The following is a 140,939-nucleotide window of genomic DNA, read 5'->3' as shown; positions in this document are numbered from 1 at the left end:
GGAATTTTTGGGGTTTTTTCCTGGGTTTTTTTATTTTTTTGTGAATTTTTGGCGATTTTTTTGTGAATTTTTGGCGATTTTTTTGTGATTTTTAATGTGTTTTTAGGGGATTCTTAGGCGGGTTTTGGGTCAGGATGACACTCCCAAACTGGGAAAAATCTTAGGAATTTTTTGCAATTTTTTCTGATTTTTTTGTGATTTTTTGGTGATTTTTTGTGAATTTTTGGCGATTTTTTGTGATTTTTAATGTGTTTTTAGTGGAATCTTCAGCAGGTTTTGGGTCAGGATCACAGTCCTAAATCGGGAAAAATCTTAGGAATTTTTTGTATTTTTTTCTGATTTTTTGTGAGTTTTTGGCGATTTTTTAGCGATTTTTTGTGAATTTTTGGCTATTTTTTTCGGATTTTTAATGTGTTTTCAGTGGATTCTTAGGCGGGTTTTGGGTCAGGATGACCAGTCCCAAATTGGGAAAATTTTAGCAATTTTTGGGATTTTTCCCGACTTTTTGTGAGTTTTTTTCAGATTTTTTGGCGATTTTTTGTGAATATTTCACTATATTTTTTGGATTTTTAATGTGGTTTTTAGGGGATTCTTTGGCGGGTTTTGGGTCAGGATGACAGTCCTAAATTGGGAAAAATTTTGGGAATTTTTTGGAATTATTTCTGATTTTTTAGGGATTTTTTTCAGATTTTTGGGCGGTCTTTGTGAATTTTTGGCTATTTTTTTGTGATTTTTAATGCGTTTTGAGTGGATTCTTAGGCGGGTTTTGGGTCAGGATCACACTCCCAAATTGGGGAAAATTTTAGGAATCTTTTGCGATTTTTTCTGATTTTTTTGTGAATTTTTGGCAATTTTTTGGCGTTTTTTTTGTGAATTTTTCACTATATTTTTCGGATTTTTAATGTGTTTTTAGTGGATTCTTCGGCGTGTTTTGGGTCAGGATCACAGTCCTAAATTGGGAAAATTTTAGGAATTTTTTTCGGGTTTTTTTCTGATTTTTTGGTGATTTTCTGTGAATTTTTGGTGCTTTTTTTGTGAAATTTTCACTGTTTTTCTGATTTTTAATGTGTTTTTACTGGATTCTTAGGCAGGTTTTGGGTCAGGATGACACTCTTAAATTGGGAAAAATTTTAGCAATTTTTTGGGATTTTTCTGATTTTTTGTGAATTTTTTTCAGATTTTTCGGCGATTTTTTGTGAACTTTTTGCTATATTTTCCGGATTTTTAATGTGGTTTTTAGGGGATTCTTAGTTGGGTTTTGGGTCAGGATGACACTCCCAAATCGGGAAAAATTTTAGGAATTTTTGGGGTTTTTTCCTGGGTTTTTTTTATTTTTTGTGAATTTTTGGCGATTTTTTGTGAATTTTTGGCGATTTTTTTGTGATTTTTAATGTGTTTTTAGGGGATTCTTAGGCGGGTTTTGGGTCAGGATGACACTCCCAAACTGGGAAAAATCTGAGGAATTTTTTGCGATTTTTTCTGATTTTTTTGTGATTTTTTGGTGATTTTTTGTGAATTTTGGCGATTTTTTTGTGATTTTTAATGTGTTTTTAGTGGAATCTTCAGCAGGTTTTGGGTCAGGATCACAGTCCTAAATCGGGAAAAATCTTAGGAATTTTTTGTATTTTTTTCTGATTTTTTGTAATTTTTTGGCAATTTTTTGGCGATTTTTAGTGAATTTTTGGCTATTTTTTTCGGATTTTTAATGTGTTTTTCAGTGGATTCTTAGGCGGGTTTTGGGTCAGGATGACAGTCCCCAAATTGGGAAAAATTTTAGGAATTTTTTGGGATTTTTCCCGACTTTTTGTGAGTTTTTTTCAGATTTTTTGGCGATTTTTTGTGAATTTTCGGCGATTTTTGGGTGATTTTTTTGTGAATTTTTCGCTATATTTTTTGGATTTTTAACGTGGTTTTAGGGGATTCTTAGGTGGGTTTTGGGTCAGGATGACACTCCCAAATTGGGCGAGAATTTTGGGAATTTTTTGGGATTTTTTGGGGGTTTTTTTGCAAATTTTTGTGAATTTTTGGCGATTTTTTTGTGATTTTTATTGTGGTTTTAGGGGATTCTTAGGTGGGTTTTGGGTCAGGATCACAGTCCCTAAATTGGGGAAAATTTTAGGAACTTTTGGGGTTTTTTCCAATTTTTTTTATTTTTTGGTGAATTTTTGGCGATTTTTTGTGAATTTTTGGCGATTTTTTTGTGATTTTTAATGTGTTTTTAGGGGATTCTTAGGCGGGTTTTGGGTCAGGATGACACTTCCAAATTGGGAAAAAACTTAGGAATTTTTGGGGTTTTTGCCCAATTTATTTTCTATTTTTTGTGAATTTTTGGTGATTTTTTCTGAATTTTTGGCGTTTTTTTCCTGATTTTTAATGGATTTTTAGTGGATTCTTAGGCGGGTTTTGGGTCAGGATGACACTCCCAAATTGGGAAAAATTTTGGGAATATTTTGCGATTTTTTCTGATTTTTTGTGAATTTTTGGCGATTTTTTGGCGATTTTTTGTGAATTTTTGGCGATTTTTTTCGGATTTTTAGTGTGTTTTTAGGGGATTCTTAGGCGGGTTTTGGGTCAGGTTCACACTCCCAAATCGAAAAAAATTTTAGGAATTTTTGTAGTTTTTTCCAATTCTTTTTTTATTTTTTTGTGAATTTTTGGTGATTTTTTCTGAATTTTTGGCTTTTTTTTTGATTTTTAATGTGTTTTTAGGGGATTCTTAGGCGGGTTTTGGGTCAGGATGACACTCCCAAATCGGGAAAAATCTTAGGAATTTTTTGTAATTTTTTCTGATTTTTTGGTGATTTTTTGTGGTTTTTTGGCGATTTTTTGTGAATTTTTGGCGATTTTTTTCGGATTTTTAATGTGTTTTTTGGGGATTCTTAGGCGGGTTTTGGTCAGGATGACAGTCCTAAATTCAGAAAAATTTTAGGAATTTTTTGGGATTTTTTGGGGTTTTTTTTGCGATTTTTTGTGAATTTTTTGGATATTTTGTGATTTTTAATGTGTTTTTAGTGGATTCTTAGGCGGGTTTTGTGTCAGGATGACAGTCCCAAATTGGGAAAAACTTTAGGAATTTTTTGGGATTTTTTGTAATTTTTTTTGGACTTTTTTGCGATTTTTTATGAATTTTTGGCTATTTTTTTCGGATTTTTAATGTGTTTTTAGGGATTCTTCAGCGGGTTTTGGGTGAGGATGACACTCCCAAATCGGGAAAAATTTTAGGATTTTTTTTGCGATTTTTTCGGATTTTTTCGGGATTTTTCAGAATTTTGGCGATTTTTTGTGGATTTTTGGCTTTTTTTTTCGGATTTTTAATGTGTTTTCAGTGAATTCTTAGGCGGGTTTTGGGTCAGGATGACACTCCCAAATTGGAGAAAATTTTGGGAATTTTTTGGATTTTTTGGGGGTTTTTTTGCGATTTATTGTGAATTTTTGGCTATTTTTTTCTGATTTTTAACATGCTTTTAGTGGATTCTTAGGCAGGTCTTGGGTGAGGATGACAGTCCCAAATTGGGAAAAACTTCAGGAATTTTTTGGGTTTTTTTTCAATTTGTTTTGGATTTTTTTTGCGATTTTTTGTGAATTTTTCGCTATTTGTTTCTGATTTTTAACGTGTTTTTACTGGATTCTTAGGCGGGTTTTGGGTCAGGATCACACTCCTAACTGGGAAAAACGTTAGGAATTTTTTTGGGGTTTTTTTTTGTGATTTTTTGGTGATTTTCTGTGAATTTTTGGCTTTTTTTGTGAATTTTTTTCTGTTTGTTTCTGATTTTTAACCTTTTTTTACTGGATTCTGTGTCACCATGGACTGGTCCAAGTCACTTCAGGGGGGAGCCAGAATATTTAGACCATTCCATTTCCCCATAGGGGTGTCCATATCTCCATATCGATGTCCCCAAGGTGTCCCCAAGGTGCCACCACCCCCTGTTTGTGTCCCCACATCCCCATTTCAGTGTCCCCAATGTCCCCAAGATGTCCCCAGTGTCACCATGGACCGGTCCAAGTCACTTTAGGGGGGAGCCAGAACCTTTGGACCATTCCATTTCTCCATAGGGGGGTGTCCCAATGCTCTCAGTGATGTCCCCAAGGTGCCACCACCCCACTCCAGCGTCCCCACATCCCCATTTCAGTGTCCCCAATGTCCCCAATATGTCCCCAATGTCACCATGGACGGTCCAAGTCACTTTAGGGGGGGATCCAGAATATTTAGACCATTCCATTTCCCCATAGGGGTGTCTATATCTCCATATCAATGTCCCCAAGGTGCCACCACCCCACTCCAGCGTCCCCACATCCCCATTTCAGTGTCCCCAATGTCCCCAATATGTCCCCAATGTCACCATGGACCGTTCCAACTCACTTTAGGGGGGGGATTTCGGTGACTCCAATGCACAAACCCCCCCAGTATCGATGTCCCCAAGGTGCCACCGCCCCGTTTGTGTCCCCACATCCCCATTTCAGTGTCCCCAATGTCCCCCAAGATGTCCCCAATGTCACCATGGAGCGGTCCAAGTCACTTTAGGGGGGGAGCCAGAATATTTAGACCATTCCATTTCTCCATAGGGGTGTCCATATCTCCATATCGATGTCCCCAAGGTGTCCCCAAGGTGCCACCACCCCCTGTTTGTGTCCCCACATCCCCATTTCAGTGTCCCCAGTGTCCCCAAGATGTCCCCAATGTCACCATGGACCGGTCCAAGTCACTTTAGGGGGGGAGCCAGAATATTTAGACCATTCCATTTCCCCATAGGGGTGTCCATATCTCCATATCAATGTCCCCAAGGTGTCCCCAAGGTGCCACCACCCCATTGCAGTGTCCCCACATCCCCATTTCAGTGTCCCCAATGTCCCCAATGTCACCATGGACTGTTCCAACTCACTTTAGGGGGGGATTTCGGTGACTCCAATGCCACAAACCCCCCGAGTATCGATGTCCCCAAGGTGCCACCGCCCCGTTTGTGTCCCCGCAGGTTCCTGGTGGCCGTGCCGGCGGTGGCCTCTCGGGGCGTGTCCCTGCACAGCGCCCGGCCCCCGCCCTGGGCGCAGCGGCAGCGGCAGCGCCTGGAGCAGCAGCTGCGGGAGGAGCTGCGGGCGCGGGGGGCGCTGCCGGCGCAGGGGCTGCACACGCAGTTCCCCGACCCGCGGCTGGTGCAGTACGACTGCGGTGAGGGGACGCCGGGGACACTGGGGACACTGGGGACGTTGGGGATGTTGGGGACGTTGAGAAAGAATGGTGAAAATTGGGTGAAAAACGGTGAAAAAATGGCGAAAATTGGGCGAAAAATGGTGAAAAAATGGCAAAAATTGGGGGAAAAATGGTGAAAAAATGGCAAAAATTGGGGGGGAAATGGGATTGGGGACATTGGGGACATGGGGGACATTGGGGACATTGGGGACGTTGGGGATGTTGGGAAAAAATGGTGAAAAAATGGCGAAAATCGGGCAAAAAATGACAAAAAAATGGTGAAAATTGGGCGAAAAATGGTGAAAAAATGGCAAAAATTGGGCGAAAAATGGTGAAAAAATGGCAAAAATTGGGGGAAAAATGGGACTGGGGACATTGGGGACGTCGGGGACACTGGGGACATTGGGGACGTTGGGGATGTTGGGAAAAAATGGTGAAAAAATGGCGAAAATCGGGCAAAAAATGACAAAAAAATGGTGAAAATTGGGCGAAAAATGGTGAAAAAATGGCAAAAATTGGGCGAAAAATGGTGAAAAAATGGCAAAAATTGGGGGAAAAATGGGACTGGGGACATTGGGGACGTCGGGGACACTGGGGACATTGGGGACATTGGGGACTTTGGGGATGTTGGGAAAAAACGGTGAAAAAATGGCGAAAATCGGGCAAAAAATGACGAAAAAATGGTGAAAAAATGGCGAGAAATGGTGAAAAAATGGCAAAAATTGGGGGGGAAATGGGACTGAGGACGTTGGGGACGTTGAGAAAAAATGGCGAAAATTGGGTGAAAAACGGTGAAAGAATGGCGAAAATCGAGAAAAAAATGACGAAAAAATGGTGAAAATGGGGTGAAAAACGGTGAAAAAATGGCAAAAATTGGGGGAAAATGGGACTGGGGACATTGGGGACATTGGGGACATGGGGGACATTGGGGACGTTGGGGACGTTGGGGACGTTGGGAAAAAATGGCGAAAATTGGGTGAAAAACAGTGAAAAAATGGCGAAAATCGGGTGAAAAATGACGAAAAAATGGCAAAAATTGGGCGAAAAATGGTGAAAAAATGGCAAAAATTGGGGGTAAAATGGGACTGGGGACATTGGGGACATTGAGAAAAAATGGTGAAAAAATGGCGAAAATTGGGTGAAAAACGGTGAAAAAATGGCGAAAATCGGGCAAAAAATGACGAAAAAATGGTGAAAATTGGGTGAAAAACAGTGAAAAAATGGCGAAAATCGGACAAAAAATGACAAAAAAATGGTGAAAATTGGGCGAAAAATGGTGAAAAAATGGCAAAAATTGGGGGAAAAATGGGACTGGGGACATTGGGGACATGGGGGATGTTGGGGAAGTTGGGGACGTTGAGAAAAAATGGTGAAAAAATGGCAAAAATTGGGGGTAAAATGGGACTGGGGACATTGGGGACATTGAGAAAAAATGGTGAAAAAATGGCGAAAATTGGGTGAAAAACAGTGAAAAAATGGCGAAAATCGGGCAAAAAATGATGAAAATATGGTGAAAAAATGGCGAAAATTGGGCGAAAAATGGTGGAAAATGGAGCAAAAATGACGTTGGGGATGTTGGGAGAAAATGGTGGAAAATTGGGAAAAAACGGGATTGGAGATGTTGGGGACATTGAGGAAAAAAATGGGAAAAAAATGGCAAAAATTGGGGGGAAAATGGTCAAAAATTGGGAAAAAATGGGATTGGGGATGTTGGGGACATTGAGGAAAAAATTTGGGAAAAATGGTGAAAAAATTGGGAAAAAAATGGGAAAGAAATGGCAAAAATTGGGGGGGAAATGGTGAAAATTGGGAAAAAATGGGATTGGGGATGTTGGGGACATTGAGAAAAAAATTTGGGAAAAATGGTGAAAAAATTGGGAAAAAAATGGGAAAGAAATGGCAAAAATTGGGGGGAAATGGTCAAAAATTGGGAAAAAATGGGATTGGGGATGTTGGGGACATTGAGGAAAAAATTTGGGAAAAATGGTGAAAAAATTGGGAAAAAAATGGGAAAGAAATGGCAAAAATTGGGGGGAAATGGTGAAAATTGGGAAAAAATGGGATTTGGGGACATTGAGGAAAAAATTTGGGAAAAATGGTGAAAAAATTGGGAAAAAAATGGTGGGAAAATGGCGAAAATTGGGGGAAAATGGTCAAAAATTGGGAAAAAATGGGATTGGGGATGTTGGGGACATTGAGGAAAAAATTTGGGAAAAATGGTGAAAAAATTGGGAAAAAATGGGAAAGAAATGGCAAAAATTGGGGGGGAAATGGTCAAAAATTGGGAAAAAATGGGATTGGGGATGTTGGGGACATTTTTGGGGTCGATTTAAGGAATTTTGGGGGAAAATCTTTGGGATTTTGGGGATTTTTTGGTGTTTTTGGTGTCCCTCACTGTGACCAATTCAGTGAATTTTTAAGTGAATTTTTGGGGTCAATTTAGTGAATTTTGGGGGAAAATCTTTGGGATTTTGGGTATTTTTTAGGATTTTTTTGGGGATTTTTGGTGTTTTTGGTATCCCTCACTGTGCCCAATTCGGTGAATTTTTAAGTGAATTTTTGGGGCCATTTTAGTGAATTTTGGGGTAAAACATTTGAGATTTTGGAGATTTTTTGGGGAATTTTTTTAAGGATATTTTGGTGGTTTTGGTATGCCTCGCTGTGGCAAATTCGGTGAATTTTTAAGTGAATTTTTGGGGTCAATTTAGTGAATTTTTAGGGTAAAATCTTGGGGATTTTGGGCATTTTTTTAGGATTTTTTGGTGATTTTTATAGGATTTTTGGAGGGATTTTTGGGGGCATTTTTGGTGTTTTTGGCGCCCCTCACTGTGCCCAATCCAGTGAATTTTAAAGTGAATTTTTGGGGTCAATTTAGTGAATTTTGGGGTAAAACCTTTGAGATTTTGGGGATTTTTGGAGTTTTTTTGGGGAATTTTTTTGAGGATATTTTGGTGTTTTTGGTTTCTCTCACTGTGCCCAATTCAGTGAATTTTTAAGTGAATTTTTGGGGTCATTTTAGTGAATTTTTGGGGTAAAATCTTTGGGACTTTGGGCATTTTTTTAGGATATTTTCGTGATTTTTATTGGATTTTTGGAGGATTTTTTGTATCCCTCACTGTGCCCAATTCAGTGAAATTTTAAGTGAATTTTTGGGGTCAATTTAGTGAATTTTGGGGTAAAATCTTTGGGATTTTGGGGATTTTTTTAGGATATTTTGGTGATTTTATAGGATTTTTTGGGGGATTTTTGGGGGGATTTTTGGAGTGTTTTTGGTTTCTCTCACTGTGCCCAATTCAGTCAATTTTTAAGTGAATTTTTGGGGCCAATTTAGTGAATTTTGGGGTAAAATCTTTGGGATTTTGGGGATTTTTTTAGGATATTTTGGTGATTTTATAGGATTTTTGGAGGTATTTTTGGGGGGATTTTTGGTGTTTTTGGCGTCCCTCACTGTCCCCAATCCAGTGAAATTTCAAGTGAATTTTTGGAGCCATTTTAGCGAATTTTGACGTAAAACCTTCGCGGTTTTCTTGATTTTCTCCGGATTTTTTTTTTTTTTTTTTTTTTTTTTTAATTATTTTTGTGTGATTTCTGTCCCTCACCTGTCCCGTGTCACCTGTGCCCAGGTAAGCTGCAGGCCCTGGACGTGCTCCTGCGCCGGCTGCGCGCCGGCGGGCACCGCGTGCTGATCTTCACGCAGATGACGCGGATGCTGGACGTGCTGGAGCGCTTCCTCACCTTCCACGGGCACATCTACCTGCGCCTCGACGGCTCCACCCGCGTGGAACAGAGACAGGTGAGCCCCGGCACACCTGGGACACACCTGGGGCACACCTGGGCACACCTGGGCAGGGTTACACACACCTGGGATACACCTGGGCACACCTGGGGCACATCTACCTGCGCCTCGACGGCTCCACCCGCGTGGAACAGAGACAGGTGAGCCCCGGCACACCTGGGTGGGGTTACACACACCTGGGATACACCTGGGCACACCTGGGACACACCTGGGCACACCTGGGATACACCTGGGGCACACCTGGGACACACCTGGGGCACATCTACCTGCGCCTCGACGGCTCCACCCGCGTGGAACAGAGACAGGTGAGCCCCGGCACACCTGGGACACACCTGGGCACACCTGTGACACACCTGGGTGGGGTTACACACACCTGGGGCACACCTGGACACACCTGGGCACACCTGTGACACACCTGGGTGGGGTTACACACACTTGAGATACACCTGAGATACACCTGGGACACACCTGGGCACACCTGGGATACACCTGGGGCACATCTACCTGCGCCTCGACGGCTCCACCCGCGTGGAACAGAGACAGGTGAGCGCTGGCACACCTGTGACACACCTGGGACACACCTGGGCAGGGTTACACACACCTGGGATACACCTGGGCACACCTGGGGCACACCTGGGTGGGGTTACACCCACCTGAGATACACCTGGGCACACCTTGGACACACCTGGGCACACCTGGGCACACCTGGGATACACCTGGGGCACATCTACCTGTGCCTCGACGGCTCCACCGGCGTGGAACAGAGACAGGTGAGCCCCGGCACACCTGGGTGGGGTTACACACACCTGGGATACACCTGGGCACACCTGGGACACACCTGGGCACACCTGGGATACACCTGGGGCACATCTACCTGCGCCTCAACGGCTCCACCCGCGTGGAACAGAGACAGGTGAGCCCCGGCACACCTGGGCATACATGGGCACACCTGGGATACACCTGGGCGGGGTCAGACACACCTGGGACACACCTGGGACACACCTGGGATACATCTGGGCACACCTGGGGCACATCTACCTGCGCCAGGATGGCTCCACCCGCGTGGAACAGAGACAGGTGAGCGCTGGCACACCTGTGACACACCTGGGACACACCTGGGCAGGGTTACACACACCTGGGATACACCTGGGCACACCCGGGGCACACCTGGGCACACCTGGGCAGGGTTACACACACCTGGGATACACCTGGGCACACCTGGGGCACACCTGGGTGGGGTTACACACACCTGAGATACACCTGGGACACACCTGGGGCACACCTGGACACACCTGGACACACCTGGGACACACCTGGGGCACATCTACCTGCGCCTCGACGGCTCCACCCGCGTGGAACAGAGACAGGTGAGCCCCGGCACACCTGGGACACACCTGGGCACACCTGTGACACACCTGGGTGGGGTTACACACACCTGAGATACACCTGGGCACACCTGGGGCACACCTGGGCACACCTGGGCAGGGTTACACACACCTGGGATACACCTGGGACACACCTGGGGCACATCTACCTGCGCCTCGACGGCTCCACCCGCGTGGAACAGAGACAGGTGAGCCCCGGCACACCTGGGTGGGGTTACACACACCTGTGACACACCTGGGCACACCTGGGGCACACCTGGGTGGGGTCAGACACACCTGGGACACACCTGGGTGTGACTGGGATACACCTGAGCACACTTGGACACACCTGGGTGTAGGTGGAGACACCGGGACACACCTGGGTGGGGTTAGACACACCTGGGACACACCTGGGACACACCTGGGACACACCTGGGACACACCTGGGACACACCTGGCTGCAGTGAGGTGTGGCTGAGACTCACCTGGAGGCAGTAGCCCCTCCAGGTGTGCCCCAGGTGTGCCCCGGGTGTCTCAGGTGTGCCCCAGGTATCCCAGGTGTGCCCAGGTGTGCCCCAGGTATCCCAGGTGTGCCCCAAACTCACTCCCAGGTGTGCCCAGGTGTCTCACCTGTCCCCTCACCTGTCACAAGCTCTTGTGGAGCGCTTCAACGCCAAGCGCATCTTCTGCATCATCCTGTCCTTCACCTGTCCCCCAGGTGTCTCACCTGTCCCTCACCTGTCCCTCACCTGTCCCTCACCTGTCCCTCACCTGTCCCTCACCTGTCGCTCAGGTGTCTCCCCTGTGCCCCAGGTGTCTCACCTGTCCCTCACCTGTCCCTCACCTGTCCCTTACCTGTCCCTTACCTGTCCCAGGCCCCGATGGGGCGCTTCAACGCCGACAAGCGCATCTTGTGCTCCGTCCTGTCCCTCACCTGTCCCCTGGGTGTCTCACCTGTGCCCCAGGTGTCTCACCTGTCCCTCACCTGTCCCCCAGGTGTCTCCCGGGTGTCTCACCTGTCCCTTACCTGTCCCAGGCCCTCATGGAGCGCTTCAACGCCGACAAGCGCATCTTCTGATCCATCCTGTCCCCCAGGTGTCTCACCTGTCCCTCACCTGTCCCTCACCTGTCCCCTCACCTGTCCCAGGCGCTGATGGAGCGTTTCAACGCCAACAAGCGCATCTTCTGCTTCATCCTGTCCCTCACTTGTCCCCCAGGTGTCTCTCACCTGTCCCTCACTTGTCCCTCACCTGTACCCCAGGTGTCTCACCTGTCCCTCACCTGTCCCCTCACCTGTCCCTCACCTGTACCCCAGGTGTCTCACCTGTCCCTCACCTGTTCCCTCACCTGTCCCTCACCTGTACCCCAGGTGTCTCACCTGTGCCCCAGGTGTCTCACCTGTGCCCCAGGTGTCTCACCTGTCCCTCACCTGTCCCCTCACCTGTCCCAGGCCCTCATGGAGCGTTTCAACGCCGACAAGCGCATCTTCTGCTTCATTCTGTCCCTCACCTGTCCCCCGGGTGTCTCACCTGTCCCTCACCTGTCCCCTCACCTGTCCCAGGCCCTCATGGAGCGTTTCAACGCCGACAAGCGCATCTTCTGCTTCATCCTGTCCCTCACCTGTCCCCCAGGTGTCTCATCTGTCCCCCAGGTGTCTCACCTGTCCCTCACCTGTCCCCTCACCTGTCCAGGCCCTCATGGAGCGCTTCAACGCCGACAAGCGCATCTTCTGCTTCATCCTGTCCCTCACCTGTCCCTCACCTGTCCCCCAGGTGTCTCACCTGTCCCCTCACCTGTCCCCTCACCTGTCCAGGCCCTCATGGAGCGCTTCAACGCCGACAAGCGCATCTTCTGCTTCATCCTGTCCACGCGCTCGGGCGGTGTCGGCGTCAACCTGGCCGGGGCCGACACGGTCGTGTTCTACGACTCGGACTGGAACCCGACCATGGACGCGCAGGCGCAGGACAGGTGCCACCGCATCGGCCAGACCCGCGACGTGCACATCTACAGGTGAGGGACACACCTGGGCAGGTGGGAGAAGGTTTGGGGTTGGTATCTGCAAATATGGGGGAGTTCTGGACTCACCTGCGGCACCTGGAGCTCACCTGGGCAGGTGTGTGGGTACCCGGGCAGGTGCCACCGCATCGGCCAGACCCGCGACGTGCACACCTACAGGTGAGGGACACCTGGGGACACACCTGGGGACGCACCTGGGGGGTTTGGTGAAGGTTTGGGGTTGGTATCTGCAAATATGGGGGAGTTCTGGACTCACCTGTGGCACCTGGAGCTCACCTGGGCAGGTGTGTGGGTACCCGGGCAGGTGCCACCGCATCGGCCAGACCCGCGACGTGCACACCTACAGGTGAGGGGCGCACCTGGGGACGCACCTGGGCAGGTGGGAGGTGGTTTGGGGTTCCTATGTCAGTTTATTGGGGAGTTCTGGACTCACCTGCGGCACCTGGAGCTCACCTGGGCAGGTGGGAGAAGGTTTGGGGTTGGTATCTGCAAATAGGGAGGAGTTACAGACTCACCTGTGGCACCTGGAGCTCACCTGGGCAGGGATTGGGGATTTAGGAGCTCACCTGGGCAGGTGTGTGGGTACCCGGGCAGGTGCCACCGCATCGGCCAGACCCGCGACGCGCACGTCTACAGGTGAGGAGCACCTGGGGACGCACCTGGGCAGGTGGGAGAAGGTTTGGGGTTGGTATCTGCAAATATGGAGGAGTTACAGACTCACCTGCGGCACCTGGAGCTCACCTGTGTAGGTATTTGGGATTCAGGAGCTCACCTGTGCAGGTGTGTGGGGTTCAGGAGCTCACCTGGGCAGGTGTGTGGAGTTTAGGAGCTCACCTGTGCAGGTATTTGGGATTTAGGAGCTCACCTGTGCAGGTGTGTGGAGTTTAGGAGCTCACCTGGGCAGGTGTGTGGGGTTCAGGAGCTCACCTGTGCAGGGATTGGGGATTTAGGAGCTCACCTGTGCAGGTGTGTGTGGGGTTCAGGAGCTCACCTGTGCAAGTGTGTGGGGATTTAGGAGCTCACCTGTGCAGGTGTGTGGGGTTCAGGAGCTCACCTGTGTCTCACCTGTGTCTCACCTGTGTCTCACCTGTGTCTCACCTGTCCAGGATCTTCTCCACGTCTGGAGCTGCCGCCATTTTGTGACCTCCAAAATTCCCATTTCCAACCCCAAAACCTCCAAGTTTTTTGCCCAAAATTGGCGTTTTTTGCCCCAAAATTTTGTCGCTTGTTCCCAGAGGTGCCTCACCTGTGTCTCACCTGTGTCTCACCTGTGCCTCACCTGCTCCAGGTGTCTCACCTGTGCCTCACCTGTCGGGTTGATCACGGTGCAGGAGAACACCTGGAGCTCACCTGGGGCTGTTCCCTTGTCCATACCTGTCCTTACCTGCCCATACCTGTCCGTACCTGTCCTTACCTGCCCATACCTGCCCATACCTGTCCTTACCTGCCCACACCTGTCCACACCTGTCCATACCTGTCCATACCTGTCCATACCTGTCCATACCTGCCCATACCTGTCCATACCTGTCCATACCTGTGCACACCTGTCCTTACCTGTCCATACCTGTCTGTACCTGTCCATACGTGTCCATACCTGTCTCAGGTGTCTCACCTGTGTCTCACCTGTGCAGGTTGATCTCGGAGCGCACGGTGGAGGAGAACATCCTCCAGAAGGCCAACCAGAAGCCGTTCCCTTATCTCACCTGTGTCTCACCTGTCCATACCTGTCCCAGGTGTCTCACCTGTCCTTACCTGTCCGTACCTGTCTCACTTGTCCTTACCTGTCCGTACCTGTCTCACCTGTCCTTACCTGTCCTCACCTGTGCAGGTTGATCTCGGAGCGCACGGTGGAGGAGAACATCCTCCAGAAGGCCAATCAGAAGCTGTTCCCTTATCTCACCTGTGTCTCACCTGTCCATACCTGTCCCAGGTGTCTCACCTGTGTCTCACCTGCGCAGGTTGATCTCGGAGCGCACGGTGGAGGAGAACATCCTCAAGAAGGCCAACCAGAAGCGGCTCCTGGGCGACATGGCCATCGAGGGCGGCAACTTCACCACGGCCTACTTCAAACAGGTGAGGCCACGCCCACCCCCGGCAGGTGAGGCCACGCCCGTCCCCCGACAGGTGAGGCCACGCCCACCCCCGGGTGAGGGTGGGGAGGGGGTCCCGGGTGGGGTTTGGGGGGATCTCGGGTGGCTCCAGGTGTGTCCAGGTGAGGCTCAGGTGTGTCCAGGTGAGGTCTGGCTCAGTTCTGATGTGCCCAGGTGAGGCTCAGGTGTGTCCAGGTGAGGTTTGGGTGGCTCCAGGTGTGTCCAGGTGAGGTTCAGGTGTGCCCAGGTGTGCCCAGGTGGGGTTTGGGGGCTCTCAGGTGGGTCTGGGTGTGTCCAGGTGAGGTTTGGGTGGCTCCAGGTGTGTCCAGGTGAGATTCGGGTGTGTCCAGGTGAGGTTTGGGTGGCTGCAGGTGTGTCCAGGTCAGGTTCAGGTGTGTCCAGGTGTGCCCAGGTGAGGTTTGGGTGTGTCTAGGTGAGGTCCAGGTGTGTCCAGGTGAGGTTTGGGTGGTTCCAGGTGTGTCCAGGTCAGGTTCAGGTGTCTCCAGGTGTGCCCAGGTGGGGTTTGGGGGCTCTCAGGTGGGCCTGGGTGTGTCCAGGTGAGCTTGGGGTGTGTCCAGGTGAGGTTCGGGTGTGTCCAGGTGAGGTTTGGCTCCGTTCTGGTGTGTCCAGGTGAGGTTCAGGTGTGTCCAGGTGAGGTTTGGGTGGTTTCAGGTGTGTCCAGGTGGGTCCAGGTGTGTCCAGGTGAGGTTTGGGTGGTTTCAGGTGGGTCCAGGTGTGTCCAGGTGGGGTTTGGGTGGTTCCAGGTGTGTCCAGGTCAGGTTCAGGTGTCTCCAGGTGTGCCCAGGTGGGGTTTGGGGGCTCTCAGGTGGGCCTGGGTGTGTCCAGGTGAGCTTGGGGTGTGTCCAGGTGAGGTTTGGGTGGCTCCAGGTGTGTCCAGGTGAGGTTTGGCTTAGTTCCGGTGTGTCCAGGTCAGGTTCAGGTGTGTCCAGGTGAGGTTTGGGTGGCTCCAGGTGTGTCCAGGTCAGGTTCAGGTGTGCCCAGGTGTGCCCAGGTGGGGTTTGGGGTTATCTCAGGTGGGTCCGGGTGTGCCCAGGTGAGCTTGGGGTGTGTCCAGGTGAGGTTTGGGTGGCTCCAGGTGTGTCCAGGTGAGGTTCAGGTGTGCCCAGGTGTGCCCAGGTGGGGTTTGGGGGGATTTCAGGTGGGTCCGGGTGTGTCCAGGTGAGGTTTGGGTGGCTCCAGGTGTGTCCAGGTCAGGTTCAGGTGTGTCCAGGTGGGGTTTGGGGGCTCTCAGGTGGGTTCCAGGTGCAGAGGAACCTTCTGAGGACACCGTTGAGGTGTGCAGGTGAGGCTCAGGTGTGTCCAGGTGGGTCCAGGTGTAAATGACTTTTCTGGGGGCTGTTTGAGAGTGTCCAGGTGTGCTCAGGTGTGTCCAGGTGTGTCCAGGTGTAAATGACTTTTCTGGGGGCTGTTTGAGGGTGTGCAGGTGAGACTTAGGTGGCTCTCAACAGGTTCAGGTGTGTTCAGGTGGGATCCACACGTGCTCAGGTGCGTCTAGGTGGGGCCTGGGTGTGTCCAGGTGAGGTTCAGGTGTGCCCAGATGTGCCCAGGTGTTTTCTGGATGTGTCCAGGTGTGTCCAGGTGTGCTCAGGTGTTTTCTGGGTGTGCCCAGGTGTGTCTAGGTGTGTTCAGGTGTGCCCAGGTGTGCTCAGGTGTGTCCAGGTGCGGTTCAGGTGTGTTCAGGTGTGTCCAGGTGTGCTCAGGTGTTTTCTGGGTGTCCCCAGGTGTCCCCAGGTGTGTCCCCAGGTGTGCCCATGTGAGGGCACAGGTGTCCCCAGGTGAGATTTGGGTGGGTTCAGGTGTATCCCCAGGTGTGTCCCCAGCTGTCCCCCCAGCTGTCCCCAGGTGTGTCCCCAGGTGTGTCCCCAGGTGTGTCCCCAGTTGTCCCCAGCTGTCCCCAGGTGTGTCCCCAGCTGTCCCCACAGATGTCCCCAGGTGTGTCCCCAGCTGTGTCCCCAGGTGTGTCCCCAGGTGTGTCCCCAGCTGTCCCCCCAGCTGTCCCCAGCTGTGTCCCCAGGTGTGTCCCCAGCTGTCCCCAGGTGTCCCCCCAGCTGTGTCCCCAGGTGTCCCCAGGTGTCCCCAGGTGTGTCCCCAGGTGTGTCCCCAGCTGTCCCCCCAGCTGTCCCCAGGTGTGTCCCCAGCTGTGTCCCCAGGTGTGTCCCCAGCTGTCCCCAGGTGTGTCCCCAGCTGTCCCCAGCTGCCCCCAGGTATCCCCAGCTGTCCCCAGGTGTCCCCAGCTGTCCCCAGGTGTATCCCCAGGTGTGTCCCCAGCTGTGTCCCCAGGTGTCCCCAGGTGTCCCCAGGTGTATCCCCAGGTGTGTCCCCAGGTGTGCTCAGGTGCGTCCCTGTCCCCTCCCCTCCCCCTCCCCCCCCCCCCCCCGCAGCAAACCATCCGCGAGCTGTTCGACATGGCGCCCGACGACGCCGCCCGCGACCGCGGCACCGACGGCGACGGCGACCGCGGCACCGACGCCCACCGGGGCACCGACGCCCACCGGGGCACCGACGCCCACCGCGGCACCGACGGGCACCGCGGCACCGACGGGCACCGAGGGACGGACGAGGACGACGAGGACCCCGCGGCCACCAGGAGGACGCACATCCTGGAGCAGGTGAGGGGACACAAACGGCACAAAAACGGCACCAAAATGGCACCAAAACGGCACCAAAACGGCACCAAAATGTCACCAAAATGGCACCAGAATGTCACTAAAACGTCACTAAAATGTCACCAAAATGTCACCAAAATGTCACTAAAATGTCACCAAAATGTCACCAGAATGTCACTAAAACGTCACTAAAATGTCACCAAAATGTCACCAAAACGGCACCAAAACGTCACTAAAATGTCACCAAAACGGCACCAAAATGTCACCAAAATGTCACCAAAATGTCACCAGAATGTCGCTAAAACGTCACCAAAATGTCACTAAAATGTCACCAAAATGTCACCAGAATGTCACTAAAACGTCACTAAAATGTCACCAAAATGTCACCAAAACGGCACCAAAACGTCACTAAAATGTCACCAAAACGGCACCAAAATGTCACCAAAATGTCACCAAAATGGCACCAGAATGTCACTAAAACGTCACTAAAATGTCACCAAAATGTCACCAAAATGTCACCAAAATGGCACCAAAACGTCACTAAAATGTCACTAAAACGTCACCAAAACGTCACTAAAATGCCACCAAAATGTCACCAAAATGTCACTAAAATGTCACCAAAATGTCACCAGAATGTCACTAAAACGTCACTAAAATGTCACCAAAATGTCACCAAAACGGCACCAAAATGTCACCAAAATGTCACCAAAATGGCACCAGAATGTCGCTAAAACGTCACTAAAATGTCACCAAAATGTCACCAAAATGTCACCAAAATGGCACCAAAACGTCACTAAAATGTCACCAAAATGTCACCAAAACGTCACCAAAATGTCACCAAAATCTCACCAGAATGTCACTAAAACGTCACTAAAATGTCACCAAAATGTCACCAAAATGTCACTAAAATGTCACCAAAATGTCACCAGAATGTCACTAAAATGTCACCAAAACGTCACCAAAATGTCACCAAAATGTCACTAAAATGTCACCAAAATGTCACCAAAACGTCACTAAAATGTCACCAAAATGTCACCAGAATGTCACTAAAACGTCACTAAAATGTCACCAAAACGTCACCAAAACGTCACTAAAATGTCACTAAAACGTCACCAAAATGTCACCAAAATGGCACCAAAACGGCACCAAAATGTCACTAAAATGTCACCAAAATGTCACCAAAACGGCACCAAAACGGCACCAAAATGTCACTAAAATGGCACCAAAATGTCACCAAAATGTCACTAAAACGTCACCAAAATGTCACCAAAACGGCACCAAAACGTCACCGGAACGGCCCCGGGGTCGTTTGTTCCCAGTTACCCACGGCTTCCCCCGATTTTCGTTCAGTTCTTCCCAATTTTTTCACTGTTTTTTATCATATTTTCCACCATTTTTTCCTATTTTTGAGCCAATTTTTGAGCCTATTTTTCCACCATTTCTTCCTGGTTTTTTCCTATTTTTTCTCAATGTCCCCAATGTCTCCAATCCCATTTTTCCCAATTTTTCACCACTTTTTTTTCTCTTTTTTTTTCCCATTTTTTGTCCAATTTTCTGCCAATTTTTTTCTTTTTTCTGCCATTTTTTGTCCAATTTTTTCCCAATTTTCCACCATTTTTTCTTCATTTTTCTGCCGTTTTTTGTCCAATTTTTTGTCCATTTTTTTAACCATTTTTTGTCCATTTTCGTCCCATTTTTTCCGCGTTTTTTCCCAGATTTTCCCCCATTTTTTCCCAATGTCCCAAATCCATTTTTCCCTATTTTCTGCCATATTTTCCCCATTTTTTGGCCAATTTTTTTCTCCGTTTTTTCTCTATTTTTTTTCCCCAAATTTTGCCAAGTTTTTTTCTGATTGTCCCCAATGCCCCAATCTCATTTTCCACCATATTTTTGTTCATTTTCCCCCATTTTTCACCATTTTTTCACTTTTCTTTCTCATTTTTAACCATTTTTTCCCAAATTTTCTCCGTTTTCCCTCTAATTATTTTTTCCCTTTTTTTTCCCCAAATTTTGCCAAGTTTTGTTCTGATTGTCCCCAATGCCCCAATCTCATTTTCCACCATATTTTTGTCATTTTTCCTCCGTTTTTCGCCGTTTTTCCACCATTTTTCACCATTATTTCACCGTTCTTTCTCATTTTTAACCATTTTTCCCAAATTTTCTCCATTTTTCCCCAATTTTTTCCCATTTTTTCCCCAAATTTTGCCAAGTTTTTTTGTGATTGTCCCCAATGCCCCAGTCTTGTTTACCACCACATTTTCGCCGTTTTTCCCCGTTTTTTCCCCGTTTTTTCACCGTTTTTTCCCAAATTTTCTCCATTTTTCCCCAATTTTTTCCCATTTTTTTCCCCAAATTTTGCCAAGTTTTTCTGATTGTCCCCAGTGCTTCAATCTCATTTTCCACCATATTTTCGCCATTTTTCTGCCGTTTTTTCGCCGTTTTTTTTGCCGTTCTTTTTTGTTTTTTCACTGTTTTTTTCCCAAATTTTCTGCATTTTTCCCCAATTTTTTCCCAATTTTTCCCCAAATTTTGCCAAGTTTTTTTCTGATTGTCCCCAGTGCTTCAATCTCATTTTCCACCACATTTTCGCCATTTTTCCACCGTTTTTCGCCGTTTTTTCGCCGTTCTTTCTCGTTTTTTCACCGGTTTTTCCCAAATTTTCTCCATTTTTCCCCAATTTTTTCCATTTTTTCCCCAAATTTTGCCAAGTTTTTCTGATTGTCCCCAGTGCTTCAATCTCATTTTCCACCATATTTTCGCCATTTTTCCACCGTTTTTCGCCGTTTTTTCACTGTTCTTTTTCGTTTTTTCACCCTTTTTTCCCAAATTTTCTCCATTTTTCCCCAATTTTTTCCCATTTTTTTCCCCAAATTTTGCCAAGTTTTGTTCTGATTGTCCCCAATGCCCCAATCTCATTTTCCACCGTATTTTTTGTCGTTTTCCACCCTTTTTCACCGTTTTTTCACCGTTCTTTCTCGTTTTTTCACCGTTTTTTCCCAAATTTTCTCAGTTTTCCCTCTAATTATTTTTCCCCTAATTTTTCCCATTTTTTCCCCCAAATTTTGCCAAGTTTTGCTCTGATTGTCCCCAGTGGCCCCAATGCCCCAATCTCGTTTCCCACCATATTTTCACCATTTTTCTGCCGTTTTTTCACCGTTTTTTCGCCGTTCTTTCTCGTTTTTTCACCGTTTTTTCCCAAATTTTCTCCATTTTTCCCCAATTTTTTCCCTTTTTTTTCCCCAAATTTTACCAAGTTTTGTTGGGATTGTCCCCAGTGCCCCAATCTCGTTTACCACCGTATTTTCGCCATTTTCCCACCGTTTTTCGCCGTTTTTCCACCGTTTTTCGCCGTTTTTTTTGCCGTTCTTTCGTGTTTTTTCACTGTTTTTTCCCAAATTTTCTGCATTTTTCCCCATTTTTTTCCCTTTTTTTCCCCCAAATTTTGCCAAGTTTTGCTCTGATTGTCCCCAGTGCCCCAATCTCATTTCCCACCACATTTTCGCCATTTTCCCACCGTTTTTCGCCGGTTTTTCCACCGTTTTTCAACATTTTTTCACTGTTCTTTCTCGTTTTTTCATCGTTTTTTCCCCAATTTTTTCCATTTTTCCCCCAAATTTTGCCAAGTTTCTTTGTGATTGTCCCCAATGCCCCAGTCTCGTTTCCCACCACATTTTCGCCATTTTCCCACCGTTTCTCGCCGTTTTCCCACCGTTTTCCCACCGTTTTTCGCCGTTTTTCCGCCGTTCTTTCTCGTTTTTTCACCGTTTTTTTCCCAAATTTTCTCCATTTTTCCCCAATTTTTTCCCATTTTTTTCCCCCAAATTTTGCCAAGTTTTGCTCTGATTGTCCCCAGTGTCCCCAGTGCCCCAGTCCCATTTTCCACCATATTTTCGCCATTTTCCCGTCGTTTTTTGCCGTTTCCCCACCGTTTTCCGCCGTTTCTTCGCCATTTTTCGCCGTTTTTTCGCCGTTTTTTCGCGTTCTTTCACTGTTTTTTTCCCAAATTTTCACCGTTTCTCCCCCGACTTTCGCCGCAGGCGCTGTGCGGGGCGGAGGACCCCGAGGACATCCGGGCGGCGTCGCAGGCGCGGGCCGAGCACGTGGCCGCCATGGCCGAGTTCAGCGAGAGCCCCAGCCCCGAGGGCGCCCCCGAGGAGGAGCTGAGCAAGGCCGAGCAGGAGATCGCCGCGCTGGTGGAGCAGGTGAGGGCACCTGGGCACACCTGGGCACACCTGGGCACACCTGGGCACGGATGGGAGGGGATAAAGGAAAAAAACCCCGTGAAATTTGGGGGAAAATTGGGGATTTTGGGGTGAAAAATGGGGATTTTGGGGTTAAAATTGGGGATTTTGGGGGTTACCTGGGCACACCTGGGCACGGCTGGGCACACCTGGGCACACCTGGGCACGGCTGGGAGGAGATAAAGGAAAAAAAACCCGGGAAACTGGGGTGAGAAATGGGGATTTGGGGTTACCTGGGCACAGCTGGCACGGCCGGGCACACCCGGGCACACCTGGGCACAGCTGGGCACGGCTGGGAGGGGATGGGCGCAAAAAACCCCGGGAAATTTGGGGTGAGAAATGGGGATTTTGGGGTGAACAATGGGGATTTGGGGTTACCTGGGCACACCTGGGCACACCTGGGCACACTTGGGCACGGCTGGGAGGGGATAAAGGAAAAAAACCCTGGGAAATTTGGGGGAAAAATGGGGATTTGGGGGTGAGAAATGGGGATTTTGGGGTTACCTGGGCACAGCTGGGCACACCTGGGCACACGCGGGCACGGCTGGGACGGGATAAAGGAAAAAAACCCTGGGAAATTTGGGGGAAAAATGGGGATTTTGGGGTGAAAAATGGGAAATCGGGGTTAAAATTGGCGATTTGGGGGTGAAAATGGGGATTTGGGGTTACCTGGGCACAGCCGGGCACACCTGGGCACACCTGGGCACGGCTGGGAGGGGATAAAGGAAAAAAACCCTGGCAAATTTGGGCGAGAAATGGAGGTTTTGGGGTGAAAATGGGGATTTTGGGGTTACCTGGGCACACCCGGGCACATCTGGGCACACCTGGGCACACCTGGGCACGGCTGGGGGGGGATAAAGGAAAAAAAACCCCGGGAAATTGGGGTGAAAAATGGGGATTTGGGGTGAGAAATGGGGATTTTGGGGTGAAAAATGGGGATTTGGGGTTATCTGGGCACACCTGGGCACACCCGGGCACAGCTGGCACACCTGGGCACGGCTGGGAGGGGATGGGCTCTTTGCGACCCCAAATTTTTTTGGGGTGTCCAGGGGGGTCCCCAGGTCCCTTCTGACCCCTCCCCAAATTTGGGGCTCCCATTTCCCCCCATTAATTTGGGGCAAATTTTTAATGATTTTTTGGGTGAATTTTGGTGTTTTCCAACCGGGTTTTTTTTGGGGGGGCTCTTTGCGACCCCAAATTTTTTTGGGGGTGTCCGGGGGGGTCCCCAGGTCCTTCCTGACCCCTCCCCAAATTTGGGGCTCCCATTGTCCCCCATTATTTTTTATTCATTTTTAATGATTTTTTGGGTGAATTTTGGGATTTTCCAACCGGGTTTTTTTTTGGGGGGGCTCTTTGCGACCCCAAATTTTTTTTGGGGTTTCCGGGGGGGTCCCCAGGGCCTTTCTGACCCCTCCCCAAATTTGGGGCTCCCATTTTCCACCATTAATTTTGGATGAATTTTTTATTATTTTTTATTATTTTTTGGGTAAATTTTGGTGTTTTCCGACCGGGTTTTTTTTGGGGGGGCTCTTTGCGACCCCAAATTTTTTTGGGGTGTCCGGGGGGGTCCCCAGGTCCTTTCTGACCCCTCCCCAAATTTGGGGGTCCCATTTCCCCCCATTAATTTTGGGGTGAATTTTTAATTATTTTTTATTATATTTTATTATTTTTTGGGATTTTCAAGCTGGGATTTTTTTGGGGGGGCTCTTTGCGACCCCAAATTTTTTTGGGGGTTTCCGGGGGGGTCCCCAGGTCCTTTCTGACCCCTCCCCAAATTTGGGGCTCCCATTGTCCCCCATTATTTTTTATTCATTTTTAATGATTTTTTGGGTGAATTTTGGGATTTTCCGACCGGGTTTTTTTTGGGGGGGCTCTTTGCGACCCCAAATTTTTTTGGGGTGTCCGGGGGGGTCCCCAGGTCCTTCCTGACCCCTCCCCAAATTCCCTTTCCCAGCTGACCCCCATCGAGCGCTACGCCATGAACTTCCTGGAGGCCTCGCTCGAGGACGTCAGCCGCGAGGAGCTGAAGGCGGCCGAGGTTTGGGGGGTCCCCAATCAATTTTGGGGGGTCCTGAGGGGTTTTGGGGGGTCCTGAGGGGTTTCGAGGGATTTTTTGGGGGGTTATTTGGGCTTTTTTTGGGTTTTTTTGGGGTTTTTTTGGGGGTTTTTGGGGGGTTTTTTTGGGGGTTTTTGGGGGGTTTTTTTGTTTTTTTTTGGGGGGATTTGCGGGGTCCTGAAGGATTTTGGGGGCTCCCCAAAGGATTTTGGGGGGTCCTGAGGGGTTTTGAGGGGTTTTTTGGGGTTTTTTTGGGGGTTTTTTGGGAGTTTTTTGGGGCTATTTTGGGGTTTTTGGGGAGTTTTGGGGGGGGTCCTGAAGGATTTTGGGGGGTCCCAAATCAATTCGGGGGTTCCTGAGGGGTTTTGGGGGGTCCCAAAGGGGTTTTGGGGGGTCCCCAATCAATTTTGGGGGGTCCTGAGGGGTTTTGGGGGATTTTTTGGGGTTTTTTTGGGGGGTTATTTGGGGTTTTTTTGGGGTTTTTTGGGGGTCATTTCGGCTTTATTTGGGTTTTTTTGGGGGGGTTTTGGGGGCTCCTGAAGGATTTTGGGGGGTCCCAAATCAATTTTAGGGGGTCCTGAGGGGTTTTGGGGGGTCCTCAGGGGTTTTGAGGGGTTTTTTGGGGGGATTTTGGGGTTTTTGGGGGGTTCTTTGGGGCTATTTTGGGGTTTTTTAAGGCTATTTTGGGGTTTTTGGGGTTTTTTGGGGGGGTCCCAAAGGGATTTTGGGGGTTCTCAAATCAATTTTAGGGGGTCCTGGGGGGTTTTGAGGGATTTTTTGGTGTTTTTTTGGGGGGCTATTTAGGCTTTTTGGGGGGTTTTGGGGGGTCCCAAAGGGATTTTGGGGGGTCCTGAGGGGTTTTGGGGGGTCCCAAATGGATTTTAGGGGTCCTGAGGGGGTCGCAGAGGGGTTTTGAGGGGATTTTGGGGTTTTTTGGGGGCGTTTTGGGGGGGTCCCAAAGGGATTTTGGGGGTTCCCAAATTGGGTCTGGGGGTGGAAGAATCCATTTGAATACTTGGGGGGGGGGGGGGTTTAAAAAAGGTCCTGACGCGTTTGGAGCGACCCAAAAATCTCGGGGGGGTTCCCAAGTTGGGTCTGGGGTCTCAGTGAATTTTGGGGGTCCCAATGGACTTTTGGGTGTTCCTAAATTGGGTCTGGGGGTTTCAATTGAGTCTGGGGGGTCCCCGATTGCGTCTAAGGGTGGAAGAATCCATCTGAAGTTAATGGCGGGGGGCGGGGGGGGGGTTAAAAAATCTTCTAGAAATAATTCGGATCGTCCCAAAAATTTGGGGCAAAAAATTTAAATATTGGGTCTGGGGGTTCCCGATGGACTTTTGGGTGTTCCCGAATTTGGTCTGGGGCTTCCCAATTTGGGTCTGGGGGGGTCCCCGATTGCGGCTAAGGGTGGAAGAATCCATCTGAAGTTAATGGCAGGGGGGGGTTAAAAAAACTTCCAGAAATATTTCCGATCGTCCCAAAAATTTGGGGCAAAAAATTTAAATATTGGGTCTGGGGGTTCCCGATGGACTTTTGGGTGTTCCCGAATTGGGTCTGGGGGTTTCAATTGAGTCTGGGGGGTCCCCGATTGTGGCTAAGGGTGGAAGAATCCATCTGAAGTTAATGGCAGGGGGGGGTTAAAAAAACTTCCAGAAATATTTCCGATCGTCCCAAAAATTTGGGGCAAAAAATTTAAATATTGGGTCTGGGGGTTCCCGATGGACTTTTGGGTGTTCCCGAATTGGGTCTGGGGGTTTCAATTGAGTCTGGGGGGTCCCCGATTGCGGCTAAGGGTGGAAGAATCCATCTGAAGTTAATGGCGGGGGGGGGTGGGGGAAAGGTTAAAAAAACTTCTAGAAACATTTCGGATCGTCCCAAAAATTTGGGGCAAAAAATTTAAATATCGGGCCTGGGGAATTTTGGGGTTTCCCCAAATTGGGTCTGGGGTCTCACCTGTCCTTTCCCCCCCGTTTTCAGGAGCAGGTGGAGGCGGCCCGCAAGGACATCGACCAGGCCAAGGGGGGCGGGGGGCGCTTCCGGCTGCCCCCCGAGGAGGAGGAGGAGGACGACGAAGAGGAGGAGGAGCCTGGAGGGGGCGTGGCCAGCGCCGGGGGCGGGGCTTTGGCGCTGGAGGAGGCGGAGCTCGGCGCCGAGAAGGGAGGGGGCGGGGCCAGGCGGTTGAGGCGCGCCCGGGCGTTGCCCCGCCCGCCCCACCCCACGCGGGCCAGTCAGCGCCTGAGGGCGGTGACGTCGTCGGTGACGTCACAGAGCGCAGACGCGCCCCCCGTGACGTCACAGCCCGGCGTCGCGACGTCGTCGTCGCCGCCGGTTGCGGCCGACGCGGCGGTGACGTCGTCGCCGCCCGCCGCGACGTCGTCGGCGCCGCCCCCTCCTCAAGCCACGCCCCCTCCCTCCCCGCCGCCGCCCCCTCCCCCGGTGACGTCATCGCCGTCTCCTCCTCAAGCCACGGCCCCGCCCTCTCCTCCCCCTCCTCCTCTTCCGCCTCCTGTGACGTCATCCCCACCTCCAGTGACGTCATCACCACCTCCCGTGACGACACAGCCACCAACCCCGCCCCTTCCCGTGACGTCATCGCCCCCTCCTCCTCCCAAATCCCCGCCCCCGCCGACATCGCCAAAGGGGGCGGGGCCAGAGGAGCTCGGGCGCTCGGCCACGCCCCCCCCGGTGGCTCCGCCCCCTCGGCGCCGCCGCAGCGCCGACGTCGAGATCCGGCTGGGCGGGAAATCCGGCCCGGCCGCCAAAGTGCTGCGCACCCTCCCCGGCCGATTGGTCACCGTCCTCGAGGCCCCGCCCCCCGGCTCAGAAAGGGGCGGGGCCTCCCGCGGCGCCCGCCGACGCCCCCGCGGCGCTGCTGCTGCTACACCCCCCCAGGCGGCCACGCCCCCTTCCTCATCAGCGTTGGCCCCGCCCACCAAGCGCCGCCGGGGCCGCCCGCCCAAGAGGAGGCTGCTGGGAGGGGGCGGGGCCAGGGCCAGGCGGCGCCGCCCACCCGGGGCGGTCCAGCAGCGCTCCGGCCAATCGCAGGAGAGGGGGCGTGGCCGGCGGCACGGGCGGGCAGTAAGACGAGAAGGGGGCGGGGCCGGCGAGGAGTCCCCGCCCCGGAAGAAGCGCCGCGGGCGGCCCGCCCAAGATGGCGTCGCCTGAGAGGGGCGGGGCTGAGGAAGGGGAGGAGTCAACGAGTCCTCGCCCACCGTTGGCCCCGCCCAGATCCACCAGGGCACGCCCCGGAGCGCCTTTGGCTCCGCCCCTTCAGAGGGAGCCGCGGAGGAGGCCACGCCCCCCCGATGACAGCAGCGAGGAGGGCGTGGCCGCATCGGGAGGGGGCGTGGCCCGGCGTAGGGAGCCCCTCCCACAACCCCCGGCGAAGAGGAGGAGAAGGGGTGGGGCTAATGAAAACCCCGCCCCCGCCAAAAGGAGGCGACGTGGGCGGGGCTCCCCATCGGCCCCGCCCCGCCGGATGCAGCCCCCCCGGCGCTGCGCTGGCCCCGCCCAGCCCGGGGGAGGGGCAACACCACAGGACCCCCCTGGCGGGGTGGGGGCGGGGCTGAGGGGGAGGAGGGGCAAGACGTGATGGGCGGGGCAAGATGGTGGCGGCGGGGAATGGAGAAGATGGCCAACGGCAGGGGTCGGGAACAAAATGGCCGACGGTTTTGGAAAACAAAATGGCCGATGTTTGTAAAATACAGAATGGCTGACGGTTTTTGGAGAGGGACAATATGGCTGATGATTGTTGGATTGGGGGAAAATGGCTGACAATTGTGGGACACAAAATGGCCGACAGTTGTGGGATACAAACAAAATGGCCGACAGTTGTTGAAAAGGCACAAAATGGCTGCCGATTGCTGAGAGACACAAAATGGCTGATACTTGTAAAACACAAAATGGCCGACAATTGTAGGACGGTAACAAACAGACCGACAATTGTGGGACATAAAATGGCCGACAGTTTTGGGGGACGGAGAAAATGGCCGACCATATCGGGGGAGGGACAAAGTGGCCGATGATTGTGGGATACAAAATGGCCGATTCGGGCGGGACACAATATGGCTGATACTTGTAAAACACAAAATGGCCGACAATTTTATGAGGGTAACAAAATGGCCGATAATTGTGGGACACAAAATGGCCAAGAGTTGTGGGGAAGGGACAAAATGGCTGACGTTTGTGGGAGGGAAACAAAATGGCCAACAGTCGTTGGAGAGGCACAAAATGGCCGACCGTGGCGGGGGAAAGACAAAATGGCCAAGGATTGTGGGATACAAAATGGCCGACATTCGTAAAACACAAAATAGCCAGCAATTGCGGGACAGGCACAAAATGGCCGACATTTGTGGGACACAAAATGGCCGATGATGATGGGGAAGGGACAAAATGGCTGATCTGTGGGAAATTCCAATATGGCCGACAGGGTGGCCTTTGCTTGACCCCAATATGGCTGCCGTGGTGACCTTTAAATGAGCCCCGTGTGACCTTTGACCCCAATGTGGCCACAATGGTGGCCTTTCAATGACCCCAATATGGCCGCCATGGTGACCTTTGACTGACCCCAATATGGCCGCCATGGAAAGGGGCGGGGTCACAAAATGGCCACCAGAGCAATTTCAAGATGGCCGCCGGGGCTGACCTTTCAATGACCCCAACATGGCCGCCATGGTGACTTTTGACTGACCCCAATATGGCCGCCATGAAAATGGGCGGGGTCACAAAATGGCCACCAGAGCAGTTCCAAGATGGCCGCCGGGGCTGACCTTTCAATGACCCCAAGATGGCCGCCACAGTGAATCCAAGATGGTGGTCTCGGCATATCAATGACGTCACATCCGGCCGCCATTTTGTGCCTCTGGGGTGGCCATCTTGAACCCGGGGGCCATCTTGTTTCTTGGCAGCCATCTTGATTTAAATCGTCACGTGACCTGGCAGCCATCTTGGCTTCAAACACTGGAACCCGGCGGCCATTTTGGTTCTCGGCAGCCTCTGGGACTCCCGGCGGCCATTTTGTTTCCTGGCGGCCATCTTGAATCTAACACGCCACCTGGCGGCCATGTTGGACACAAGAAGATGCAAAAACTTGGTGGCCATCTTGATTCTTGGTGGCCATCTTGATTGCCGGTGGCCATTTTGTTATGAGCAGACCAAAAACACCCTGCAGCCATCTTGGATCCTGGCGGCCATCTTGACTACAAGCAGACCATAAAACCCGGCAGCCATCTTGGTTCCTGGCGGCCATCTCGAATACAAGCAGACCATAAAACCCGGCAGCCATCTTAGTTCTTGGACGCCATCTTGACTACGAGCAGACCACAACACTTGGCTGCCATCTTGATTCCCAGCAGCCATCTTTTTTATGAGCAGACCTTAAAACTTGGTGGCCATCTTGGTTCTTGGCGGCCATCTTGACTACAAACAGACCACAACACCTGGCGGCCATCTCGATTTCTCGCAGCCATCTTGACTATGAGCAGACCAGAAATCCTGGCGGCCATCTTGGTTTACAGTGGCCATCTTGACTCTCACCAACTCCTGTCACTCTCGGCAACCATCTTGATTCCCAGCAGCCATCTTGACTACGATCAGACCGCAACACCTGGCGGCCATCTTGGTTTACAGTGGCCATCTTGACTTTCACTAACTCCTGTTACTCTCGGCAGCCATGTTGATTCCCAGCGGCCATCTTGACTATAAACAGACTACAACACCTGGTCGCCATCTTGATTTCTGGCAGCCATCTTGATTTCCACCAACTCCTATCACTCCCGGCAGCCATCTTGATTACTGGCGGCCATCTTGACTGCGAACAGACCACAACACCTGGCGGCCATCTTGATTCCCCGTGGCCATCTTGACTATGAGCAGACCAGAAATCCTAGCAGCCATCTTGATTTCCGGCAGCCATCTTGACTCCCACCAATTCCTGTCACTCCCGGCAGCCATCTTGATTCCCGGTGGCCATCTCGACTACAAGGTGACCACAAAACCCAGCGGCCATCATGGTTTCTTCCAACTCCCGTGACTTCCAGCAGCCATCTTGATTCCCAGCGGCCATCTTGGCTACAAGCAGACCTCAACACCTGGCGGCCATCTTGCCCCTCGGCGGCCATCTTGTTTCAGGACCGTGCCCAGCATAGTCGGGAGGGTTGGGTGGGCGGGGTCCTTGGGGGGTGGGGGAGGGGCGTTTTCCCCTCCCCCCTCTTGTTGTAAAATTGGTTCCTTTTGAACCCGATCTATGCAAATGTGCTTTGTGCTGGGCCGGGGGGGCGGGACCAAGGTTTTGGGGGTGGGGGAGGAGTCACGGAGGGGTCGTTCCTGCCCCTCCCCCACCCACCTGTTGAAGGTTTTTCTGCCATGAATAAAAAAATGGGTTAAAAAATCCCGGTTTTGGGGAACCCCCGTGGGAAAAAGACTTTGGAGCGGGAGAACGGATTTGCGGTTTCTTTTTTGGTTTTTTTGTTTACTTCTGGGTTTTGGGGGGGGGAATTTGGGGGGTTTTGGGGCATTTTGGGGGTGTCCAGGTGCTCCAGAGACGTTCTGGGGTTCTTTTAGGGGTTTGGGTGAAATTGGGATTTTTGGGCAATTTTTTGGAATTTTTGGGGGTCCCTAAGAGTTGGCAAAAAGATTTTGGGGTTTTTTTAAGGGTTGGGGGAATTTTTGGGGGCTTTGAGGGTTTTATGGGGTCTTTCAATAAATTTTGGGGTTCCCAGAGAGATTTTGGTAGAGTCCCCATGGATCACAGAGAGACTTTGGGGTTCTTTTTAGGGATTGGGGTAATTTGTGGTTTTGGGATTTTTTTGGGGGTTTTTTTTTGGAATTTTTGGGAGTACCTAAGAGTTGGCAAAGAGATTTTGGATGTTTTTTAAGGGTTGGGGGAATTCTGGGGACTTTTGGGAGTTTTTTAGGGTTTTTTTTTTTTTACATTTTGGGGTTCCCAGAGAGATTTTGGGAGGGTCCCCAATGGATTCCAGGAAAGTTTTGAGGTTCTTTTAAATGTGGAGGAATTATGGGGTTCCTGATTGGGGATCCCTGGTTTGGGGTTTGGGGTTCCGGATTTGGGATTTGAGGTCTCTGGTTTGGGGTTTGGGGTCCCAGTTTGGGGTTTGGGGTCCCTGGTTTGGGGTCCCTGATTTTGGGTTTGGGGTCCCTGGTTTGGGGTCCCAGTTTGGGGTCTCTGCTTTGGGATTTGTGATCCCCGATTTAGAGTTTGGGGTCTCTGGTTTGCATCCCTGATCTGGGGTTCCAGGTTTGGGGTTTGGGGTCCCTGATTTGGGGTCAGGGCTGTGATGGGTTTGGGGTCTGATTTGGGGTTTGGGGGTCCCTGGTTTGGAATTTGGGGTCCCTGATTTGGGGTCAGGGGTCTCTGGTTTGGGTTCAGGGCCTGTGAGGAGTTTGGGGTCCCTGGTTTGGGATTTGGGGTCCCAGTTTGGGGTTTGGGGTCCCTGATTTGGGGTCAGGGGTCTCTGGTTTGGGGTCAGGGGTCTCTGGTTTGGAGTCAGGGACTGTAACGGGTTTGGGGTCTTATTTGGGGTCTCTGGTTTGGAATTTGGGGCCAGTTTGGGGTTCCAGGTTTGGGACGTGGGGTCCCTGATTTGGGGTTTGGTCCCGCGAGGAGTTTGGGGTCCCGGTTTGGGGGTTTGGTGCCCCCGGTTGGGAATTTGGGGTCGCTGGTTTGGGGGTTTGTGCCCCATATTTGCGGTTTGGGCCTGTGAGGGGTTTGGGGTCTCTGGTTTGGGATTTGGGGTCCCAGTTTGGGGTTTGGGGTCTCTGGTTTGGGGTCGAGGCTCCGCCCCTTCCCTTTCCCGCCCTCTCCTCGCTCCCGCCCTTCCCCGTGGCCGCCATGCCGGTGCTCCAGGCCCCGCCTCCTCCAGGCCTTCCTCCTCCTCCTCCTCCCCACACGCGAAATCTCGCGAGATCACGCCCCTTCTGTGCGAGATTTCAACGCCCTCACGACCTGAAGCTTTTCCCTCGATCCCGCCCTTCATGCAAATCTCGCGAGATTTCCGTCAGTATCGATGCGCGTTCTCGCGAGATTTCCCCCCCCCCACGGCGTTTCCCCTCCTCCCCGCTCCAAATCTCGCGAGACCTCAGGGCGTCTCCGCAGGAGATCTCGCGAGATTTTAAACCCCCCCTCCCCTCCTTCCCTGCCCTCCCAAGTCTCGCGAGATTCTCAAACTCCCGCGAGATTTCGCCGCTCTCCCGCCGCCCCTTTCCCAGATCTCGCGAGATTTAGAGTGAGGGGGGGCAGCCAGGCCTAGGCCGCTGCTGACCACGCCCATTTGTGGGCGTGGCTTCGGCAGAGGAGGCGTGGCCCGATCCGTGACGTCATCCACTTGTTCCCATTTCTGCCCTGCACCAACGCTTCCGGTGCCGAGACCGCCATCTTGGACTTATGGTCACGTGGGGACTCGCGCACGCCGCCATCTTGGTTCGTGGGCGCCGCCATCTTGGTTGTGCCGCAGAGGATGATGGGATTGGCCCCCCGCCCATCCCCCGCTTCCCCAAAATCACCGGGAAACTTTTTTTGGGATTTTTCAAACTTTTTTTTATCCAAACGGAGCCAAAACGAGGCAGGAACACAAAAATTTCCCCTTTTGGCCCCAAAACGCGCGCGGGGGAGGGGGAAGGGAGGGGGAGGGGCCCTAAAGGTCACCTGGGCACACCTGGGGTCGCCCCGAAGGTCACGGGGGGGGTCTCTAGGCCTGCCCCATATCCCGGGTGGCCCCAGCTGAGCTCAGGTGTGATGCCAGGTGTGCCCGGGTGACCCCTGGAGCCCTCAGGTGCGCCCAGGTGGCACCAGGAGCCCTCGGGCGTGCCCAGGTGTACCTCAGGTAACCCCCAGATGGCCCCAGGTGTGTCCCAGGTACCCCCATGGTGACCTCAGGAGGTCACAGATGTTCCCCGGGTACCTTCAGGTGCCTCCAGGTGTGCCCAGGTGTGCCCAGGTACCCCCCCAGGTGTTTCCCAGGTGTGCCCAGGTGCTGCCAGGTCTATTCAAGGCACCCCCAGGTGTATCCAGATCTATCCCAGGTGTGCCCAGGTGTATCCCAGGTGTGCCCGGGTGTGCCCTGGCAATACCCAGGTACCCCCAGGTGTATCCCAGGTGTATCCCAGGTACCCCCAGGTGTATCCCAGGTGCCCCCAGGTGTATCCCAGGTGTATCCCAGGTACCCCCAGGTGTATCCCAGGTACTCCCAGGTGTGTCTCAGGTACCCCCAGATGCACCCAGATCTATCAGAGACACCCCCAGGTGTGCCCAGGTGTGTCTCAGGTATACCCCGGGTACCCCCAGGTGTGCCCAGACACCCGCAGGTGTGCCCAGGTCTACCCACGGTACCCCCAGGTGTGCCCAGGTGTGTCTCAGGAATATCCCGGGTACCCCCAGGTGTATCCCAGATACTCCCAGGTGTGCCCAGGTGCCCCCAGGTGTACCCCAGGTGTACCCCAGCCATACCCAGGTGTGCCCAGGTCTACCCAATGTACACCCAGGTGTGCCCCAGGTGCGCCCAAGTGTTCCCAGGTGCATCTTGGGTACCCCCAGGTGTGCCCAGATACCCCCAGATACGCCCAGGTCTGTCCAAGGTACCCCCAGGTGTGCCCAGGTGTGGCCCAGGAAAACCCCAGGTACCCCCAGGTGTATCTCAGGTACCCCCAGGTGTGCCCAGGTGTACCCCAGCCATGCCCAGCTACCCCCAGGTACCCCCAGGTGTGCTCAGGTGCCCCCAGGTGTACCCCAGCCATGCCCAGGTGTGCCCAGGTGTGCCCAGGTACCCCCAGGTGTACCCCAGCCGTACCCAGGTGTGCCCAGGTGTGCCCAGGTACCCCCAGGTGTACCCCAGCCGTACCCAGGTGTGCCCAGGGCGTGCCCAGGTGTGTCTCAGGTACCCTCCGGGTCTATCCCAGGTGCCCCCAGATATGCCCAGGTCTATCTGAGGCACACCCTGGTATATCCCAGGTGTGCCCAGGTGCCCCCCCAGGTGTGCCCAGGTGTATCTTAGGTACCCCCAGGTGTTCCCAGGTGTACCCTGGCCATACCCAAGTGTGCCCAGGTTCCCCCAGGTGTCTCTGAGATGCCCCCAGGTGTGCCCAGGTACCCCCAGGTGTACCCTAGCCATACCCAGGTACCCCCGGGTGCCCCCAGGTGTATCCCAGGTGTATCTGAGATGCCCCCAGGTGCGCCCTGGCCATACCCAGGTCTATCTGAGATGCCCCCAGGTGCCCCCAGGTGTGCCCAGGTACCCCCAGGTGTATCTGAGATGCCCCCAGGTGCGCCCAGGTGCCCCCAGGTGTATCCCAGGTGTATCTGAGATGCCCCCAGGTGCGCCCTGGCCATACCCAGGTCTATCTGAGATGCCCCCAGGTGCCCCCAGGTGTGCCCAGGTACCCCCAGGTGTATCGGAGATGCCCCCAGGTGCCCCCAGGTGTGCCCAGGTACCCCCAGGTGTATCGGAGATGCCCCCAGGTGCCCCCAGGTGTGCCCAGGTTCCCCCAGGTGTATCTGAGATGCCCCCAGGTGCCCCCAGGTGTATCCCAGGTGTATCTGAGATGCCCCCAGGTGCGCCCAGGTGTACCCTGGCCATACCCAGGTGTATCTGAGATGCCCCCAGGTGCATCGGAGATGCCCCCAGGTGCCCCCAGGTGTGCCCAGGTACCCCCAGGTGTATCTGAGATGCCCCCAGGTGCGCCCAGGTGCCCCCAGGTGTATCCCAGGTGTATCTGAGATGCCCCCAGGTGCCCCCAGGTGTGCCCAGGTTCCCCCAGGTGTTTCCCAGGTGTGCCCAGGTCTATCCCAGGTGTATCTCAGATGCCCCCAGGTGTGCCCAGATGTTTCCAGGAATATCCCAGGTGCCCCCAGGCGTATCCTAGGTGTATCTGAGATGCCCCCAGGTGTGTCCTAGCCACACCCAGGTGTGCCCTAGCCATACCCAGGTATGCCCAGGTACCCCCAGGTGTGCCCAGGTGTAACCCAGCCATAACCAGGTACACCCAGGTACCCCCAGGTGTGTCACAGGACATACCCAGGTACCCCCAGGTGTGCCCAGGTGTGTCCCAGCCATACCCAGGTGTGCCCAGGTGCGTCACAGGAAGTACCCAGGTGTGCCCAGGTGTGCCCAGGTGTACCCCAGCCATACCCAGGTGTGCCCAGGTGTACCCTAGCCATGCCCAGGTGTGCCCAGGTGTGCCCAGGTGTGCCCAGGTGTACCCCAGCCATACCCAGGCGTGCCCAGGTGTACCCTAGCCATACCCAGGTGTGCCCAGGTGCACCCTAGCCATACCCAGGTGTGCCCAGGTGTACCCAGGTGTGCCCAGGTGTGCCCCAGCCATACCCAGGTGTGCCCAGGTGTACCCCAGCCATACCCAGGTGTGCCCAGGTGTATCCTAGCCATACCCAGGTGTGCCCAGGTGCACCCTAGCCATACCCAGGTGTGCCCAGGTGTACCCAGGTGTGCCCAGGTGTACCCCAGCCATACCCAGGTGTGCCCAGGTGTACCCTAGCCATACCCAGGTGTGCCCAGGTGTGCCCCAGCCATACCCAGGTGTGCCCAGGTGTGCCCCAGCCATACCCAGGTGTGCCCAGGTGTACCCCAGCCATACCCAGGTGTGCCCAGGTGTATCCTAGCCATACCCAGGTGTACCCCAGCCATACCCAGGTGTGCCCAGGTGTACCCCAGCCATACCCAGGTGTGCCCAGGTGTATCCTAGCCATACCCAGGTGTACCCTAGCCATACCCAGGTGTGCCCAGGTGTGCCCAGGTGTGCCCAGGTGCGTCACAGGAAGTAATCGGCCACGGGTTTCTTGGCGGGGATGCCGCGCGTCTCCTGCGGCGCCGCCTCGAAGATGATGAACTCCTTCTGCAGGTGCTCGTCCAGCTCCAAGATGGCCGCCACGTTACCGCACCTGCCGGGGGCGTCGGCACCTCGTTAGCATCTCATTTGCATGGCGTTTATGCTTAATTGGCAACTCACTACTCAGCTCTAGTGGAATTCTTAAGGGTTCTCACCTGGAGAACCCCAACACACCTGAGTGCCCCAAGCCCCGCCCCCATCCTCATTTGCATCTCATATGCATTGTATGCGTCACTTACATCTCATTTGCACCTAATTTGCATGTCATTATTCCGTTTTAGTAGAATTCTTAACGGAGTTGTCACCTGCCCAGCTCACCTGGACAGCCCGGCCCCACCTGACTGCGCCAAGCTCCGCCCCCTTGGTGTCCCATCCGTAATTAGCGCAACCCCCAGTAAATAAACGCATAATTAAGACTTAATTAGCATCTGATTAGCATACCAATAGCAGTAATTAGGCACCATTCCCGCCTTCCCACCCGTGTCTGGAGCTGCTCACCTGGAGCCCATCACTGCCTGCACAGGTGTGACCAAACCACACCTGTCCTTAGCACAACCCCCAATTATTTACGACATAATTAAGACTTAATTAGCATCTGATTAGCATACCAATAGCAGTAATTAGGCACCATTCCCACCTTCCCACCCGTGTCTGGAGCTGCTCACCTGGAGCCCATCACTGCCTGCACAGGTGTGACCAAACCACACCTGTCCCAAACTTAACTCCGAATTAAACAACACTTCATTAGCATGTCATTTGCATCTCATTAGCATACCAGTAGCAGTAAAAGGGCCCGATTTTCATCATCCAATCCCTCTCCAGACCCTCTCACCTGGAGCCCATCACTGCCTGCACAGGTGCGACCAAACCACACCTGCACCTCATAGAACCTCCGTATAATTACCATCTAATTCGCACCTAATTAGCATATCATTACCATATTATGAACAGTATTTGGGCCACATTTTCACCTTCCTATCCCTGCCCAGAGCCGCTCACCTGGAGCCCATCACTGCCTGCACAGGTGTGACCAAACCACACCTGTCCTTAGCACAACCCCCAATTATTTACGACATAATTAAGACTTAATTAGCATCTGATTAGCATACCAATAGCAGTAATTAGGCACCATTCCTGCCTTCCCACCCGTGTCTGGAGCTGCTCACCTGGAGCCCATCACTGCCTGCACAGGTGTGACCAAACCACACCTGTCCTTAGCACAACCCCCAATTATTTACGACATAATTAAGACTTAATTAGCATCTGATTAGCATACCAATAGCAGTAATTAGGCACCATTCCCACCTTCCCACCCGTGTCTGGAGCTGCTCACCTGGAGCCCATCACTGCCTGCACAGGTGTGACCAAACCACACCTGTCGCGAACTTAACTCCGAATTAAACAACACTTCATTAGCATGCCATTTGCATCTCATTAGCATACCAGTAGCAGTAAAAGGGCCCGATTTTCATCATCCAATCCCTCTCCAGACCCTCTCACCTGGAGCCCATCACTGCCTGCACAGGTGCGACCAAACCACACCTGCACCTCATAGAACCTCCATATAATTACCATCTAATTCGCACCTAATTAGCATATCATTACCATATTATGAACAGTAATTGGGCCACATTTTTACCTTCCTATCCCTGCCCAGAGCTGCTCACCTGGAGCCCATCACTGCCTGCACAGGTGTGACCAAACCACACCTGTCCTTAGCGCAACCCCCAGTAAATAAACGCATAATTAGGACCTGATTAGCATATAATTAGCATAAAATAAACAGCAATCAGGCACCATTTCCACCTTTCCACCTCTGACAAGACCTGCACACCTGGACCCCGTTAGCTCCCGTACAGGTGTGACCAACCCTATTAACCACTGCATAAAACCCACATAATTAGGACCTCATTAGCATGTAATTTGCATACCGGTAGCAGTAATTGGGCGCGGACCAGACGGCGAGCACGGTCTCCCCAAAGTGCCACTTGTAGCCCTCCATGACGAGCTGGTGTCCCCCCGCCCCACCTGTCCCCCAGGTAACTCCCAATAATTCACTGCACAATTACCACCTAATTAGCATATAATTAGCATAAAATAAACAGCAATCAGGCACCATTTCCACCCCTCTACCTGTGTCAAGACCTGCACACCTGGACCCCGTTAGCTCCCGTACAGGTGTGACCAACCCTATTAACCACTGCATAAAACCCACATAATTAGGACCTCATTAGCATATAATTTGCATACCGGTAGCAGTAATTGGGCGCGGACCAGACGGTGAGCACGGTCTCCCCAAAGTGCCACTTGTAGCCCTCCATGACGAGCCCCCCGCCCCACCTGTCCCCCAGGTAACTCCCAATAATTCACTGCACAATTACCACCTAATTAGCATATAATTAGCATAAAATAAACAGCAATCAGGCACCATTTCCACTCCTCTACCTCTGTCAAGACCTGCACACCTGGACCCCGTTAGCTCCCGTACAGGTGTGACTCCAACCCCATTACACCCAACACATAGCACTGCATAAAACCCACATAATTAAGACCTCATTAGCATATAATTTGCATACCGGTAGCAGTAATTGGGCGCGGACCAGACGGCGAGCACGGTCTCGCCAAAGTGCCACTTGTAGCCCTCCATGACGAGCCCCCCGCCCCACCTGTCCCCCAGGTAACTCCCAACCCAAACCCACATAATTAAGACCTCATTAGCATATAATTTGCATACCGGTAGCAGTAATTGGGCGCGGACCAGACGGTGAGCACGGTCTCCCCAAAGTGCCACTTGTAGCCCTCCATGACGAGCTGGTGGGCGCGGCAGATCATGGAGACCTCGTTGGCCGCGTTGAACTGCGCCACCACGTCGGAGCCGAACAGGTAACCCGCGCCGCGCGGGGACACGCCCCAGCCCGTGGTGTCTGACACGCCAAGGACACGCCACACACGTCAGCGACACGCCAAGGACACGCCAAGGGGGAAAATAACGAAAAAAAACCCCGTGAGAATCGCAAAAAATTTGGGTAAATTACGATAAAATTTGGGTGAATTGGTACCAAAAAATTCGATTAAAAATTCATAGAATTGGGGACGGGTGAGGGAAAGGTGAGATAAAAAATACCCAAAAAAAGGAAAAAACACCCTGAAAAAATCGCAAAATATTTGGGGATTTTATGATAAAATTTGGATTAATTAGCAACAAAAAATTCGATTAAAAATTCATAGAATTCGGGACAGGTGAGGGACAGGTGAGATAAAAAATACCCAAAAAAAAGAGAAAAAAAACCCCGAAAAAATCGCAAAATATTTGGGTTTTTTTTTTCCAAAAAAAGGAAAAAACCCCGAAAAAATCGCAAAAAATTTGGGGTTTTTAGGGTAAAATTAGGATGAATTGGACCCAAAAAATTTCACTTAAAAATTCACAGAATTGGTCACAATTGAGGGACAGGTGAGATAAAAAATACCCAAAAAAAAGGGAGAAAAACCCCAAAAAAATCACAAAATATTTGGGGTTTTTTTTTCCAAAAAAAAGGAAAAAACCCCAAAAAAAATCGCAAAAAATTTGGGGGCTTTATGATAAAATTTGGATTAATTAGCAACAAAAAATTCGATTAAAAATTCATAGAATTCGGGACAGGTGAGGGACAGGTGAGATAAAAAATACCCAAAAAAAGGGAAAAAAACCCCCAAAAATCTTTGGGATTTTTTAAATTTTTCCCGGATTTTCTCGGGGTTTTTTGTGCCCAGGTGTGCCCAGGTGTGCCAGCTGTGCCAGCTGTGCCAGCTGTGCCAGGTGTCCCTCACTGGCGCCAACTCGGGGAATTTTTCAGTGAATTTTTGGGGTCAATTTACTGAATTTTGGGCTAAAATATTTGGGATTTTTTTAGGATTTTTGGGTTTTTTTGGTGACATTTTTCAGCGAATTTCGCTGATTTTTGGGGTCAGTTTCGTGAATTTTGGGCTGAAACCTTCGGGATTTTTTTGATTTTTTTAGGATTTTTGGTGTCCCTCACTGTGCCCAATAAATTGAATTTTTCAGTGAATTTCGCTGATTTTTGGGGCCAATTTTGTGAATTTCGGGGTCAAATTTTTGGGATTTTTTTGGATTTTTTGGGGTTTTTTTGGTGTCCCTCACTGTGCCCAATACATTGAATTTTTCAGTGAATTTCGCTGATTTTTGGGGCCAATTTTGTGAATTTTGGGCTAAAATCTTCGGGATTTTTTAAATTTTTCCCGGATTTTCTCGGGGTTTTTTGTGCCCAGGTGTGCCCAGGTGTGCCCAGGTGTGCCCAGGTGTGCCAGCTGTCCCTCACTGACACCAACTCAGTGAATTTCGCTGATTTTTGGGGCCAATTTTGTGAATTTTGGGGTCAAATTTTTGGGATTTTTTTGGATTTTTTGGGGTTTTTTTGGTGTCCCTCACTGTGCCCAATACATTGAATTTTTCAGTGAATTTCGCTGATTTTTGGGGCCAATTTTGTGAATTTCGGGGTCAAATTTTTGGGATTTTTTTAGGATTTTTTGGGGTTTTTTTGGTGTCCCTCACTGTGCCCAATACATTGAATTTTTCAGTGAATTTCGCTGATTTTTGGGGCCAATTTTGTGAATTTTGGGGTCAAATTTTTGGGATTTTTTTAGGATTTTTTGGGGGTTTTTTTGGTGTCCCTCACTGTGCCCAATAAATTGAATTTTTCAGTGAATTTCACTGATTTTTGGGGCCAATTTCCTGAATTTTGGGCTAAAACCTTCGGGATTTTTTTAATTTTTGCCGGATTTTCTCGGGGTTTTTTGTGCCCAGGTGTGCCCAGGTGTGCCCAGGTGTGCCCAGGTGTGCCCGGGTACCTTCGGGGTCGGACCAGAGCAGGTCGCACATGGGGCCGTCGTGCGGCACCTCCTGCTTGCGGTCGATGGTGCGGATCTGGTCCAGGGTCTGGATGGACGGCGAGAGGCCCCCGTGGACGCAGAAAATCTGAAAATTTTGGGACATTTTGGGTTAAAATCAGAAATTTTGGACATTTTGGATTTTGGGGGGTTTTGGGGTTTTTGGGGTTTTTTGGGGTTTTTCGGGATTTTGGGGTTTTTCAAGAATTTGGGGTATCGTGGACAGGAAAAGGGACAGGGAGAGGCCCCCGTGGACACAGAAAATCTGAAAATTTTGGGACATTTTGGGTTAAAATCAGCAATTTTGGACATTTTTGATCTTTGGGAATTTTTTGGTGTTTTGGGTATTTTGGGGTTTTTGGGGTTTTTGGGGTCATCGTGGACAGGAACAGGGACAGGGAGAGGTCCCCGTGGACGCTGAAAATCTGAAAATTTTGGGACATTTTGGGTTAAAATCGGCAATTTTGGACATTTTGGGTTTTCGGGGATTTTGGGGTTTTTGGGGTTTTGGGTATTTTGGGGTTTTGGGGGTTTTTGGGTTTTTTGGGTTTTTTGGGGTTTTTGTGGACAGGAAAAGGGACAGGGAGAGGCCCCTGAGGACGCAGAAAATCTGAAAATTTTGGGACATTTTGGGTCATTTTGGGACACTGGGGACGTTTTCCATTCCCAGCTGCGCCCAAGTGCCCCCAAACCCCCAAATTTCCCCAATTTTCCCCCAATTTTTGTCAGTTTTCCCCCCCAGGTGTGCCCAAATCCCCCAATTTTCACCCATTTTCCCCCAAATTTCCCCAATTTTCCCGCCCTGCCGTGCCCAGGTGCCCCCAAACCCCCAATTTTCCCCCAATTTTCACCCATTTTTGCCCAAATTTTGCCGTTTCCCCCCCCAGGTGTATCCCAGGTGTGCCCAGATGTGCCCAGGTGTGTTCCTACCCCTCCCAGGTGTGCCCAGGTGTGTTCCTATCCCTGCCAGGTGTGCCCAGGTGTGCCCAGGTGTGCCCAGGTGTGTTCCTACCCCTCCCAGGTGTGCCCAGGTGTATCACGGGCGTGCCCAGCTACATCCCACATATGCCCAGGTGTGTCCAGGTGTGCCCAGGTGTGTTCCTACCCCTGCCAGGTGTGCCCAGGTGTGCTCAGGTGCGTTCCTACCCCTCCCAGGTGTGCCCCAGGTGTGCCCAGGTGTCCCCAAACCCCTCCCAGGTGTGCCCAGGTGTGTCACGGGCACGCCCAGCTACATCCCACATGTGCCCAGGTGTGTCCCAAGTGTGCTCCTACCCCTCCCTGGTGTGCCCAGGTGTGTTCCTACCCCTCCCTGGTGTGCCCAGGTGTGTTCCTATCCCTCCCAGGCGTGCCCAGGTGTGCCCAGGTGTGTTCCTACCCCTGCCAGGTGTGCCCAGGTGTGCCCAGGTGTGCCCAGGTGTCCCCAAACCCTTCCCAGGTGTGCTCAGGTGTGTTCCTATCCCTCCCAGGTGTGTTCCTATCCCTCCCAGGTGTGCCCAGGTGTGTTCCTACCCCTGCCAGGTGTGCCCAGATGTGTTCCTACCCGTCCTAGGTGTGCCCAGGTGTGTTCCTACCCCTGCCAGGTGTGCCCAGGTGTATCACGGGTGCGCCTAGCTACATCCCACATGTGCCCAGGTGTGCCCAGGTGTGCCCAGGTGTGTTCCTATCCCTCCCAGGTGTGCCCAGGTGTCCCCAAACCCTTCCCAGTTTTGCCCAGGTGTGTTCCTACCCCTCCCAGGCGTGCCCAGGTGCGTTCTTATCCCTCCCAGGCGTGCCCAGGTGTGCCCAGGTGTGTTCCTACCCCTGTCAGGTGTGCCCAGGTGTGTTCCTACCCCTCCCAGGTGTGCCCAGGTGTGTTCCTATCCCTCCCAGGCGTGCCCAGGTGTGCCCAGGTGCGTTCTTATCCCTCCCAGGTGTGCCCAGGTGTGTTCCTATCCCTCCCAGGCGTGCCCAGGCGTGCCCAGGTGTGTTCCTATCACTCCCAGGTGTCCCCAAACCTGTTCCAGGTGTGCCCAGGTGTATCACAGGTGCGCACGGCTACATCCCGCATGTGCCCAGGTGTGCTCAGGTGCATTCCTATCTCTCCCAGGTGTGCCCAGGCGTGCCCACACCCCTCATTCTCCCCAGTTTTCCCCGTTCCCTCCCCCAGGTGGGTGCCCCAGGTGCCCCAGGTGCCCCAGGTGCCCCGCCGTGCCGTGCCCAGGTGCGCTGACCTTGCCGTCGATGATGGCCGACAGGCTCGGGCAGTGCCACATCTCAGCGTTGCACCAGGTGTGCCCAGGTGTGTTCTAGGTGTGTTCCTACCCCTGCCAGGTGTGCCCAGGTGTGTTCCTATCCCTGCCAAGTGTGCCCAGGTGCGTTCCTACCCCCGCCAGGTGTGCCCAGGTGTGCCCAGGTGTGTTCCTGTCCCTCCCAAGTGTGCTCAGGTGTCCCCAAACCCTTCCCAGGTGTGCCCAGGTGTGTTCCTACCCCTGCCAGCTGTGCCCAGGTGTCCCCAAACCCTTCCCAGATGTGCCCAAGTGTGTTCCTACCCCTGCCAGGTGTGCCCAGGTGTGTTCCTATCCCTCCCAGGTGTGCCCAGGTGTGTTCCTATCCCTCCCAGGTGTGCCCAGGTGTCCCCAAACCCTTCCCAGGTGTGCCCAGGTGTGCTCAAACCCTTCCCAGGTGTGCCCAGGTGTGTTCCTATCCCTCCCAGGTGTGCCCAGGTGTGCCCAGGTGTGTTCCTACCCCTGCCAGGTGTGCCCAGGTGTGTTCCTATCCCTCCCAGGCGTGTCCAGGTGTGCCCAGGTGTGTTCCTACCCCTGCCAGGTGTGCCCAGGTGTGCCCACACCCCTCATTTCCCCCAGCTTTCCCCGTTTCCCCCCCAGGTAGGTGCCCCAGGTGCGCTGACCTTGCCGTCGATGATGGCCGACAGGCTCGGGCAGTGCCACATCTCAGCGTCCCGCCTGCCCCAGGTGTGCCCAGGTGTGCCCCGGTGTGTTCCTACCCCTCCCAGGTGCGCCCAGGCGTGCCCAGGCGTGTTCCTATCCCTCCCAGGCGTGCCCAGGTGTGCCCAGGTGTGTTCCTACCCCTGCCAGGTGTGCTCAGGTGTCCCCAAACCCTTCCCAGCTGTGCCCAGGCGTGTTCCTACCCCTCCCAAGCGTGCCCAGGTGTGCCCAGGCGTGTTCCTATCCCTCCCAGGCGTGTCCAGGTGTGCCCAGGTGTGTTCCTATCCCTCCCAGGCGTGCCCAGGTGTGCCCAGGTGTGTTCCTACCCCTGCCAGGTGGTCCCAAACCCCTCCCAGGTGTGCCCAGGTGTGCCCACGCCCCTCATTCTCCCCAGCTTTGCCCATTTCCGCCCCCAGGCAGGTGCCCCAGGTGCCCCAGGTGCCCCAGGTGCGCTCACCTTGCCGTCGATGATGGCCGACAGGCTCAGGTAGTCGAAGATCTCGGTGTCCCACCTGCCCCAGGTGTGCCCAGGTGTGCCCACAGCCCTCATTCTCCCCACTTTTCCCCATTCCCCGCCCCAGGTAGGTGCCCCAGGTGGGTGCCCCAGGTGCCCAAGGTGGTGCCCCAGGTGATGCCCAGGTGCGCTCACCTTGCCGTCGATGATGGCCGACAGGCTCAGGTAGTCGAAGATCTCGGTGCAGTAGCGCCACACGGTCACCGAGCCGTACTTGCGCAGGCACTCGTCGTAGAAGCCGTACACCTGCGTGATCTGCCGCGACTCGTGGTTGCCGCGGATCAGCGTGATGCGGTCCGGGTACCTCACCTGGGCACAGGTAACACACCTGGGTCAGGTATGACACACGTATGGTGTCACCTGCGCCGTGTGTGACACACCTGTGCCACACCTGCGTGATCTGCCGCGACTCGTGGTTCCCCCGGATCAGCGTGATGCGGTCCGGGTACCTCACCTGGGCACAGGTGACACACCTGGGTCAGGTATGACACACCTGTGCCGTGTGTGACACACCTGTGCCACACCTGCGTGATCTGCCGCGACTCGTGGTTGCCGCGGATCAGCGTGATGCGGTCCGGGTACCTCACCTGGACACAGGTAACACACCTGGGTCAGGTATGACACACCTGTGTAATTTATAACACACCTGTGCCGTGTGTGACACACCTGTGACACACCTGTGCCACACCTGCGTGATCTGACGCAACTCGTGGTTCCCGCGGATCAGCGTGATGCGGTCCGGGTACCTCACCTGGACACAGGTGACACACCTGGGTCAGGTACAGCACTCCTGGGTCAGGTATGACACACGTATGGCGTCACCTGTGCCGTGTGTGACACACCTGTGCCACACCTGCGTGATCTGCCGCGACTCGTGGTTGCCCCGGATCAGCGTGATGCGGTCCGGGTACCTCACCTGGGCACAGGTGACACACCTGGGTCAGGTACAGCACACCTGTGCCGTGTGTGACACACCTGTGACACACCTGTGCCACACCTGCGTGATCTGCCGCAACTCGTGGTTCCCCCGGATCAGCGTGATGCGGTCCGGGTACCTCACCTGGACACAGGTAACACACCTGGGTCAGGTATGACACACGTATGGTGTCACCTGCGCCGTGTGTGACACACCTGTGCCACACCTGCGTGATCTGCCGCGACTCGTGGTTCCCGCGGATCAGCGTGATGCGATCCGGGTACCTCACCTGGACACAGGTAACACACCTGCGTTACACCTGTGTCATTTATAACACGCCTGTGCCGTGTGTGACACACCTGTGCCACACCTGTGCCACACCTGCGTGATCTGACGCAACTCATGGTTCCCCCAGATCAGCGTGACGCGGTCCGGGTACCTCACCTGGGCACAGGTGACACACCTGGGTTACACCTGTGTAATTTATAACACGCCTGTGCCGTGTGTGACACACCTGTGCCACACCTGCGTGATCTGCCGCGACTCGTGGTTGCCGCAGATCAGCGTGATGCGGTCTGGGTACCTCACCTGGGCACAGGTGACACACACCTGGGTCAGGTATGACACACCTGTGTAATTTATAACACACCTGTGCCGTGTGTGACACACCTGTGCCACACCTGTGCCACACCTGCATGATCTGCCGCGACTCGTGGTTCCCGCGGATCAGCGTGATGCGGTCCGGGTACCTCACCTGGACACAGGTAACACACCTGGGTCAGGTATGACACACCTGGGTCACACCTGGCCATATTGAACACACCTGGGTCACACCTGGGCACAGATGACACACCTGTGCAGGTGTGTGACACCTGTCCTACACCCCTGTCACACCTGTCCAGGTGAGCTCACCTGTGCTGCACACCTGTCACACCTGTCCAGGTGTGTCACACCTGTCTCACCCATCACACCTGTCCAGGTGTGTCACACCTGAGCTACACCCCTGTCACACCTGTCCAGGTGAGCTCACCTGTGCTACACCCCTATCACACCTGTCCAGGTGTGTCACACCTGTCCTATACACCTGTCACACCTGTCCAGGTGTGTCACACCTGTCCTATACACCTGTCACACCTGCCCAGGTGTGTCACACCTGTCACACCTGTCTGTACCTGCACACACCTGTCTGTACCTGTCACACCCCTCACACCCATCACACCGGTCTGTACCTGTCCCAAGTGTGTCACACCCGCCTCACCTTGAGCGCCAGCAGCAGCAGGAACGTCTGCACACTGTCTGTGCCTGTCACACCTGTGTGTGCCTGTCCAGGTGTGTCACACCTGTCTCACCCATGACACCTGCCCAGGTGTGTCACACCTGTCCTACACCCCTGTCACACCTGCCCAGGTGTGTCACACCTGTCCTACACACCTGTCACACCTGGCCAGGTGAGCTCACTTGTCCCACACCCATCGCACCTGCCCAGGTGTGTCACACCTGTCCCACACCCCTGTCACACCTGTCCAGGTGTGTCACACCTGCCTCACCCATCACACCTGCCTGTACCTGTCACACCTGTCACACCCATCACACCTGTCCAGGTGTGTCACACCTGCCCTACACCCCTGTCACACCTGTCCAAGCGTGTCACACCTGTCCTACACATCTGTCACACCTGCCCAGGTGTGTCACACCTGTCTCACACCCATTGCACCTGCCCAGGTGTGTCACACCTGTCACACCCATCACACCTGTCCAGGTGTGTCACACCTGTCTGTCCCTGTCACACCTGGCCAGGTGTGTCACACCTGTCCCGCACCCATCACACCTGCCCAGGTGTGTCACACCTGTCTGTACCTGTCACACCTGTGCAAGTGTGTCACACCTGTCACACCCATCACACTTGCCCAGGTGTGTCACACCTGTCACACCCATCGCACCTGCCCAGGTGTGTCACACCTGTCCTACACCCCTGTCACACCCGCCCAGGTGTGTCACACCTGTCCTAGACACCTGTCACACCTGCCCAGGTGTGTCACACCTGTCTCACCTTTAGTGCCAGCAGCAGCAGCACGGTGTCACGCCCATCCCAGGTGTCCGTACCTATCTCAGGTGTGTCACACCTGTCTGTACCTGTCTCACCTATCTCACCTGTGCAGGTGTGTCACACCTGTGTCACCTTTAGGGCCGGCGAAGGTCTCACAGCCATCACACCTGTCTGTACCTGTGCACACCTGCCCAGGTGTGTCACACCTGTCTGTACCTGTCCAGGTGTGTCACACCTGTCTGTACCTGCCCAGGTGAGCTCACCCTCAGTGCCAGCAGCAGCAGCAAGGTCTCACAGCCATGCCAGGTGTGTCACACCCATCACACCTGTGCGCACCTGTCTGTACCTGTGCACACCTGCCCAGGTGTGCCACACTTGTCTGTACCTGCCCAGGTGTGTCACACCTGTCTGTACCTGCCCAGGTGAGCTCACCCTCAGTGCCAACAGCAGCAGGAAGGTCTCACACCCATCACACCTGTCTGTACCTGTGCACACCTGCCCAGGTGTGTCACACCTGTCTGTACCTGCCCAGGTGTGCCCCACCTATCTCTACCTGTCCAGGTGTGTCACACCTGTTTGTACCTGCCCAGGTGTGCCCCACCTATCTCTACCGGTCCAGGTGTGTCACACCTGTCTGTACCTGCCCATGTATGTTGCACCTATCTGTACCTGCCCAGGTGTGTCACCCCTGTCCCACCTTCAATGGCAGCAGCAGGAACACCTCACACTGGTCACACCCGTCACACCTGTCCAGGTGCATCACACCTGTCTGTACCCGTCCGTGCCTGCCTCACGTGTGTCACACCTGTGCAGGTGCGCTCACCTTCAGCGCCAGCAGCAGCCGGAAGGTCTCACACCTGTCTCAGGTGTGTCACACCTCTCACACCTGGCAGCACCCGTGCACACCTGTGCAGGTGAGCTCACCTGAGCACACCCGAGCTCACCCGAGCACACCCGAGCTCACCCGAGCTCACCTGAGCACACCTGAGCACACCTGAGCACACCTGAGCACACCCAAGCTCACCTGAGCACACCTGAGCACACCTGTGCAGGTGAGCACACCTGAGCACACCTGAGCTCACCTGTGCAGGTGAGCACACCTGAGCACACCTGAGCACACCTGTGCAGGTGAGCACACCTGAGCACACCTGAGCTCACCTGTCTCACCTTCAATGCCAGCAGCAGCACAAAGGTCTCACGCGTATCTCAGGTGCGTCACACCTGTCTGTACCTGTCACACCTGTCTGTACCTGAGCACGCCTGTCAGTACCTGTCACACCTGTCCAGGTGAGCTCACCTGAGCACACCTGTCTCACCTTTAGTGCCAGCAGCAGCAGGAACGTCTCACACCCATCACACCTGAGCACACCTGTCTGTACCTGTCCAGGTGTGTCACACCTGTCTGTACCTGTGCACACCTGTCTGTACCTGTCCAGGTGTGTCACACCCATCACACCTGAGCACACCTGTCTGTACCTGTCCAGGTGTGTCACACCCATCACACCTGTGCACACCTGTCTGTACCTGTCCAGGTGTGTCACACCCATCACACCTGTGCACACCTGTCTGTACCTGTCCAGGTGTGTCACACCTGTCTGTACCTGTGCACACCTGTCTGTACCTGTCCAGGTGTGTCACACCGATCACACCTGAGCACACCTGTCTGTACCTGAGAATACCTGTCTGTACCTGTCACACCCCTCACACCGGTGTGTACCTGTGCACACCTGTGCACACCTGACTGTAGCTGTCCCAGGTGTGTCACACCCCTCACACCTGTCCCAAGTGTGCCACACCTGTGTGTACCTGTCACACCTGTCTGTACCTGTCACACCTGCGCACACCTGTGCGTACCTGTCACACCTGTGTGTACCTGTCCCAGGTGTGCCACACCTGTGCATACCTGTCACACCTGTCTGTACCTGTCACACCTGCGCACACATGTGCGTACCTGTCACACCTGTGTGTACCTGTCCCAGGTGTGCCACACCTGTGCGTACCTGTCACACCTGTCTGTACCTGTCACACCTGTGTGTACCTGTCACACCAGCGCACACCTGTGTGCACCTGTCCCAGGTGTGTCACACCTGTCTGTACCTGTCACACCTGTGTGTACCTGTCACACCTGTCTGTACCTGTCATACCTGTACCTGTCACACCTGTACCTGTCACACCTGTGTGTACCTGTCACACCTGTGCACACCTGTCCCAGGTGTGTCACACCTGCCTCACCTTGAGCGCCAGCAGCAGCAGGAACGTCTGCACGCTGTCTGTACCTGTCCCAGGTGTGTCACACCTGTCTGGACCTGTCACACCTGTACCTGTCACACCCGTACCTGTCACACCTGTACCTGTCACACCTGTGCACACCTGTCTCACCTTGAGCGCCAGCAGCAGCAGGAACGTCTCCACGCTGTCTACACCTGTCACACCTGTGTGTACCTGTCACACCTGTTCACACCCGCCTCACCTTGAGCGCCAGCAGCAGCAGGAACGTCTGCACACTGTCTGTACCTGTCACACCTGTGTGTGCCTGTCCAGGTGTGTCACACCTGTACCTGTCACACCTGTGTGTACCTGTCACACCTGTGTGTGCCTGTCCAGGTGTGTCACACCTGTGTGTATCTGTGCACACCTGTGTGTACCTGTCACACCCGTACCTGTCACACCTGTGCACACCTGTTCACACCCGCCTCACCTTGAGCGCCAGCAGCAGCAGGAACGTCTCCACGCTGTCTGCACCTCTCACACCTGTGTGTACCTGTCCAGGTGTGTCACACCTGTACCTGTCACACCTGCGTGTACCTGTCACACCTGTACCTGCCACACCTGTGTGTACCTGTCGCACCTGTGCACACCTGTCCCAGGTGTGTCACACCCGCCTCACCTTGAGCGCCAGCAGCAGCAGGAACGTCTGCACGCTGTCTGTACCTGTCCAGGTGTGTCACACCTGTCTGTACCTGTCACACCTGTCTGTACCTGTCCCAGGTGTGTCACACCTGTCTGTACCTGTCACACCTGTGTGTACCTGTCCCAGGTGTGTCACACCTGTCTGTACCTGTCACACCCGCCTCACCTTGAGCGCCAGCAGCAGCAGGAACGTCTGCACGCTGTCTGCACCTCTCACACCTGTGTGCACCTGTCCAGGTGTGTCACACCTGTACCTGTCACACCTGTCACACCTGTTCACACCCATCTCACCTTGAGTGCCAGCAGCAGCAGGAACGTCTGCACGCTGTCTGTACCTGTCACACCTGTGTGTGCCTGTCCCAGGTGTGTCACACCTGTGCACACCTGTCTGCACCTGTCACACCTGCGCACACCTGTACCTGTCACACCTGTCTCACCTTCAGCACCAGCAGCAGCAGGAACGTCTCCACGCTGTCTGTACCTGTCCCAGGTATGTCACACCCCTCACACCTGTCCCAGGTGTGTCACACCTGTGTGTACCTGTCACACCTGTGTGTACCTGTCCCAGGTGTGTCACACCTGTACCTGTCACACCTGTCTGTACCTGTCACACCTGTACCCGTCACACCCGCCTCACCTTGAGCGCCAGCAGCAGCAGGAACGTCTGCACGCTGTCTGTACCTGTCACACCTGTGTGCACCTGTCCAGGTGTGTCACACCTGTACCTGTCACACCTGTGTGTACCTGTCACACCTGTCTGTACCTATCACACCTGTGTGTGCCTGTCCAGGTGTGTCACACCTGTGTGTATCTGTGCACACCTGTGTGTACCTGTCACACCCGTACCTGTCACACCTGTGCACACCTGTTCACACCCGCCTCACCTTGAGCGCCAGCAGCAGCAGGAACGTCTGCACGCTGTCTGTACCTGTCACACCTGTGTGCGCCTGTCCAGGTGTGTCACACCTGTGCCTGTCACACCTGTACCTGTCACGCCTGTCGCAGGTGTGTCACACCTGTCTCACCTTGAGCGCCAGCAGCAGCAGGAACGTCTGCACACTGTCTGTACCTGTCACACCTGTGTGTACCTGTCACACCTGTGTGTACCTGTCACACCTGTACCTGTCACACCTGTACCTGTCACACCTGTGCACACCTGTCTCACCTTGAGCGCCAGCAGCAGCAGGAAGGTCTCCACGCTGTAGAAGCCGCGGTCGACGAAGTCGCCCATGAACAGGTAATTGGTCTCTGGGACGTCCCCGCCCACCTGCGCAGGTGAGACGGGACAGGTGAGCCACGGGGAAACCCCAAAAAAATCACGGAAAACCATCAAGATTTCACCCCAAAATCTTTTCTTGGCGTTTTTTGGCCATTTTTTGGGTCATTTTTTGGGACCATTTTTGGGTCATTTTTGGCCATCTATGGGTCTTTTTGAGCCTTTTTTGGCCATTTTTGGGTCATTTTTTGGCCATTTTTGGGTCATTTTGGGGCCTTTTTTGGCCATTTTTGGGTCATTTTTGAGCCATTTTGGACCATTTCTTGGCATTTTTTGGCCATTTTTGGGTCCTTTTATGGCATTTTTTGGCCATTTTTGGGTCATTTTTTGGCCATTTTTGGGTCATTTTTTGGCATTTTTTGGGCCGTTTTTGAGCCTTTTTGGGGCCATGTTTTGGCATTTTTTAGCCTTTTTTGGGTCATTTTTGCGCCTTTTGGGACCATTTTTAGGGCATTTTTTGGCCATTTTTGGGTCATTTTTTGGCCATTTCTGGGTCATTTTTTGCCATTTTTTCTCCATTTTTGGGTCATTTTTTGGCCATTTTTGGGTCATTTTGAGCCTTTTTGGACCATTTTTGTGTTATGTTTTGGCCATTTTTGGGTCTTTTTGGGGCATTTTTTGTCCATTTCTGGGTCATTTTTGGGATATTTTTTGGCCATTTTTGGGTCATTTTTTTGGGTCATTTTTTGGCATTTTTTGGTCATTTTTGGGTTATTTTTTGGCCATTTTTGGGTCATTTTGGAGTCATTTTTTGGCCATCTTTGGGTCATTTTTTGGCCATTTTTAGGTCATTTTGGAGCCTTTTTTGTCCATTTTTTGGCTTTTTTGGCCATTTTTGGGTCATTTTTGAGCCTTTTGGGGCCATTTTTGGGCCATTTTTGGGCCATTTTTTGGCCTTTTCTTGGTCATTTTTGAGCCTTTTTGGACCATTTCTTGGCATTTTTGGGCCATTTTTGGGTTGCTTTATGGCATTTTTTGGCCATTTTTGGGTCATTTTTGAGCCTTTTGGGACCATTTTTGGGTCATTTTTGGCCATTTTTGGATCATTTTTGAGCCTTTTTTGTCCATTTTTGGGTCATTTTTTGGCCATTTTAGGGCCATTTTTTGGCCATTTTTGGGTCATTTTTGAGCCTTTTGGGACCATTTTTAGGCCATTTTTGAGTCATTTTTTGGCCATTTTTGAGCCTTTTGGGTCATTTTTTGGCCATTTTTGGGCCATGTTTTGGCCTTTTGGGACCATATTTGGGTCATTTTTTGGCCATTTTTGGTTCATTTTTTGGCCATTTTTGGCCATTTTTGGGTCATTTTTGAGCTGTTTGGGACCATTTTTTGGCATTTTTTGGCCATTTTTGGGTCTTTTTTGAGCCTTTTTTGTCCATTTTTGGGTCATTTTTTGGCCATTTTTGGGTCATTTTTTGGCACTTTTTGGCATTTTGGGGCCTTTTTTGGCCATTTTTGGGCCATTTTTCGGTCATTTTTTGGCCATTTTTGGGACATTTTTTCACCATTTTGGGCCATTTCTGGGTCACTTTTTGGCCATTTTGGGTCAGCGCTCACTCGGCGCTCAGCGCTCACTCAGGGGTCACTCAGGGGTCACTCAGTGGTCACTCGGGGTCACTCAGGGGTCACTCGGGGTCACTCAGGGTCACTCAGTGGTCACTCATTGGTCACTCAGTGGTCACTCATTGGTCACTCAGTGGTCACTCATTGGTCACTCTGTGGTCACTCAGGGTCACTCAGGGGTCACTCAGGGGTCACTCAGGGGTCACTCGGGGTCACTCATTGGTCACTCAGGGTCACTCAGGGGTCACTCAGTGGTCACTCATTGGTCACTCATTGGTCACTCAGTGGTCACTCATTGGTCACTCTGTGGTCACTCAGTGGTCACTCATTGGTCACTCATTGGTCACTCATTGGTCACTCAGTGGTCACTCATTGGTCACTCAGTGGTCACTCAGTGGTCACTCAGTGGTCACTCATTGGTCACTCAGGGTCACTCATTGGTCACTCAGGGTCACTCATTGGTCACTCAGGGTCACTCAGGGTCACTCAGGGGTCACTCAGTGGTCACTCATTGGTCACTCATTGGTCATTTTTGGACCATTCTGGGGCATTTTTCGGCCATTTTGGGCCATTTTTGGGTCACTTTTTCACCGTTTTGGGTCAATGGTCACTCTGGGGTCACTCAGGGGTCACTCAGGGCTCGTTTGGGGCCATATTGGGGCATTTTTGCGCCTTTTTTGGGTCATTTGGGGCCATTTTGTGTCGGGGGTCACTCATTGGTCACTCCAGGGTCATTTGGGGCCTTTTTGGGGCAGTTTGGGGCCATTTTGGAGCAATTTCTGGGCATCTTTTGCCATTTTGTGTCAGGGGTCACTCGGGGTCACTCAGGGGTCAATCACTGGTCACTCAGGGGTCACTCAGGGGTCACTCGGGGTCACTCAGGGGTCAATCATTGGTCACTTGGGGTCACTCAGGGGTCACTCAGGGGTCACTCGGGGTCACTCAGTGGTCACTCAGGGGTCACTTGGGGTCACTCAGAGGTCACTCAGGGGTCACTCGAGATCATTCATTGGTCGCTCGGGGTCGCTCGGGGTCACTCAGGGTCACTCAGAGGTCACTCAGGGGTCACTCAGGGGTCACTCAGGGGTCACTCGGGGTCACTCAGGGGTCACTCAGGGTCACTCAGGGTCATTCACTGGTCACTCGGGGTCAGTCGGGGTCACTCAGAGGTCACTCAGAGGTCACTCAGGGGTCACTCAGGGTCATTCACTGGTCACTCGGGGTCACTTCGAGGTCACTCAGGGTCACTCAGGGTCACTCAGGGGTCAATCAGGGTCATTCACTGGTCACTCGGGGTCAGTCGGGGTCACTCAGGGGTCACTCGGGGTCACTCGGGGTCACTCGGGGTCACTCAGGGGTCACTCGGGGTCACTGACCCGGAAGAGCTCCTTGAGGTCGTAGAACTGCCCATGGATGTCCCCGCACACCTGGGGGGGAAACCACCCAAAATCACCAAAAACACCCAAAATCACCCAAAAATCACCCAAAATCACCCAAAATCACCAAAATCCACCCAAAATCACCCAAAACCCACCCAAAATCCACTCAAAACCCACCCAAAACCACCCAAAATCACCCAAAATAGCACAAAACCCAAACAAAATCAACCAAAATCACCCAAAATAGCACAAAGCACCCAAATGACCCCAAAATCACCCAAAATCACCCAAAATCCACCCAAAATTACCCAAGATCACCCAAAATCACCCAAAATTCACCCAAATTTTCCCAAGTTTTCCACAAATTATCCCCAAAAATCTCCTCCAAATTCCCTTCAAATTTCCCAAAATTCTCAGAAATTCTCCTCCAAAATTTCCCAAATCCACCATTAAAATCTCCCAAATTTTCCAGAATTTTCCCAAAATTTCTCCCCAAGATTTCCAGAAAATTTCCAATGTTTTTTACAAAATTCCTCCAAATTTCTCAAATTTTTCTCAAAATTCCCCTCAAAAATTCCTGAATTTTCCTAAAATTTCAGAAATTTCCCTCAAAATTTCCTCAAATTCCTCCCCCAAAAATTCCCAAATTTTCCCCAAAAAGTCTCCCCAAAAAAATTCAGAAAATTCCCCAAAATTTGTCCCAAAATTGCCCCAAAATTCCCGGAATTTTCCGTCATTTCCCCCCAAAATCCCCAAATTTTTTGGAATTTCCTGGAATTTTCCCCAAAATTTTCAAATTTTGCACAAAATCCCCAGAAAATTCGGATTTTTTTCAGCAAAACTTCCCCAAATTTGTTCCAAAATTTCCCCAAAACTGCCCCAAAAATTCCTGAATTCTCCCAAATTCTTTCCAAAATTTCTTCAAATTTCCCCCAAAATTTCCCAAAAAATCCCGGAATTTTTCCTGTAAAATTTCCCAAACTCTCCCCTCAAATTTTCCAGAATTTTCCCAACGTTTCTCCCCAAAATCTCCCAGAAAATTCTGAGGTTTTTTTCAGGAAAAATTCCCCAAATTTGCCCAAAAATTCCCCAAAATTTCAGCCAAAACTCCCCAAAATTCCCGGAAAATCTCCAAAATTTCCACATTTTCCGCAATTTTGAGGAATTTTGTGGAACTTTGGGAAATTTTTGTGGAATTTTGGGGATTTTTCCAGAATTTTGGGGAATTTTGTGGAATTTTCCAGAATTTTGGAGAATTGTGTGGAATTTTGGGAAATTTTGTGGAATTTTGGGGAATTTTCTGAAATTTTAGGGAATTTTGAGAAATTTTGTGGAATTTGGGGGAATTTTGGGGAATTTTCCAGGATTTTGTAGAATTTTGGGGAGTTTTGAGAAATTTTGTGGAATTCGGGGGAATTTTGTGGAGTTTTGGGGAATTTTGGGGTATTTTGGTGAATTTGGAGGAATTTTGAGGAATTTTGTGGAATTTTAAGGAATTTTGTAGAATTTCCTGGAATTTTGTGGAATTTTCAGGAATTTTCCAGAATTTTGGTGAATTTTGTGGAATTTTCTGGATTTTTCCAGAATTTGGGGGAATTTTCCATGATTTTGTGGATTTTTCTGGAATTATCTGGAATTTTCGGAAATTTTGTGGAATTTTCCAGAATTTTCAGGAATTTTGGGGAATTTTCCAGAATTTTGGTGAATTTGGGGGAGTTTTGTGGAATTTTCTGGAATCTTGTGGAATTTTCCGGAATTTGGGGGAATTTTGAGGAACTTTGGGGAATTTTCAGGAATTTTCCAGATTCCAGAATTTGGGGGAATTTTCCGGAACTTTGGGGGAATTTTGGTGAATTTTGAGGAACTTTGGGGAATTTTTGGGAATTTTCCGGAATTTTGTGGAATTTTCCTGAATTTTGTGGCATTTTCCAGAATTTAGGGGAATTTTCGGGAATTTTGGGAAATTTGGGGGAATTTTCCGGAATTTTGGGGGGATTTTGGGGAATTTCCTGTAATTTTGTGGAATTTTGTGGAATTTTTCATGATTTCCTGGAATTTTGTGGAATTTTGTGGAATTTGGGGGAATTTTGTGGAATTTTGTGGAATTATCCATGATTTCGTGGAATTTTGTGCAATTTCCTGGAATTTTGTGGAATTTTGTGGAATTTTCCATTATTTCCTGGAATTTTGTGGAATTTTGTGAAATTTTCCATTATTTCATGGAATTTTGTGGAATTTTGTGGAAGTTTGCAGAATTTTGTGGAATTTTGTGGAATTTTCCATTATTTCCTGGAATTTTGTGGAATTTTGTGGAATTTTGTGAAATTTTCCATTATTTCATGGAATTTTGTGGAATTTTGTGGAATTTTGCAGAATTTTGTGGAATTTTGTGGAATTTTCCATTATTTCCTGGAATTTTGTGGAATTTTCCATGATTTCCTGGAATTTTGTGGAACTTTTGTGGAATTTTGTGGAATTTTGTGGAATTTTCCATGATTTCATGGAATTTTGGGGAATTTTGTGGAATTTCCTGGAATTTTGTGAAATTTTGTGGAACTTCCTAGAATTTTGTGGAATTTTCCATGATCTCACGGAATTTTGTGGAATTTCGTGGAATTTTGTGGAATTTGTGGAATTTCCCATTATTTCCTGGAATTTTTTGGAATTTTGCGGAATTTTGCGGAATTTTGGGAATGTTGAGGCTCACGGTGACCGGGGAGTCGACGCGCTGCACATTGCTCTCCTCCACCAGGATCTCCCTGCCAACACAAATTAATTATTAATTATTAATTATTAATTATTAATTATTAATTATTAATAATTATTAATTATTAATTATTAATTATTATTAATTATTAATCACTCATCAACAGCAATCAACGCCCAGCCATTGCCTGAAATGAACCCCGACTAACAGCAATTAAGCGGCCACGGTTAATTAATCACAATTACCGGCAACCAGCAAAAATTAAAAACTATTAACAGTAATTAATGGTAATTAAAAGCAAATAGTAACCATCCTGTGAGTATTAAGTAGCCTTAATGACCATTAATGACCTCTAATTACCACTAATAACGAAAAACAAATATTTAAACACACGAATAAGCAGTTAATGAATATTAATTAGCGTTAATTAGCGCCGATTACCGGGCCTTGGCGCACAGGGCCTTGGCACTCCTGACCACCCAATGAGTGTAAATGAACACTAATTAGCGTTAATTAGCGCTGCTCACCGAGCCTTGGCGCACAGGGCCTGGGCACTGCTGACCACCCAAAGACCGTAAATGAGCATTAATTAGTAATTAATTAGCGCTGCTCACCGGGCCTTGGCGCACAGGGCCTTGACACTGCTGACCACCCAATGAGCGTAAATGAACGTTAATTAGTTATTAATTAGCACTGATTACTGGGCCTTGGCGCACAGGGCCTGGGCATTCCTAAGCACCCAATGAGCATAAATGAACATTAATTAGCGTTAATTAGCGCTGCTCACCGTGCCTTGGCGCACAGGGCCTTGACACTGCTGACCACCCAATGAGCGTAAATGAAGGTTAATTAGTAATTAATTAGCGCCGATTACCGAGCCTTGGCGCACAGGGCCTTGACCTGTCCCTCGCTGATGAGCGTAAATGCAGGTTAATTAGTAATTAATTAGCGCTGATTACCGAGCCTTGGCGCACGGGGCCTTGACCTGTCCCTCGCTGATGAGCGTAAATGCAGGTTAATTAGTAATTAATTAGCGCTGATTACCGAGCCTTGGCGCACGGGGCCTTGACCTGTCCCTCGCTGATGAGCGTAAATGCAGGTTAATTAGTAATTAATTAGCGCCGATTACCGAGCCTTGGCGCACAGGGCCTTGACCTGTCCCTCGCTGATGAGCGTAAATGCAGGTTAATTAGTAATTAATTAGCGCCGATTACCGAGCCTTGGCGCACAGGGCCTTGACCTGTCCCTCGCTGATGAGCGTAAATGCAGGTTAATTAGTAATTAATTAGCGCTGATTACCGAGCCTTGGCGCACAGGGCCTTGACCTGTCCCTCGCTGATGAGCGTAAATGCAGGTTAATTAGTAATTAATTAGCGCTGATTACCGAGCCTTGGCGCACAGGGCCTTGACCTGTCCCTCGCTGATGAGCGTAAATGCAGGTTAATTAGTAATTAATTAGCGCCGATTACCGAGCCTTGGCGCACAGGGCCTTGACCTGTCCCTCGCTGATGAGCGTAAATGCAGGTTAATTAGTAATTAATTAGCGCTGATTACCGAGCCTTGGCGCACAGGGCCTTGACCTGTCCCTCGCTGATGAGCGTAAATGCAGGTTAATTAGTAATTAATTAGCGCTGATTACCGAGCCTTGGCGCACAGGGCCTTGACCTGTCCCTCGCTGATGAGCGTAAATGCAGGTTAATTAGTAATTAATTAGCGCTGATTACCGAGCCTTGGCGCACAGGGCCTTGACCTGTCCCTCGCTGATGAGCGTAAATGCAGGTTAATTAGTAATTAATTAGCGCTGATTACCGAGCCTTGGCGCACAGGGCCTTGACCTGTCCCTCGCTGATGAGCGTAAATGCAGGTTAATTAGTAATTAATTAGCGCTGATTACCGAGCCTTGGCGCACAGGGCCTTGACCTGTCCCTCGCTGATGAGCGTAAATGCAGGTTAATTAGTAATTAATTAGCGCCGATTACCGAGCCTTGGCGCACAGGGCCTTGACCTGTCCCTCGCTGATGAGCGTAAATGCAGGTTAATTAGTAATTAATTAGCGCCGATTACCGAGCCTTGGCGCACAGGGCCTTGACCTGTCCCTCGCTGATGAGCGTAAATGCAGGTTAATTAGTAATTAATTAGCGCTGATTACCGAGCCTTGGCGCACAGGGCCTTGACCTGTCCCTCGCTGATGAGCGTAAATGCAGGTTAATTAGTAATTAATTAGCGCTGATTACCGAGCCTTGGCGCACAGGGCCTTGACCTGTCCCTCGCTGATGAGCTGGCAGCGCCGCAGCTGCTCGATCTGCGCGTCCAACTCGCTCTGCTCGCACATGGCCCCGCCTGCACGGGGACGGCAATTAGCGCTGCGTAACGACACCTTCGCTAACGACCCCGGTCCTTAACGACACCCTCGTTAATGACACCGTTCGTTAACGATCCCGTTCCTTAATGATCCCGTTTGTTAACGATCCCGTTTGTTAACGATCCCGTTTGTTAACGATCCCGTTCCTTAATGATCCCGTTTGTTAACGATCCCGTCTGTTAACGATCCCGTTTGTTAACGATCCCGTTTGTTAACGATCCCGTTCGTTAACGATCCCGTTTGTTAACGATCCCGTTTGTTAACGATCCCGTTCGTTAACAATCCTGTTCGTTAACGATCCCGTTTGTTAACAATCCCTTTTGTTAACGATCCCGTCTGTTAACGATCCCGTTTGTTAACGATCCTGTTCATTAAAGATCCCGTTTGTTAACGATCCCGTTTGTTAACGATCCCGTCTGTTAACGATCCCGTTCCTTAACAATCCCGTTCGTTAATGATCCCTTTTGTTAACGACATCGTTTGTTAACAATCCCGTTCGTTAACGATCCCGTTTGTTAACGATCCCAGTCCTTAATGATCCCATTCCTTAACAACCCCATTTGTTAACGAACCCAGTCGTTAACGATCCCGTTTGTTAACGATCCCGTTCATTAACAACACCGTTTGTTAACGACAGCGTTCCTTAACAACACCGTTCATTAACAACACCGTTTGTTAACGATCCCCTTCCTTAACGATCCCGTTCATTAACGATCCCGTTTGTTAACGATCCCGTTCATTAACGATCCCGTTTGTTAACGATCCCGTTTGTTAACGATCCCAGTCATTAACGATCCCATTCATTAACGATCCCATTTGTTAACAATCCCGTCCGTTAACAATCCCGTTCCTTAATGATCCCATTCCTTAACGATCCTGTTTGTTAACGACACCATTCATTAACGACACTAGTCGTTAACGACACCGTTCATTAACGACACCGTTCCTTAACGACACCGTTCATTAACGACACCGTTCGTTAACGACACCGTTTGTGAACAACCCCATGCCCCCGTCAGCCTCCACCTGTGGCACTCACGGGGCGGCTAATTAACTCCTCAGGTAATTAATTAGGAGGATAATTCATTAATGAGGAGGCTCGTTAATTAATTAGTTTCCTAATGGCAATTCTGGGGTTAATGAGCCCCTTCATTAATTCATTAACAGCCTCATTAATTAAAGCAGCCTCGTTAATTAAAGCAGCCTCGCCGGGCCCCAAAACGGCCAAAAATGGCCCCAAAATTCCCCCAAATTCCCCCAAAATCCCCCCAAAAATTCACCAAAATTCCCCCAAAATCCCCCCAAAAATTCACCAAAATTCCCCCAAAATCCCCCCAAAAATTCACCAAAATTCCCCCAAAATCCCCCCAAAAATTCACCAAAAATCCCCCCAAAATTCCCCCAAATTGGCCCCAAATCCCCCCAAAAATGGTCCCAAAATGCCCCAAAATTCCCCTCAAATGGCCCCAAAATTACCCAAAATTCCCCCTAAAATGGGCCCAAAAATGCCCCAAAATTCCCCTCAAACGGCCCCAAAATTATCCAAAATTCCCCTTGAAAATGGCCCAAAATTCCCCCAAAAATGCCCCAAAATTCCCCTCAAACGGCCCCAAAATGCCCCAAAATTCCCCCAAAAATGGCCCCAAAAATGGCCCCAAAAATGGCCCCAAATTCCCCTCAAATTGCCCAAAAATGGCCCAAAATTCCCCCAAAAATGGCCCCAAATTCCCCCCAAATGGCCCCAAAATGGCCCAAAATTCCCCTCGAAAATGGCCCCAAAAATGGCCCCAAATTCCCCTCAAATGGGCCCAAAAAAGGCCCAAAATTCCCCTCAAATGGTCCAAAAATGCCCCAAAATTTCCCCCAAAAATGGCCCCAAAAATGGCCCAAAATTTCCCCCAAAAATGCCCCAAAAACGGCCCAAAATTCCCCTCAAATGTGCCCAAAATGACCCAAAATTGCCGCAAAAATGGGCCCAAAAATGGCCCCAAATTCCCCCAAAAATGCCCCAAATCCTCCCAAAAGTCACCCCAAAAATTCCCCAAAAATGCCCCAAAATTTCCCCAAAATTTCCCCAAATTCACCAAAAAATGGCCCTAAAATTTCCCCAGAAATGGCTCCAAAAATTCTCCCAAATTCCCCCAAAATTCCTCAGAAACAGCTCCAAAATGGCCCCAAAGGTGGCCCCAAAATGACACCAAAAATTCCCCAAAATGGCCCCAAAATTCCCTCCAAATTCCTCAAAAAATGGCTCCAAAATGGTCCCAAAAATGACACCAAAAATTCCCCATAATGGCCCCAAAATTCCCTCAAAATTCCTCTTAAAATGGCCCCGAAATGGCCCAAAAATGACACCAAAAATTCCCCAAAATGGCCCCAAAATTCCCTAAAAATGGCCCCAAAATGGTCCCAAAATTCCCTCAAAATTCCTCTAAAAATGGTCCCAAAATGGCCTCAAATCAAACAAAAATTCCCCAAAATGGCCGCAAAATTCCTTCAAAATGGCCCCAAAATGGTCCCAAAAATTCCCCAAAATGGTCCCAAAATGGTCCCAAAAATGACACCAAAAATTCCCTCAAAATTCCTCTAAAAATGGCCCCAAAATGCCCCAAAATGGCCCCAAAAATGACACCAAAAATTCCCCAAAATGGCCCCAAAATTCCCTCAAAATTCCTCTAAAAATGGCCCCAAATTCTCCAAAAATTCCCCAAAATAGCCCCAAAATTCCCACAAAATGGCCCCAAATCCTCCAAAAATGGCCCCAAAATTTGCCCCAAATTGCCCCAAAATCTCCCCAAAATTCCTCCAAAAACGGCCCCCAAAATTCCCCTAAAATGCCCCAAAAATTCCCTCCAAATTCCTCCAAAAATGCCCCAAGAAATCGTCAACACGGCCCCAAAATAGCCCAAAATTCCCCCAAAAATGGGCCCAAAATTCCCCCAAAATTTCTAAAAAAATGGCCCCAAATCCACCCCAAAATGGCCCCAAAATTTGCCCCAAAAATTCCCCAAAACCCTCCCAAAAAATCTCCCAAAATGCACCAAATTCCCGCCAAATTCGCCCCAAAATGCCTCAAAAATGGCCCCAAAAATGCAAAAAAATGGCCCCAAAAATCCCGCAAAATTCCTCTAAAAAAAGCCCCAAATTTGACCCAAATCCACCCAAAAATGGCCCCAAAATGGCCCCAAAATGGCCCCAAAATTCCCCCAAATCTCCCCAAAAATCCCCCCTAAAATGACGCAAAATTTGCCCCAAATTCCACCAAAAATGGCCCCGAATTTGCCTCAAATCCACCCGAAATTGGCCCCAAAAATTCCCTCCAAACGGCCCCAAAATTCCCCGAAAATGGCCCCAAATTCCCACAAAAATGCTCCAAAACTCTCCCCAAATTCCGCCCAAAATGGCCCCAAAAATGCCCCAAAATTCCCCTCAAACGGCCCAAAAATGCCCCAAAATTCCCCCAAAAGTGGCCCCAAAATTTTCTCCGAATTCTTCTCAAAGCGGCCCCAAAATGCCCCAAAAATGCCCCAAAATCCCAAAAAATCCCCAAAATTCCCCCCAAATTCCCCAAAATTCCCCCCAATTGGCCCCAAATCCCCCCAAAAATGGCCCCAAAACGCCCCAAAATTCCCCTCAAAGTGCCCAAAATGACCCAAAATTCCCCCAAAAATGGGCCCGAAAAGGCCCAAAATTCCCAAAAATTCCCCCCAAAAATGGCCCCAAAAATGCCCCAAAATTCCCCTCAAACGGCCCAAAAATGCCCCAAAATTCCCCTCGAAAATGCCCCAAAAATGGCCTGAAAGGGCCCAAAATTCCCCCCAGAAATGGCCCCAAAATGCCCCAAAATTCCCCCAAAAGTGGCCCCAAAATTTTCTCCGAATTCTTCTCAAAGTGGCCCCAAAATGCCCCAAAAATGCCCCAAAATTCCCCTCAAATGGCCCAAAAATGGCCCAAAATGCCCCCAAAAATGGTCCCAAAATGGCCCAAAATTCCCTGCGAAAATGGGCCCAAAAATGACCCAAAATTCCCCCAAAATTGGGCCCAAAATTCCCCCAAAAATGCCCCAAAATTCCCCTCAAACGGCCCAAAAATGGCCCAAAATTCCCCCAGAGATGGGCCCAAAAATGCCCCAAAATCGCCCCAAAAATGCCCCAAAATTCCCAGCGAAAATGGGCCCAAAAATGCCCCAAAAATCCCCCTAAAATGGCCCAAAAATGCCCCAAAATTCCCCCAAAAGTGGCCCCAAAAGTGCCCAAAAATGCCCCAAAATTCCCCCAAAAATGGCCCCAAAATGCCCCAAAATTCCCCCAAAAGTGGCCCCAAAATTTTCTCCGAATTCTTCTCAAAGTGGCCCCAAAATGCCCCAAAAATGCCCCAAAAGTTGCCCCAAAATCCCAAAAATTACCCCCAAAATTCCCCAAAATGCCCCAAATGTGGCCCCACTATCAGCCCCAAAAATGGCCCCAAAATGCCCCAAAATTCCCCTCAAACGGCCCAAAAATACCCAAAAATTGCCCCAAAAATGGGCCTGAAAATTGCCCAAAATTCCCCCCCAAAATAGCCCAAAAATGGCCCAAAATTCCCCTCAAATGTGCCCAAAATTCCCCCAAAAATGCCCCAAAATTCCCCTCGAAAATGCCCCAAAAAAGGCCCCAAAAATGCCCCAAAATTCCCCCAAAAGTGGCCCCAAAATTTTCTCCGAATTCTTCTCAAAGTGGCCCCAAAAATGGCTCCAAATTCCCCTCAAAAATGGGCCCAAAAATGGCCCAAAAAGGCCAAAAATTCCCCGTGAGAATGGGCCCAAAAATGGCCCCAAATTCCCCCAAAAATGCCCCAAAATTCCCCCAAAAATGGCCCAAAAATGCCCCAAAATTCCCCCCAAAAATGCCCCAAAATTCCCCCCAGAAATGGCCCCAAAATGGCCCAAAATTCCCACAAAATTCCCCCAAAAATGCCCCCAAATTCCCCTCAAACGGCCCAAAAATGCCCCAAAATTCCCCTCGAAAATGCCCCAAAAATGGCCCGAAAAGGCCCAAAATTCCCCCCAAAAATGGCCCCAAAATGCCCCAAAATTCCCCCAAAAGTGACCCCAAAATTTTCTCTGAATTTTTCTCAAAGTGGCCCCAAAGTGCCCCAAAATTCCCCCCAAAAATGGTCCCAAAAACGGCCCAAAATTCCCCTCAAATGTGCCCAAAATGACCCAAAATTCCCTGCGAAAATGGGCCCAAAAATGGCCCCAAATTCCCCCAAAAATGGCCCAAAATTCCCCTCAAACGGCCCAAAAATGCCCCAAAATTCCCTGCGAAAATGGGCCCAAAAATGCCCCAAAAAATCCCCTCAAATGGCCCAAAAATGCCCCAAATTTCCCCCTAAAATGGCCCCAAAATGGCCCAAAATTCCCCTTGAAAATTGCCCAAAATTCCCCCAAAAATGGCCCAAAAATGCCCCAAAATTCCCCCCAAAAATGCCCCAAAATTCCCCCCAGAAAAGGCCCCAAAATGGCCCAAAATTCCCACAAAATTCCCCCAAAAATGCCCCCAAATTCCCCTCAAACGGCCCAAAAATGCCCCAAAATTCCCCTCGAAAATGCCCCAAAAATGGCCCGAAAAGGCCCAAAATTCCCCCCAAAAATGACCCCAAAATTCCCCTCAAATGGCCCAAAAATGCCTCAAATTTCCCCCTAAAATGGCCCCAAAATGGCCCAAAATTCCCCTTGAAAATTGCCCAAAATTCACCCAAAAATGCCCCAAAATTCCCCTCGAAAATGCCCCAAAAATGGCCCGAAAAGGCCCAAAATTCCCCCCAAAAACGGCCCCAAAAACCCCAAAATTGCCCCAAAAATGGCCCGAAAAGGCCCAAAATTCCCCCCAAAAATGGCCCCAAAATGCCCCAAAATTCCCCCAAAAGTGACCCCAAAATTTTCTCCGAATTTTTCTCAAAGTGGCCCCAAAATGCCCCAAAAATGCCCCAAAATCCCAAAAATTTCCCCCAAAATTCCACCAAAAATGGCCCAAAATGCCCCAAATGTGCCCCCACAATCAGCCCCAAAAAATTCCCCCCAAAATCCCCTAAAATGCCCCCAAATCCCCCCAAAATTCCCCCAAACCCCAAAATTTTCCCTCAAATCCCCCAAAAATCCCAAAAAAATAAAAAAAAAATCCCCAAAATTCCCCCAGTGGCCCCAAAAGGCCTCAAAATCCCACCCGGGACCCCCCAAACCCCCTCGGGACCCCCCAAACCCCCTCAGAGCTCTCCCGGAACCTTCGAGAAACCAAAAAAAAAACCAAAAAAATGAAAAAGAAACAAAAAAAATCCCAAAATTGGCGAAATTGGCCCCAAAAATCCCGGCCCGAACCCACCGCTGCCGCCGCTTGCGTCACTTCCGGCCACGCCCAGCCCGGAAGTGCCGGACAGGAAGTGAAGGGGAAGGAGGAGCTAAAATGGCGGCGGGGAAGCGGCAAAAAAGTCGCGAAAATGGCGGGGGCGGAAACGGCGTGAAAAAAGTCTCGGGATTTAAAGGGAAAGGCGGAAAATGAACGGAAATTGGTGAAATTTGGGGGGAAAGGAGCAAAAATCCCGAAATTTGGGGGGGAAAGGGACAACAAATCCCGTCCCAGTTCATCCCAGTCCGTCCCAGTTCATCCCAGTTTGTCCCAGTCGGTCCCAGTTCATCCCAGTCCGTCCCAGTTCATCCCAGTTTGTCCCAGTCGGTCCCAGTTCATCCCAGTCCCTCCCAGTTCGTCCCAGTCCCTCCCAGTTTGTCCCGGTCTGTCCCAGTTTGTCCCAGTCCCATCCCAGTCCCTCCCAGTCCCTCCCAGTCCATCCCAGTTCATCCCAGTTTATCCCAGTTTGTCCCAGTCTGTCCCAGTTCATCCCAGTCTCTCCCAGTTCATCCCAGTTTGTCCCAGTCCCTCCCAGTTCATCCCAGTCCCTCCCAGTTTGTCCCAGTCCATCCCAGTTTGTCCCAGTTTGTCCCAGTCCCATCCCAGTCCCTCCCAGTCCATCCCAGTCCATCCCAGTCCATCCCAGTTCATCCCAGTTCATCCCAGTTTGTCCCAGTTCATCCCAGTTCATCCCAGTTTCTCCCAGTTTGTCCCAGTTTGTCCCAGTCTGTCCCAGTCCCATCCCAGTCCATCCCAGTTCATCCCAGTTCATCCCAGTCCCTCCCAGTTTGTCCCAGTCTGTCCCAGTCCCTCCCAGTCCATCCCAGTTCATCCCAGTTTGTCCCAATCCACTCCCAGTTCATCCCAGTCTTTCCCAGTTTGTCCCAGTTTGTCCCAGTTTGTCCCAATCCCCTCCCAGTATAAACCAGTCCCCATTAACCCCTCCCAGTCCCTCCCAGTTTGTCCCAGTCCATCCCAGTGCCCCATTAACCCCTCCCAGTCCCTCCCAGTATAAACCAGTCCCATCCCAGTTTGTTCCAACCCATCCCACTCCCAGTCCATCCCAGTCCCTCCCAGTCAGTCCCAGTATAACCCAGTCCGTCCCAGTCCCTCCCAGTTTGTCCCAGTCCCCTCCCAGTTTGTCCCAGTCCCCTCCCAGTTTGTCCCAGTCCCCTCCCAGTCCATCCCAGTTTGTTCCAATCCCCTCCCAGTCCCTCCCAGTTCCCCATTGACCCCTCCCAGTCCATCCCAGTTAATCCCAGTTTGTCCCAATGCCCTCCCAGTTTGTCCCAGTCCCGTCCCAGTCCATCCCAGTTTGCTCCAATCGCCTCCCAGTCCCTCCCAGTCTGTCCCAGTTTGTCCCAGTTCATCCCAATCCCCTCCCAGTCCCTCCCAGTATAAACCAGTCCCCATTAACCCCTCCCAGTTTGTCCCAATCTGCTCCCAGTCCCTCCCAGTCCCCTTTTAACCCCTCCCAGTCCATCCCAGTACAAACCAGTCTGTTCCAGTTTGTCCCAGTTCATCCCAACCCCCTCCCAGTCTGTCCCAGTACAAACCAGTCCCATCTCAGTTTGCCCCAATCCCCTCCCAGTCCCTCCCAGTCCCTCCCAGTCTGTCCCAGTCCCTCCCAGTCCATCCCAGTTTGTCCCAGTTTGTTCCAATCCCCTCCCAGTATAAACCAGTCCCCATTAACCCCTCCCAGTTTGCCCCAATCCCCTCCCAGTCCGTCCCAGTACAAACCAGTCCCATCCCAGTTTGTCCCAGTTCGTTCCAATCCCCGTCCCAGTATAAACCAGTCCCCAATAACCCCTCCCAGTCCATCCCAGTCCATCCCAGTTTGTCCCAATGCCCTCCCAGTTTGTCCCAGTCCCCTCCCAGTCCATCCCAGTCCCTCCCAGTCTGTCCCAGTTTGTCCCACTTCATCCCAATCCCCTCCCAGTCCCTCCCAGTACAAACCAGTCCCATCCCAGTTTGCCCCAGTCCCCTCCCAGTCCCTCCCAGTCCATCCCAGTTTGTCCCAGTTTGCCCCAATCCCCTCCCAGTCCATCCCAGTACAAACCAGTCCCATCCCAGTTTGTCCCAATGCCCTCCCAGTATAAACCAGTCCCCATTAACCCCTCCCAGTTTGTCCCAGTCCACCCCGGTCCCTCCCAGTATAAACCAGTCCCATCCCAGTTTGCCCCAATCCCCTCCCAGTCTGTCCCAGTACAAACCAGTCCATCCCAGTCCCCTTTTAACCCCTCCCAGTCCGTCCCAGTACAAACCAGTCCATCCCAGTCTGCCCCAATCCCCTCCCAGTCCATCCCAGTCCCCTTCTAACCCCTCCCAGTCCATCCCAGTACAAACCAGTCCCATCCCAGTTTGCCCCAGTCCCCTCCCAGTATAAACCAGTCCCCATTAACCCCTCCCAGTTTGTCCCAGTCCACCCCAGTCCCTCCCAGTACAAACCAGTCCCATCTCAGTTTGCCCCAGTCCCCTCCCAGTCCCTCCCAGTCCATCCCAGTTTGTCCCAGTTTGTCCCAATGCCCTCCCAGTATAAACCAGTCCCCAATAACCTCTCCCAGTTTGTCCCAATCTGCTCCCAGTCCCCTTTTAACCCCTCCCAGTCCATCCCAGTCCAAACCAGTCCATCCCAGTTTGCCCCAATCCCCTCCCAGTCTGTCCCAGTCCAAACCAGTCCCATCCCAGTCTGTCCCAGTACAAACCAGTCCCATCCCAGTTTGCCCCAATCCCCTCCCAGTCCGTCCCAGTTTGTCACAGTTTGTCCCAATGCCCTCCCAGTATAAACCAGTCCCCAATAACCCCTCCCAGTTTGCCCCAATCCCCTCCCAGTCCATCCCAGTCCCCTTCTAACCCCTCCCAGTCCATCCCAGTCCAAACCAGTCCCATCCCAGTCCCTCCCACTACAAACCAGTCCCATCCCAGTCCCCTTTTAACCCCTCCCAGTCTGTCCCAGTCCATCCCAGTTTGCCCCAATCCCCTCCCGGTCCCTCCCAGTACAAACCAGTCCCCTCCCAGTCCGTCCCAGTACAAACCAGTCCCATCCCAGTTTGCCCCATTCCCCTCCCAGTCCGTCCCAGTACAAACCAGTCCCATCCCAGTTTGTCCCAGTTCGTTCCAATCCCCGTCCCAGTATAAACCAGTCCCCAATAACCCCTCCCAGTCCATCCCAGTTAATCCCAATGCCCTCCCAGTTTGTCCCAGTCCCCTCCCAGTCCATCCCAGTCCCTCCCAGTCTGTCCCAGTTTGTCCCACTTCATCCCAATCCCCTCCCAGTCCCTCCCAGTACAAACCAGTCCCATCCCAGTTTGCCCCAGTCCCCTCCCAGTCCCTCCCAGTCCATCCCAGTTTGTCCCAGTTTGTCCCAATGCCCTCCCAGTATAAACCAGTCTCCCAATAACCTCTCCCAGTTTGTCCCAATCTGCTCCCAGTCCATCCCAGTCCCCTTTTAACCCCTCCCAGTCCATCCCAGTACAAACCAGTCCCATCCCAGTTTGTCCCAGTACAAACCAGTCCCATCCCAGTCTGCCCCAATCCCCTCCCAGTCTGTCCCAGTTTGCCCCAATCCCCTCCCAGTCCGTCCCAGTACAAACCAGTCCCATCCCAGTCTGCCCCAATCCCCTCCCAGTCCCTCCCAGTATAAACCAGTCCATCCCAGTTTGTTCCAATCCCCTCCCAGTCCCTCCCAGTTTGTCCCAGTTTGTCCCAATGCCCTCCCAGTCCATCCCAGTCCCTCCCAGTCCATCCCAGTTTGTCCCAGTTTGTTCCAATCCCCTCCCAGTATAAACCGGTCCCCCATTAACCCCTCCCAGTTTGTCCCAGTCCACCCCAGTCCCTCCCAGTACAAACCAGTCCCATCCCAGTTTGCCCCAGTCCCCTCCCAGTCCATCCCAGTTTGCCCCAATCCCCTCCCAGTCTGTCCCAGTACAAACCAGTCCCATCCCAGTCCCCTTTTAACCCCTCCCAGTCCCTCCCAGTACAAACCAGTCCCATCCCAGTTTGCCCCAGTCCCTCCCAGTCTGTCCCAGTTTGTCCCAGTTTGTCCCAATGCCCTCCCAGTATAAACCAGTCCCCCATTAACCCCTCCCAGTTTGCCCCAATCTGCTCCCAGTCCCTCCCAGTCCCCTTTTAACCCCTCCCAGTCTGTCCCAGTACAAACCAGTCCCATCCCAGTCCCCTTTTAACCCCTCCCAGTCCATCCCAGTACAAACCAGTTTGTCCCAATCCCCTCCCAGTCTGTCCCAGTTGCTCCCGGTTTGTTCCATTCCCCTCCCCGCCCCCTGGGGGCGTGTCCTGTGGGTTGTCAATCATCTTGGGGGGGCGTGGTCTCTGCACGAATTTGGTGGCGTGGCTTGAGAGCTGTCGGCCATTTTGTGGGCGTGGCCACTGCAGCTTTGTGGGCGTGACCTGCATATTGTCGGCCATCTTGGGGGCCGGCCCGGACGCCATTTGGGGGCGTGGCCTGTGGGTTGTCAATCATCTTGTAGGCGCGGTCTTTGTAGAAACTTGTGGGCGTGGCTGTTAATGTCAGCCATCTTGGGGGCGTGGCCTGGACGCCATTTTGAGAGCGTGGTCTTCACATTGTCAGACATTTGGGGGCGTGGCCTCAACTTGTTTTGTGGGCGTGGCCTGTCGGATTTGCGCCACCTTGGGGGCGGGGCCTGGCTGACATTTTGGGGGCGTGGCCTGTGATTTGTCGGCCATTTTGTAGGTGTGGACTCTGCACAAATTTGGGGGCGTGGCCTGTGGGTTGTCAATCATCTTTGGGGCACGGTCTCAGCTTTATTTGTGGGCGTGGTCTGTTAATTGTTGGCCTTCTTGGGGGCGTGGCCTCAGAATCTCTTGGGGGCGTGGCCTGTGACATGTCGGCCGCCTTGGGGGCGTGGCCTGGATGCCATTTTAGGGATGCGCTCACAGAACTTGCCGCCACCTTGGGGGCGTGGTCTCTGCAGAAATTTAGGGGCGTGGCCTGCGTGTTGTCAGCCATCTTGGGGCGTGGCCTGGGAGCCATTTTAGGGGCGTGATCTTTGAAATTTCAGCCATCTTGGGGGCGTGGTCTCAGCATCATTTGGGGGCGTGGCCTGTGGGTTGTCAATCATCTTGTAGGCGCGGTCTTTGTAGAAACTTGTGGGCGTGGCTGTTAATGTCAGCCATCTTGGGGGCGTGGCCTGGACGCCATTTTGAGAGCGTGGTCTTCACATTGTCAGACATTTGGGGGCGTGGCCTCAACTTGTTTTGTGGGCGTGGCCTGTCGGATTTGCGCCATCTTGGGAGCGGGGCCTGGCTGACATTTTGGGGGCGTGGCCTGTGATTTGTCGGCCATTTTGTAGGTGTGGACTCTGCACAAATTTGGGGGCGTGGCCTGTGGGTTGTCAATCATCTTTGGGGCACGGTCTCAGCTTTATTTGTGGGCGTGGTCTGTTAATTGTTGGCCTTCTTGGGGGCGTGGCCTGTGACATGTCGGCCGCCTTGGGGGCGTGGCCTGGATGCCATTTTAGGGATGCGCTCACAGAACTTGCCGCCACCTTGGGGGCGTGGTCTCTGCAGAAATTTAGGGGCGTGGCCTGCGTGTTGTCAGCCATCTTGGGGCGTGGCCTGGGAGCCATTTTAGGGGCGTGATCTTTGAAATTTCAGCCATCTTGGGGGCGTGGTCTCAGCATCATTTGGGGGCGTGGCCTGTGGGTTGTCAATCATCTTTGGGGCACGGTCTCAGCTTTATTTGTGGGCGTGGTCTGTTAATTGTTGGCCTTCTTGGGGGCGTGGCCTCAGAATCTCTTGGGGGCGTGGCCTGTGACATGTCGGCCATCTTGGGGGCGTGGCCTAGATGCCATTTTAGGGATGAGATCACAGAATTTGCCGCCACCTTGGGGGCGTGGTCTCTGCAGAAATTTAGGGGCGTGGCCTGCGTGTTGTCAGCCATCTTGGGGGCGTGGCCGAGATGCCACTTTGGGGCGTGGTCTTTAATTTTTCAGCCATCTCGGGGGCGTGGTCTCAGCTTTATTTGGGGGCGTGGCCCGTGAGTTGTAACCACCTCGGGGGTGTGGCCAGGAAGCCATTTTGGGGGGCGTGGTCTTCAAATCGTCAGCCACATTTGGGGCGTGGCTTCAGCACGAATTGAGGGCGCGGCCCGCGTGTTGTCGGCCATCTTGGGGGCGTGGCCTCAGCATCCTTATGGGGTATTCAGCACATTGGCGGCCATTTTGGGGGCGTGGTCCGGGCAGCATTTGGGGGCGTGGTCCGGGCGCGCCGGCGGCCATCTTGGTGGGCGTGTCCGGGCTCAGGCCGCCGCCTCGAGGTCCCCCATGCGCAGGGTCCCGGTGTCGTCACCGGGGCGGAGCCCCCGCCAGCGGGAACCGCCTGCGTTGGGGCGAAAACCCGACATTTTGGGCAAACGCCGCCATTTTGGGGTCAAAAACCAACATTCGGGGGAAAAAGGAGCCATTTGGGGCGCGAAAATCCAACATTTTGGGCAAAAAAATGCCGTTTTTTAAAAAAAAAGAATATTTTGGCGACAACTATCATTTTTGGGGTGAAAAAATTGATTCGGAGGGAATCGAGGATTTTTCGGGGTGAAAAAAGGAGATTTTGGAACTGAATTGGGGATTTTTTTAGGCGGTTTGGAGGAAAAAATGAGGAAGTTTATGGGAAAATGAGGAATTCGGAGTGAAATTGGTGATTCTGGGGGAAAATCTGAGGTTTTGGAGGTGAAACGAGGATTTTTTTTTGTGGCGGGAATCAAAGTTTTGGGCTCAAAATGGAGAATTCGGGGTAAAATTGGGAAAATTTGGGGATTTTGCGGGGGAAAATTGGAATTTTAGCGGGTTATGGGAAAATTTGGGGCGAAATGTGGAAAATTTGGGGTTAGAATGGGAATTTTTGGGGTGAAATGGGAATTTTGGGGGGAAATGTGGGGCTTCGGGGAGAAAAACGGGAATTTGGGAGAGAATGGGGAAATTGTGGGGGAAAATGTGGGAGCTTTGGGGTGAAAATGGGAAATTTGGGGTGAAATTTGGGAATTTTGGGTGAAAAATGGGAATTTTAGGGGAATATGGGTAAATTTGGGGGAAAATGGGGATTTTGGGGCTGCAAATGGGAGATTTGTGGGAAAATGTGGAGTTTTAGGGTGGAAATTGGAATTTTAGGCGAATACGGGCAAAATTTGGGTGAAATGTGGAGTTTTAGGGTGGAAATGGGAATTTTAGGGGAATATGGGGAAATTTGGGGGAAAATGGCGAAATTTAGCTTGAAACGTGGTGATTTTCGGGGTGGAAATGTGGGAATTTTGGGAGAAAAAAAAAAGAAATTTTAGGATCAAAATGGGTAATTTGAGGGCAGAAGGGCAAATTTTGGGGGAAAACCTGGAAATTTTGGTTAAAAATGAGAAATTTGGGGTGCGGAGAGCCTGATTGTAGGGTTCAAAGTGGTTTTAGGGCGAAGTGGAGATTTTTTTGTGAGAAATTTGGTGGGTTTTGGGAATTTGGGAGGAAAATTAAAAGTTTTGGGAGAGAAGGGGCAGATCTGGGGGCGAATTCGGAAATTTGGGGCAAAACGGGCAAATTTTGGAGCAAAGAGGGAAATTCAAGGGGGAGAATGGGAAATTTTGGGGAGTAAGAGGTTAAATGTTGAACTGAAATAGGAAATTTGGGGTCAAACCAGGAAAATTTGGATCTAAATGGGAAATTGGGGGAGGAAAATGTCAACTTTTGGACTAAAGTGGGAAAATTGGGGTCAAAATGGGGAATTTGGTGTCTAATGGGGAATTTTGAGGGGAAATTACGAAATTTTGGGTGCAAATTGGGAGATTTAGTCCAAATGGGGCCGGTTTGGGCTGAAAATGGCAGATTTTGGGGTGAAATTGAAATATTCCGGTAAAAATCGAGATTTCGGGAAAATTTTGGTGTCAAAATGGGCAATTTTGAGGGAAGATGTTAATTATTCGATAAAAATGGGAAAATTTGGGGTGGAATGGGGCCAAGTGGCCAATTTGGGCTCAAAATGGCTGATTTGGGGTAAAATGGTCAATTTTTGGTTTAAAGGGAAAAATTTTGGGGGTCGAAAGGAAGAATTTGACTGTCAAAATGGGCAATTCTGGGGGAAAATGGAGGAATTTGGGTTAAAATGGGAAGTTTGGAGGAAATTTTGGGGGTCCAAAGTGAGAAATTTGTGGTCAAAATTGCCAAATTTGGGACTAAAATCGAGAAGTTTGGGGTAAAATCGGTGATTTGAGGGTTAAATGTTCCATTTTTGGCCGGAGCAGGGAAATTTTGGGGTTAAAATGGGAAATTTGGGGGCAATTTGGGGTCCAACCCCTCCCCTCCCCCCCTCACTGACCCCTCCTCCTGCGGCACAGCCAAGCAGCCAATAGGATCGCCAGGAGCAGCGAGGCCACGCCCACCACGCCGCCGATGACCAATGGGAGGAAGTCGGAGTCGGCTGGGGGGGAGAAATCCCCTCATAAAAATGCGGGGTCAGCAAATGCCCCAAAAACACCAAAATTCACCCCAAAAACCCCAAAACTGCCCCAAAAACAACCCCAGGGTCAGGAAATACCCCAAAAACACCAAAATTCGCCCCAAAAACAACCCCAGGGTCAGGAAATGCCCCAAAAACACCAAAATTCACCCCAAAAACAACCCCAGGGCCAGGAAATGCCCCAAAAACCCCAAAACTGCCCCGAAAACAACCCCAGGGTCAGGAAATGCCCCAAAAACACCAAAATCACCCCAAAAACCCCAAAACTGCCCCGAAAACAACCCCAGGGTCAGGAAATGCCCCCAAACCCCAAAATCACCCCAAAAACCCCAAAATTGCCCCAAAAACAACCCCAGGGTCAGGAAATGCCCCAAAACCCCAAAATCACCCCAAAAACCCCAAAACTGCCCCAAAAACCCCAAAATTCACCCCAAAAACAACCCCAGGGTCAGGAAATGCCCCAAAAACCCCAAAACTGCCCCAAAAACCCCAAAATCAACCCAAAACCCCAAAACTGCCCCCAAAACAACCCCAGGGCCAGGAAATGCCCCAAAAACCCCAAAATCACCCCAAAAATCCCAAAACTGCCCCAAAAGCAACCCCAGGGTCGGGAAATGCCCCCAAAAACCCAAAACTGCCCCCAAAACAACCCCAGGGGAAGTGGGTGTGGTCAATCGGTGGGCGTGGCCAATGTGGGTGTGGTCAATCGGTGGGCGTGGCCAATGTGGGTGTGGTCAATCGGGGGGCGTGGCCAATGTGGGTGTGGTCAGTGGGTGGGTGTGGTCACTCAGGTGGGCGTGGCGATTTCGATGGGTGTGGCCAGTTGGGTGTGGTCAATAAGTGGGCGTGGCCAACGGGCTGGGTGTGGCCGTTTGGGGGTGTGGTCATAAAAGTGGGTGGGGCCATTCTTGAGGTGTGGCAGTTTGGGGTGGGTGTGGTCAGTGGGTGGGTGTGGTCAATGGGTGGGTGTGGTCTGTGAGTGGGCGTGGTCTGCGGCTGGGTGTGGTCAATAGAGTGGCTGGGTGTGGTCAGTGAGCGGGTGTGGTCAATGGGTGGGTGTGGTCAATGGAGTGGGTGTGGTCAGTGAGCGGGTGTGGTCAATGGAGTGGGTGTGGTCAATGGGTGGGTGTGGTCAGTGGGTGGGTGTGGTCAATAGAGTGGGTGTGGTCAATAGAGTGGGTGTGGTCAATAGAGTGGGTGTGGTCAGTGGGTGGGTGTGGTCAGTGGGTGGGTGTGGTCAGTGGGTGGGTGTGGCTACTTTGGGATGACGTCATCAGAGTGGGTGTGCCCATTTGTGCGTGTGGCCATTTGTGGGTGTGGTCATTTTGAAGGGTGTGGCCATTTGTGGGTGTGGCCATTTGTGGGTGTGGCCATTTGTGGGTGTGGTCCACGGGGGTGCCATCAATAGGTGGGTGTGGCCATTGGAGTGGGTGTGGCCATTTTGGGGTGTGATCATTGAGGTGGGTGTGGCCATTTAAAAGGGCGTGGTCAATTTCAGTGAAGCCAATAAGTGGGTGTGGCCATTTTGGGGTGTGGTCATTGAGGGTGTGGTCAGTGGGTGGGTGTGGTCAGTATGTTGCCACGGTCATTTGGGGGCGTGGTCATTAGAGTGGGTGTGGCCATTTGGGGTTGTGGTCAATCGAGTGGGTGTGGCCATTTGAGGGTGTGGTCATTGGGGTGGGTGTGGCCTTTGGGGGTGTGGTCATTGGGGTGGGTGTGGCCTTTGGGGGTGTGGCCTTTGCGTGTGGTCATTGGGGTGGGTGTGGCCTTTGGGGTGTGGTCATTGGGGTGGGTGTGGCCCTTGGGGGTGTGGTCATTGGGGTGGGCGTGGCCTATTAGGGGATGTCATTATTAGGGTGGGTGTGGCCATCTTGATGGGCGTGGTCGATGTTGCTGTGCCCAACTGGTGGGTGTGGCCATTTTGGGGTGTGGCCACTGATGTGGGTGTGGCCATAAAAAGGGCGTGGTCAATTTCAGTGAGGCCAATGAGTGGGCCTGGCCATTTTGGGGGGTGCGGCCATTTTGATGGGCGTGGCAATTGGGGTGTGGTCACGTAGGTGGGCGTGGCCAATTGTTTGCGGTCATTTGCGTGGGCGTGGCCATTTTTGGTGTGTGGCCAATGGTATGGGCGTGGCCAATTGGGGTGTGGTCCTTTTGAAGGGCGTGGCCATTTTGATGGGCGTGGCCAATTGGGGTGCGATCACTTCGGTGGGCGTGGCCAATGGTCCGGGTGTGGCCATTAGTGGGTGTGGCCATTGAGGTGGGTGTGGCCATTCGAAGGGGCGTGGTCAATTTCAGTGCGGCCAATGAGTGGGTGTGGCCATTTTGGGCTGCGGCCATTTTGATGGGCGTGGCCAGTTGGGGGCGTGGCCATTGCGATGGGCGTGGTCCATTGTGTTCCGGTCAACAGGTGGGCGTGGCCAATTGTTTGTGGTCATTTGGGTGGCTGTGGCCATTTTTGGGGTGTGGCCAATGGTATGGGCGTGGCCAATTGGGGTGTGGTCCTTTTGAAGGGTGTGGCCATTTTGATGGGCGTGGCCAATTGGGTGCGATCACTTGGGTGGGCGTGGCCAATGGTCCGGGTGTGGCCATTAGTGGGTGTGGCCATTGAGGTGGGTGTGGCCATTCGAAGGGGCGTGGTCAATTTCAGTGCGGCCAATGAGTGGGTGTGGCCATTTTGGGCTGCGGCCATTTTGATGGGCGTGGCCGGTTGGGGGCGTAGCCATTCCGATGGGCGTGGTCCATTGTGTTCCGGTCAACAGGTGGGCGTGGCCAATTGTTTGTGGTCATTTGGGTGGCTGTGGCCATTTTGGGGTGTGGCCAATTTTATGGGCGTGGCCAATTGGTTGTGGTCCTTTTGAAGGGTGTGGCCATTCTGATGGGCGTGGTCCATTGTGTTGCGGTCAATAGGTGGGCGTGGCCATTTTGATGGGCATGGCCGGTTTGGGGTGCGGCCATTCCGATGGGCGTGGCCAATTGCGTTGAGGTCAATAGGTGGGCGTGGCCAATTGTTTCCGGGCATTTGCGTGGGTGTGGCCAATTTTATGGGCGTGGCCAATTGGGGTGTGATCACTCAGGTGGGCGTGGCCAACGGGATGGGCGTGGCCATTTCAGTGGGCGTGGCCAACCCCAATTTGTCACCTCCCCCCCCAAAATTCCCGCACCTACCCACGACCACCACGGCCACGCCTTCGCTGGGCGGAGCCTCCACCCAGGCCCCGCCCACCTCCTCCTCCAGCCGGCAGCTGAAATTCCCGGAAAATTCCGGCAAAATCCGCTCGAGCACCACCTGCGACCCCTCCCCGATGACGTCATCGCCGACGTCACCGATGAGGTCATCGCTCAGCTCGTCGCCGTCGCGGAAGAAGCGGAAGCGGCGCCGGAACTGACGTCGGTGGGCGGAGCAAATCAGGCGCAGCCGCTGCCCCGCCCCGACCACGCCCGAGCGAGGCTCCACCCACAGCACGGGGGGCGGCGACGGCTCTGGGGGGAGAAAAATCGGGGGGAAATCGGTGAAATCGGGGATTTTAAAATTTTGGGGGCGGAAAAGGGTTAAAATGGCAAAAAAAAATTTAATTTTTTTGGAGAAAATACGGCCAAAAATGGCGCAAAAATTCAAATTTTTTTGAAGGAAAAAAATGACAAAAACGGGCGCAAAAAGTTCAATTTTTTGAAGGAAAAAATGGCCAAAAATGGTGCAAAATTGAAAATTTTTTTTAGGAAGAAAAAGGCTAAAAGTGATGCAAAAATTCTTTTTTTTTTTTGAGATGAAAGAGGCGAAAAATGGAGAAAAACATTCAATTTTATTTGAGATAAAAAATCCTAAAAATGAAACCAAAATTCAATTTTTTTGAGAAAATGGCCAAAAATGGAGGAAAAATTCAATTTTTTGGAGGAAAAAAAGGCCGGAAATGTTGCAAAAATTTGAATTTTATGGAGAAAAAAAGGCTAAAAATGGCAAAAAAAATCAAATTTTTGGAGGGAAAAAAAAGGCTAAAAATTGCGCCAAAATTTAATTTTTGCAGAAAAAAAAATGGCCAAAAATGGAGAAAACATGCAATTTTTTAGAGGTCGGATTGGAGAAGATGGAGAAAATTTTTGATTTTTACCAAATTCCTGATTTTTGTTGGTCTTGGGCGGTGCCACCAGGAACCTGGTTGGGTTTGGGTCAAAAAAGCCCAAAAATGGCCCAAAAATTCAAATTTTTGGAGGTGAAAATGAAGAAAATGGAGAAGATGGAGAAGAACCTCCAAAATTTTCCCAAATTTTCGATTGTTTCCCAAAAATTCTGATTTTTTTTGGATGGAGGAGGTCCCACCATGACCATGCTTGGGTTGGGCTCAGATTGGGTCGAAAAAGGCCAAAAATGACCCCAAAATTGAATTTTTTTTGGTGGTGGGAATGGAGGAGATGGAGAAGAACCCAACTAAACCCAACCAAACCCAACCAAACCCAACCGAACTCAATCTTGACCCATCCAAACCCAACCAAACTCAACGAAACTCAACAAAACTCAACGAAACTCAACCAAACCCAATCTTGACCCATCCAAACCCAACCAAACTCAACGAAACTCAACAAAACTCCACCAAACCCAATCTTGACCCATCCAAACCCAACAAAACCCAACGAAACTCAACAAAACTCAACCAAACCCAATCTTGACCCATCCAAACCCAACCAAACCCAACGAAACTCAATCTTGAGCCAGGCAAACCCAACCAAACTCAACCAAACTCAACGAAACTCAATGAAACTCCACCAAACCCAATCTTGACCCATCCAAACTCAACCGAACCCAACCAAACTCAATCTTGACCCAAGCAAACTCAACGAAACTCAACGAAACTCAACGAAACTCCACCATACCCAATCTTGACCCATCCAAACCCAACGAAACTCAATCTTGACCGGAGCAAACTCAACGAAACCCAACGAAACTCAACAAAACTCAACAAAACTCCACCAAACCCAATCTTGACCCATCCAAACCCAACCAAACCCAACGAAACTCAACAAAACTCAATGAATCTCCACCAAACCCAATCTTGACCCAACCAAACTCAACGAAACTCAATCTTGACCCATCCAAACCCAACCAAATCCAACGAAACTCAACAAAACTCAATGAAACTCCACCAAACCCAATCTTGACCCATCCAAACCCAACGAAACTCAATCTTGACCGGAGCAAACTCAACGAAACCCAACGAAACTCAACAAAACTCAATGAAACTCCACCAAACCCAATCTTGACCCATCCAAACCCAACCAAACCCAACGAAACTCAACGAAACTCAATGAATCTCCACCAAACCCAATCTTGACCCAACGAAACCCAACGAAACTCAATCTTGAGCCGAGCAAACCCAACCAAACTCAACCAAACCCAACTAAACTTAACCGTGACCCAACCAAACTCAATCTTGACCCGAGGAAACCCAACGAAACCAAAGCAAACCCAACCAAACTTCATCTTGACGCAACCAAACCCAACGAAACTCAAAAAACTCAACATAACTCAACCAAACCCAACCAAACCCAACCCAACCATGACCCAACGAAACCAAATCCAACCGTGACTCAACCAAACTCAACCAAAGTCAATCTTGACCCATCCAAAACCAACCAAACCCAACCCACCCCTATCGTGACTCAAGGAAATGCAAAAAACCAACAGCGACCCAACCAAACTCAACCATGACTCAACTAAACCCAACCAAACTCAACCAAACTCATCGAAACTCAACAAATCTCATCGAAACCCAACCACACTCAAGCAAACTCAACCAAACCCAACCAAACTCAATCTTGACCCATCCAAACCCAACCAAAGCCAAGGAAACTCAATGAAACTCAACGAAACTCAACGAAACTCCACCAAACTCAACGAAACTCCATCTTGACTCAAGCAAACCCAACCATGGCTCAATCGAACTCAACGAAACTCAACCAAACTCCATCTTGACCCATCCAAACCCAACCAAACTCAACAAATCTCATTGAAACCCAACAAAACTCAACCAAACCCAACCAAACTCAATCTTGACCCATCCAAACATAACCAAACCCAACCAAACCCAACAAATCTCATTGAAACCCAACCACACTCAACCAAACTCAACCAAACTCCATCTTGACCCATCCAAACCCAACCAAAGCCAAGGAAACTCAATGAAACTCAACAAAACTCAACGAAACTCAACGAAACTCCACCAAACTCCATCTTGACTCAAGCAAACCCAACCATGGCTCAATCGAACTCAACGAAACTCAACCAAACTCCATCTTGACCCATCCAAACCCAACCAAACTCAACAAATCTCATTGAAACCCAACAAAACTCAACCAAACCCAACCAAACTCAATCTTGACCCATCCAAACATAACCAAACCCAACCAAACCCAACAAATCTCATTGAAACCCAACCACACTCAACCAAACTCAACCAAACTCCATCTTGACCCATCCAAACCCAACCAAACTCAACGACCCTCATCGAAACCCAACCACACTCAAGCAAACTCAACCAAACCCAACCAAACTCAATCTTGACTCATCCAAACCCAACCAAACGCAAGGAAACTCAATGAAACTTAACAAAACTCAACCAAACTCCACCAAACTCAACGAAACTCCACCAAACTCAATCTTGACTCAAGCAAACCCAACCATGGCTCAATCGAACCCAACGAATCTCAACCAAACTCCATCTTGACCCATCCAAGCCCAACCAAAATCAACAAATCTCATCGAAACCCAACCACACTCAAGGAAACTCAACCAAACTCAATCTTGACCCATCCAAACCCAACCAAACTCAACGACTCTCATCGAAACCCAACCACACTCAAGCAAACTCAACCAAACCCAACCAAACTCAATCTTGACCCATCCAAACCCAACCAAACGCAAGGAAACTCAATGAAACTCAACAAAACTCAACGAAACTCAACGAAACTCCACCAAACTCAATCTTGACTCAAGCAAACCCAACCATGGCTCAATCGAACTCAACGAAACTCAACCAAACTCCATCTTGACCCATCCAAGCCCAACCAAACTCAACCAAAACTCAACCAAACTCAATCTTGACCCTTCGAAACCCAGCCCAACCTGACCGAACTCAGTCTTGAGCCAAGGAAACCCAACCAAACCCAACGAAACTCAATGAAACTCAACGGAACTCAACGGAACTCAACCATGACTCAACCGAACTCAAAAAAACTCAACCAAACTCCATCTTGACCCATCCAAGCCCAACCAAACTCAACAAATCTCATCGAAACCCAACCACACTCAAGCAAACTCAACCAAACCCAACCAAACTCAATCTTGACCCATCCAAACCCAACCAAACGCAAGGAAACTCAATGAAACTCAACAAAACTCAACCAAACTCCACCAAACTCAACGAAACTCCACCAAACTCAACGAAACTCCACCAAACTCAATCTTGACTCAAGCAAACCCAACCATGGCTCAATCGAACCCAACGAATCTCAACCAAACTCCATCTTGACCCATCCAAGCCCAACCAAAATCAACAAATCTCATTGAAACCCAACCACACTCAAGGAAACTCAACCAAACTCAATCTTGACCCATCCAAACCCAACCAAACTCAACGACTCTCATCGAAACCCAACCACACTCAAGCAAACTCAACCAAACCCAACCAAACTCAATCTTGACCCATCCAAACCCAACTATGACTCAATGAAACTCAACGAAACTCAACGAAACTCAACAAAACTCAATCTTGACTCAAGCAAACCCAACCATGGCTCAATCGAACCCAACCAAACTCCACCAAACTCCATCTTGACCCATCCAAACCCAACCAAACTCAACGAAACTCATTGAAACCCAACCACACTCAACCAAACTCAACCAAACTCAATCTTGACCCATCCAAACCCAACCCAACCCAAGCCAACCCAAGCCAACCCAACCCACCTTCCACCACCACGGCCACGGCCTGGCTGGGGTCGGACCCGATCCAGCGCCCCTCGTCCATCTCCTCGTAGCGGCAGCTGAAGTTCCCGGTGTCGTTCCGGCCGCTCCTCTCCACCCTCATCCGGGCGCTTCCGGAACCTTCCGGCCCCGCCTCGCCCGACACCTCGCGGCCGTCGCGCAGGAAGCGGAAATGGCGCCGCGCGGGGGCGGGGCCGGGCGGGGCCGCGCACAGGAAGAGGAGGGGCTGGCCAATCACGGTGCGGCGCGACGGCGACACCGTCAGGTTGGGCTGGGCGGGGCGGTCTGGGCGCGGGCGGGGCCGGAGGTCAGAGGTGAAAGGTCAAGGTTGGGGGAGGGGGGCAGGGAGGGGTTCCAGGGTTAAAATGGGAGTTTGGAGTGAAAAACGGAAGTTTTTGGCGAATGGGGATGAATTTGGGGTGAAAACGGCCAAATTTGGGTAAAAAAGTCGAGGTTGGGTGGAAAAGTCAAGGTTGGACCTCATCGGGGATGAATTTTGGGATGAAAATGTCACTTTTGAGTCAAAAGTCCGTGTTTCGGTCAGTGGGGATGGGTTTTGGGGTGAAAATGGCCAAATTTGGGTAAAAAAGTCGAGGTCGGGTGGAAAAGTCAAGGTTGGACCTCAATGGGACAAAATTTTGGGGGTAAAATCGCCCCAACTGGACCAAAACCCAACATTTTTGTCAACGGGGATGAATTTTGGGGTAAAAATGTCACTTTTGAGTCAAAAGTCCGTGTTTTGGTCAGTGGGGATGGATTTTGGGGTGAAAACGGCCAAATTTGGGTAAAAAAGTCGAGGTCGGGTGGAAAAGTCAAGGTTGGACCTCAACGGGGACGAATTTTGGGGTAAAAATGTCAAATTGGGTGGGAAAGTCAAGGTTGGGCGGGAAACTCAACATTTTGGTCAATGGGGATGGATTTGGGGTGAAAACGGCCAAATTTGGGTAAAAAAAAGTCAAGGTTGGGTGGAAAAGTCAAGGTTGGACCTCAATGGGGACGAATTTTGGGGTGAAAATGTCAAATTGGGTGGGAAAGTCAAGGTTGGGCGGAAAACTCAACATTTTGGTCAATGGGGATGGATTTGGGGTAAAAACGTCCAAATTCAGAACTTTCCACCCCAAATCCAGAACTTTCCACCCCTAAACTGCCCAACTTTGGGACTTTCCACCCCAAAGCCCCCAAATCCACAAATCTCCACCCCAAAATCCCCCCAAAAAACCCCAAATCCACGAATCCCACCCCAAACACCCCCCAAAAACCCCAAAATCCACAAATTCCACACCAAAACCCCCAAATCCACAAATTCCACCCCAAATCCCACACCAAAAAAACCCAAAATCCACAAATCCCACGCCAAAAAACCCCAAATCCACACATTCCACCCCAACCCCCAAATTTCACAGATTCCACCCCAAACTGCCCCAAACCCTGAACTTCCCACCCAAACGCCAAATTTCACGCATTCCGCCCCAAACCCAGAACTTCCCACCCCAAACCCCAAATTTCACAAATTCACAAATTCACATTCTGCCCCAAATCCACACATCCCACCCCAAAAACCCCAAATTTCCCGCGTTCCGCCCCAAATCCTCTCATTCCACTCCAAACCCCAAATTTCACACATTCCACCCCAAACCCCAAATTTCCCTCGTTCCACCCAAAACCCAGGACTTCCCACCCACCCCAAAAACCCCAAATTGCACAAATTCCACCCCGAACCCCCAAACCCAGAACTTCCACCCAAACCCCAAATTTCACACGTTCCGCCCCAAACCCAGAACTTCCCACCCCAAACCCAAATCCACACATTCCACCCCAAAAACCCCAAATTTCACCCGTTCCGCCCCAAACCGCCCCAAACCCAGAACTTCCCACCCACGCCAAAAACCCCAAATTTCACACATTCCGCCCCAAACCCAGAACTTCCCACCCCAAAAACCCCAAACCCCAAATTTCACACATTCCGCCCCGAACCCAGACCTTCCCACCCACCCCAACCCCAAATCCACACATTCCGCCCCAAACCCCAAATTTCACGCATTCCTCCCCAAATCCAGAACTTCCCACCCCAACCCCAAATTTCACACATTCCCACCCCAAAAATCCCAAATTTCACACGTTCCACCCCAAACCCAGAACTTCCCACCCCAAAACCCCCAAATTTCACAAATTCCACCCCGAACCCCCCAAACCCAGAACTTCCCACCCCAAAACCCCCAAATTTCACAAATTCCGCCCCAAACCCAGAACTTCCCACCCCAAACCCCAAATTTCCCGCGTTCCGCCCCAAACCCCGAACCCAGAACTTCCCACCCCAAACCCCAAATTTCACAAATTCCACCCCAAACCCCGAACCCAGAACTTCCACCCCAAACCCCAAATTTCACGCGTTCTGCCCCAAATCCAGACCTTCCACCCCAAACCCCCCAAATTTCACGCGTTCCACCCAAACCACCCCAAACCCAGAACTTCCCACCCCAAACCCCAAACCCAGAACTTCCCACCCCAAAATCCCCAAATTTCACAAATTCCACCCCAAACCCAGAACTTCCCACCCCAAAAACCCCAAATTTCACAAATTCCGCCCCAAACCCAGAACTTCCCACCCCAAAAACCCCAAATTTCACAAATTCCGCCCCAAACCCAGACCTTCCCACCCCAAAAACCCCAAATTTCACAAATTCCGCCCTGAACCCAGAACTTCCCACCCCAAAAACCCCAAATTTCACAAATTCAACCCCAAACCGCCCCAAACCCAGACCTTCCCACCCCAAACACCCCAAATTTCCCTCGTTCCACCCCAAACCCAGAACTTCCCACCCACCCCAAACCCCAAATTTCCCACATTCCGCCCCAAACCCCCAAACCCAGACCTTCCCACCCAAACCCCAAACCCCAAATGTCACACATTCCGCCCCAAATCCACACATTCCACCCCAAACCCCAAATTTCCCGCGTTCTGCCCCAAAAACCCCGAACCCAGAACTTCCCACCCCAAAAACCCCAAATTTCACAAATTCAACCCCAAACTGCCCCAAACCCAGACCTTCCCACCCCAAACACCCCAAATTTCACAAATTCCGCCCCAAACCCCAAACCCAGACCTTCCCACCCCAAAACCCCAAACCCAGAACTTCCCACCCCAAAAACCCCAAATTTCACAAATTCCGCCCCAAACCCCAAATTTCCTGCGTTCCGCCCCAACCCCAGACCTTCCCACCCCAAAAACCCCAAACCCACACATCCCACCCCAAAAACCCCAAATTTCCCGTGTTCCGTCCCAAACCCACACATCCCACCCCAAAAACCCCAAATTTCACGTGTTCCACCCAAACCGCCCCAAACCCAAAACTTCCCACCCCAAACCCCAAACCCAGAACTTCCCACCCCAAACACCCCAAATTTCACAAATTCCGCCCCAAACCCCAAATTTCCTGCGTTCCGCCCCAACCCCAGACCTTCCCATCCCAAAAACCCCAAACCCACACATCCCACCCCAAAAACCCCAAATTTCACAAATTCCACCCCAAACCCACACATCCCACCCCAAAAACCCCAAATTTCCCGTGTTCCGTCCCAAACCCAAAACTCCCCACCCACCCCAAAAACCCCAAATCCACACATTCCACCCCAAACACCCCAAATTTCACGCATTCCACCCCAAACCCCAAACCCGGAACTTCCCACCCCAAACCCCAAATTTCACGCGTTCCGCCCCAAATCCAGACCTTCCACCCCAAAAACCCCAAATTTCACGCGTTCCACCCAAACCGCCCCAAACCCAGAACTTCCCACCCCAAACCCCAAACCCAGAACTTCCCACCCCAAAATCCCCAAATTTCACAAATTCCGCCCCAAACCCAGAACTTCCCACCCCAAAAACCCCAAATTTCACAAATTCCGCCCTGAACCCAGAACTTCCCACCCCAAAAACCCCAAATTTCACAAATTCCGCCCCAAACCCAGAACTTCCCACCCCAAAAACCCCAAATTTCACAAATTCCACCCCAAACCCAGAACTTCCCACCCCAAAAACCCCAAATTTCACAAATTCCACCCCAAACCCAGAACTTCCCACCCCAAAAACCCCAAATTTCACAAATTCCACCCCAAACCCAGAACTTCCCACCCCAAAAACCCCAAATTTCACAAATTCCACCCCAAACCCAGAACTTCCCACCCCAAAAACCCCAAATTTCACAAATTCCGCCCTGAACCCAGAACTTCCCACCCCAAAAACCCCAAATCCACACATTCCACCCCAAACACCCCAAATTTCACGCATTCCGCCCCAAACCCCAAACCCGGAACTTCCCACCCCAAACCCCAAATTTCCCGCGTTCCGTCCCCAAACCCCCACATCCCACCCCAAAAAAACCCAAATTTCACTCGTTCCGCCCCAAACCCAGAAGTTCCCACCCAAACCCCAAACCCCGCAAATTTCACAAATTCCACCCCAAAAACCCCAAATTTCACAAATTCCGCCCCAAAAACCCCAAATTTCCCTCGTTCCGCCCCGAACCCGCACATCCCACCCCAAACTCCCGCCAAATTTCCCGCGTTCCGCACCTCGCACGTCGATGGCCACGCCGGGGCTGGGCTCCGACAGCGCCTCGGAGCCGTCGCGCCGCCGGGCGCGGTAGGCGCAGGCCAGCGCGCCGCGGTCGCCGGCGCCCACGGTGACGTTGAGCGCGAACGCCCGGCGCCCCGAGCGCGCCTCGCCCGCCCAGCCCGGCGCGCCCCAGAAGCGGAAGGACAGCACGCGGCCCGCGCCCGGCGGCGCCGAGCACACCACGGACACGGCGTCGCCCGGCAGGAAGCGCGGCCCCGGCGGCCGCAGAGAGATGGACGGCGCCGGCAGCGGCGGCGGCTCCTCTGCGCGGAAAACGCGGGTCGGAGCGGGGAACGAGCGAAAAAGCGGCGCGAAAAAGCGCGGAAACGACGCGGAAATGGGGGGAAAAACTCAAATTTTGGAGGTGGGGATGGAGGAGGTGGAGGAGATGGAGGGGATGGAGGAGATGGTCCAATAATGGCCCAAAAATGGCCCAAAAATGGCCCAAAAATGGCCCAAAAATGACCCAAAAATTCAAATTTTGGAGGTGGGGATGGAGGAGATGGAGGAGATGGAGGAGGTGGAGGAGATGGAGGAGATGGAGGAGATGGAGAAGATGGAGATGGAGGAGATGGAGGAGATGGAGGAGATGGAGGAGATGGAGGAGATGGAGGAGAAGGAGGAGATGTAGGAGATGGAGGGGATGGAGGAGATGGTCCAAAAATGGCCCAAAAATGGCCCAAAAATTCAAATTTTGGAGGTGGGGATGGAGGAGATGGAGGAGATGGAGGAGATGGAGGAGATGGAAGGGATGGAGAAGATGGAGATGGAGGAGATGGAGAAGATGGAGGAGATGGAGGAGATGGAGGAGATGGAGGAGATGGAGGAGATGGAGGAGATGGAGGGGATGGAGGAGATGGAGGAGATGGAGGAGATGGAGGAGATGGAGGAGATGGAGGAGATGGAGGAGATGGAGGAGATGGAGGAGATGGAGGAGATGGAGGGGATGGAGGAGATGGAGGAGATGGAGGAGATGGAGGAGATGGAGATGGAGGAGATGGAGGAGATGGAGGGGATGGAGGAGATGGAGGAGATGGAGGGGATGGAGGAGATGGAGGAGATGGAGGAGATGGAGGGGATGGAGGAGGTGGAGGAGATGGAGGAGATGGAGAAGATGGAGGAGATGGAGGAGATGGAGGGGATGGAGGAGATGGTCCAAAAATGGCCCAAAAATGGCCCAAAAATGACCCAAAAATTCAAATTTTGGAGGTGGGGATGGAGGAGGTGGAGGAGATGGAGGAGATGGAGGAGATGGAGGGGATGGAGGAGATGGAGGAGATGGAGGAGATGGAGGAGATGGAGGGGATGGAGATGGAGAAGATGGAGGAGATGGAGGAGATGGAGGAGATGGAGGAGATGGAGGAGAAGGAGGAGATGGAGGAGATGGAGGGGATGGAGGAGATGGTCCAAAAATGGCCCAAAAATGACCCAAAAATTCAAATTTTGGAGGTGGGGATGGAGGAGATGGAGGAGATGGAGGAGATGGAGGAGGTGGAGGAGATGGAGGAGATGGAGGAGAAGGAGAAGATGGAGGAGATGGAGGAGATGGAGGAGATGGAGGAGATGGAGGAGAAGGAGAAGATGGAGGAGATGGAGGAGATGGAGGAGATGGAGAAAAACTGCAAAATTTTAACCCAAAATTTCAATTTTTTCCCCAAAATTCTGAGTTTTTCTCCCAAAATTCTGGAATTGTTTTGGGTGGAAGAGGTCTCACCATGATCTGGTTGGGTTGGGCTCAGATTGGGTCCAAAAACCCAAAAAATGACCCAAAAATTCAAATTATGGAGGTGGGGATGGAGAAGATGGAGGAGATGGAGGAGATGGAGGAGATGAAGGAAAACCGCAAAATTTTTTCCCAAAATTTCAATTTTTTCCCCAAAATTCCGATTTTTTTTCCCAAAACTCTGGAATTGTTTTGGGTGGAGGAGGTGCCACCATGATCTGGTTGGGTTGGGCTCAGATTGGGTCAAAAAAGGCCCAAAAATGACCCAAAAATGACCCAAAAATTCAAATTATGGAGGTGGGGATGGAGAAGATGGAGGAGATGGAGGAGATGGAGGAGATGGAGGAGATGGAAAAAACCGAAAAAATTTTAACCCAAAATTTCAATTTTTTCCCCTAAATTCTCATTTTTTTCCCAAAATTCCGATTTTTTTCCCCAAATTCTGGAATTGTTTTGGGTGGAGGAGGTGCCACCATGATCTGGTTGGGTTGGGTTTGGCTTGGGTCAAAAAAGGCCCAAAAATGGCCCAAAAATGGGCAAAAATTCAAATTATGGAGGTGGGAATGGAGAAGATGGAGGAGATGGAGGAGATGGAGAAAAACCGTGAAATTTTCCCCAAAATTTGGATTTTTTTCCCCTAAATTCTGATTTTTTTCCCCAAAATTCTGATTTTTTTCCCCCAAAATTCTGATTTTTTTTCCCCTAAATTCTGATTTTTTTTCCCCTAAATTCCGGGTTTTTTTCCCCAAAATTCTGAATTTTTTCCCCTAAATTCTGATTTTTTCCCAAAAATTCTGATTTTTTTCCCCAAAATTCTGAATTTTTTTCCTAAAATTCTGATTTTTCCCTAAAATTCAGAAATTTTTTCCCCAAAATTCTGAATTTTTTTCCTAAAAGTCTGATTTTTTTCCCAAAATTCAGATTTTTTTCCTAAAATTCTGATTTTTTCCCCAAATTCTGATTTTTTTTTTAAATTCTGATTTTTCCCCAAAATTCTGATTTTTCCCCCAAAATTCTGAATTTTTTCCCTAAAATCTTAATTTTTCTCCTAAAATTCTGAAATTTTTCCCTAAAATTCTGATTTTTTTCCCAAAATTTTGAATTTTTTCCCCAAAATTCTGATTTTTTTTTCCTAAAATTCTGGAATTTGCCCCAAAATTTGGAATTTTTGGGGAATTCTCGGGAATTTTTCGTTACCTGAGGGCGTCGCCGGCAGGAAAAGGAGCAGGAGAGAGGCTGGAAAAGGAAAAATGGGAAAATGAAACAAAAAAATTGAAAAAATTTGGGAAAAATGGGACAAAATTGGGTGAAAAAAATTTGGAAAAAAGGAAATAAAAAATTCTTTATTAATTATTACACGGGGGGAATGAAAGGAAATAAACAATAAAATAATTTAAAATAAAAAACGGGATTAAAATGATATTAAAACAGGAAAAATGGGGAATATTAAAATATTAGAATTCATTTTAATTATTAATTTACGGGGAATTAATTGAAAGGAAAATTGAGAGGAAATTAAAAATATTTTGAAATAAAAAGGAAAATAAAAAGGAAAAACATTAAAAAATTTGAAATAATTTGAATAAAAATGAAATAAAAACTTATTTCTTAATTTTTAATTAGGGAAAATGAAAAAAAGAAAAAGGAAAAACATTAAAAAATTTGAAATAATTTGAATAAAAATGAAATAAAAACTTATTTCTTAATTTTTAATTAGGGAAAATGAAAAAAGAAAAAGGGAAAACATTAAAAAATTTGAAATAATTTGAATAAAAATGAAATAAAAACTTAATTTTTAATTAGGGAAAATGAAAAAAAAAGAAAAATTGAAAAGAAACTAAAAATAAAAATAATTTTTAAATACAAGGAAATAATAAAGAATTTCTGAAAGGAAATTCTAAAACATAAAAGGAAATTTAAAAATAAAAACTAAATTTTAAAAAATTGAAAATGAATCTCAAATTACATCGAAAATTTGAAACTGAATAAAGGAAACTAAAAATTTCAATTATTTTAAGAAGGAAATTAAAATAAATTTCACCAAAAAGTTATGAAATTTAAAATTATTTTAAAGATCAACCAGAATTTTAAAAAATTAGAATTAAAATCAAAACTAAAATCAAATAGAAAAAATAAATATTAAAAATAAAAATGATAGCTACAATTAAAACTAAAATTAAAATTAAAATTAAAATTAAAATCAAATAGAAAAAATAAATATTAAAAATTAAATTATATCTGAAATTAAAATTAAAATTAAAATTAAAATTAAAATCAAATAGAAAAAATAAATATTAAAAATAAAAATTATACCTACAATTAAAATTAAAATTAAAATTAAAATTAAAATTAAAATTAAAATTAAATAGAAAAAATATTAAAAATAAAAATTATATTTAAAATTAAAATTAAAATTAAAATTAAAATTAAAATTAAAATCAAATAAAAAAAATAAATATTAAAAGTAAAAATTATATCTACAATTAAAATGAAAATTAAAATTAAAATTAAAATTAAAATTAAAATTAAAATTAAAATTAAAATCAAATAGAAAAAAATAAATATTAAAAAATTATATTTAAAATTAAAATTAAAATTAAAATTAAAATTAAAATTAAAATCAAATAGAAAAAATAAATATTAAAAATAAAAATTATATCTAAAATTAAAATTAAATTAAAATTAAATTAAAATTAAAATTAAAATTAAAATTAAAATTAAAATTAAAATTAAAATTAAAATTGAATAGAAAATGAAAAGAAATTTTAAATTAAAAGAAATTTAACTAAAAATTCAAGGGAAAAAGGGATTTTTAAAATAAATTTAAGAGTGAAAGGAAATCGAAATTGAATCAAATCTGAGAATTAAAAAAATTCAAAAGGGAAAAATTGGGGAAAGGAGGAAGAGGAGGAAGAGGAGGAAGAGGAGGCAGAAATGGGGGGAAAAGGGAAAAATTGGGAAAATTGAGGGGGGAGGAAGAGGAGGAGGAAGAGGAGGAGTTGGGATGAAGGGCAGGAAATGGGAAAAAGGGAAAATTGGGAAAATTGGGAGGAAGAGGAGGAGGAGGAAGGGGAGGAAGAGCAGGTGGGAAAATGGGAGAAAAAATGGGGGAAAATGGAAAAATTGGGAAAATTGAGGGGGAGGAAGGGGAGGAGGAAGAGGAGGAGGAAGAGGAGGAGGGAAAATGGGAGAAAAAATGGGGGAAAATGGGGAAAATTGGGGAAATTGGGAAAATTGGGAGGAAGAGGAGGAAGAGGAGGAAGAGCAGGTGGGAAATGGGCACAAAATGGGGGAAAAATGGAAAAATTGGGAAAATTGAGAGGGAGGAAGAGCAGGAGGGAAAATGGGAGAAAAAATGGGGGAAAATGGGGAAAATTGGGAAAATTGGGAGGAAGAGGAGGAAGAGGAAGAGGAGGAAGAGCAGGTGGGAAATGGGCACAAAATGGGGGAAAAAGGGAAAAATTGGGGAAAGGAGGAAGAGGAGGAAGAGGAGGAAGAGGAGGCAGAAATGGGGGGAAAAGGGAAAAATTGGGAAAATTGAGAGGGGAGGAAGAGGAGGAGGAAGAGGAGGAGTTGGGGATGAAGGGCAGGAAATGGGAAAAAGGGAAAAATTGGGAAAATTGGGAGGAAGAGGAGGAGGAGGAAGGGGAGGAAGAGCAGGTGGGAAAATGGGAGAAAAAATGGGGGAAAATGGAAAAATTGGGAAAATTGAGGGGGAGGAAGGGGAGGAGGAAGAGGAGGAGGGAAAATGGGAGAAAAAATGGGGGAAAATTGGGAAAATTGGGAAAATTGGGAGGAAGAGGAGGAAGAGGAAGGGGAGGAAGAGCAGGTGGGAAATGGGCACAAAATGGGGGAAAAATGGAAAAATTGGGGAAAAGAGGAAGAGGAGGAAGAGGAGGAAGAGGAGGAAGAGGAGGCAGAAATGGGGGGAAAAGGGAAAAATTGGGAAAATTGAGGGGGGAGGAAGAGGAGGAGGAAGAGGAGGAGTTGGGATGAAGGGCAGGAAATGGGAAAAAGGGAAAAATTGGGAAAATTGGGAGGAAGAGGAGGAGGAGGAAGGGGAGGAAGAGCAGGTGGGAAAATGGGAGAAAAAATGGGGGAAAATGGAAAAATTGGGAAAATTGAGGGGGAGGAAGAGGAGGAGGAAGAGGAGGAGGGAAAATGGGAGAAAAAATGGGGGGAAAATTGGGAAAAAATGGGAAAATTGGGAGGAAGAGGAGGAGGAAGAGCAGGTGGGAAATGGGCACAAAAATGGGGGAAAATTGGGAAAATGGGGAAAATTGGGAGGAAGAGGAGGAAGAGGAGGAGGAGGAAGATGAGGATGAGGATGAGGAGCAGGCTCACCCAGCAGCGGGATGAAGCTCGGCCGCGCCATGGCCCTGGCCCTGTCCCTGTCCCTGTCACTGTCACTGTCCCCACCCTGTTCCCCCTTTCTGTCCCCAAAGTGGCGCCGTCCCCTTCCTGTCCCTGTCCCCTCCCTGTCCCCTCCCTGTCCCTGTCATTGTCACTGTCCCTGTCACTGTCACTGTCCCTGTCCCCTCCCTGTCCCCTCCCTGTCCCTGTCATTGTCACTGTCACTGTCACTGTCACTGTCCCCTCCCTGTCCCTGTCATTGTCACTGTCCCTGTCACTGTCACTGTCCCCTCCCTGTCACTGTCCCTGTCCCCTCCCTGTCCCCTCCCTGTCCCTGTCATTGTCACTGTCACTGTCACTGTCACTGTCCCCTCCCTGTCCCTGTCATTGTCACTGTCCCTGTCACTGTCACTGTCCCCTCCCTGTCACTGTCCCTGTCCCCTCCCTGTCCCCGTCCCTGTCCCTGTCCCTGTCCCTGTCATTGTCCCCCATCCCTGTCCCTCCCTGTCCCCCCCAACCCGGTCACTGTCCCCTCCTGTCCCTGTCCCGGTCATTGTCCCCTCCCTGTCCCCTCGTGTCCTCATCCCTGTCACCTCCCTGTCCCTGTCATTGTCACCTCCGTGTCCCTGTCCCTGTCCCCAAAGTGGCGCCGTCCCCTCCCTGTCCCTGTCCCTGTCCCCATCCCTGTCCCCTCCCTGTCACCTCCCTGTCCCTGTCGCGGTCATTGTCCCCTCCTGTCCCCTCGTGTCCTCATCCCTGTCCCTCCCTGTCCCCATCCCTGTCACCTCCCTGTCCCTCCATGTCCCTGTCCCTGTCCCCACCCTGTCACTGTCCCCTCCCCATCCCTGTCACCTCCCTGTCCCTCCATCCCCACCCTGTCCCCTCCCTGTCCCCTCCCTGTCATTGTCCTGTCCCTGTCCCCTCCGTGTCCCTGTCCAACCTCTGTGTCCCCTCCCTGTCCCCTTGCTGTCCCTGTCCCTGTCCCTCCGTCCCCTCTCTGTCCCTGTCATTGTCACCTCCGTGTCCCTGTCCCTGTCCCCAAAGTGGCGCCGTCCCCTCCCTGTCCCTGTCCCCATCCCCGTCCCCTCCCTGTCCCCTCCTGTCCCTGTCGCGGTCATTGTCCCCTCCTGTCCCCTCGTGCCCTCATCCCTGTCACCTCCCTGTCCCTGTCCCTGTCCCTGTCCCTGTCCCTGTCGCGGTCATTGTCCCCTCCTGTCCCCTCGTGCCCTCATCCCTGTCACCTCCCTGTCCCTGTCCCTGTCCCTGTCACTGTCCCTGTCCCCACCCTGTCACTGTCCCCTCTCCATCCCTGTCCCTGTCCCCCATCCCTGTCCCTGTCCCCCATCCCTGTCACCTCCATGTCCCCCCCATCCCCACCCTGTCCCTGTCCCTGTCCCCTCTCCATCCCTGTCCCCATCCCTGTCCCCATCCCTGTCCCTGTCCCTGTCCCTGTCCCTGTCCCCTCTCCATCCCTGTCCCCTCCCTGTCCCCATCACTGTCCCTGTCACTGTCCCTGTCCCTGTCCCTGTCCCTGTCCCTGTCCCTGTCCCCTCTCCATCCCTGTCCCCTCCCTGTCTCCATCAGTGTCCCCATCACTGTCCCTGTCCCTGTCCCCTCCTGTCCCCAAAGTGGCGCCATCCCCTTCCTGTCCCTGTCACCCCCGTCTGTGTCCCCTCCCTGTCACTGTCCCCAAAGTGGCGCCCTCCCCCCCCGTCCTGTCCCTGTCCCTGTCACTGTCCCTGTCCCTGTCACTGTCCCTGTCACTGTCACTGTCCCTGTCACTGTCACTGTCACTGTCACTGTCACTGTCCCTGTCACTGTCACTGTCCCTGTCACTGTCCCTGTCACTGTCCCTGTCCCCGTCCCTGTCACTGTCACTGCCACTGTCACTGTCACTGTCCCCCATCCCTGTCATTGTCCCCTCCCCATCCCTGTCACCTCCATGTCCCCCCATCCCTGTCCCTGTCCCTGTCTCTGTCACTGTCACTGTCCCCTCCTCCCCCGTCCTGTCCCCGTCCCTGTCACTGTCCCTTCCCTGTCCCCATCCCCATCCCTGTCCCCTCCCTGTCCCTGTCCCTCTCACTGTCCCCTCCTCCCCCTCCCTGTCCCTGTCCCTGTCACTGTCCCATCCCCCCCATCCTGTCCCTGTCCCTGTCATTGTCCCTTCCTTGTCCCCATCCCCATCCTGTCACTGTCCTTGTCACTGTCACTGTCACTGTCACTGTCACTGTCCCCTCTCCATCCCTGTCACCTCCCTGTCCCTCCCTGTCCCTGTCATTGTCCCTGTCCCTGTCCCCCATCCCTGTCATTGTCCCCTCCCCATCCCTGTCACCTCCATGTCCCCCCCATCCCTGTCCCTGTCCCTGTCACTGTCCCCTCTCCATCCCTGTCCCCTCCCTGTCACTGTCCCTGTCCCTGTCCCTGTCCCCCATCCCTGTCACCTCCATGTCCCCCCCTTCCCCACCCTGTCCCTGTCCCATCCCTGTCCCCGTCCCCGTCCCCTCCCCCCCGTCCCCTCCCCCCCCCAGCCCCGCTTTTGGCGGGAAAAGCGGAACCGGAAGCTGTTGCGACACCGCGGTGACGTCACGGCCGCGCGGGCGGGGGCGGCTCTTGCGACACTTGGGGACAATTCCGGCATGGGGGGAGGGGCGGGACACGGGGACACCGGGGGGGGGTTGGGGACACCGAGGGAGGGTGACACCCATGAAGGTGACACCCATGAAGGTGGCACCGGGGTTGGGGACACCGAGGGGAGGGTGACAGCAATGACGGTGGCACCAAGGTTGGTGGCACCGGGCTTGGGGACACCGGGGGGACACCGAGGGGACGGTGACACCCATGACGGTGGCACCAAGGTTGGGGACACCGAGGGGACATCAAAGTCAGGGTGACAGCAGTGACGGTGGCACCAAGGTTGGGGACAACGAGGGGACACCGAGGGAGGGTGACACCCATGACGGTGGCACCAAGGTTGGTGACACCGAGGGGACATCAAAGTCAGGGTGACAGCAATGACGGTGGCACCAGGGTTGGGGACAACGAGGGGACACCGAGGGGACGGTGACACCAATGAAGGTGGCACCAAGGGGAAGGTGGCACTGAGGGGACACCAAGGTCAGGGTGACAGCAGTGATGGTGGCATTGAGAAGGTGACACCGAGGGGAGGGTGACACCCATGAAGGTGACACCCATGACGGTGGCACCGGGGTTGGGGACAACGAGGGGACACCGAGGGAGGGTGACACCCATGACGGTGGCACCAAGGTTGGGGACAACGAGGGGACATCAAGGGGAGGGTGACACCCGTGACGGTGGCACCAGGGTTGGTGGCACCGGGGTGACATCAAGGTCAGGGTGACAGCAGTGACGGTGGCATTGAGAAGGTGACACCGAGGGGAGGGTGACACCCATGACGGTGACACCAATGAAGGTGGCACCAAGGGGAAGGTGGCACTGAGGTGACACCAAGGTCAGGGTGACAGCAGTGACGGTGGCATTGAGAAGGTGACACCAAGGGAGGGTGACACCCGTGACGGTGGCACCAGGGTTGGTGACACCGGGGTGGGGACAACGAGGGGACACCGAGGGAGGGTGGCAGCAATGAGCAGGTGGCACCGGGGTTGGTGACACCGAGGTGACACCAGTGATGGTGGCAGCAAGGCCAAGGTGACACCGAGGTGGGGGTGGCACCGGGGGTGGTGGCACTGAGGGGGTGACACCGAGGCGAGGGTGGCACCGGGGGTGGTGGCACTGAGGTGACACCAGTGATGGTGGCAGCAAGGCCAGGGTGACACCGAGGCGAGGGTGGCACCGGGGGTGGTGGCACTGAGGTGACACCAGTGATGGTGGCAGCAAGGCCAGGGTGACACTGAGGTGAGGGTGGCACCGGGGGTGGTGGCACTGAGGTGACACCGAGGCGAGGGTGGCACTGGGGGTGGTGGCACTGAGGGGGTGACACCGAGGTGGGGGTGGCACCGGGGGTGGTGGCACTGAGGTGACACCGAGGCGAGGGTGGCACCGGGGGTGGTGGCACTGAGGTGACACCAGTGATGGTGGCAGCAAGGCCAGGGTGACACTGAGGTGAGGGTGGCACCGGGGGTGGTGGCACTGAGGAGGTGACACCGGGGGTGGTGGCACCGGGGTTGGTGGCACTGAGGTGACACCAGTGATGGTGGCAGCAAGGCCAGGGTGACACCGAGGTGGGGGTGGCACCGGGGGTGGTGGCACTGAGGTGACACCGAGGTGAGGGTGGCACCGGGGGTGGTGGCACTGAGGAGGTGGCACCAGGGTTGGTGGCACTACCGAGGGTGACACCGAGGTGGGAGTGACACCAAGGTCAGGGTGGCATCAAGCTTGGGGACACCGAGGTGACATCGAGGCGAGGGTGGCACCAAGGTCAAGGTGGCACCGAGGAGAAGGTGACATCGAGGCTGGTGACACCAATGAAGGTGGCACCGAGGAGAAGGTGACATCGAGGTGAGGGTGGCACCAGTGAAGGTGGCACCGAGGAGAAGGTGACATCGAGGTTGGTGACACCGAGGTCAAGGTGACACCGAGGTGAAGGTGCCACCACAGCGACCGTGACACCAGGGCTGGTGACACCGAGGAGGTGACACCGAGGTGAAGGTGACACCGGCGATGGTGGCACCGGGGTTGGGGACACCGAGGTCAGGGTGACACCAAGGAGAAGGTGACACCGAGGTCAAGGTGGCACCAAGGTGAGGGCGGCACCGGGGTTGGGGACACCGAGGTGACGTCAAGGTGAGGGTGACACCGAGAAGGTGGCACCGAGGTGACACTGAGGAGAAGGTGACACCGAGAAGGTGACACTGAGGCAGGGGTGGCACCAGGGTTGGGGACACCGAGAAGGTGACACCAAGGTGAGGGTGACACCAATGAAGGTGGCACCGAGGTGAGGGTGGCACCAGGGTTGGGGACACCGAGGTGACACTGAGGTGAGGGTGACACCGAGGTCAAGGTGGCACTGAGGCAGGGGTGGCACCAGGGCTGGGGACACCGAGGTGACACCGAGGTGAGGGTGACACCAATGAAGGTGACACCGAGGTGAGGGTGGCACCAGGGCTGGGGACACCGAGGTGACACCGAGGTGAGGGTGACACCAATGAAGGTGGCACCAAGGTGAGGGTGACACCGAGAAGGTGGCACCGAGGCAGGGGTGGCACCAGGGTTGGGGACACCGAGGTGACACCGAGGCGAGGGCGGCACGGAGGAGGAGGTGGCACCGAGGTCGGGGTGACATCATGGAGGTGGCACCAGGGGTGGTGACGAGAAGGTGGCACCGAGATGGGGGCACCGAGATCGAGGTGACGCCGACGTCAGGGGGACACCGACGATGGTGGCACCGGGGTTGGTGGCACTGACGATGGTGGCACTGACGATGGTGGCACTGATGATGGTGACACCAGGGTTGGTGGCCCCAGGTTGGTGGCACTGACGATGGTGGCCCCAGGGTTGGTGGCACTGACAATGGTGGCCCCAGGGTTGGTGACCCCGGGGTTGGTGACCCCAGGGTTGGTGGCACTGACGATGGTGGCACTGACGATGGTGGCCCCAGGGTTGGTGGCACCAGGGTTGGTGGCACCAGGGTTGGTGGCCCCAGGGTTGGTGGCACTGACGATGGTGACACTGATGATGGTGACCCTGGGGTTGGTGGCCCCAGGGTGGTGGCACCAGGGTTGGTGGCCCCGGGGTTGGTGACCCCAGGTTGGTGACACCAGGGTTGGTGGCCCCAGGGTTGGTGGCCCCAGGGTTGGTGGCCCCAGGGTTGGTGGCACTGACGATGGTGACACTGATGATGGTGACCCTGGGGTTGGTGGCCCCAGGTTGGTGACACTGACAATGGTGACACTGATGATGGTGACCCCAGGTTGGTGGCCCCAGGGTTGGTGGCACTGATGATGGTGGCACTGACGATGGTGGCCCCAGGTTGGTGGCCCCAGGGTTGGTGGCACTGACGATGGTGGCCCCAGGGTTGGTGACCCCAGGTTGGTGGCCCCAGGTTGGTGGCCCCGGGGTTGGTGGCACTGACGATGGTGACACCAGGGTTGGTGACCCCAGGGTTGGTGGCACCAGGGTTGGTGGCACTGACGATGGTGACACTGACGATGGTGACACTGACGATGGTGGCCCCAGGGTTGGTGGCCCCAGGGTTGGTGGCACTGACAATGGTGGCCCCAGGGTTGGTGGCCCCAGGGTTTGTGACCCCAGGTTGGTGGCCCTGGGGTTGGTGGCACTGACAATGGTGGCCCCAGGTTGGTGACCCCAGGTTGGTGGCCCCAGGGTTGGTGGCCCCAGGTTGGTGGCACTGACAATGGTGACACCAGGGTTGGTGGCCCCAGGGTTGGTGACCCCAGGGTTGGTGGCACTGACGATGGTGACCCCAGGGTTGGTGGCCCCAGGGTTGGTGGCACTGATGATGGTGGCACTGACAATGGTGGCCCCAGGTTGGTGGCCCCAGGGTTGGTGGCCCCAGGGTTGGTGGCACTGATGATGGTGGCACTGACAATGGTGGCCCCAGGTTGGTGGCCCCAGGGTTGGTGGCAGTGACAATGGTGACACCAGGGTTGGTGGCCCCAGGTTGGTGGCACCAGGGTTGGTGGCACTGATGATGGTGGCACTGACAATGGTGGCCCCGGGGTTGGTGACCCCAGGGTTGGTGGCACTGATGATGGTGGCACTGACAATGGTGGCCCCAGGTTGGTGACCCCAGGTTGGTGGCAGTGACAATGGTGACCCCAGGTTGGTGGCCCCAGGTTGGTGGCCCCAGGGTTGGTGGCACTGACGATGGTGGCACTGATGATGGTGACACCAGGGTTGGTGGCCCCAGGTTGGTGGCCCCAGGGTTGGTGACCCCAGGTTGGTGACCCCAGGGTTGGTGGCCCCGGGGTGGTTTTGGCATCTCCTGGGGGTCCCCGGCGCCTTTTGGGACCTTCTGGGACCTTTGGGGTCTCTCCAAGGACCTTTGGGACCTTCTCAAGGACCTTTGGGGTCTCTCCAGGCTTTGGGACCTTCTGGGACCTTTGGGGTCTTCTCCAGGCTTTGGGATCTTCTCGTGACGGCTTTGGGGTCTGCTGGTGGCCTTTGGGACCTTCTCGGGGACTTTTGGGGTCTTCTCCAGTGTTTGGGATCTTCTCCTGGGCTTTGTGACCTTCTCCTGGGCTTTGGGGTGTTCTCCTGCTGACTTTGGGGTCTTCTCCAGGCTTTGGGACCTTCTCCAAGGACCTTTGGGGTCTTCTCCGGGGTTTGGGACCTTCTCGTGGAGTTTTGGGACCTTCTCATGATGGCTTTGGGACCTTCTCCAGGCTTTGGGGTCTTCTCCAGTGTTTGGGACCTCCTGGGCTCTGGGACCTTCTCGTGGGCTTTGGGGTCTGCTGGTGCCCTTTGGGACCTTCTCGTGGAGTTTTGGGGTCTTCTCCAGCCTTTGGGACCTTCTCCAGGCTCTGGGACCTTCTCGTGGTGTTTGGTGTCTTCTCCTGGGCTTTGGGACCTTCTCCAGGCTTTGGGACCTTCTCGTGGTGTTCGGTGTCTTCTCCTGGGCTCTGGGACCTTCTCCTGGGTTTGGGACCTTCTCCTTGGCTCTGCTGGTGGCTTTGGGGTCTTCTCCTCAAGTTCGGGACCTTCTCGTGGAGTTTTGGGACCTTCTCATGGTGGCTTTGGGGTCTTCTCCTGGGCTTTGGGGTCTTCTCCAAGGTTTGGGGTCTTCTCCTGGGCTTTGGGGTCTTCTCCAAGGTTTGGGTTCTTCTCCTGGGCTTTGGGACCTTCTCGTGGAGTTTTGGGACCTTCTCCAAGGTTTGGGACCTCCTGGGCTTTGGGGTCTTCTCCTGGGCTTTGGGACCTCCTGGGCTTTGGGGTCTTCTCCTGGGTTTGGTTCCTTCTCGTGGCCTTTGGGGTCTCCTCAGGAGTTTTGGCCTCTCCTGGCACCTCCTCGGGGTCTTCTCCATGGCTTGGGACCTTCTCGTGAGCTTTGGGACCTTCTCGTGGTGCCTTTGGGACCTTCTCGTGAGCTTTGGGGCTCTCCTGGTGCTTTGTGGGGTCTTCTCCTGGCTCTGGGCTCCTCTCCTGGGTTTGGGGTCTTCTCCAGGCTTTGGGGTCTGCTGGTGGCCTTTGGGACCTTCTCGTGGAGTTTTGGGGTCTTCTCCAGCCTTTGGGACCTTCTCCTGGTGACTTTGGGACCTTCTCCTGGGTTTGGGACCTTCTCCAGGCTTTGGGACCTTCTCCTGGGCTTTGGGACCTTCTCCTGGCCTTTGGGGTCTGCTGGTGGCCTTTGGGACCTTCTCGTGGAGTTTTGGGACCTTCTCATGATGGCTTTGGGACCTTCTCCAGCCTTTGGGACCTTCTCGTGGAGTTTTGGGGTCTTCTCCTGGGCTTTGAGACCTTCTCGTGGAGTTTTGGGACCTTCTCCTGGGTTTGGGACCTTCTCGTGGTGTTCGGTGTCTTCTCCTGGGTTTGGGACCTTCTCCTGGGCTCTGCTGGTGGCTTTGGGGTCTTCTCCTCAAGTTCGGGATCTCCTCGTGGAGTTTTGGGACCTTCTCATGGTGGCTTTGGGGTCTTCTCCAAGGTTTGGGGTCTTCTCCAGGCTTTGGGGTCTGCTGGTGGCCTTTGGGACCTTCTCGTGGAGTTTTGGGGTCTTCTCCAGCCTTTGGGACCTTCTCCAGGCTTTGGGACCTTCTCCTGGGTTTGGGACCTTCTCCTGGTGACTTTGGGACCTTCTCCTGGGTTTGGGACCTTCTCGTGGAGTTTTGGGACCTTCTCCAGCCTTTGGGACCTCCTCCAGGTTTTTGGGGTCTCCTCCTGCGGCTTTGGGGTCTCCTCGAGGTTTTTGGTGTCTCCTGGTGGCTCCGTGGGATCTCCTGGGGCTTCGGGGTCTCCCCGTGAGGTTCTGGGACCTTCTGGAGGTTTGCTGGGACCTCCTGGTGGTTCCTGGAGACCTTTCGTGGTTCCGTGGGACCTCCTCGGGGTTCGCTGGGATCTCCTGGGAGCTTTTGGGATCTTCTGGTGCTCTGTGGGATCTGCACGGGCTTCTGTGGGACCTCCTCGAGCTTTTTGGGGTCTCCTTGGGGTTTTTGGGGTCCTCTCATGGTTTGGTGGCATCTCCTGGTGCTTCCTGGGGACTTCTCGAGGTTTGCTGGGATCTCCATGGGGTTCCTGGGGACTTCTCGAGGTTTGGTGGCATCTCCTGGGGGTTCCTGGTGGTTCTTTGGGGTCTCCATGTGGCGTTTCCGGGACCTCCTCGAGGTTTGGTGGCATCTCCTGGTGCTCCATGGGGACCTCTCGAGGTTTGGTGGCATCTCCATGGGGTTCCTGGTGGTTCCTGGGCTCTCCAGGAGGCGTTTCTGGGACCTCCTCGAGGTGTGATGGGACCTCCTGGTGCTCCATGGCGACCTCTCGAGGTTTGGTGGCATCTCCTGGGGGTTCCTCGTGGTTCCGTGGGATCTCCTGGGGCTTTTTGGGGTCTCCTCGTGAGGTTTCGGGACCTCCTCGAGGTTTGCTGGGATCTCCTTGGGGTTCTGTGGGATCTCCTTGGGGGTTTTGGGGTCCTCTCATGGTTTGGTGGCATCTCCTGGTGCTTCATGGTGACCTCTCGAGGTTTGGTGGCATCTCCTGGGGGTTCCTGGTGGTTCTTTGGGGTCTCCATGAGGCGTTTCTGGGACCTCCTCGAGGTGTGATGGGACCTCCTGGTGCTCCATGGGGACCTCTCGAGGTTTGGTGGCATCTCCTGGTGGTTCCTCGTGGTTCTGTGGGATCTCCTTGGGCTTTTTGGGGTCTCCTTGGGGTTCCTCGAGGTTTTTTGGGGTCTCCTCGAGGTTTTTTGGGTCTCCTGGAGGTTTTTTGGGGTCTCCTGGAGGAGTTTTGGGATCTCCTCGAGGTTTTTTGGGGTCTCCTCGAGGATTTTTGGGTCTCCTGGAGGATTTTTTGGGGTCTCCTCAGGAGTTTTGGGATCTCCTCGAGGTTCTTTGGGGTCTCCTCAGGAGTTTTGGGGTCTCCTGGAGCCTTTTGGGGTCTCCTTGGGGTTTTGGGGTCTCCTCGAGGTTTTTTGGGGTTCCTCGAGGAGTTTTGGGGTCTCCTTGGGGTTTTTTGGGGTCTCCTGAAGGTTTTTTTGGGGTCTCCTCAGGATTTTTGGGGTCTCCTGGAGGATTTTTGGGATCTCCTCGAGGTTTTTTGGGTCTCCTGAAGGTTTTTTTGGATCTCCTCAGATTTTTTGGGGTCTCCTCAGGAGCTTTTGGGGTCTCCTCAGGATTTTTGGGGTCTCCTCGAGGTTTTTTGGGGTCTCCTGGAGGTTTTTTTGGGGTCTCCTCAGGAGCTTTTGGGGTCTCCTCAACATTTTTGGGGTCTCCTCGGGGATTTTTGGGGTCTCCTCGAGGTTTTTTTGGGGTCTCCTCAGGGTTTTATGGGACCTCCTCAGGGATTTGGGGTTTTTTGGGGCTTTTTTCGGTTTTTTTGGGGAGATTTTTTGGGGTTTTTGGGGTTTTTTGGGGATTTTTCGGGTTTTTTGGGGTTTTTTTGGGGTTTTTTGGGGAGATTTTGGTTTTTTTGGTTTTTTTGGGTTTTTTTCGGATTTTTGGGGGGGATTTTTTGGGATTTTTGGGGTTTTTTTCCGTTGTTTGGGGAGATTTTTTTGGTTTTTTGGGGGTTTTTTTCATTTTTTTCTGTTTTTTTTTTTTGGTTTTTTGGGGATTTTCTGGGGGGATTTTGGGGTTTTTGGGATTTTTTGGGTTTTTGGGTTTTTGGGGTTTTTTTCCGGTTTTTTGGGGAGATTTTTTGGGGTTTTGGGGGTTTTTTGAGGGGATTTTGTGTTTTTTGGGATTTTTTGGGTTTTTTCGGTTTTTTGGGGGAGATTTTTTGGGTTTTTTGGGGTTTTTTGGGGTTTTTTGGGGTTTTTTGGGGTTTTTTTGGAGTTTATGGGGTTTTTTGGGGTTTTTTGGGGATTTTTTGGCGGGATTTTGGGGTTTTTGGGATTTTCAGGGTTTTTTGGGTTTTTTTTTGGTTTTTTGGGGTTTTTTCGGTTTTTTGGGGGGGTATTTTTTGGTTTTTTTTCGGGTTTTTTTTTGGGAGGATTTTTGGGTTTTTTTCGGTTTTTTTTGGGGGGATTTTTTGGGTTTTTTGGGGGGGGTCGGTTTTTTTGGGGTTTTTTGGGGATTTTTTGGGGATTTTTCGGGATTTTTTGGGGTTTTTTGGGGATTTTTGGGGTTTTTTGGCGAGTTTTTTGTTGTTTTTTGGGGGGTTGGGGGTTTTTTGGCTTTTGAGGGGATTTTTGGGGGATTTTTTGGGGTTTTGGGGTTTTTTTTCAGGTTTTTTTGGGTTTTTTTGGGGGGATTTTGTGTTTTTTGAGATTTTTGGGGGTTTTTTTCGGTTTTTTTGGGGAGATTTTTTGGGTTTTTTGGGGTTTTTTGGGTTTTTTGGGGGTTTTTTTGGGGTTTTTCGGGGTTTTGGGGGGTTTTTGGGTTTTTTGGATTTTTTTGGGGTTTTTTGGGTTTTTGGGATTTTTTGGGTTTTTTTCGGGTTTTTGGGGGGTTTTTGGGTTTTTTGGGGGTTTTTTCCGGTTTTTTGGGGAGATTTTTTGGGTTTTTTGGGGTTTTTTGGGGATTTTTTGGGGGGATTTTTTGGGTTTTTTCGGGGTTTTGGGGGGTTTTTGGGTTTTTTGGTTTTTTTTTTCCGGTTTTTTGGGGAGATTTTTTGGGGTTTTTGGGTTTTTTTCGGGTTTTTTTTGTTTTTTTGGGGGTTTTTTGGGGATTTTTTTGGGGGGGATTTTGGGTTTTTGGGGAGATTTTTTGGGGTTTTTGTGGGTTTTTTTTCCGTTTTTTTGGGGTTTTTTTGGGTTTTTTGGGGGTTTTTTTGGGTTTTTTGGCTTCTTTGGGGTTTTTGTCGTTTTTTGGGGTTGTTTCGGTTTTTTTGGGGGGGATATTTTGGGTTTTTTGGGTTTTTTTCCCGTTTTTTTGGCCAGATTTTTTGGGTTTTTCGGGGTTTTTTGGGGTTTTTTGGGGGTTTTTTTTTGGGGGGTTTTTGGGGGTTTTGGGGGGATTTTTTGGGGGGATTTTGGGGTTTTTGGGATTTTTTGGGGTTTTTTTCCGGGTTTTTGGGGAGATTTTTTGGGGTTTTGGGGTTTTTTTGGGGTTTTTTTGGGTTTTTTTGGGGTTTTTTGGGGATTTTTTGGGGGGATTTTGGGTTTTTGGGGGATTTTTTGGGTTTTTTGGGTTTTTGGGGGGTTTTTGGGTTTTTTGGGGTTTTTTTCCGTTTTTTTTTGGGAGATTTTTTGGGTTTTTTGGGGGTTTTTTTTCGTTTTTTGGGGGTTTTTTTGGGTTTTTGGGGTTTTTTTGGGGGGGATTTTGGGTTTTTTGGGAATTTTTGGGTTTTTTTGGGTTTTTTTGGGGTTTTTTGGGGATTTTTTGGGGGGGGTTGGTTATTTTGGGATTTTTTTGGGGAGATTTTTTGGGTTTTTGGTGGGTTTTGGGGAGTTTGGGGGGATTTTTGGGTTTTTTGGGGTTTTTTTCGGTTTTTTTGGGGGGATTTTTTGGGTTTTTGGGGAGATTTTTTGGGGTTTTTGTGGTTTTTTTCCGTTTTTTTGGGGGTTTGGGGTTTTTTGGCTTTTGAGGGGATTTTTTTGACTTTGGGGTTTTTTGGGGTTTTTTCGGGGTTTGTTTTGAGATTTTCTTTCAATTTTTGGGGTCTCCTCAGGGTTTTATGGGATCTCCTCAGCGATTTGGGGTTTTTTGGGTTTTTTGGGTTTTTGGGGTTTTTGGGGTTTTTTGGGGTTTTTCTCCGTTTTTTTGGGGAGATTTTTTGGGGTTTTTGGGGGTTTTTTCGGTTTTTTGGGGTTTTTTGGGGTTTTTTTTGGGTTTTTTGGGGGGATTTGGGGTTTTTTGGGTTTTTTTGGTTTTTTGGGTTTTTTTGGGGGTTTTTGGGGTTTTTTTAGGGGAGATTTTTTTTGTTTTTTTGGGGTTTTTTCCTGTTTTTTGGGGAGATTTTTTGGGTTTTTTGGGTTTTTTTTTTCGGTTTTTTTTTTTGTTTCCTGGGGTTTTTTTGGGTTTTTTTGGGGATTTTTGGGGGGATTTTGAATTTTTTGCGGTTTTTTCCGTTTTTTTGGGGAGATTTTTTGGGTTTTTTTCGGGGTTTTTTTGGTTTTTTGGGGGGTTTTTGGGGATTTTTTGGGTTTTGGGGTTTTTTTTCGGTTTTTTCGGGTTTTTGGGGGTTTTTTGGGTTCTTTGGGGTTTTTGGGGTTTTTTGGGTTTTTTTCGTTTTTTTGGGGGGGGATTTTTTGGGGTTTTTGGGTTTTTTTCGGGTTTTTTTTTTTGTTTTTTTGGGGTTTTTTGGGTTTTTTTGCGATTTTTTGGGGGGATTTTGGGTTTTTTGGGGATTTTTTGGGGTTTTTTGGGTTTTTGGGGGGTTTTTGGGTTTTTTGGGGTTTTTTTCCGGTTTTTGGGGGGGATTTTTTGGGTTTTTTGGGGTTTTTCTCTTTTTTGGGGGGGAATTTTTGGGTTTTTTGGGGTTTTTTTTCGGGTTTTTTTGGGGGAGATTTTTTGGGTTTTTTGGGGTTTTTTTTTTTTGTTTTTTTTGGGGGAGATTTTTTGGGGTTTTTTGGTTTTTTTTTTGTTTTTTGGGGGGATTTTTTGGGGATTTTTTGGTTTTTTTTGGGGATTTTTTGGGTTTTTTTGGGATTTTTTGGGTTTTTTGGCGATTTTTTTGTTGTTTTTTGGGGGTTGGGGTTTTTTGGGGTTTTTTTGGGGGTTTTTTCGGGGGTTTTTTTTGAGATTTTCTTTCAATTTTTGGGGTCTCCTCAGGGTTTTATGGGACCTCCTCAGGGATTTGGGGTTTTTTGGGTTTTTTTGGGTTCTTTGTGGATTTTTTGGGGGGATTTGGGGTTTCTGGGGATTTTTTGGGGTTTTTTTTGGGTATTTTTGGGGTTTTTTTTGGTGGGTTTTGGGGGTTTGGGGGAGTTTGGGGGGATTTTTGGGGTTTTTTGGGGTTTTTTTCATTTTTTGGGGGGGATTTTTTGGGGTTTTGGGGTTTTATTTGGTTTTTTGGGTGGGGATTTTTTTGGTTTTTTGGAGGTTTTTTTTCGGTTTTTTTGGAGGGATTTTTGGGGTTTTTTGGGAGGGTCGGGTTTTTCTGGGTTTTTTGGGGATTTTTGGGGGATTTTTTGGGATTTTTTTGGGTTTTTTGGGGTTTTTTTTTCGGGTTTTTTTGGGGAGATTTTTTGGGGTTTTTTTGGTTTTTTTTTCGGTTTTTTTGGGTTTTTTTTGGGGATTTTTTGGGTTTTTTTGGCGATTTTTTTGTTGTTTTTTGGGGCGTTTGGGGTTTTTTGGCTTTTGGGGGGATTTTTTGGAGTTTTGGGTTTTTTGGGGTTTTTTCGGGGTTTGTTTTGAGATTTTCTTTCAATTTTTGGGGTGTCCTCAGGGTTTTATGGGACCTCCTCAGGGATTTGGGGTTTTGGGGATTTTTGGGGTTTTTTTGGGGTTTTTTGGGTTTTTTGGTTTTTTTTTTGTTTTTTTTCGTTTTTTTGGGTTTTTTTGGGGGATTTGTTGGGGTTTCTTGGGGATTTTTTGGGGTTTTTTGGCGATTTTTTTGTTGTTTTTGGGGGGGTTTGGGGTTTTTTGGGGTTTTTTTGGGGTTTGTTTTGAGATTTTCTTTCAATTTTTGGGGTCTCCTCAGGGATTTGGGGTTTTTTGGGGATTTTTGGGGGGGATTTTGGGTTTTTGGGGGATTTTTTGGGTTTTTTTGGGGGGGATTTTGGGTTTTTTGGGGTTTTTTTCGGTTTTTTTGGGGGGGGGGTTTGGGTTTTTTGGGGGGTATTTTTGGGGGTCCTTTGAGTTTTTTGGGGTTTTTTTGTGGGTTTTGGGGGTTTTGGGGAGTTTGGGGGGATTTTGGGGGGTTGGGGTTTTTTCGGTTTATTTTTGTTTTTTTTCGGGCGGTGTTTTGGAAATTTTTGGGGATTTTTTGGGATTTTTTGGAATTTTTGGCGATTTTTTGGGTTTTTTGGGGGATTTTGGGTTTTTTCTTTGGGGGGTTGGGGCTTTTTTTCAGGTTTATTTTTATTTTTTTCGGGAGGTTTTTTGGAAATTTTTGGGATTTTTTGGGTTTTTTGGGGGATTTTGGGGGTTTGGGTTTTTTTTTTTTTTTGTTTATTTTTGGGTTTTCTCGGGAGATTTTTTGGGATTTTTGGGGTTTTTTTGGGGGGGTTTTGGGCTTTGGGATTTTTTGGGGATTTTTTGGAATTTTTTGGAGGCTTTTTTGGGGTTTTGGGGATTTTTGGGTTTTTTTTGGTTTTTTTTGAGATTTTCTTTCAATTCTTGGGGTTTTTTTTGAGATTTTCTTTCCATTTTTGGGGTTTCTTTGACACTTTTGGGGTTTTCTCCGGATCTTTTGGGGTCCCCTCAAGTTTTTTGTTTCTTTGACCCCAAATTTTCCTTTTTGACCCCAAACTTTCCTTTTTGACCCCAAATTTTCCTTTTTGACCCCAAATTTTCCCTTTTGACCCCAAATTTTCCTTTTTAACCCCAAATTTTCCCTTTTGGACCCCAAATTTTCCTTTTTGACCCCAAATTTTCCCTTTTTGACCCCAAATTTTCCTTTTTAACCCCAAATTTTCCCTTTTGGACCCCAAATTTTCCATTTTTGACCCCAAATTTTCCTTTTTTGACCCCAAATTTTCCCTTTTGAACCCCAAATTTTCCCTTTTGACCCCAAATTTTCCCTTTTTGACCCCAAATTTTCCTTTTTGACCCCAAATTTTCCATTTTTGACCCCAAATTTTCCTTTTTGGACCCCAAATTTTCCTTTTTAACCCCAAATTTTCCTTTTTGACCCCAAATTTTCCATTTTTGACCCCAAGTTTTCCTTTTTGACCCCAAATTTTCCCTTTTGGACCCCAAATTTTCCCTCTTTGACCCCAAATTTTCCCTTTTGGACCCCAAATTTTCCCTTTTTAATCCCAAATTTTCCCTTTTGGACCCCAAATCCGTTTCCCGCCCATCCCTCCCCCCCCGCCCGGATTTTCCATTTCTTTGCAATTTTTAAAACTTTGAATTTTTAATTTATTTGGTTTTTTTTTAAATTTTTTTGTAAATTCGATTCAGAATTTTTTATGGATTGGGAATTTTTTTGATCGATTCGGAATTTTCTACCGGTTCGGAATTTTTGTGGGTTTGAAATTTGGATTTATTTGGATTATTAAAAGTTTCTTTGGTTTCTTTCCATTCATTTGGAAAATTTTTAAAAATTTTTTGTCTGGGGAGTTTTTTCATTCATTCAAAATTCATTTTTAAATTGGAATTTTTAATGAATTTGGAATTTTCTAACCGGATTTTTTTCTTCATTTCGTTTTTTAAATTTCGTTTTTATTTCCAAACGCTTGAACTTTTTCATTGGAATTTAAAAAAAAAATGGAAATGTATTATTTATTTTTAAATACTCGGAATCTTTTATTCGAATTTTTTCATTTCTTTGGATTTTTTTCATTGATTTGGAAATTTTTATTTAGAATTTTTAATTTAATTATTATTATTCCATTTTTATTTGGATTTTTTATTAATTTGGACAGGGGGTTTTCTTTCTGTATTCCGGATGTTGAATTATTTTTTCATTAATTAATTACTTTTAATTAATTGCTTCATTAAATTGGATTTTTAATGAATTTATCAGTGACTCTGAATTGCCTGGAAATTAACTTTTTTCATTAATCAATTAATTTTAATTAATTTTTTAATTAAAATGGAATTTTTATTATTCCATTTTTATTTGGAATTTTTTATTTATTTGGAGGTTTTTTGGCCGAAATTTATTCCAGATGTTCCAATAATTTTTTCATTAATAATTAATTGAAAATAATTTTCTCGTTAATTAAGTAATTAATTTTAATTATTGTTTAATTAAATTGGAATTTTTAATTAATTCATCGCTGACTGAGAAGTCACTGAAAATTAATTTTTTCATTCATTAATGAATTTAATTAATTTTTAAATTAAATTGGAATTTTCGTTATTCCATTTTTATTTGGAATTTTTTATTTAATTGAAGGGAGTTTTAAAAAATTTATTCCAGATGTTTAATTAATTAATTTTTTCATTCATTAATTAATTTTAATTAAGTTTTCGTTAATTAATTTGAATTAATTTAATAATCGTTTCAATAATTCGGATTTTTAATTGATTGATCACCGACTCAGAATGGCCTGGGAATTCTTTAATGGGGGAGGGGAGGGGGGACACCAAAAACCCCAAAAATCCCAAAAATCCCAAAAACCCCAAAAATTCGAAAAATTCCCCAAAAACCCCAAAAATCCCAAAAATCCCCAAAATCCCAAAACCCCCAAAAATCCCCAAAAAACCCAAAATCCCAAAAATCCCAAAAACCCCAAAAACTCCAAAAATCCCCAAAATCCCAAAAATCCCAAAAACCCCAAAAATCCCAAAATCCCAAAAATCCCCAAAACCCCAAAAATCCCAAAAACCCCAAAAATCCCCAAAACCCCAAAAATCCCAAAAACCCCAAAAATCCCAAAAAACCCAAAAAACCCAAAAATCCCCAAAATCCCAAAAATCCCAAAAATCCCCAAACCACCAAAAATACCAAAACCCCCAAAAATCTCAAAAACCCCCAAAATCCCAAAAACCCCAAAAATCCGAAAAATTCAGCAAAAACCCCAAAAATCCCAAAAACCCCCAAATCCCAAAAACCCCAAAACCCCCAAAAATCCCAAAAAACCCCAAAAATCCCAAAAACCCCAAAACCCCCAAAAATCCCAAAAAACCCCAAAAATCCCAAAAACCCCCAAAAAACCCAAAAATCCCAAAAAACCCCAAAAATCCCAAAAACCCCCAAAATCCCAAAAATCCCAAAAATCCCCAAAAACCCCAAAAACTCCAAAAATCCCCAAAATCCCAAAAACCCCAAAAATTCGAAAAATTCCCCAAATACCCCAAAAATCCCCAAAATCCCAAAAACCCCAAAAATCGCAAAATCCCAAAAATCCCCAAAACCCCAAAAATCCCAAAAATCCCAAAATTCCAAAAACCCCAAAAATCCCAAAAATCCCCAAAAACCCCCAAAATCCCCAAAACCCCCAAAAACTCCAAAAATCCCCAAAAACCCCAAAAACTCCAAAAATCCCCAAAACCCCAAAACCCAAAAATCCTCAAAAACCCCAAAAATACCAAAACCCCCCCAAAACCCCCAAAATCCCAAAAAACCCCAAAATCCCAGAAACCCCAAAAACCCCAAAAACCCCAAAAACCCCAAAAATCCCCAAAATGGCCCCAAAGGGACCAAAGGGACCCCGGGAGCTCTCGGGGTGTCCCCAGGGTGTCCCGGGGTGTCCCAAAGCCACCCCAGGGTGTCCCAGGGTGTCCCCAGGGTGTCCCACAGATGTCCCAAAGCCACCCCAGGGTGTCCCAGGGTGTCCCACGGATGTCTCCAGGTTGTCACCCCCAGGGTGTCCCAAAGCCACCCCAGGGTGTCCCCAGGGTGTCCCAAGGATGTCCCACAGATGTCCCACGGATGTCCCACAGATGTCCCAAAGCCACCCCAGGGTGTCCCCGGGGTGTCCCATGGATGTCCCACAGATGTCCCCAGGGTGTCCCAGAGCCACCCCAGGGTGTCCCACAGGTGTCCCAGGTTGTCCAAAGCCACCCCAGGGTGTCCCAGGGATGTCCCCAGGGTGTCCCGGGGTGTCCCAAAGCCACCCCAGGGTGTCCCGGGGTGTCCCCAGGGTGTCCCACAGATGTCCCAGAGCCACCCCAGGGTGTCCCATGGATGTCCCACAGGTGTCCCCAGTGTGTCCCAGAGCCACCCCAGGGTGTCCCAGGGTGTCCCCATGGATGTCCCACAGATGTCCCAGGGTGTCCCCAGGGTGTCCCGGGGTGTCCCAAAGCCACCCCAGGGTGTCCCAGGGTGTCCCACGGATGTCTCCAGGTTGTCACCCCCAGGGTGTCCCAAAGCCACCCCAGGGTGTCCCCAGGGTGTCCCAAGGATGTCCCAGAGCCACCCCAGGGTGTCCCATGGATGTCCCACAGATGTCCCAGGGTGTCCCAAAGCCACCCCAGGGTGTCCCACAGATGTCCCCAGGGTGTCCCAGGGTGTCCCACAGATGTCCCAGAGCCACCCCAGGGTGTCCCAAGGCCCTCCAGGCCACCCCAGACACCCACGGATGTCCCACGGATGTCCCAAAGTCACCCCAGGGTGTCCCAGGGATGTCCCAGAGCCACCTCGGGGTGTCCCAGAGCCACCTCAGGGTGTCCCATGAGTGTCCCAAAGCCACCTCGGGGTGTCCCAAAGCCACCCAGGGTGTCCCATGGATGTCCCAGAGCCACCTCAGGGTGTCCCAGAGCCACCTCGGGGTGTCCCAAAGCCACCTCAGGGTGTCCCATGAGTGTCCCAAAGCCACCTCAGGGTGTCCCATGGATGTCCCAGAGCCACCTCGGGGACTCTTCAGGGTGTCCCAAAGCCACCTCGGGGTGTCCCAAAGTTACCCAGGGTGTCCCATGAGTGTCCCAAAGCCACCCAGGGTGTCCCATGGATGTCCCAGAGCCACCTCGGGGTGTCCCAAAGCCACCCAGGGTGTCCCATGGATGTCCCAGAGCCACCTCGGGGTGTCCCAAAGCCACCCAGGATGTCCCATGAGTGTCCCAGAGCCACCTCGGGGACTCTTCAGGGTGTCCCAAAGCCACCTCGGGGTGTCCCAGAGATGTCCCCTGCTGTCCCCTCCAGGATGTCCCAGGACCATCGAGGCCACCCCAGGCTGTCCCCTGCCCAAGGGTGGTGTCCCCTGCAGGATGTCCCAGGGCCACCTCAGGGTGTCCCACGGATGTCCCAGAGCCACCCCGGATTGTCCCCGGCGTGTCCCAAAGCCACCGGGACCCTGAGGACACCCCAGGATCCTTCGGGGCGTCCCACGGGTGTCCCGGGGTGTCCCACGGATGTCCCAAAGCCACCCCGAGGTGTCTCCTCCAGGTGTCCCACGGATGTCCCAAAGCCACCTCAGGGAGTCCCACGGATGTCCCAAAGCCACCCCAGGGTGTCCCGGGGTGTCCCACGGATGTCCCAGAGCCACCTCAGGGAGTCCCATGGATGTCCCAGAGCCACCCCAAGGTGTCCCATGGGTGTCCCAAAGCCACCCCAGGGTGTCCGAAGGCCACCCAGGACACCCCAGAGTGTCCCATGAATGTCCCAAAGCCACCCAAGGATGTCCCACGGATGTCCCAAAGCCACCCCAGGGTGTCCCAAGGCCACCCAGGACACCCCAGGGTGTCCCACGGATGTCCCAAAGCCACCCCGAGGTGTCTCCTCCAGGTGTCCCACGGATGTCCCAAAGCCACCCCAGGGTGTCCCAGGGTGTCCCAAAGCCACCCCAGGGTGTCCCACGGATGTCCCAAAGCCACCTCAGGGCGTCCCATGGATGTCCCAGAGCCACCCCAGGGTGTCCCAGGATGTCCCAAAGCCACCCCAGGGTGTCCCAGGATGTCCCAAAGCCACCCCAGGGTGTCCCAAGGCCACCCAGGACACCCCAGGGTGTCCCACGGATGTCCCAAAGCCACCCAAGGATGTCCCACGGGTGTCCCAGGGTGTCCCACAGGTGTCCCAAAGCCACCCCGAGGTGTCTCCTCCAGGTGTCCCACGGATGTCCCAGAGCCACCCCAGGGTGTCCCACGGCCACCCAGGACGCCCCAGACGCCCCGGGTGTCCCCTGGGTGTCCCCTGGGTGTCCCCTGGGTGTCCCCTGGGTGTCCCCCGGGTGTCCCCTGGGTGTCCCCCGGGTGTCCCGTGGGTGTCCCCTGGGTGTCCCATGGGTGTCCCCTGGGTGTCCCCCGGGTGTCCCCTGGGTGTCCCCTGGGTGTCCCCTGGGTGTCCCCTGGGTGTCCCCCGGGTGTCCCATGGGTGTCCCCCGGGTGTCCCCTGGGTGTCCCGTGGGTGTCCCCCGGGTGTCCCCTGGGTGTCCCCTGGGTGTCCCCTGGGTGTCCCCCGGGTGTCCCCTGGGTGTCCCCTGGGTGTCCCCTGGGTGTCCCCTGGGTGTCCCATGGGTGTCCCCCGGGTGTCTCCTGGGTGTCCCCCGGGTGTCCCCCGGGTGTCCCCTGGGTGTCCCCCGGGTGTCCCCCGGGTGTCCCCTGGGTGTCCCCTGGGTGTCCCCTGGGTGTCCCGTGGGTGTCCCATGGGTGTCCCATGGGTGTCCCCTGGGTGTCCCATGGGTGTCCCATGGGTGTCCCCTGGGTGTCCCCCGGGTGTCCCCTGGGTGTCCCATGGGTGTCCCCTGGGTGTCCCCTGGGTGTCCCCCGGGTGTCCCATGGGTGTCCCCTGGGTGTCCCCCGGGTGTCCCCTGGGTGTCCCGTGGGTGTCCCATGGGTGTCCCCCGGGTGTCCCGTGGGTGTCCCGTGGGTGTCCCCTGGGTGACCCTGGGTGTCCCACGGAGGCCCCAAAGCCACCAGGAGCTCCCAGAGCGTCCCCATGGGTGTCCCAGAGCCACCACGGGGTTGTCTCCTCCAGGTTGTCCCAAAGCCACCTCACGGTGTCCCACGGACGCGCCAGAGCCACCCCAGGGTGTCCCAAAGCCACCAGGACCCCTCAGGGTGTCCCCCAGGTGTCCCAGGGTGTCCCAAAGCCACCAGGACCCCTCAGGGTGTCCCCCAGGTGTCCCAGGATGTCCCACGGGTGTCCCGAAGCCACCCCAGGGTGTCCAGGGATGTCCCAGGGTGTCCCAGGGACACCCCAAAGCCACCCCGGAGCGTCCCATGGATGTCCCAGGATGTCCCCTGGATGTCCCAAAGCCACCAGGAGCTCTCAGAGTGTCCCAGAGCCACCCAAGGATGTCCCAGGATGTCCCAAAGCCACCTCAGGGTGTCCCATGGGTGTCCCAGAGCCACCCAAAGATGTCCCATGGACGTCCCATGGATGTCCCAAAGCCACCTCAGGGTGTCCCCAGGGTGTCCCATGGATGTCCCACAGATGTCCCCAGGGTGTCCCAGAGCCACCCCAGGGTGTCCCACAGGTGTCCCAGGTTGTCCAAAGCCACCCCAGGGTGTCCCAGGGATGTCCCCAGGGTGTCCCGGGGTGTCCCAAAGCCACCCCAGGGTGTCCCGGGGTGTCCCCAGGGTGTCCCACAGATGTCCCAGAGCCACCCCAGGGTGTCCCATGGATGTCCCACAGGTGTCCCCAGTGTGTCCCAGAGCCACCCCAGGGTGTCCCAGGGTGTCCCGGGGTGTCCCAAAGCCACCCCAGGGTGTCCCAGGGTGTCCCACGGATGTCCCAGAGCCACCCCAGGGTGTCCCATGGATGTCCCACAGATGTCCCAGGGTGTCCCAGAGCCACCCCAGGGTGTCCCACAGATGTCGCCAGGGTGTCCCAGGGTGTCCCACAGATGTCCCAGAGCCACCCCAGGGTGTCCCAAGGCCCTCCAGGCCACCCCAGACACCCACGGATGTCCCACGGATGTCCCAAAGTCACCCCAGGGTGTCCCAGGGATGTCCCAGAGCCACCTCGGGGTGTCCCAGAGCCACCTCAGGGTGTCCCATGAGTGTCCCAAAGCCACCTCGGGGTGTCCCAAAGCCACCCAGGGTGTCCCATGAGTGTCCCAAAGCCACCCAGGGTGTCCCATGGATGTCCCAGAGCCACCTCGGGGTGTCCCAAAGCCACCTCAGGGTGTCCCATGGATGTCCCAGAGCCACCTCGGGGACTCTTCAGGGTGTCCCAAAGCCACCTCGGGGTGTCCCAAAGTTACCCAGGGTGTCCCATGAGTGTCCCAAAGCCACCCAGGGTGTCCCATGGATGTCCCAGAGCCACCTCGGGGTGTCCCAAAGCCACCTCAGGGTGTCCCATGAGTGTCCCAGAGCCACCTCGGGGACTCTTCAGGGTGTCCCAAAGCCACCTCGGGGTGTCCCAGAGATGTCCCCTGCTGTCCCCTCCAGGATGTCCCAGGACCATCGAGGCCACCCCAGGCTGTCCCCTGCCCAAGGGTGGTGTCCCCTGCAGGATGTCCCAGGGCCACCTCAGGGTGTCCCACGGATGTCCCAGAGCCACCCCGGATTGTCCCCGGCGTGTCCCAAAGCCACCGGGACCCTGAGGACACCCCAGGATCCTTCGGGGCGTCCCACGGGTGTCCCGGGGTGTCCCACGGATGTCCCAAAGCCACCCCGAAGTGTCTCCTCCAGGTGTCCCAGGATGTCCCAAAGCCACCCCAGGGCGTCCCATGGATGTCCCAAAGCCACCCCAGGGTGTCCCGGGGTGTCCCACGGATGTCCCAGAGCCACCTCAGGGAGTCCCATGGATGTCCCAGAGCCACCCCAAGGTGTCCCATGGGTGTCCCAAAGCCACCCCAGGGTGTCCGAAGGCCACCCAGGACACCCCAGAGTGTCCCATGAATGTCCCAAAGCCACCCAAGGATGTCCCACGGATGTCCCAAAGCCACCCCAGGGTGTCCCAAGGCCACCCAGGACACCCCAGGGTGTCCCACGGATGTCCCAAAGCCACCCCGAGGTGTCTCCTCCAGGTGTCCCACGGATGTCCCAAAGCCACCTCAGGGCGTCCCATGGATGTCCCAGAGCCACCCCAGGGTGTCCCAGGATGTCCCAAAGCCACCCCAGGGTGTCCCAGGATGTCCCAAAGCCACCCCGGGGTGTCCCATGGGTGTCCCAAAGCCACCCCGGGGTGTCCCATGGGTGTCCCAAAGCCACCCCGGGGTGTCCCATGGGTGTCCCAAAGCCACCCCGGGGTGTCCCATGGATGTCCCAAAGCCACCCCGGGGTGTCCCATGGGTGTCCCAAAGCCACCCCGGGGTGTCCCAAGGCCACCCAGGACACCCCAGGGTGTCCCACGGATGTCCCAAAGCCACCCAAGGATGTCCCACGGGTGTCCCAGGGTGTCCCACAGGTGTCCCAAAGCCACCCCGAGGTGTCTCCTCCAGGTGTCCCACGGATGTCCCAGAGCCACCCCAGGGTGTCCCACGGCCACCCAGGACGCCCCAGACGCCCCGGGTGTCCCCTGGGTGTCCCCTGGGTGTCCCCTGGGTGTCCCGTGGGTGTCCCCCGGGTGTCCCCTGGGTGTCCCCCGGGTGTCCCCCGGGTGTCCCCTGGGTGTCCCCTGGGTGTCCCCTGGGTGTCCCGTGGGTGTCCCCCGGGTGTCCCCTGGGTGTCCCGTGGGTGTCCCCTGGGTGTCCCCCGGGTGTCTCCTGGGTGTCCCCTGGGTGTCCCCTGGGTGTCCCGTGGGTGTCCCATGGGTGTCCCCCGGGTGTCCCCTGGGTGTCCCCTGGGTGTCCCACGGAGGCCCCAAAGCCACCAGGAGCTCCCAGAGCGTCCCCATGGGTGTCCCAGAGCCACCACGGGGTTGTCTCCTCCAGGTTGTCCCAAAGCCACCTCACGGTGTCCCACGGACGCGCCAGAGCCACCCCAGGGTGTCCCAAAGCCACCAGGACCCCTCAGGGTGTCCCCCAGGTGTCCCAGGGTGTCCCAAAGCCACCAGGACCCCTCAGGGTGTCCCCCAGGTGTCCCAGGGTGTCCCAAAGCCACCAGGACCCCTCAGGGTGTCCCCCAGGTGTCCCAGGATGTCCCACGGGTGTCCCGAAGCCACCCCAGGGTGTCCAGGGATGTCCCAGGGTGTCCCAGGGACACCCCAAAGCCACCCCGGAGCCTCCCATGGATGTCCCAGGATGTCCCCTGGATGTCCCAAAGCCACCAGGAGCTCTCAGAGTGTCCCAGAGCCACCCAAGGATGTCCCATGGATGTCCCAGGATGTCCCAAAGCCACCTCAGAGTGTCCCACAGATGTCCCATGGTGTCCCATGGATGTCCCAAAGCCACCTCAGGGTGTCCCATGGATGTCCCAAAGCCACCAGGAGCTCTCAGGGTGTCCCACAGATGTCCCATGGATGTCCCACGGATGTCCCAGAGCCACCCCAGGGTGTCCCATGGGTGTCCCAGGATGTCCCAAAGCCACCTCAGGGTGTCCCCAGGGTGTCCCAAAGCCACCTCAGGGTGTCCCATAGATGTCCCAGAGCCACCCAAGGATGTCCCATGGGTGTCCCAAAGCCACCGCAGGGTGTCCCATGAATGTCCCAAAGCCACCGCAGGGTGTCCCATGGATGTCCCAGGATGTCCCAAAGCCACCTGAGGGTGTCCCATGGATGTCCCAGAGCCACCAGGACCCTCCGTCTCCACCCCATCCCCTCCCCCATCACTCCCGGCTCTTTCCCTCCCCCTCTCCCATCTCCTCCCCAGGATTGTCCCAGGTTGTCCCCTGGTTGTCCCAGGTTCTCCCAGGATTGTCCCAGGTTGTCCCGGTTGTCCCCTGGTTGTCCCAGGTTCTCCCAGGATTGTCCCCAAGATGGTCCCAGGTTGTTCCCAGGTTATCCCAGGTTCTCCCAAGGATCTCCCCAGGTTGCCCCTGGAGAAGAGGAGGAATCTGTGGTGGCCACATCTCAGAGGGGTTTGGAGAAGACAATGGAGGGGTGACCAAGGGGATCCAGACGTGGTTCTGGAGTCTCCAGGGGTCGAGGGACAAGGGGACACCAGAACGGTTCTTCTGGGGGGAGGGGAAGGGGAGGAATTTGTGGTGGCCACATCTCAGGGGGGTTTGAGGACAACAATGGGGACACTCTGGAACAGCTCCTGATGTCGTTATGGGGTCTCTGGGGGGTCACGAACCCATGGAGACCTCAAAAGTTCTTCTGGGGTGAGGGGAACGGTGGGAATTTGTGGTGGCCCCATCTCAGGGGGGTTTGGAGGAGCCCATGCGGGACCTTCCGGAAGGAATCTTGACGCGGTTCTGGGGTCTCTGGGGTGACCCAAACCCACGGAGACCCCAAAAGTTCTGGTGGGATGCCAAGGAGGCGAGAAATTTGTGGTGGCCCCATCTCAGAGGCGTTTGGAGGAGCCAACGTGGGACCTTCTAGAAGGAACCTTGACGTGATTCTGGGGTCTCTGGGGTGACACAAACCCACGGAGACCCCAAAAGTTCTTCTGGGGAGAGGAACGGTGGGAATTTGTGGTGGCCCCATCTCAGAGGGGTTTGGAGGAGCCAACGTGGAACCTTCCGGAAGGAATCTTGACGTGATTCTGGGGTCTCTGGGGTGACACAAACCCACGGAGACCCCAAAAGTTCTGGTGGGATGCCAAGGAGGCGAGAAATTTGTGGTGGCCACATCTCAGGGGGGTTTGAGGACAACAATGGGGACACTCTGGAACAGCTCCTGATGTCGTTATGGGGTCTCTGGGGTGACACAAACCCACGGAGACCTCAAAAGTTCTGGTGGGATGTCAAGGAGGTGAGAAATTTGTGGCGGCCACATCTCAGGGGGGGTTTGGAGGAGCCAACGTGGGACCTTCCGGAAGGAACCTTGACGTGATTCTGGGGTCTCTGGGGTGACCCCAAAAGTTCTGGTGGGATGCCAAGGAGGCGAGAAATTTGTGGCGGCCACATCTCAGAGGGGTTTGGAGGAGCCAACGCGGGACCTTCCGAAGGAATCTTGACGCGGTTCTGGGGTCTCTGGGGTGACACAAACCCACGGAGACCCCAAAAGTTCTTCTGGGGTGAGGGGAACGGTGGGAATTTGTGGTGGCCCCATCTCAGGGGCGTTTGGAGGAGCCAACGCGGGACCTTCCGAAGGAATCTTGACGCGGTTCTGGGGTCTCTGGGGGGTGACCCCAAAAGTTCTCCCGGGTTGTCCCCTCAGGGCGGCCGGGGCTGCGTCCCCGCGGGCCGGAAGAGGCGCCAGGTGCCGCGGCAGATGAGGCCGAACCAGTAGAGCTGGGGCGCGGCCAGGGCGGCGGCGGCGGCGTTGACGGCCGGGGGCAGCGCCCCGGGCACGCTGGGCAGGGCCAGCCCGCGGTGGCGGCCGTAGCGCCAGTACAGGTACGGGAAGAGCAGCACGCGGCAGCCCAGGAACGTCAGCAGCAGCGCCAGCGCGTTCAGCCGGTGCAGCAGCGTGTGCTGCCGCCGGAACTGCGGACACACGGACGGACGCGCGGACGCCGTCAGCCCCGGCGGGGACCACGGGGTCCAAGGGACGCGGGGACGCCGGAACGGTTCTTCCGGAGGGAGGGGAAGGGTGGGAATTTGTGGTGGAAACATCTCGGGGGGGTTTGGAGAAGACAATTGAGGGGTGGGAAATGGGATCCCCATGTCATGATGGGGTCTCTGGGCTGTGAGGACTCCATGGAGACCTCAAAACTTCTTCTGGGGGGAGGGGAAGGGGAGGAATTTGTGGAGGCCACATCTCAGGGGGGTTTGAGGAGAACAGTGGGGACACTCTGGAACAGCTCCTGATGTCGTTATGGGGTCTCTGGGGGGTCACGAACTATTGGAGACCTCGAAAGTTCTTCTGGGGGGGGAGGAAGGGTGGGAATTTGTGGTGGAAACATCTCGGGGGGCTTTGAGGAGAACGATGGGGACAGTCTGGAACAGCTCCTGATGTCGTTATGGGGTCTCTGGGGGGTCACGAACTATTGGAGACCTCGAAAGTTCTTCTGGGGGGGGAGGAAGGGTGGGAATTTGTGGTGGAAACATCTCGGGGGGCTTTGAGGAGAACAGTGGGGACAGTCTGGAACAGCTCCTGATGTCGTTATGGGGTCTCTGGGGGGTCACGAACCCACGGAGACCTCAAAAGTTCTTCTGGGGGCAGGGGAAGGGGAGGAATTCGTGGTGGCCACATCTCAGGGGGGTTTGGAGAAGACAATTGAGGGGTGGGAAATGGGATCCCCAAGTCATTCTGGGGTCTCTGGGCTGTGAGGACTCCATGGAGACCTCTAAAGCTCTTCTGGGATGAGGGGAAGGGGAGGGATTTGTGGTGGCCACATCTCGGGGGGGTTTGGAGAAGACACCTGGGGACCCTCTGGAGAGGACCCGCGGGGCTTTGGGGGGATTTCATTGGGATTTGGGCAATTTGGGGGAATTTTTGGGAATTTCTGTGAAATTCTGGGGATTCCGAGGGGATTTTGGGGGGAATTTTTGGGGATTTTTTTCCTGAAATTTTGAGGGAATTTTGGGGATTTTTTGGGATCTCTTTTGGGGATTTTTTTGGGATTTTTCAGGGATGGTTTGGGAAACTTTGGGGTGAAATTTTTGGGATTTTTGGGGGGATTTGGGGGAATTTTTTGGGATTTTTTTCTGAAATTTTTGGGGCTTTTTGGGGGAATTTTTTGGGATTTTTTTCCTGAAATTTTGAGGGAATTTTGGGGTTTTTTGGGATTTTTTGGGGATTTTTCAGGGATGGTTTGGGAAACTTTGGGGTGAAATTTTTGGGATTTTTGGGGGAATTTTTGGGGATTTTTTCTGAAATTTTTGGGATTTTTGGGGGAATTTTTGGGGATTTTTTTCCTGAAATTTTGAGGGAATTTTGGGATTTTTTGGGGATTTTTCAGGGATGTTTTGGGAAACTTTGGGGTGAAATTTTTGGGATTTTTGGGGGAATTTTTTGGGATTTTTTTTCTGAAATTTTGAGGGAATTTTGGGATTTTTTGGGATCTTTTTGGGATTTTTGGGAGGAATTTGGGCATTTTGGGGAATTTTTTTTCTGATTTTTTTGGGGGGAAATTTTTAGGATTTCTTTGGGATCTTTTCAGATTTTTTAATTATTTGGGGGATTTTTGGGGGGGATTTTTGGGATTTATTTGGGATTTTTGGGGGATTTTGGGGAATTTTTGGGGATTTTTTCCTGAATTTTTTGGGGCTTTTGGGGGAATTTTTTTCGGATTTTGTTTCTGAAATTTTGAGGGAATTTTGGGATTTTTTGGGATTTTTGGAGATTTTTCAGGGATGTTTTGGGAAACTTTGGGGTGAAATTTTGGGGATTTTGGGGGAATTTTTGGGGATTTTTTTCTGAATTTTTTGGGGCTTTTGGAGGATTTTTTGGGATTTTTTTTCCTGAAATTTTGAGGGAATTTGGGGATTTTTTGGGGATTTTTCAGGGATGTTTTAGGAAATTTGGGGTGAAATTTTTGGGGCTTTTTGGGGGAATTTTTTGGGATTTTGTTTCTGAAATTTTGAGGGAATTTTGGGATTTTCTGGCATTTTTTGGGGATTTCTCAGGGATGTTTTGGGAAACTTTGGGTGAAATTTTTGGGATTTTTGGGGGAATTTTTGGGGATTTTTTCTGAATTTTTTGGGATTTTTGGGGGAATTTTTGGGGATTTTTTTTCTGAAATTTTGAGGGAATTTTGGGATTTTTTGGGATCTTTTTGGGATTTTTGGGAGGAATTTGGGCATTTTGGGGAATTTTTTTTTCTGATTTTTTGGGGGGGAAATTTTTAGGATTTCTTTGGGATCTTTTCAGATTTTTTAATTATTTGGGGGATTTTTGGGGGGGATTTTCGGGATTTATTTGGGATTTTTGGGGGAATTTTTGGGGATATTTTTCTGAATTTTTTGGGGCTTTTGGGGGGATTTTTTTGGATTTTGTTTCTGAAATTTTGAGGGAATTTTGGGATTTTTTGGGATTTTTCAGGGATGGTTTGGGAAACTTTGGGGTGAAATTTTTGGGATTTTTGGGGATTTTTTTCTGAAATTTTTGGGGCTTTTGGGGGAATTTTTGGGGATTTTTTTCTGAAATTTTGAGGGAATTTTGGGATTTTTTGGGATTTTTTTGGGATTTCTCAGGAATGTTTTGGGAAACTTTGGGGTGAAATTTTTGGGATTTTTGGGGGAATTTTTGGGGATTTTTTTCTGAAATTTTTGGGGGGATTTTTTGGGATTTTTTGGGATTTTTTTTCTGAAATTTTGAGGGAATTTGGGGATTTTTTGGGGGATCTCTTTTGGGGATTTTTGGGAGGAATTTGGGCATTTTTGGGAATTTTTTTTCTGAATTTTTTGGGGGAAATTTTTAGGATTTCTTTGGGATCTTTTCAGATTTTTTAATTATTTGGGGGATTTTTGGGGGAATTTTTGGGGATTTGTTTCTGAAATTTTGAGGGAATTTTGGGATTTTTTGGGATTTTTTAGGGATTTTTCAGGGATGTTTTGGGAAACTTTGGGGTGAAATTTTTGGGATTTTTGTGGGAATTTTTGGGGATTTTTTTCTGAAATTTTTGGGATTTTTGGGGGGGATTTTTTGGGATTTTTTTCCTGAAATTTTGAGGGAATTTTGGGATTTTTTGGGGATTTTTCAGGGATGGTTTGGGAAACTTTGGGGTGAAATTTTTGGGATTTTTGGGGGAATTTTTTGGGATTTTTTCTGAATTTTTTGGGGGAATTTTTTGGGATTTTTTTTTCTGAAATTTTGAGGGAATTTTGGGATATTTTGGGATTTTTTTGGGGATTTTTGGGAGGAATTTGGGCATTTTGGGGAATTTTTTTTCTGATTTTTTGGGGGGGAAAGTTTTAGGATTTCTTTGGGATCTTTTCAGATTTTTTAATTATTTGGGGGATTTTTGGGGGGGATTTTTGGGATTTATTTGGGATTTTGGGGGATTTTGGGGAATTTTTGGGGATTTTTTCCTGAATTTTTTGGGGCTTTTGGGGGAATTTTTTGGGATTTTGTTTCTGAAATTTTGAGGGAATTTTGGGATTTTTTGGGATTTTTTGGGATTTTTCAGGGATGGTTTGGGAAACTTTGGGGTGAAATTTTTGGGATTTTTGGGGGAATTTTTGGGGATTTTTTTTCTGAATTTTTTGGGTTTTTTTGGGGTGAAATTTTTTCGTGATTTTTTCTTTCCAAAATTTCGAGGGAATTTTGGGGATTTTTTGGGGGAAATTTGGGGGTTTTTTTTTGGAATCTTTTGGGGATTTTGAGGGGATTTTTCCATTTTTTGGCCATTTTTGGTCGTTTTTAATGGGATTTTTGGGTTTTTTTTTTGATTTGGGGACATTTGGGGACATTTGGGGACACTTGGGGACACTTGGGGACATCTCAGCAGGACAGGACCTGGCTCAGGTGGATTTGGGGTGGATTTTGGGTGATTCCGATGGGATTTTCCCATTTTTGGTCGGATTTTTGTCGTTTTTAATGGGATTTTTTGGGGTTTTTTTGATTTGGGGACACTTGGGGACACTTGGGGACACTTGGGGACATCTCACCAGGATGAGGACCTTGCCCAGGCACACGAAGGGCGTGCTCAGCTCGGCCATGAGGAGACAGCCCAGGAAGAAATCGCCCTTGCCCTGGCGCCACAGCTGGGGACAGAAACGGCACAAAAATGTCACCAAATGTCACCAAATGTCACAAAAGTGTCACAAAATGGCACCAAATGTCACCAAATGTCACCAAAATGTCACCAAATGTCACCGAATGGCACCAAATGGCACCAAATGGCACCGAATGGCACCAAATGTCACCAAAATGTCACAAAAGTGTCACAAAATGGCACCAAATGTCACCAAATGTCACCAAATGTCACCAAATGTCACCGAATGGCACCAAATGGCACCAAAGTGTCACCAAATGTCACCAAAATGTCACAAAAATGTCACAAAATGGCACCAAAATGTCACAAAATGTCACAAAAGTGTCACAAAATGGCACCAAATGGCACCAAAATGTCACCAAAATGTCACAAAAATGTCACCAAATGTCACCAAGTGTCACAAAATGTCACTGAATGTCACCAAATGTCACAAAAATGTCACCAAATGTCACCAAATGGCACCAAGTGTCACCAAATGTCAACAAAGTGTCACCAAATGTCACAAAATGTCACAAAAATGTCACAAAATGGCACCAAAATGTCACAAAAATGTCACAAAATGGCACCAAATGTCACCAAAATGTCACCAAATGTCACAAAAGTGTCACAAAATGGCACCAAATGGCACCAAATGTCACCAAAATGTCACCGAATGTCACCAAATGTCACAAAATGTCACAAAATGTCACAAAATGTCACTAAAATGTCACTGAATGTCACCAAATGGCACCAAATGGCACCGAATGTCACCAAATGTCACCAAAATGGCACCAAATGTCACTGAATGGCACTGAATGTCACCAAGTGTCACCAAATGGCACCAAAAGTGTCACCAACCCCCCCCAAAGGTCACCCGAGGTCACCCAGGGTCCCCAAAGTGTCCCCAAAGGTCACCCGGGTGTCCCCAAAGTGTCCCCAAACCCCCAGATGTCACCCAGATGTCCCCAAGCGTCATCCGGGGTCCCCGAGGTGTCCCCAACCCTCCCAAGGTGTCACCCAGGGACCCCAAATGTCACCAAATGTCACCAAAGTGTCCCCGAGGTCCCCGAAGTGTCCCCAGAGTGTTCAGGAGTTCCCAAGGTGTCCCCCAAGGTCACCCGATGTCCCCGACGGCCCCAGATGTCCCCCGGGTGTCCCCCAAGTGTCCCCAAATCCCCAAGGTGTCCCCAAATGTCCCCAAATGTCCCCAAGTGTCCCCAAATCCCCCAGGTGTCCCCAGATGTCACCCAAAGTGTCCCCAAAGTGTCCTCAACACCCCAAAAATGTCCCCAAAGCCCCAAGATTTCCCCCAGTGTCCCCAGATGTCCCCCGGGTGTCCCCAAAGCCCCAAGGTGTCCCCAGATGTCCCCCAATGTCCCCAAGTGTCCCCAAAGCCCCAAAGTGCCCCCAGATGTCACCCAAAGTGTCCCCAAAGTGTCCTCAACACCCCAAAAATGTCCCCAACCCGCCCAAGGTGTCCCCAAGATGTCCCCAGATGTCCCCCGGGTGTCCCCAAAGTGTCCCCAAACCCCCAAAGTGTCCCCAAATGTCACCCAATGTCCCCAAAGTTTCCCCAAGTGTCCCCAAAGCCCCAAGGTGTCCCCAAATGTCACCCAAAGTGTCCCCAAAGTGTCCCCAAACCCCCAAGGTGTCCCCAAATGTCACCCAAAGTGTCCCCAAAGTGTCCCCAAATCCTCAAAGTGTCCCCAAATGTCACCCAATGTCACCCAAAGTGTCCCCAAGGTGTCCCCAAATGTCACCCAGGTGTCCCCAAGGTGTCCCCAAATCCCCAAGGTGTCCCCAGATGTCCCCCAATGTCCCCAAGGTGTCCCCAAGGTGTCCCCAAAGTGTCCCCAAGGTGTCCCCAGATGTCCCCAATGTCCCCAAGTGTCCCCAAATCCCCAAGGTGTCCCCAGATGTCCCCAAATGTCCCCAAGGTGTCCCCAGATGTCCCCAAATGTCCCCAAATGTCCCCAAGTGTCCCCAAAGCCCCAAAGTGTCCCCAAGGTGTCCCCAGATGTCCCCAATGTCCCCAATGTCCCCAACCCCAATTTCCCTTTTCCTTCCCCTTTCTCCGTTCCCACCCCCCCAATTTTCGCCGTTTTCCCCCCGATTTTCTCAAATTTTCCCCCAAATTTTCTCCGAATTTTCTCCCAATTTCCTCCAAATTTTCTCCCATTTTTCTCCAAATTTTCTCCGAATTTTCTCCGAATTTCCTCCCAATTTTCTCCCATTTTTCTCCCAATTTCTCCCAATTTTTTCCAAATTTTCTCCCATTTTTCTCCCAATTTCTCCTCAATTTCCTCCCAATTTCTCCTCATTTTCCTCCCAATTTCTCCTCAATTTTCTCCAAATTTTCTCCCATTTTTCTCCGATTTTCTCCAAAAATTTCTCCGAATTTTCTCCCATTTTTGTCCCAATTTCTCCTCCATTTTCTCCGAATTTTCTCCCATTTTTCTTCCAATTTCTCCTCAATTTTCTCCGAATTTTCTCCCAATTCCCTCCCAATTTTCTCCCAAATTTTCTCTCAATTTCTTCTCAATTTTCTCCAAATTTTCTCCCATTTTTCTCTCAATTTCTCCTCAATTTTCTCCAAATTTTCTCCCAATTTTCTCCCAATTTTCACCAATTTTCTCCAAAATTTTCTCCCAATTTTTGTCCCAATTTCCCCCAAATTCTCTCTCGGTTTTCTCCCAATTTTCCCCAATTTCACCAATTTTTGCCCAATTTTCACGGATTTTCTTCCCATTTTTCTCCCAATTTTTCTCCCAAATTTTCTCCCAATTTCCCCCAAATTCTCTCCCAATTTTCTCCCATTTTTCACTGATTTTCTCCCAATTTTTCTCTCAATTTTTCTCCCAAATTTTCCCCCATTTCCCCCCAATTTTCTCCCAAATTTCTCAGAATTTCCCCCCAATTTTCAACGATTTTCACCAATTTTTTCCCAACTTTCTCCAATTTCCCCCCAAATTTTCTCCCAAATTTTCTCCCAAATTTCCTTCCAATTTTTTTCCCAATTTTCACCAAATTTTCTCTCAATTTTCACCGATTTTCTCCAAAATTTTCTCCCATTTTTCTCCCAATTTCTCCTCAATTTTCTCCGAATTTTCTCCTCGACTTTCTCCCAATTGTCGCCGATTTTCTCCAAAATTTTCTCCAAAATTTTCTCCCAATTTTTGTCCCAATTTCCCCCAAATTCTCTCCTGGTTTTCTTCCAATTTTCCCCAAGTTTCACCAATTTTCTCCCATTTTTCACTGATTTTCTCCCAATTTTTCTCCCAATTTTTCTCCCAAATTTTCCCCCATTTCCCCCCAATTTTCTCCCAAATTTCTCAGAATTTCCCCCCAATTTTCAACGATTTTCACCAATTTTTTCCCAACTTTCTCCAATTTCCCCCCAAATTTTCTCCCAAATTTCCTTCCAATTTTTTTCCCAATTTTCAACAAATTTTCTCCCAATTTTCACCGATTTTCTCCAAAATTTTCGCCCAATTTTCTCCCAATTTTCACCAAATTTTCTTGCAAATTTTATCCTAAATTTTCTTCCAAGTTTTTTCCCAATTTTCACCAAATTTTCTCTCAATTTTCACCGATTTTCTCCAAAATTTTCTCCCAATTTTCTCCCAATTTTCACCAATTTCCTCCCAATTTTCTCCCAATTTCCCCCACAATTTTCTCAAATTTTCTCCCAATTTTTACCGATTTTCACCAATTTTTTCCCAATTTTCTCCAATTTTCCCCCAAATTTTCTCCCAATTTTCTCCCAAGTTTTCTTCCAATTTGTCACCAAATTTTCTCCAAAATTTTCTCCCATTTTTTTCCCAATTTCCCCCAATTTCCTCACAATTTTCTCCAAAATTTTCTCACAATTTTCACCGATTTTCTTGCAAATTTTCTCCCAAATTTTCTTCCAACTTTCTCTGTATTTTCTCCCAATTTTCTCCCAATTTTCATCCAATTTTTGCTCCCAAATTTTTCCCCATTTTCTCCCAATTTTCACCAATTTTCTCGCAAATTTTCTCCCAACTTTCACCAATTTCCTCCCAAATTTCTCCGTACTTTCTCCCAATTTTCTCTGAATTTTCTCACAATTTTCACTGAATTTTCTCACAAATTTTCTCACAAATTTTCTCCCAATTTTCTCCGTATTTTCTCCAAATTTTTCTCCCAATTTTCTCCAGTTTTTTCCCAATTTCCCCCAAATTCTCTCCCAATTTTTCCCCAATTTTCATCCAATTTTTGCTCCCAAATTTTTCCCAATTTTCTCAAATTTTCTCCCAATTTTCCCCCAAATTTTCTCCCAAATTTTCTCCCAAATTTCTCCGTATTTTCTCCCAATTTCTCTGAATTTTCTCACAATTTTCACCGATTTTCTTGCAAATTTTCTCCCAAATTTTCTTCCAACTTTCTCTGTATTTTCTCCCAATTTTCTCCCTATTTTCTCCAAATTTTCTCCCAATTTTCTCCAGTTTTTTCCCAATTTCCCCCAAATTCTCTCCCAATTTTCCCCCAATTTTCATCCAATTTTTGCTCCCAAATTTTTCCCAATTTTCTCAAATTTTCTCCCAACTTTCACCAACTTCCTCCCCAATTTCTCCGTATTTTCTCCCAATTTTCTCTGAATTTTCTCCCAATTTTCTCTGAATTTTCTCCCAATTTTCACTGAATTTTCTCACAAATTTTCTCACAAATTTTCTCCCAATTTTCTCCGTATTTTCTCCAAATTTTTCTCCCAATTTTCTCCAGTTTTTTCCCAATTTCCCCCAAATTCTCTCCCAATTTTTCCCCAATTTTCATCCAATTTTTGCTCCCAAATTTTTCCCAATTTTCTCAAATTTTCTCCCAATTTTCCCCCAAATTTTCTCCCAAATTTTCTCCCAAATTTCTCCGTATTTTCTCCCAATTTCTCTGAATTTTCTCACAATTTTCACCGATTTTCTTGCAAATTTTCTCCCAAATTTTCTTCCAACTTTCTCTGTATTTTCTCCCAATTTTCTCCGTATTTTCTCCAAATTTTCTCCCAATTTTCTCCAGTTTTTTCCCAATTTCCCCCAAATTCTCTCCCAATTTTCCCCCAATTTTCATCCAATTTTTGCTCCCAAATTTTTCCCAATTTTCTCAAATTTTCTCCCAACTTTCACCAATTTCCTCCCAAATTTCTCCGTATTTTCTCCCAATTTTCTCTGAATTTTCTCACAATTTTCACTGAATTTTCGCTGAATTTTCTCCCAAATTTTTCTCCCAATTTTCTCCACTTTTTCCCAATTTCCCCCAAATTCTCTCCCAAATTTTCCCCAATTTTCATCCAATTTTTGCTTCCAAATTTTTCCCAATTTTCTCTGAATTTTCCCACAATTTTCGCTGAATTTTCTCCCAAATTTTCTTCCAACTTTCTCTGTATTTTCTCCCAATTTTCTCCGTATTTTCTCCAAATTTTTCTCCCAATTTTCTCCAGTTTTTTCCCAATTTCCCCCAAATTCTCTCCCAATTTTCTCCCAATTTTCATCCAATTTTTGCTCCCAAATTTTTCCCCATTTTCTCTGAATTTCCTCACAATTTTCACTGAATTTTCTCACAAATTTCCTTCCAATTTCCCCCCAATTTTCCCCGTTTTTCCATTCCCAGCTGTGCCCAGGTAACCCCAAATTCCCATTTTTCACCCAAATTTCACCCAAATTTCACCCAAATTTCGCGGGGTTTTTTGTGCCCACCCCGTCCCAGCCGTGCCCAGGTGTGCCCAGGTAACCCTAAATTCCCATTTTTCACCCAAATTTCACCCAAATCTCGCGGGGTTTTTTGCGCCCATCCCCTCCCAGCCGTGCCCAGCCGTGCCCAGGTGTGCCCAGGTGTGCCCACGTGTGCCCAGGTAACCCCAAATTCCCATTTTTCACCCAAATTTCACCCAAATTTCGCCCAAATTTCGCGGGGTTTTTTGTGCCCACCCCGTCCCAGCCGTGCCCAGGTGTGCCCAGGTGTGCCCAGGTAACCCTATATTCCCAATTTTCACCCAAATTTCGCGGGGTTTTTTGCGCCCGTCCCCTCCCAGGTGTGCCCAGGTGTGCCCAGGTAACCCCAAATTCCCAAATTTCACCCAAATTTCGCCCAAATTTCACCCAAATTTCACCCAAATCTCGCGGGGTATTTTGCGCCCATCCCCTCCCAGCCATGCCCAGGTGTGCCCAGGTGTGCCCAGGTGTGCCCAGGTGTGCCCAGGTAACCCCAAATTCCCAAATTTCACCCAAATTTCACCCAAATTTCGCGGGGTTTTTTGCGCCCATCCCCTCCCAGCCGTGCCCAGGTGTGCCCAGGTGTGCCCAGGTGTGCCCGGGTGTGCCCGGGCGTGCCCGCTGACTCACGGTGGCCACGGGGAAGCAGACCAGCACCATGGCCAGGTGGTGCAGCACCATCAGCAGCTCCTGGCGCACGAAGGCGGCGGCGGCGCCGGGCGGGGCCGGGGCGCCGGGGCCGTGACCTTTGACCTGGGCGCGGCACAGGTGGCACAGGTACATGGCGTACACGTCATACACGAAGTAGGGCACGGCGAACGAGGGGTACGCCCACGCCAGCCAGTGCCTAAAGGGGGGGCACAGGTGAGACGGGCGGGGGACAGGTGAGATACAAAAAAAACACCCAAAAAAAAGCGAAAAAACCCCCAAGATTTTACCCCGAAATTCGCCCGATTGGCCCCAAAAATCGGCGAAATTCACCTAAAAATTCACTGAACGGAATTCACGGGATTGGTGACGGCGAGGGACGGGTGTGCCCAGGTGTGCCCAGGTGTGCCCAGGTGTGCCCAGGTGTGCCCTTGGTGACACAGGACTGTTCTGGTTTAGTCACAGGTGTGCCCAGGTGTGCCCAGGTGTGCCCAGGTGTGCCCTGAGGAGGCGCGAGGTGAGCCCCAGAAAGGCACAGCTGTGCCCAGGTGTGCGCAGGGGTGTGCCAGGTACCCCCAGGTGTGCCCAGGTGTGCCCAAATGTGTCTCAGATGTATCCCAGGTATCCCCATGTGAGCCCAGGTGGGCACAGGTGTGTCACAGGTGTGCCCAGGTACCCCCAGGTGTGTCACAGGTGTGCCCAAATGTATCTCAGATGCATCCCAGGTACCCCCAGGTGCGCCCAGGTGTGCCCAGGTACCCCCAGGTGTGTCACAGGTGTGCCCAGGTGTGCCCAAATGTCACCTAATGTATCCCAGGTGTGCCCAGGTGTGCCACAGACTGCCCAAGATGTGCCCCACATATGCCCAGGTGTGTCCCAGGTGTGCCCAGGTCTATCCCAGATGTGCCCAGGTGTGGCCCAGGTGTGCCCAGGTGTGCCCAGGTGTGCCCAGGTGTGCCCAAGATGTGCCTCGGGTACCTCCAGGTGTGCCCAGGTGTGTCCCAGGTACTCCCAGGTATCCCCCAGATGTGTCCAAATGTCACCTAAAGTAACCCAGGTGTGCCCCAGGTGTGCCCTGATACTCCCAGGTGTGCCCAGGTGTGCCCAAGATGCTCCCAGATACATCCCATGTATGCCCAGGTGTGCCCCAGGTGTGCCCAGGTGTGCTCTGAATGTGCCCAGGTGTGCCCAGGTGTGTCTCAGGTGTATCCCAGGTGTGCCCCATGGATGCCCAGGTGTGCCCAGGTGTGTCTCAGGTGTATCCCAGGTGTGCCCAGGTGTGCCCAGGTGTGTCTCAGGTGTATCCCAGGTGTGCCCAAATGCCACCTAATGTATCCCAGGTGTGTCCCGTGTAAGCCCAGCTGTGCCCAGGTGTATCCCAGGTGTGCCCCAGCTGTGCCCAGGTGTGCCCAGGTGTGTCTCAAGTGTGCCCAGGTGTGCCCAGGTGTGCTCTAAATGTGCCCAGGTGTGCCCAGGTGTATCCCAGGTGTGCCCAGGTGTGCTCTAAATGTGCCCAGGTGTGCCCCAGGTGTCCCCAGGTGTGTGTCACCCCCTAGGTGTGTCCCTATGTCCCCCCAGGTGTTGCCAGGTGTGTGTCCTCCCCCCAGGTGTCCCCCCAGGTGTCCCCAGGTGTGTCCCCCCCCCTAGGTGTGTCCCCGTGTCCCCCCAGGTGTCCCCAGGTGTCCCCAGGTGTCCCCAGGTGTGTCCCCGTGTCCCCCCATGTCCCCCCAGGTGTGTCCCCGTGTCCCCAGGTGTGTCCCCGTGTCCCCAGGTGTGTCCCCAGGTGTCCCCAGGTGTGTCCCCGTGTCCCCCCAGGTGTGTCCCCAGGTGTGTCCCCAGGTGTCCCCAGGTGTGTCCCCAGGTGTGTCCCCCCATGTCCCCCAGGTGTGTCCCCAGGTGTGTCCCCAGGTGTCCCCAGGTGTGTCCCCGTGTCCCCCCATGTCCCCCAGGTGTGTCCCCAGGTGTGTCCCCAGGTGTCCCCAGGTGTGTCCCCGTGTCCCCCCAGGTGTCCCCAGGTGTGTCCCCAGGTGTCCCCAGGTGTGTCCCCGTGTCCCCCCATGTCCCCCAGGTGTCCCTCACCTGTCGTCGATGACGTTGCGCTGGCAGGAGCTGGAGATGATCAGCCCGGCCGTGGAGGCCATGACGGCCTGGACCGAGGACACCAACCTGGGACAGCGGGGACACACAGGTGACACAGGTGTGACACAGGTGTGACACGGGTGTGACACGGGTGTGACACAGGTGTGACACGGGTGTGACACGGGTGTGACACGGGTGTGACACAGGGGACACGGGTGGGACACACAGGTGACACAGGTGTGACACAGTGACACACAGGGTGACAGGTGTGACACACAGTGACACAGGTGACACAGGTGACACAGGGGACACAGGGGACACGGGGGACACAGGTGTGACACAGTGACACACAGGGTGACAGGTGTGACACACACAGGTGACACAGGTGACACAGGTGTGACACAGGTGTGACACAGTGACACACAGGGGACACACCGGGGACACGGGAATGACACAGGTGTGACACACAGGTGACACACAGGTGTGACACAGGTGAGACAGGTGACACAGTGACACACAGGGTGACAGGTGTGACACACAGGTGACACAGGGTGACACAGGGTGACACAGGGTGACACACAGGTGACACAGTGACACAGGTGTGACACAGGTGACACAGGTGACATAGGTGACACACAGGGTGACAGGTGTGACACACAGGTGACACAGGGGCACAGTGACACACAGGTGACACACAGGGTGACAGGTGTGACACAGGTGTGACACACAGGTGACACACAGGTGACACAGGGACACACAGGGTGACAGGTGTGACACAGGTGTGACACACAGCTGACACAGGGTGACACAGGGGTGACACAGGGACACAGTGACACACAGGTGACACAGGGTGACACAGGGTGACACAGGTGTGACACAGGGGTGACACAGGGGTGACACACAGGTGACACACAGGTGACACAGGGACACAGTGACACACAGGGTGACAGGTGTGACACACAGGTGACACAGGGTGACACAGGTGACACATCACCGCCTGCACCGAGGACACCAGCCTGGGGACAGGGACAGAGAGGTGACACAGGAGTGACATGGCAGGGTGACACAGGGCACACAGGAGTGACACAGGGTGTGACACACAGGTGACACAGGGACACAGTGACACACAGTGACACACAGGTGACACACAGGTGACACACAGGTGACACAGGGGTGACACAGGTGACACATCACCGCCTGCACCGAGGACACCAGCCTGGGGACACACAGGTGACACAGGGGTGAAACAGGGTGACACAGGTGACACAGGGGTGACACAGGGGTGACACAGGGGTGACACAGGGGTGACACAGGGGTGACACAGGGACACGGGGGTGACACAGGTGACACAGGGACATCAGAAACACAGGGACACAGGGCACAGAGGGTGACACAGGGTGACACAGGGTGACACGAGGGACATCAGGGTGACATAGAGTGACACAGGGGTGACACAGGGTGACACAGGTGACACAGGTGACACAGGTGACACAGGGGTGACACAGGGACACCAGAAACACAGGGTGACACAGAGGTGACACAGGGGTGACACAGGTGACACAGGGGTGACACAGGGTGACACAGGGGTGACACAGGGCACAGAGGGTGACACAGGGGTGACACAGGGGTGACACAGGGGTGACACAGGTGACACAGGTGACACAGGGGTGACACAGGGACACAGGGCACAGAGGGTGACACAGGGGTGACACAGGGTGACACAGGGTGACACAGGGGTGACACAGGGACATCAGAAACACAGGGTGACACAGGGGTGACACAGGGGTGACACAGGGGTGACACAGGGGTGACACGGGGACAGCGAGGACACATCAGCACCCGCACCGAGAGCACCCGCCTGGGGACAGCAGGGGTGACACACGGTGACACGGGGGACACAGGAGTGACAAAGGGGACACCGTGGGACACGAGGGACATCAGGGTGACACAGGGTGACAGAGGGTGACACAGCAGGGACACAGGGTGACACGGTGACACAGGGTGACAGGGACACAGGGTGACACGGTGACACAGGTGACACGGTGACACAGGGTGACACAGGTGACACGGTGACACAGGGTGACAGGGACACAGGGTGACACAGCAGGGACACAGGGTGACACGGTGACACAGGTGACACGGTGACACAGGGTGACAGGGACACAGGGTGACACAGCAGGGACACAGGGTGACAGGGACACAGGTGACACGGTGACACAGGGTGACAGGGACACAGGGTGACACGGTGACACAGGGTGACACGGTGACACAGGGTGACAGGGACACAGGGTGACAGGGACACAGGGTGACACGGTGACACAGGTGACACGGTGACACATCACTGCCCGCACCGGGGACACCGACGTGAGGGGACATCAGGGGTGACAAGGACGTGACACGGGGGACACCAGGGACACCAGGGATGACACAGGGGGACAGAGGAGGTGACACAGGGGGACAGAGGAGGTGACACAGGGGGACAGAGGAGGTGACACATCACCGGGACAGCAGCCTGGGGACAGAGTGACAGCAGGGGTGACACAGGGGACACATCCCTGCCTGCACTGGGGACAGCAGCCTGGGGACAGGGGGACAGCAGGTGACACAGGGTGACACAGGGGTGACACAGGGTGACACAGGGTGACACGGGGACATCAGGAGTGACACAGGGTGACACAGGGGTGACACAGGGTGACACGGGGACATCAGAGGACACAGGGGTGACACAGGGTGACACAGGGGTGACACGGGGACATCAGGGACACCAGGGGACAGCAGAGTCATGAGCTCCTTATTTGGGTCACAGAATATTCATGAGCTCGTCATTTGGCTCACAGAACATTCATGAGCTCATTATTTGGCTCACAGAATATTCATGAGCTCATTATTTGGCTCACAGAATATTAACGAGCTCGTTATTTGGCTCACAGAATATTAATGAGCTCGTAATTTGGCTCACAGAATATTCATGAGCTCGTTATTTGGCTCACAGAATATTAATGAGCTCCTTATTTGGCGCACAGAATATTCATGAGCTCATTATTTGGCTCACAGAATATTAACGAGCTCGTTATTTGGCTCACAGAATATTCATGAGCTCGTAATTTGGGTCACAGAATATTCATGAGCTCGTCATTTGGCTCACAGAATATTCATGAGCTCATTATTTGGCTCACAGAATATTCATGAGCTCGTCATTTTGCTCACAGAATATTCATGGGCTCATTATTTGGCTCACAGAATATTAACGACCTCGTAATTTGGCTCACAGAATATTAATGAGCTCGTTATTTGGGTCACAGAATATTCATGAGCTCGTTATTTGGCTCACAGAACATTAATGAGCTCATTATTTGGCTCACAGAATATTAATGAGCTCGTAATTTGGCTCACAGAATATTAATGAGCTCATTATTTGGCTCACAGAATATTCATGAGCTCGTCATTTGGCTCACGTGGGGACATCAGGGGGACACGGGGACAATGGGGACAATGGGGACACAGAGGGGACACAGACGGGACACAGAAGGGACACAGAGGGGACAATGGGGACACGGGGACATGGAGGATGTGGGGGGACAATGGGGACAGGGGGACACAGGGTGACACCGGGGGATGTGGCACAGAGGGGACACGGGGACAATGGGGACAATGGGGACACAGAGGGGACACAGAGGGGACACAGAGGGGACACAGGGGACGTGGGGATGGAGGACACAGGGACATGGGGACACAGGGGGACCGGGGGGACACAGGGGTGACACAGGGGACACAGAAGGGACACGGGGACAGGGGGACATCAGGGGGACACGGGGACAATGGGGACAATGGGGACACAGAAGGGACACGGGGACAATGGGGACACAGAGGGGACATGGAGGATGTGGGGGGACAATGGGGCCAGGGGGACACAGGGTGACAAGGGGACAGCAGTGACACTGGGGGATGTGACACGGAGGGGACTCGGGGACAACGGGGACACAGAGGGGACACAGAGGGGACACGGAGGGGACACAGAGGGGACACAGAGGGGACACAGAGGGGACACAGAGACACAGGGACAGGGGTGACACAGGGACACGGGGACAGGGGTGACACAGGGACACGGACATGGGGACAGGGGGACGTGGGGACAGCAGTGACACGGGGGATGTGACACAGAGGGGACACGGGGACACGGGGACGCAGAGGGGACACAGGGACATGGGGACATCAGGGACGTGAGGTGACACAGAGGGACAGCAGTGACACAGGGATGTGACACAGGGGGACACAGAGGGGACACAGAGGGGACAGGGGGACATGGGGACAATGGGGACATGGAGGGGACACAGGAGGGACACAGGGACACGGGGACAGGGGGACATCAGAGATGTGGGGGGACACAGGGGGGACACAGGGACACAGGGACACGGGGGGACACAGGGACAGGGGGATGTGGGGACAGCAGCGACACTGGGGGATGTGACACGGAGGGGACACGGAGGGGACACGGGGACAACGGGGACAGGGGACACAGGGGTGACACGGAGGGGACACGGAGGGGACACAGGGGGGACATGGAGGGGACACGGGGACAATGGGGACAGGGGTGACACAGGGTTGACACAGGGGGGACACAGGGGGGACACAGGGGGGACACGGGGACAATGGGGACATGGGGACACAGGGGTGACACGGAGAGGACACAGGGGGGACACGGGGACAATGGGGACATGGGGACACAGGGGTGACACAGGGGTGACACAGGGGGGACACAGGGGGGACAGGGAGGGGACATGGGGACAATGGGACAATGGGGACAGGGGTGACACAGGGGTGACAGGGGATGTGGGGACAGCGGTGACACTGGGGGACACGGAGGGGACACAGAAGGGACATGGGGACAGGGGACACAGAGGGGACACAGGGACACGGGGACACGGGCACAATGGGGACAGGGGTGACACAGGGACACGGGGACATGGAGGGGACAGGGGTGACACAGGGGTGACACAGGGGTGACACAGGAACGGGGGTGACGCGGGGACCGTGGGGACAAGGGGACATCAGGGATGTGGGGTGACACAGGGGACACGGGGGGGACACAGGGGGACACAGGGACATCAGGGACATCAGGGATGTGGGGGGACACAGAGGGGACACAGGTGACACACGAGTGACACACAGGGGACAGGCGGGTGGCACGGCGGGGGCTGGGCCCGAGGGTGACACTGATGGCACACAGGCGGCACGCTGGTGACACGGGTGACACGGGTGACACACGGGTGGCACTGATGACCCGCTGGTGACATGGGTGACACACGGGTGGCACACGGGTGACACTGATGACACACAGGTGACACACAGGTGACACGCTGGTGACACATGGGTGGCACACGGGTGACACTGATGACACACGGGTGACACGCTGGTGACACGCTGGTGACACGGGTGACACACGGGTGACACTGATGACACACAGGTGACACACAGGTGACACGCTGGTGACACATGGGTGGCACACGGGTGACACTGATGACACACAGGTGACACGCTGGTGACACGCTGGTGACACTGATGACATGGGTGGCACATGGGTGACACTGATGACACACAGGTGACACGCTGGTGACACGCTGGTGACATGCTGGTGACACGGGTGACACTGATGACACACAGGTGACACGCTGGTGACACGCTGGTGACACGCTGGGGACTGGGCCGGTGCTGACGTCCCTAAGCCGTGTCCCCGTGTCACCGGCTAATCCTGCCCTGCCCCCCCCGGATTGTCACCGAGTGTCCCCAACGGCCCCGGATTGTCACCAACCCCCCCGGATTGTCACCGAGTGTCCCCAACCCCCCCGGATTGTCACCAACCCCCCCGGATTGTCCCTGTCCTGTCCCTGATCCCCTCCGGATTGTCCCCAATCCCCCCCTGCAGTGTCACCAATCCCAGATTGTCCCCAAGCCCGGATTGTCCCCAAACTCGGATCGTCCCCAACCCCCCCGGCCTGGCCTTGTCACTGTCACTGTCCCCGACCCCCCCCGGCCGGGCCACCACCGGCCTGGATGTGGCCCTGTCCCCTCCCTGTCCCCTCCCTGTCCCCTCCCTGGCCTGGTGCCACCCATCCCGGTCCCTGCAGTGTCCCCAGCCCTGTCCCAGCCCTGTCCCCTCCTTGTCCCCTCCTTGTCCCCAACCCTGTCCCCTCCTTGTCCCCATCCCTGTCCCCTCCATGTCCCCATCCCTGTCCCCACAGTGTCCCCATCCCTGTCCCCAGCCCTGGCCTGGTGCCACCCATCCCGGTCCCTGCAGTGTCCCCAGCCCTGTCCCGTCCCTGTCCCTGCCACCATCACGGTGTCACCTGCCCCTCCCTGTCCCCTCCCTGTCCCTTCCTTGTCCCCATCCCTGTCCCCACAGTGTCCCCTCCCTGTCCCCTCCCTGGCCTGGTGCCACCCATCCCGGTCCCTGCAGTGTCCCCAGCCCTGTCCCGTCCCTGTCCCCTCCTTGTCCCCTCCTTGTCCCCAGCCCTGTCCCTGTCACGCTCACAGTGTCACCTCCTGCCCTGTCCCATCCCTGTCCCTGCCCAGGGCCACCTCCAGCCTTGGCCTTGTCCTGTCCCCTCCCTGTCCCCTCCGTGTCCCCAGCCCTGGCCCAGTGCCACCCACCCCTGTCCCTGCAGTGTCCCCTTCCCTGTCCCCTCCCTGTCCCCTCCCTGCTCCTGTCACCGTCACAGCGTCACCTCCTGCCCTGTCCCACCCCTGTCCCTGCAGTGTCCCCTTCCCTGTCCCCACAGTGTCCCCAACCCTGTCCCCACAGTGTCCCCATCCCTGTCCCCACAGTGTCCCCATCCCTGTCCCTGCAGTGTCCCCAACCCTGTCCCCACAGTGTCCCCATCCCTGTCCCCACAGTGTCCCCATCTCTGTCCCCTCCATGTCCCCAACCCTGTCCCCACAGTGTCCCCAACCCTGTCCCCACAGTGTCCCCAGCCCTGTCCCCACAGTGTCCCCATCTCTGTCCCCTCCATGTCTCCATCCCTGTCCCCTCCATGTCCCCAGCCCTGTCCCCACAGTGTCCCCAGCCCTGTCCCCTCCCTGGCCTGGTGCCACCCGTGCTGGTCCCTGCAGTGTCCTCAGCCCTGTCCCGTCCCTGTCCCTGTCACCCTCACGGTGTCACCTGCCCCTCCCTGTCCCCTCCCTGGCCTGGTGCCACCCATCCCTGTCCCCATCCCTGTCCCTGCAGTGTCCCCATCTCTGTCCCTTTCCTGCCCCCTCCTTGTCCCCACAGTGTCCCCAGTCCAGTCCCTGCAGTGTCCCCATGCCTGTCCCAGTGCCACCCATCCCGGTCCCTGCAGTGTCCCCATCCCTGTCCCAGTGCCACCCATCCCGGTCCCTGCAGTGTCCCCATCCCTGTCCCAGTGCCACCCATCCCGGTCCCTGCAGTGTCCCCATCCCTGTCCCCTCCATCCCTCTCCCTGTCCCATCCCTGTCCCCTCCTTGTCCCCTCCATGTCCCCATCCCCCTCTCTGTCCCCTCCCTGTCCTCTTGGTGTCACCCGGCGGCCATCACCGTGTCCCCATCCCCGTCCCTGTCCCCATTGTCCCCCTGGCTGTCCCCTGTCCCCACCCCTGTCCCCATCCCCATTATCCTCTCCCTGTCCCCGCGGTGTCACCTGGCGGCCAGCACCGTGTCCGTGTCCCCATTGTCCCCATTGTCCCCCCGCTGTCCCCGCGGTGTCACCCGGCGGCCATCACCGTGTCCCCATCCCCGTCCCTGTCCCCATTGTCCCCCTGGCTGTCCCCTGTCCCCACCCCTGTCCCCATCCCCATTATCCTCTCCCTGTCCCCGCGGTGTCACCTGGCGGCCAGCACCGTGTCCGTGTCCCCATTGTCCCCATTGTCCCCCCGCTGTCCCCGCGGTGTCACCTGGCGGCCAGCACCGTGTCCCCATCCCCGTCCCTGTCCCCATTGTCCCCCTGGCTGTCCCCTGTCCCTGTCCCTGTCCCCATTGTCCCCACTGTCCCCCCGCTGTCCCCGCGGTGTCACCTGGCGGCCAGCACCGTGTCCGTGTCCCCATTGTCCCCATTGTCCCCCCGCTGTCCCCGCGGTGTCACCTGGCGGCCAGCACGGTGGCGCGGCTCTGGGGACAGCCGGCGATGGCGGCCAGGCCGCGGCGGGCCAGCACGAAGAGCCCCGGGAAGAAGACGAGCCCCGGCACGCAGAGCAGCCCCGCCGCCAGCCCCGGCGACACCGGCGACACCGGCCCCGGCGACAGCGGCGACAGCGGCGACAGCGGCCCCGGCGACACCGCGGCGCCGGGCATGGCCGGGAGGGCGGGGCCTGCCGGGGGGGCGGGGCTTTCTCAGGGGGGATGGGCGGGCTGGGGACAGCGCGGGGACAGCGCGGGGACAGCGCGGGGACAGCGCCGGGGACGGAGGGGACAGCGCGGGGACAGCGGGGACAGCGGGCATGGCCGGAGGGGGCGGGGCCACGGGGACACCGGGAATGGACAGGGGGGCGGGGCTTTGGGGGGGCGTGGCTCAGGGATTGGGGCGGGGCCACGGGCGCTGCGGGGACACCGGGAATGGGCGTGGTTTGGGGGCGTGGCTTGGGGAATTAGGGGCGTGGCCAAGGGGCCGCGGAGACCCCGGGAAGGACGGGACGGGGCTTGGGGAGTGGCGGGGATTAGGGGCGGGGCTTAGGGGATTAGGGGCGGGGATTAGGGGCGGGGACAAAGGGGACACCGGGAATGGACGGGGGCGGGGCTTAGGGGGGCGGGGTTTGGGGGTTAGGGGCGTGGTTAAGGGACACAGCGAAGCATAACGGGAATGAACGGAGGGGGCGGGGCTGGGGGTTATGGCCGGAGGGGGCGGGGCCACGGGCACCGCGGGGCCACCGGGAATGGACAGGGCGGGGCTTGGGAGGGCGGGGCTTAGTGGGTGAGGGGCGTGGCTAAGGGACACCGGGAAGGCTAAGGGGAATTAATGGAGGGGGCGGGGCTTAGGGGCTTAGGGGCGTGGCCAATGGGACACAGAGAGGGATACCGTGATTGGATGGAGGGGCTGGGGCTCGTGGAGGGGCGGGGCTCGCAGGGATTTAGGGGCGTGGCAAAGGGGAAGAGTCAGCAGCAGGACTTAGGGAATAAATTGAGGCGGCAGCGCTTAGGGAGAGGGCGTGGTTTAAATAAGGG

The 140,939-nt window shown here is 52.0% G+C and overlaps 3 protein-coding genes across 4 annotated transcripts; all 3 read right to left on the bottom strand.

Moving 5' to 3' along the window:
• Positions 1-35,119: 35,119 nt before the first annotated feature.
• PPP4C (protein phosphatase 4 catalytic subunit) lies at positions 35,120-65,090 on the bottom strand. Of its 2 annotated transcripts, XM_058823064.1 has the most exons (10): positions 65,070-65,090; positions 58,583-58,688; positions 56,349-56,400; positions 53,639-53,689; positions 50,589-50,690; positions 43,942-44,004; positions 43,686-43,796; positions 40,074-40,200; positions 37,963-38,152; positions 35,120-35,280 (listed from the first exon to the last, which is right to left on the bottom strand). In XM_058823064.1, exons 2-10 carry the CDS (start codon positions 58,678-58,680, stop codon positions 35,151-35,153), a joined length of 924 nt encoding a protein of 307 aa, XP_058679047.1. In that variant the 5' UTR covers positions 58,681-58,688; positions 65,070-65,090; the 3' UTR covers positions 35,120-35,150. The 2 variants fall into 2 exon arrangements, with proteins under 2 accessions (XP_058679047.1, XP_058679046.1); XM_058823063.1 differs by lacking the exon at positions 43,942-44,004 and having other exon boundaries at positions 43,686-43,859.
• A 5,854-nt stretch (positions 65,091-70,944) lies between these two features.
• LOC131570712 (uncharacterized) lies at positions 70,945-92,346 on the bottom strand. Its single transcript, XM_058823094.1, has 7 exons — positions 92,223-92,346; positions 89,076-89,114; positions 86,113-86,418; positions 81,526-81,828; positions 76,734-77,048; positions 73,425-73,526; positions 70,945-71,450 (listed from the first exon to the last, which is right to left on the bottom strand). The coding sequence occupies exons 1-7, from the start codon at positions 92,251-92,253 to the stop codon at positions 71,371-71,373; spliced, it is 1,176 nt and encodes a 391-aa protein (XP_058679077.1). The 5' UTR covers positions 92,254-92,346; the 3' UTR covers positions 70,945-71,370.
• A 25,504-nt stretch (positions 92,347-117,850) lies between these two features.
• Positions 117,851-140,084, bottom strand: TLCD3B (TLC domain containing 3B). Its single transcript, XM_058823092.1, has 7 exons — positions 139,864-140,084; positions 131,772-131,858; positions 129,675-129,891; positions 123,233-123,328; positions 118,820-119,164; positions 118,253-118,674; positions 117,851-117,962 (listed from the first exon to the last, which is right to left on the bottom strand). Exons 1-5 carry the CDS (start codon positions 140,070-140,072, stop codon positions 118,892-118,894), a joined length of 882 nt encoding a protein of 293 aa, XP_058679075.1. The 5' UTR covers positions 140,073-140,084; the 3' UTR covers positions 117,851-117,962; positions 118,253-118,674; positions 118,820-118,891.
• Positions 140,085-140,939: the final 855 nt, after the last annotated feature.

This window comes from Ammospiza caudacuta, chromosome 37, assembly GCF_027887145.1.
Source record: "Ammospiza caudacuta isolate bAmmCau1 chromosome 37, bAmmCau1.pri, whole genome shotgun sequence".
Lineage (NCBI taxonomy): Eukaryota > Metazoa > Chordata > Aves > Passeriformes > Passerellidae > Ammospiza > Ammospiza caudacuta.
Note: the sequence above shows the minus strand (reverse complement) of the source record. Positions and strands in the feature narration are given on the sequence as shown.

Bases quoted from the DNA above. Each gene is read 5' to 3' on its own strand.
- PPP4C (XM_058823064.1), bottom strand. From the start codon at position 58,680: ATGTGCGAGCAGAGCGAGTTGGACGCGCAGATCGAGCAGCTGCGGCGC. The intron at 53,690-56,348 runs GTGAGCCTCAAC...TTTCCCCCCCAG, and splicing joins GCGTCGACTCCCCGGTCACC to GTGTGCGGGGACATCCATGG. The intron at 38,153-40,073 runs GTACCCGGGCAC...TTGGCGTGTCAG, and splicing joins GCTCTGGTCCGACCCCGAAG to ACACCACGGGCTGGGGCGTG.
- TLCD3B (XM_058823092.1), bottom strand. From the start codon at position 140,072: ATGCCCGGCGCCGCGGTGTCGCCGGGGCCGCTGTCGCCGCTGTCGCCG. The intron at 131,859-139,863 runs GTGACACCGCGG...CCGCTGTCCCAG, and splicing joins GCCACCGTGCTGGCCGCCAG to GTTGGTGTCCTCGGTCCAGG. The intron at 119,165-123,232 runs GTGAGATGTCCC...GTGTGTCCGCAG, and splicing joins TGGGCAAGGTCCTCATCCTG to TTCCGGCGGCAGCACACGCT.
- LOC131570712 (XM_058823094.1), bottom strand. From the start codon at position 92,253: ATGGCGCGGCCGAGCTTCATCCCGCTGCTGG. The intron at 86,419-89,075 runs GTAACGAAAAAT...TTTTCCGCGCAG, and splicing joins CCTGCCGGCGACGCCCTCAG to AGGAGCCGCCGCCGCTGCCG. The intron at 81,829-86,112 runs GTGCGGAACGCG...GCCCGCGCCCAG, and splicing joins CGTGGCCATCGACGTGCGAG to ACCGCCCCGCCCAGCCCAAC.